Genomic DNA, 128,054 nt, shown 5'->3' on the forward strand with positions numbered 1-128,054 from the left:
AGTGCTGTCAGAAATGAGGACAATCTTATGTTGACTGAACCCCCCTACTTTGCACTTGGCTAACTCTCACAACTATTATTTTCTCAATCATTTTCTTTACGTTATCTTTCTTTTCTTTCAACTTAAGTTTATTTTAAAAGGAAACTGCCCAGGGAAAAGCTTTAAGGATGTTAATCTTCTAGAATCGCACATTCAGGTCTAAGAGAGAAGGCAAGACAAATCACCTTGATGCCTTTGGACTTAAAAGTGAATCGAAGATATATTCTACACCAGTGAAGTTACAGAATAAAAGCACTGAAGTCATAGCAGGTGGATGTCAACTGAAGAATGTCGCTCACCATCTGGCTCTACAAGGATTGAGTCATTAGTCACTGCGGTCGCTGACCTTCAACACACCCTAAAAGGAGTTCAGAGTGGCGATGAGGCATGAGGCACTCTGTGCTCTGGGAAAACTGGCAGAACAGGCCTTCAGATAGTTAGATATTTTCAGGAGAAAATTTTATGAAACTAATTTCTTGCACCTTCCCTCATTTAGAAAAACACTAAAAGCATTAACTAAGGTATTTGTTCCTTGTGACTAGCAGTAGCCTTCTACCAAGATGTGTGCTTAATTGCATGTACCCCTTCTCCAAAATCACATATGTGCTGCCCACCCCTGCCACTACCTTTTAGGAGCAATTCCTTGGAGTTATCTGAGAGGCTGTCTGCTTGGCTACAGTCCTAAATCCCCAAATAAAACAAACTCAGCTCTCATGTTGTGCATTTTTATTTCAGTCAACATAGGTTAACATATCAATATTTCCCCATTAACAAACACCTACTAATACCTGCTCGAAATGAAGGATACATTCCACAGGAGATAACTATAAGCTTTTTTTTAATTCAAATATAGTTGATTTACAATGTCGTGTTAATTTCAATAAGCTTTTAATATTAAAATGTCTCCAGAGAACTTCCTGACAAACTAGCCAGGCCATTTTCATGAAAATAGGAAAATGAATAAGCATATATCGAATAAGAAAGCAGCTTCAAGGTAACATTGATTTTTTAAATTATAATCAAAGAAAAATACACTTCAAGCATTTTCCATTTCTTTTTTTATTGAGATAACACACACATAAAATTTTACCATTTTAACCGTTTAAGTGTACAGTTCAGTGGCATTAAAGACATTCACACTGTTGTGTAACCGTCACCACCATCCATCTCCAGAACTTTTTCATCATCCCCAACTGAAACTCTGTACCCATTAAACAATATCTCTCCATTTCCCCTCCCCGCAGCCCCTGGCAATCACCCTTCTACTTGAAGGGTGAACATCTACTATGAACATTACTACTCTAGGTATGTAAAGAAAACTCTTCTGTGTCTCTTCTCTACTCTACTACAACGCTACTCACAGGATACTTACTTCACTTCTGACACTTCCGGTCACCAAATGTGTGTGGCGTTTTTCACACATCAAGCAGTTCTGCAACACAACTGGTTGTCTACAATTCAGTTCTGACACTATCTATCTAGAGATAATGTCAGATCCCACAGGACTGCATCTCCCCTCCCCAATTGAAACCGCTAAGTGTCGTTTCGGGGGGCTCTGAAGAGCTCCGGTCCTTTATGTCTCAGCACAGAAAGAATTCAGCGAGAGACAAAGTGATGGATAAGACGTGATTTATTAGAATAGGATGCTTGTGAAGCTTACAAGCGGGTGGGTGGGTGCCATGCCCTGAGAACATAGTGAGCTACAGTTTTATAATCAAAGGAAAAGTGGGGAGGGGGAAAAGACCATTTTCTTCCTCATTCTTGAGTAGACATCAAACTTCCATCATCAGCTCCTCCTCCAGGTTGGGCAGGGGAGTTTTCTTGTCCCTACATGGTCAGGCTAGGACTGTCATGGCACTATGGAAAAATTATTTCAAGTCTCAGTACTATGAGGGTCTTTCACTTTGAAATGTCACCTTTCCATAAATTATTGATTTTTATGTGTGCAGAGAGCATGTCTTAGGGGTCATTCACTTACTGAGCTCACTTGGCAGGATGTGGGTCTCATGCCACCACTGTTTTATTGTTTGGGGGCATGTCTCATGCTTCTGTTGCATGGTTTGTTGCTAAGCAAGCCTACTTGGTTTTGTGGTTAAGCAAACCTGCTTTTCTGAATGATCATTAACTTACAGGGGTCTCCCAAGCTTTTTTCTTTACTTACAATCCCTAGTGGAGTTAACTATTTAATTACCTACTTTGTCCCTTTACTCTGCCCCATCACAATTTCAGGTACCAATTAAAAATCTAGGTTATTATGCATGCTTTTGGATGGGCTGGCTATAAATCAGAGGTTCCCATGACCCCCGTTCCTGGCTAATTTGCTAGAGCCATTCACAGAACTCAGGAAAACGGCCTACTTATTAGATTGCCAGTTTATTATAAAAGGATGTGGGATTTCCCTGGTGGCGCAGTGGTTAAGAATCCGCCTGCCAATGCAGGGCACACGGGTTCGATCCCTGGTCTGGGAAGATTCCACATGCTGCGGAGCAACTAAGCCCGTGTGCCTCAAATACTGAGCCTGCGCTCTAGAGCCCGTGAGCCACAACTACTGAGCCGGCATGCTGCAACTACTGAGCCTGCGTGCTCCTCAACAAGAGAAGCCGCAGCAATAAAAAGCCCATGCACCGCAAGGATGAGTAGCTCCCGCTGCAACTAGAGAAAGCCTGCACACAGCAACGAAGACCAAATGCAGCCAAAAATCAATCAATCAATAAATAGAATTTTTAAAATAAATAAACAAATAAAAGGATATAACTCAGGAACAGCCAGATAGAAGAGAAGCATAGGGCAAGGTATGGGGGCAGGGGCACTGAGCTTCCATGACCTCTTTAGGTATGCCACCCTCCCAGCACCTCCACATTTTCAGCAGCTCAGGTGCTTTCCAAACCTGGTTGGTAGTTTTAAGATTTTTAATGGAGGCTTCATTACATAGGCATAATTGAGGATTATGATTAAGTCAACCTCCAGCCCCTCTCCCCTCCCTGGAGGTGAGGGGAGGGCATTAGACTAAAAGTTAAAACCCTCTGGGACTTCCCTGGCGGTCCAGTGGTTGACTCCCCTTCAAATGCAGGGGGCGTGGGTTTGATTCCTGGTCAGGGACTAAGATCCCACGTGCTGCCAAAAAAAAAAAAAAATTAAAACCCTCCAATCTCACATTGGTTCCCCTTGCAACCAGCCCATCCTTAGGGGCTTTCTAAAAATTACCTCACTAACTTAAATTCAGGTGTGGCTGAAAGGGAGCTTGCTACAAATAGCAAAAGACATCTTTATCACTCTACTCATATAGGAAATCCCGAGGGTTTTAGGAGCTCTGTGCCAGAAACAGGAATAAAACCAAATGCATATTTCTTACTAGAAATCACAGTATAACAAATTACCTCATATAAGTGGAATCATACAATATTTGTCTTTTGTGACTGGCTTATTTAGCAACATGTCCTCAATCCACATTGTAAAATGTCTCAGAATTTTCTTCCTTTTTAAGGCTGAATAATATTCTATAGTATGTAGTATGCATACACCACATTTTGTTTATCCATTTATCTCTCTATGGACACTTGAATGCTTTCACCTTTCGGCTATTGTGAATAATGTTGCTATGAACCTGTGTGTACAAATATCTTTTTGAGTCTCTGCTTTGAATTACTTGGGGTATATACCCAGAAGTGGAATTTTTGGGTCACATGGTAATTTTATGCTTAATTTTTTGAGGAACCACCATACTGTTTTCCATAGTGGCTATACCATTTTATATTCCCACCAGCAATGCATATGGGTTCCAATTTCTCCACATCCTCACCAATACTGAGTTTTGTTTTGTTTGTTTGTTTTTTAATAACAGCCATCCTGATGGGTGTGAAGGGGTATCTTACTGTAGTTTTGATTTGTCTTTCCCTAATGATTAGTGATGAGCATCTTTTTATGAGCTATTGGCCATTTGTATATCTTCTTTGGAGAAATGTCTATTCAAGGGACTTCTCTGGTGGTCCAGTGGCTAAGACTCTGTGCTCCCAGTGCAGAGAGTTGGGGTTCAGCCCTGGTCAGCATCCCATATGCTAAAACTAAAGATCCTGCCTGCCACAACAAGGACCTGATGCAGCCAAATAAATAAATAAATAATTTTTAAATGTCTATCCAAATAAAAAATTAAAATAAACAAAACTAAAAAAGTCTATCCAAGTCCTTTTATTTTTTTAATTTTTTATAAATTTATTTTTTTTATTATTTATTTTTGGCTGCATTGAGTCTTCGTTGCTGCATGCAGTCTTTCTCTAGTTGCAGCTAGCGGAAGCTACTGCTCGTTGCAGTGCACGGGCTTCTCACTGCGGTGGCTTCTCTTGTTTCAGAACATGGGCTCTAGGTGCGCGGGCTTCAGTAGTTGTGGCATGCGGGCTTCAGTAGCTGTGGCGCACGGACTTAGTTGCTCTGTGGTATGTGGGATCTTCCCGGACCAGGGCATGAACCCGTGTCCCCTGCATTGGCAGGCAGATTCTTAACCACTGCGCCACCAGGGAAGTCCCTCTATTCACTCTTGATAGTGTCCATTTTTGTTGTTGTTGTTTTTGGGTTTTTTGTTTGCTGGCTTTGGCCACGCCAAGCGGCGTGCGAGACCTTAGTTCCCCAACCAGGCCTCAAACCTGGGCCCCCGGCAGTGAAAGCGCAGAGTCCTAACCACTGGACTGCCAGGAACTCCTGACAGTGTCCCTTGATGCACAAAAATTTTTAATTTTGATGAAGCCCAATTTATCTACTTTTTTCTTTTGTTGCCTGTGCTTTTGGTGTCATAACCAAGATATCATTGGCAAATTCAATGTCATAAAGATTTTCCCTTGTGTTTTCTTCTACGTTATAGTTTCAGTCCTAGTTTTTTTTTCAGTTCTACTTATTTCTTTTTTTTAAAATTAATTAATTTATTTAATTTATTTATTTTTGGCTGCGTTGGGTCTTCGTTGTTGTGCACGGACTTTCTCTAGTTGTGGCGAGTGGGGGCTACTCTTCGTTGCGGTGCGTGGGCTTCTCATTGTGGTGGATTCTCTTGTTGCAGAGCATGGGCTCTAGTCACGTGGGCTTCAGTAGTTGTGGCTCGTGGGCTCTAGAGCGCAGGCTCAGTAGTTGTGGCACATGGGCTTTGTTGCTCTGTGGCATGTGGGAACTTCCCAGACCAGGGCTCGAACCCATGTCCCCTGCATTGGCAGGCGGATTCTTAACCACTGCACCACCAGGGAAGCTCTAGTTATTTCTTAATATAACTTTTATTTGAGAATAGTTTTAGATTTACAGAAAAACTGGGATGATAGTACAGTGTTCCTATGTATCCCACATCCAGTTTCCTTTATTATTAACATCTCGGGTCAGTATGGTACATTTGTCACAGTTAATGAACCAGTAGTGACACACTATTATAAACTAAAGTCCATATTTTACTTATTCAGATTTCCTCATTTTTTACCCAATATCTTCTTTCTGTTCTGGGATCCTATCCAGGATACATTATATTTAGCTGCCATGTCTCCTTAGGCTTTTCTTAGCTTTTGCAGTTTCTCAAACTTGCCTTTATTTTATTTTTTTAATAAATTTATTTATTTTATTTATTTTTGTCTGCGTTGGTCTTCGCTGCTGTGCGCAGGCTTTCTCTAGTTGCGGCAAGCGAGGACTACTCTTCATTGTGGTGCGCAGGTTTCTCATTGCAGTGACTCCTCTTGTTGCAGAGCATGGGCTCTAGGTGCGTCGGCTTCAGTAGTTGTGGCACATGGGCTCAGTAGTTGTGACCTGCAGGCTCTAGAGCACAGTCTCAGTAGTTGTGGCACACGGGCTTAGTTGCTCCGCGGCATGTGGGATCTTCCCGGACCAGGGCTTGAACCCGTGTCCCCAGCATTGGCAGGCGGATTCCTAACCACTGGGCCACCAGGGAAGTCCAAACTTGCCTTGATTTTGATGAAGTTGATAGTTTTGAGGAGTTGATAGTTTCAGGCATTTTGAACATTTTCCTTCAATTGGACTTGGGCATTTTGTGGGTTTTCATCCTTATCTGAGGTCAGGGCCCTGCCTCCTGGGTGTATCTGTGTTGACACTGTTTGTTCTCTCAAGGTTTTTCTTTTCTTTCCTTTTCTTTTTTTCTTTTTCTATTTTTTGGCCACACTGTGTGGCATGTGGGATCTTAGTTCCCCGACCAGGGATCGAACCCATGCCCCCTGCAGTGGAAGCACAGTGTCTTAACCACTGGACCGCCAAGGAAGTCCCTCTGAAGGTTTTTCATTGGAGCTGCTAGCTGAAGCTCACAGCTGAGGCTCTGCTTTAATCTGTAGTTAGGGCTGAATTGAAGAATGTGGATTTTATCATTTTCTCTTTCCACAAAACTTTTTGTATCACTACCGTAAATGGAAAAGCAGTTGCATTTGGAGCAAACAGGTAAAAATAAACACAAAGGAAACAATAGTGTTATTCATTATTAGCTGGCTACAGTTGCTGGCTGAAAGCACTAAACCCGAGATAGGCTGTCCCTGACTGGGTGCTTCTACGCACCACGCTTTGTGCTATCTCATGGAGTCTTCACAATAACCCCTGTGGGTACTATTATTACGACCATTTTATAGACGAGGAAACTGAAGTTCAGGGACAATAACTTGCCCAAGTCATAGAGTTAGTAAGTGATGGAGGCAGTTTGAACCTAGGTCCCTCTGTCTCCAAGTTCCACACACCTATGGCTTACAGCAGTGACTCTCAAACTTGAGTGGACATCGGAATCACCAGGAGAGCTTGCGAAAACAGATACTGCCCATCCCCTCTGAGTTTCTGATTCAAGAGATCTGGAATGGGCCTGAGAATTTGCTTTTTTTTTTTTTTTTTTTTTTTGGCCACGCTGCACAGCTTGTGGGATCCTCGACAGTGAAAGCTTGGAGTCTTAACCACTGGACTGCAAGGGAATTCCAGAATTTCCATTTCGAACAAGGTCCCAGGTGATGTTGGTGCTGCTGGTCGGGGTGTCACACTATGAGAAGCATGAGCCTTGTGCCTATAGCCCAGCCCTTGGCACAGAGCAACCACCACTGAAATGTTAGATCATCTGCCAACAGCTGAGGGGCAGAGGTTGGACCAGCTGCAGGGAAGGGTGGGCAAAAAAGAAAGTGAAGTGGAGTCTTAGCTCTGCAGATGACTGGCCCCGTGACTTGGGGCACATCCCTCTCCTGCTCTGAGCCTCACTCCATCTCCTCTCTGTAATAAGAGGAGGATGAATCAGACGGCCTCTAATTTCTGCCCTGAAAGTTTCTGATTTGGAGGACAGGAAATAAAAAAAGTGCAGTCTGCACTTACAAAGAGACAGAGAAGAAATTAGAGGTGCTTTGCCTGGCCCAGCATCCCCACCCCGACTCAGGATGAAAGCTGTGCAAGTTTGGTCTTAGCATCTGAGAATGGGCTCCAACTACCTGGCCCTGGGGAAGTTTCCAGAGGATAGCCCTCCTCCCGCCCCCATCTTGGGCTGTGACTCTTCCCAGCACAGAGGGGCAATGTAGAGATAAGCCAGGTCACCCATTCAGCTCACCAGCTGAAAATCAGAAGTGAAACTAGACCTCTTAAAATATAGAACAGGCAATGTCCAATAGGGTAAAGATTAGGACTTTGGAATCAATAGGGCCTGGATTAAAATCCTGGCCCCATCGCCTTCTGGATGAGCTGCTTCAAGCCCTTTAATCTGGGCAAGCAGTTTTATCTGCAGGGAAGAGATTCTCTTGGGCTCACCTAGAGGTTGATTTATTGATTTTTTTATGATGTAAGTAAATCAGTAAGGGAAAGGTTATCTTGGTTTTATGTTTGTTTGTTTGTTTTCGGCTGCACCACGTGGCATGTGGAACTTCCCTGACCAGGGACGGAACTTGTGCCCTCCACAGTGGAAGCGCGGAGTCTTAACCACTGGACCACCAGGGAAGTCGGGGAAAAGTTGTCTTGTAATAAGAAGTTAAATACTAACAAAACAACATTTTTGAGGACTTGGTCTGTGCCAGGTATTATTCTAATCATCCGACGTGGATTGACTCCCTTAACTAACTATAACAATCTTATGAGGTAGATACTAGTATTAGCCACATTTTACAGAGGGGAAAACTGAGGCATATGGAGGTGAAATAACTCCACCCAGGCCACAGAGCCAGCATGTAGCTGAGTCAGGATTTAGACCCAAGCCATCTAGCTCCAGAGCCTAAAACCCTAATCACTCTGATGTGCTTCCTGCAACCCAGAGCTGAGCCCCAGGGACCTTGTAGTGATGGAGAAGAGGTTTGCCACCTCCCAGAGCTCTACAGTCTCCTGTGACTGCAGTTTCTGCCTCCTGGCACATGTGAGTCCCACTGATACATGACTTTGTCACCCTCTCAGGTCAGCTTCTCCTTCCTGCCACAAATGGCTGAAGAAGCCCTCTCCTACAGGTGTCTCCAAGTGGGCGGTGAGAAGCATTGGTCCTCAAGATGACTTAGATGGTGGCCTGGGTGAGTTATTTCACCTCCATAATCTCAGTTTCCCCCTCTAGGCCTTAAATAATAACAAATTACATGGGAGAAAGCTATTCCCTTTTCAGTTCCAATAACCTCAAGGGGAAAGTCTTCGCTGGGGGCTAGACTTGCACGTGTGTATAATTCTTGCTGACTTCCCCCTTTTAAGAACAATAAGTCCTCTTGGTTTTCTTTCCAGACTATATCCCAAATCCCGCCCTTCCTACCACGTCCACTGCCACAACCTGAGTGCAAGCGCTGCTTACTGGCCTCCTGACCTCCATGCTTGCTTGGCTAAATTCAGTTCCCTACCCAGTAGCCAGTGTGCTCTCTCTACAGCTCAAATTCAGTTATGTCACAACTGTTTAAAAACCTTCATCTGCAATGGAGGTAAAATCCAAACTACTCATTTTGGCCTACAGGCCTCTGTATCCCACCTGCCTCAGTGCCCCCATCTCCCTCTGTTCCCCCTCCTCCTGGCCTTCTGTCTACCACTCACACAAAGCCTCTCTTTACACCCACTAGAAATGGTTGGTCCCCCCGTCCTTGTAACTGACTCCTTCTCATCATTTAGGCCTAGATTCAAATGTCACCTCCTGGGAGAGGAGTTCCCCAACACTGTAACTTCAGCAGCTCCACCTGTCTCATTCTCTACCCAGCCACCTGAGCTCCCTGGTACTAGTCTGCACTCAGCTACAGTATCTATCTTTTGTCTTTCCTACCACAGTTGGGCTGTAAGCTCCTGAAGGGCAGGGACCAACTCAGTCTTGGTCATTTTAGTATCTCCTGGGCCTGGCACAGTACCTGACCAACGGCAGGCATTAAACACACATTTGTTAATTGACTGAGAGTGACACTCAGGGCTCCTGGCAAGAGCCTCCTCTTGAGAAAAGGGGGGACACCTTCCTGCCCTCAAAGTCCTGTTTTCTAGATAGAGATTCCCCTGCCTGTAGGTGCTTACGAGATTTTGGGGGGTACACAAATTCCACCTTACTTATTTTTTTTTTTTTGGCCCTGCAGCACAGCATGCAAGATCTTTGTTCCCCAAGCAGGGATTGAACCGGAGTCTTAACCAGTGGACCGCCAGGGAAGTCCCCAAATTCCACCTTAAGTAACATTAAATCATAGCGTGAGAAAGTGGATCTTCTGTTCTCTGTGAATTTTTCTGATTACATAAAAGAAAAATTCTGTTAGTGTTACTCCTTATCAGTTTTCCAACACTTGCTAATCTCTGATTTTTACAAAGTCCACAGTCTTACAGTTTTCTACAGATATCAGTATGTAGCTAGATTATAACATTATACTATTTTCACTATAGAGTTCATAGATGCTTTCTATTAAAGTGGGAGGTGATTTAAGGTAATGTTATGGTGTTCCTCTTTCAAATAAATGTATTAGGCTTTTTTAAAAAGTAAATTGGTTTAAAGACATCAAATATAGGTGTATGTGTATGTGGCCAAGGTTGTGAAGGTGGAGTGCCAATGGCTACAGTTGGAGAATCACTGTTCCAGGTAGAGCAGCCCTTTATGGAACACTAACTGGCCCCAAATGAGCCCCTGGGCTGAGTGACATTTAGTTGGTTTTTTAGTGATATGAGAAGTTATTCAGCTGGTGTGAATGAGGGGCTGGAGCCTTCCTCCTGGACCTCAGTGCATGAATTTGTCCATCTCAGTCTATTTTCCTCCAGCGAAGGGCCTTTGTTCTTTTCTGTGACTTCTGTGGTCGTGGGTAGAGAATGGTGGGTTCTGAGACACAAAATACTTAATATCCTGGTGTCAAAGTTTCCTAGTGAAGTCAGGTCCTGGGCTCTTCTTTGTCAGTCTCATAATCAGCTTTTATTTGTCGATGCACCAATTAACCTAGTGCACAGCCTGACCACTGAAAGTTAGAGCTCACCTATGTAAATTCTGAAGTAAAAAAAAAGAAAAGAAAAATTGGTCTTCCACAGCCCCAAGCACCCTCTACCCTCCCTGTCAATCTGACCTCCAAATGGACGGAGTCATGTACATAAAATATGCAACAAGTCCACACCTTGGACTCAAAATGTGCCAACTTTGTGTACGTTGTTTCTGTAGTGTGGTATTGTAATATCCAACTTCTCTGTAAGTCAGACATGCAGCAAACTTAAATATTTGGCTCAAAAGCCGTGTAACTTTGGCCAAGTTGCTTAACCTCTCTGAGCTTTAGTCTCTACTTCCTTGTGCTATTTTAAGATTAAATAAGATAATTCATGCAAAGCACGGGGTCTGCCTCAATGTAAGTATTCAATAAATGGCTATTCACAGTTTTATTTTGCATCTCTTCAATCTTAGCCCACAAAGGCTGCTCTCCAGTTTTATTAAGTTCGTAAATCTCGGCTGCTTCCCTCCACCCTTCGCACCAATTCATTCCTTCACCAGAGCCATGCCTTGTGCCGGATGCAGGAATCAAACCAGGTCCCTACCATTGCCAAGCCCACAGGCGAGAAGGAAAGAGAAACTCCTAAAGCGAGCAAATGGCTGTAATCGAGGTTTCTTTTCAGTGTTCTAAGGGGCGAATGGGTAGGGGACGACTAATTGTCTGAGACTTAGTGGTGGGTGTATGTGTGGGCGGGGGAGGGAGTCATTCAGGCAGCGCTTTCCCGTATAAAGCATGGTCACGGGAGAGGGAGCGGACTGTTGGTGCACTCCTAAGGACTGTGCGTATCTGCGGGAGGCGGCAGGATCCAGGGCCTGGAGGGCCTTGAACGCCCGGCCACGAGACCGGGGTTCCAGCTATTGGCGAAAGTAACCCGGAGAAGCTTCTGCCCAGGAGTGAGGCTTCGGCCCGGCCAAGTCACCTTGCAGGAGGGTAGCAACACAAAAGCAGAAGGAGGACTCCCGCCCGGCCGGACTGGAAAAACCCCGGTAGTTGAGGGCGGAAGTAACCGCAAGCCCGTGACAGAACCGCGGAAGAACTCCCGGCGTTCTCTACGTCCGGAGGAGCCGGAAACTCCCAGCACTAGGTGGGTGAGCCCGGCGGCACGGCGGCGGCCAAGGGAGTGGGGCCGGCTCTCTAAAGGCAGCTGATTGGTCGGCCCCCGGCGGCGGCGTTGGCGGCTGCGCGTGGAATTGTCACCTCGGCCTGGTGAGTCGTCGGTTCTAGCTTGGGCCCCGCCGGCTCCCGAACTGACCCTGGGCGCCCGGCTGTAACTCTCTGTGGCCGGCTGCACACTCCCGGCTTCCCGAGCCATGACCTGGAGGGGCAGAGCGAGGCCGGGGCCTCTCCTTGGGCGCGCTTCCACTCTTCAGTTCCAGGCTGTCGGGCCAGGACCCCTCAGGGATTTTCTTTGTGGGGGAGGGGCGAATCATGCAAGGCCTAGATGACCCCATCCATAGAGAAAAGCTGTGCGCGCCTGTAGCGGGGAGGGCGGCCGAGTGGAGTTCAGTTCCCCCGGCCGCATTGAAGCCCGGTGGGAGACGCTGAGGAGGCCTAGATCCTGGCTGGGGGATTCGAGGCGGGGCGCCCCCGGAGGGGGAGGAGGAGGGAGAGGAGGAAGAGGCAGTAGCGGGGGACAATTGGAGTCTGGAGCTCGGGGGAGGGGCCTGGGTGGGTCGGAAATGGGATACAGGTGGAGTTTGGGACCGCCAGGTCAGAACCCTTGGAGTCATCATCCTCCGAAGAATGGGTTGAAAGAGCAGGAGCCAGCCAAGGACAGCCATAAAGGGAGGTACAGCCAGCCGCCCCAGTATCCAAGGCATCAGTTTTAAGAAGGATTTTATGCTTCTTGGTAGAGCATGAACCCACACCGAGATAAAGCACGATGAGGCCTAATAAATGTATTTTAGATTGGGTCATTACTTTGGTAAGACGAAGACATAATGAATTTTTTAAAGATTTTATTATGGAAGTGTTCAAACTTACACAAAAGTATAGGAAAATACAGAAAATAGCATACCATTTAGGATCCTAAGTACTCATCACCCAGCCTCAACTAAGAATGGCCACCCCGGTTGCATAACATACATGTTAAGACACGCCTCAAATCCACACATAATATGCTAATCTTAAGTTTTAAAAAGGTGGGTTTTTTTGTTTTTGTTTCTGTTTTTTTCGTGTTTAATGGGTATAAAGGTTCCATTTTGCAAGAATAATAGAGTTCTGGAAATTGCACAGCAATGTGAATGTAATTAACACAACTGGAGTGTACATTTAAAAAGGGTTAAATGGGGCTTCCCTGGTGGCGCAGTGGTTGAGAGTCCGCCTGCCGATGCAAAGGACACGGGTTCGTGCCCCGGTCCAGGAAGATCCCACATGCCGCGGAGCGGCTGGGCCCGTGAGCCATGGCCGCTGAGCCTGCGCGTCCGGAGCCTGTGCTCCTCAACGGGAGAGGCCACAACTGTGAGAGGCCCGTGTACCACCAAAAAAAAAAAAAAAAATGGTTAAGTGGTAAACTTTATGTCATGCGTTTTTAACCACACACACAAAAAAAGTTCCTTTCAAATTAGAAAAAAGAAATCTAGGGAATTCCCTGGTGGTCCAGTGGTTAGGACTCGGCGCTTTCACTCTGGGGGCTTGATCCCTGGTCTGGGAACTAATATCCCGAAAGCCGCATGGTGCGGGCATTAAAAAAAAAAAATCTAATGCTGTAAATTAAGAAAGAAAATCTGAATTCAAATGTGCAATGGAAAATAACTCTTTGCCAAGTAGAGGCCCATAGAGTTGTATTTTTAACTGTGGAGGCTCTGCAATGAACCTGTTGGTTTTGAGGCTCAGAGCATTGGGACCTGGACTGGGGTGGAGTTTAAGCACTGGTGGTACCCTCTGGTTTATACTAGAACTTGAAGGGTTGGGCCAGCCCAGGTGTGTGAATAAAATTTCTCCCAAATGTTCCTCTTTTCTTGCAGTCTGAGGCACACTTTTTTTTTTTTTAATTTTTTTTTTCTTCCGGCCGTGGCGGCTTGTGAGATCTTAGTTCCCCCACCAGGGATTGAACCTGGGCCCTTGGCAGTGAAAGTACAGAGTCCTAACCAATGGACTGCCAGGGAATTCCTTGAGGTGCACATTTAATCTTTAGGTGAGCTCTTGTGCTACCTCATACCTTCATTCATGGAAGGGTGAGTGAAGTGTGAATTCACATCTTTCTCTCTACTCCCGTTCTTTAGGGTGGCCCTTGGTAGTCTGTCTCCAATATGATTTGCTCTCTGTCTCCCAAGTGTACCACATGTCTGTCCTTCACATTTTCTAGAGCAGCTGGTGTTAACTGGGAGGCAGCCTTCCATATTTTAGCTCTTTTCGAAATGAGTCCTGCATAGGTAGCCCTGAAACCTTCCTTCTGCCCACCCCAAACAAGCAAATAAACAAAACAAGCTATAAAGCAAGAAAGTAACTGCCAGGTTTGGGTTTTTGGCTCCTCTTGTCTTCCTCCCTGGGCTCCAGAACCAGCACTTCTCCTGGAACTAAATTTTCTTGATATGAGTTGGCATTTATTGGAGAACAGCCAATCAGATAAAACTTGCATCAGAAAATTACATATTTTATTTATTTATTTAAATTTATTTATTTTTGGCTGCCTTGGGTCTTCGTTGCTGTGTGCGGGCTTTCTCTAGTTGCGGTGAGGGGGGGCTACTCTTCCTTGTGGTACGCGGGCTTCTCATTGCAGTGGCTTCTCTTGTTGCGGAGCACGGGCTCCAGGCGCGCAGGCTTCAGTAGTTGTGGCTCGTGGGCTCTAGAGCACAGGCTCAGTAGTTGCGGTGCATGGGCTTAGTTGCTCCGCGGCACATGGGATCTTCCCGGACCAGGGCTCGAACCCGTGTCCCCTGCGTTGGCAGGTGTATTCTTAACCATTGTGCCACCAGGGAAGCCCTACATTAAAAAAAAAAAAAAAAAAAAAAAAAAGTTAAGAAAGAAAATTACATTAGTTATTGAGTAACAGCTTTTTAGAACTATTCAGGAAAAAAATTAGATGATCGATTACTTCACTGCATGTCAATGATTGTAAGAAGGAATTAATGACAGGGTCCCTGGTGAATGATGACAAAGAGCAAAAGTTAGATTCAATCACAAGGTGAATTTGATTGATGTTGAAGTTTATACACTCAGAGCTATCAAAATGCTCATTATTAAAATATCTGCGAGAAAAACATTACTGCTCATATGTAACTCACTTACCCTTTAACTTCTTTTTTTTTTCCCATAGAAATAATTGTGATTTTGGATTAAATGAGGTTTTTTAGGAATGTAGCCATCATGTTACACCATAACTGCCTGTACCCGAAAGGTGATACAAAACGATTGAACAATTTTCTGATGTTTTCCTTTGTAGGGAAGATGGAAGAGCTGAGTCAAGCCCTGGCTAGTAGCTTTTCTGTGTCTCAAGATCTGAACAGCACAGCTGCCCCACACCCCCGCCTGTCCCAGTACAAGTCCAAGTACAGTTCCTTGGAGCAGAGTGAGCGGCGCCGCCGGTTACTGGAACTGCAGAAATCGTAAGGGATACTTTAACTCCTTGGCTTCTCTCTGTAGGCTGGGAGCTGTGAACCATTCAGGAGGCTCCAGGCTTGTCTCTACAGAGCCACCTTCAAAGTGGACCCTTTGTAGGTTGTTCTTCTTGCCCACAAGGTTGGGAGGGGTAAATCCTGGCAGAGGTAGACATCCTTTACACCCAGAGCTTGGGAAAAATGAGGGAGTAGGGAGAGACTGAAGTTTGAAAGCAAAAGCTCAACTCTCTGGTTAAATTTTTCTTTTCTTTTTTCCTGGCAGCAGTACTGAGCTTTGTAGTTTAGGGACTTGTGAAAGCCACTCCCATACTTCCACTCCCCACATTCCCTGTGTGCCTTCTCCTGCAGTCTGACTCCTGGCTTTGGTGTGGGCTTCCTGTCTTCCTTCAGCCCAGATGTTTCTGTGGAGCCCTTGGGAATTCAAGACAAATAATTCCACAGGGAATCTGAGGAAATGTGTTCCATACACTTCGGTCTCAATACCAAGATGAGCAAACAGGGAAAGAGATTGATTGCAGGATAGGAGTTTTGAGGATGGGCTGCTCTGAAGGCAGGGCCTATCCTTTTATTCTCAGTGCAACACAGGCCTCTTCTGGTTAAGGAATTAAGGATTAGGAGGAACTATCGACAGCTGCATTTTGCCCACTGCTTCATCACTAGATGTGTTTAGCAGAGATGGTTCCCTGTGGCCTCTGGGTTGCTTGCAGATTACATTCTCAGATCACGCATTCCCCCGATCCCCAGTTTTTAAAAATTGTGATTAATTTGGAATAGGTAATATGTTCGTATGGTTCAAAATTCACAATACATAAAAGAGTATATGGAGAAGGGACTTCCCTGGTGGTGCAGTGGTTAAGAATCCGCCTGCCAATGCAGGGGACATGGGTTTGAGCCCTGATCCAGGAAGATCCCACATGCCGTGGAGCAGCTAAGCCTGTGCACCACAGCTACTGAAGCCCGTGTGCCTAGAGCCTGTGTTCCGCAACAAGAAAAGCCACCACAATGAGAAGCCCCCGCTCGCCACAACCAGAGAAAGCCCGCATGCAGCAACGAAGACCCAACACAGCCATAAATAAATAAATAAGTGTTTTTAAAAAAGAGTATGTGGTGAAAAGTCTCCCTCCAAAATGTCAAGTTCCTCTCTCTCTTTTTTTTTTTGGCCACGCTGAGCAGCTTGCAGGATCTTAGTTCCCCAACCAGGGATTGAACCTGGGCCTGCGGCAGTGAAAGTGCCGAGTCCTAACCACTGGACCGCTAGGGAATTCCCAACATCTTATAGTACACTTGTTACAACTAATGAACAAATATTGATACATTATTATTAACTAAAATCCATACTTCTTTACTCAGATTTCCTTAGTTTTTTCTAAGTGGCCTTTTTTGAAAGTTAGGAACTGCAAAAAGGTCTGGCTGTTCCTCAGAAAGTCCCAGAAGCTGTCCTTGTCTCAAACTTCTCACAGCATCTCGGTGTTTCCTCTCTGCAATCCCTGGGAGCCTTCAGACGGTATATCTGCCAGGCAGGGAAGTGTCAGCTCTCACCTGGGGTGGAGATGGGAGTCTAGGGTGGGGTGGGTAGGAGTAGGATCAGCCACTAGCGAACCCTGAGAATTCCTTTAAATATTGTACCTTGCCTATTCTTAGGAAACTGAGGAAAGCTGAGTGTGTTCAGAGGGGGTTTCCTATTTAGGATCTGTGAGGAGGTGGTCACTAGTTAAGGCTTACAAAGGAAATTTTGTCATCTCTTACCCCACCACAATTCCCAAGTTGCTCTTGAATTTGGAGACTTTGAATTACATCTGTCACATTTCAGGGTGTCTTCCTATAAGACATAAAGACCTGTCCTTATGCCTTTTCTTTTCTCAGAAAGCGGCTGGATTATGTGAACCATGCCAGAAGACTCGCTGAAGATGACTGGACAGGGATGGAGAGTGAGGAAGAAGAAGAAAAGAAAGATGATGAGGAAATGGACGTTGACACTGGCAAGAAGTTACCAAAACGCTATGCTAATCAAGTGAGTGCTCCAGAGAAGATTAGGCGCAGCTGGTCCTGCTCCCTTTACTGTGCAGTCAAAGCTCTTTACTTGCCCTAAAGAGGAGGATGAGGCAGGAAGAAGGAATAGCATCTGCAACGAAAGTGCTGATGTACATAAAAGTTATGAGATGAAAAGAGGTGACTTACAGTTTTGTGTGCTGACAGGGGTCACTGATAGAGTCTGGGTAGTGGGTTTGGGAATCATTACCCCATGCTGTTAGCAAAGGCTTCCGGCCTGCTGCATTTAAAGCCCCTGAGCTACTGATATGCTAGCGGACGCCATTCTTTACTAGCCGTTATACAGCCGTTTTGGATCAGGCCTGCCCAGCCCAGCACTGTCCCCCACCCCACCTCCCAAGCTGGTAGTCTTTCCCAAGTGGTGGACTAACATGCCAGCCTTGGGTCTTCACACTCAGGTGGTAGGAGCTTGGAGGTCCTTGAATACTGGCAGCCTGCCCAGCCACCCCAGGCCAGCCAGTTGGCCTAGGTGAGGTTGAGGCCATGAAACAACAGATCGCTATAACAAACTTGTCTAAGTGGCCTGTTGATTCCGGAGAGGAAATCAATGTGGCTTGTGGCGCCATAGGTGAAGCAGGCATGGAGACTGTCCAGTGCTCTAGGCAACCCAGTTATTCTCCAGAAGGCAGGGCATGTGTCTGAGTGGGGCTGGGGGTCTACCCTGCTATTGTATACTTCTCTCTATAACCCAAGTGTCTTGTCACTTCAGAATCCTCTCCCACCTTAAGAATATGGTTCCTGGGTGCACACACTCCCATCCTCTTTCTCTGCCTCAAATATAGCACAGACATCTTCTATGACAAAGTACAATTCTCTTGAGCAAACATTGTTTTTTTTTGTTGTTTTTAAAATTTTTTGGCCATACTGCACAGCATGCGGTATCTTAGTTCCCTGACCAGGGATTGAACCAATGCCCTCTGCAGTGGAAGCACAGAGTCTTAACTACTGCACCACTAGGGAAGTCCCGAGCAAGCATTGTTTTGTTTTGTTTTTGTTTAAAACAGAATGTTGGCTTTTTAAAAAACATTTATTTATCTATCTGTCTATCTGCGCCGGGTCTCAGTTGCAGTACGCAGGATCTTTGTTGCTGCATGTGGGATCTTTAGTTGTGGCATGCAGGGTCTAGTTCCCTGACCAGGGATCGAACCCCGGACCCCCTGCATTGGGAGTGTGGAGTCTTAGCCACTGGATCACCAGAAAAGTCCCCCCCAAGCAAGCATTGTTGAAGGCCCTGTTCTATGTTAAGCTAGGCTATTCTCAGGGGAAGATAGACGTGGGCCAGAAATAGCCCATGCACTCCTCTAATAAGTGTAGATTATGGTTTTTGTAATAAGAAAGTGAAATTAACTTCCAACAGAGAAGGAAGCAGGGTTGTGAAATCAGGAAAAGCTTAATGAAAGAGGAGACAGTTTGGAAACATGGGTAGGACAGGTGGAGGTACAGAGCATTTCAGGGCATTCCAGGCCACAGGATCAGGCTGAGCAAGAGCCCAGAGGTGGGAGAAGAATATATGATGTGTTCAGGAGGGGTGTGCAGAGTGTGTGTGAGGATGGAGCAACATAGGGTAGGGGGAGGAATATAGCAGAAATATGTACAAGGTTTTAGACTCTGGGTCTAGATTGTGAGGAACCACCGAGACTTTTTGAGCCAGAGGCAGAGGTGGGACTTCATGTGATGACTACCACATCAGTGTAGAAAGGCCTGGAAGAGAGAGACTGTGGTAGGGGGCTTAGGTTTGCTAAAAGATCTGATGAGTGCTAAGGGCAGTGGAAGTGGGAAGGAAAAGAGGTCATGAGTATGAGAGATGTTGCCAGGTGGAATGAACAGAATTTATGGCTAGGAGAGGCAATATGAGAAGCGGGTAAGGGTTTAAGCTCAGGTCGCATGGACTGACCTCAAAGTCAGGCTCTGTGTTGACCATGGACCAGTCTAAGTCTCTAGTTTCTTATCCGTAAAATGGGACATCGTAATAGTACCTATCTCATAGGATTGTTAGAAGGATTAAATGAAATAGTGTACCTTAAATACCTAGCCCAGAACCCATAATGAATGCCCCACAGTATTAGCTGCTACTGCTATTTTTTTAAACAGCCATATTGAGATACAATTCACATAACATACAATTCACCCATTTACAGTGTACAATTCAGTATTTTTTTAGTAATTCACAGAGCTGTGCAACCATCACCACTATCTAATTCTAGAATATTTTCACACCCATTAGCCGTCACTCCCCATTTCCCCTTCCCTCCAGGCCCAGCAATCACTGATCTACTTTCTGTCTCTATGGATTTGTCTGTTTTGGACATTTCATATAAATGGAATCATATGAGATACATCCTTTTGCTTCTGGCTTCTTTCACTTAGAAGGTTTTCAAGATTCATTTATGTTGTAGCATGTGTTAGAACTTCATTCCTTTTCATGTCTTTTCAAATAATATTCTGTTGTATAGATATACCACATTTTGTTTATCCATTCATCAGTTGATGGCCTTTTGAGTTGTTTCCACTTTGGAGCTATTATGAATATTGCTGCTATGAACATTTATTTACATGTTTTTGCATGGACATATGTTTTCATTTCTCTTGGGTATATACCTGGGAGTGGAGTTACTAGGCCATATGATAACTCTGGAGCTATCAGACTATTTTTCAGAGTGACTACACCATTTTACATTCCCACCAGCAATGTTTGAGAGTTTGTTTCTCCACATCTTTGCCAATACTCGTTATTGTCCGTCCTTTTGAATATAACCATCCTAGTGGGTGTGAAGTGGTGTTTCATGGTTTTGATTTTCATTTCCCTAGTAACTAATGATATTGAGCTTCTTTTCATGTGTTTATTAGCCATTCGTATATCTTTGGAGAAATGTCTATTCAAATCCTTTGCCCATTTAAAAATTGGGCTGTTTGTCTTTTATTATTGAGTTATAAGAGTTCTTTATATATTCTAGATACAAGTTCCTTATGAGATACATGATTTGCAAATATTTCTCATTCTGTGGGTTGTCTTTTCACTTTCTTGATGATGTTTTTGGCAGCACAGAAGTTTTACATTTTGATGTAGTCTAATTTATCTATCTTTTGTTTCGTCATTTGTGCTTTTGGTGTTGTATTACTATTATTCTTTAAGGGAGTGTTCATTATGCCTTGGGTTTAATTGAATAACAGAGAGGAAGGTGATGATATTAACAGGGCACAGAACACAGAAGGGGAAGGGTGGGTGTTTCAGGGATGGGAGGTACTTGGGCAACAGAAGCCAGTGAATTCTGTTTCGGCTATGCTGAGTTTAAGGTACAGAGAGGACCAACAGAGAAAGAGATAGCAAATGGACAGCTGGAAATATAGGTTTGGAGGAAAGGAAAGAAGTCTGGAGATGAAAAAGAAGAGAATTAGGGGACTTCCCTGGTGGCGCAGTGGCTAAGAACCTGCCTGCCAGTGCAGGGGACACGGGTTCGAGCCCTGGTCAAGGAAGATCCCACATGCCATGGAGCAACTAAGCACATGCGCCACAACTACTGAGCCTGCGCTCTAGAGCCCGCAAGCCACAAATACTGATTCCGTGTGCCACAACTACTGAAGCCCGTGCACCTAGAGCCTGTGCTCCACAACAAGAGAAGCCACTGCAATGAGAAGCCCGTGCACCGCAATGAAGAGTAGCCCCCACTCGCCACAACTAGAGAAAGCCCGCACATAGCAACAAAGACCCAACGCAGCCAAAACAAAAAAAAGAGAGAGAATTAGGAGGCATCATCTTAGAAATGACAAGTGAAGTAGATGAGTTCCACCCCCACGGGGGGAACAGCATCTAAGAGAAAAGAAAAGGGGGACCTAAAACAGCCCCCTGAAGATTATCTACATGTTTTGGGGGAGTGTGTGGAGGAATGTTTGGAGGAAAAACAGAAAAGTACTGTCATGGGACCAAGGGAGCATGTGTCAAGGAGGAGGATGTGACTGGCAGCATTACACCAGGAGTAGAGGAAGGAGGGGGAGGTGAGGAAATAGAGGTACTTGGCTGCAAGGAGGTCAAGTGGGGCTGTGAGGTAGCAAATCTGGACTGCGGGTGTCAGAGTGGGTGGGAAGGCAGCAGCAAGAAATACGAAGTAGTTGGAGGGTGAGAGGGAGGGAGACACAAGAGGGATGAGATATGGGAACATATGTATATGTATAACTGATTCACTTTGTTATAAAGCAGAAACTAACACACCATGGTAAAGCAATTATACCCCAATAAAGATGTTTAAAAAAAAAAAAGAAATACGAAGTAGTTGAAAAAAGAGGGAACGTGGAATATCTTAATAGAAATGTAGAGTGATAAAAGGTTTTCATTTTTGCCTTGGTTTTGAGGATTAGGGGTTAAGTATTTTGTGGCCTAAGGGGAAGGAGAGATGGGAGAGATGAGAGATTCAGTGGGAAGTATTAATTGATAGGCTAAAGTCTTGTATAGATGGGAGGGACTAGTGATGAATGGAAGAGTAAATTTTTTCAAATTCATTTCACCACAGCCCTTTTTTTAAAAAAAAATTTAAGGTAGATTTCCTAACATCCTTTAGTATAGTATTTAGGTCACTAGTTTGGGAAATGATCTAGTTTAGAGCATCTCAAGGTCAGGGACTTGATTCATCTCTGAGGTATAGCCCCTGGAACATAATGGTTGTGATAGTGGTAGGTGGGTGGACAAAGTAAGGAAAGATAGAGGGTCCCATCCCCCCATACAGGAGGTGAAGTAGTAAGAATGGATATGGATGCAGATAATGAAGGTGAGAAGTTGAAGTTCACAGTGAGCAGGAGATGAGTTGACTACTAAGAGCTAGTGGGGTGGAGGTCCCACTGTCACCCTTTTCTGTTCTCATTCTTTTACATGTATTTTTATTATATATATAGGACGTGAATTCTTTGTCATTGTAAACATGGGAGCAGCACAGCCCTGTTGATTTTTAACACCATTTTTTGTGTTCCCAGTTAATGCTGTCAGAGTGGTTAATTGACGTCCCTTCAGATTTGGGTCAGGAATGGATTGTGGTCGTGTGCCCTGTTGGAAAAAGAGCCCTTATTGTGGCCTCCAGGGTGAGTAGCTGCTCCTGCCCCCGGCACCAGCATGCCTGGCCTGTGGCGGGAGGGGTTCTCTGCACACTCTGTGTTCCTCATCTGCCACAGCAGCTGTCCCTGCCATGGGGATTGAAACGCTTTCCTGCAGGAGGGATTTGATGAGAGCCATCTTTGGGCTGATGGCACCCCTGCAGAATGTGGAAGCAGGAGGGTGAGGAGACCTTGATGCCTGACAAGAATGGTAATTGTCCACACAGGGCTCTACCAGTGCCTACACCAAGAGTGGCTACTGCGTCAGCAGCTTTTCTTCCCTTCTGCCAGGAGGCAACAGGCGAAACTCAGCAACAACAAAAGGTACCTACATACAATTGACTGTTTATTAACTTTTATAATCAGTGCTTGGTTAGTTGCTTAGTTAGTTGTTTTAAAGACCCACTTTAAAAGCATACTTTTGAAACTGCGCACAGGTAATATCCTGCCCACTGGGCTCTCCCTCAAGGTCAGGCCTCCTCAGTAGCAGAATAGTTGCAACTTGTGAGGCCTGCTGGGCAATAAACCCCTAAATTAAAGTCAATGCACCTTTCCCATGGACTTCCATCACAAGATGACAGGTGCAGTTCTCTGGGGAAAGGACCCCCAGAAGGCCAAATGTAATGTACAGTAAGCTGTTGCTGCGACTTCCTGCCGAATTCCCTTTTCTCCTTTCTCAGTGTCCTAATCTTAGCTTATTCCTCCCACCTGGGCCCAGCCAGGGAGACTAAGGTCACGAAAGTTTGCCCGGGGTCATTCAGCGAGGAGTTGGCAGAGCTGCCAGAACCGTTCTCTCACCTCTGTCTGCCCAGGCTCTGCTGGTGGTTATTCCTGTCCTCTGTTCTGAGCCCTCTATTGGCTTTTTTTTACTCGAGCCTGAAATGCGCTCCCACCTCCCCTCTACCCTGTTATTTTAGTCCTCTGATCCCAAAAGATTGTTCATATCCCATCTCTTCCATGAAGCATTTTCTGGAACTCTCGTTTTTCTTAGTTTGTGCTGTATAATTCAGGTCTTGGTTCTTTCCTCTGTAATCATCTTATCTCCTTAACTGGATTGTAACTTCCTTAAAGGCAGGGATTACTTATAGTTAATATTCCCCACAGAACACAGTGCCTGTGTTAGGAACTCAAAAAGTAATTGTAAACTAAAATGGAAGATTACTTCCCTTCAAACTTGAGCTTCTCTAAGGTGAGTAAATGTCCCAGTTTTTCTAAAGGTTCAGAGTTCACACTGAACCTTCTTGTGCTGTCATACCTCAGGTCACCCCTAGACTGTGCCAGGTAGCCAGAAAAGGCTGTGAAGAAATTTGTCCTGTAGTGCCGGTGCTTGCCGTGAGCACTGAGGATTGTTGGATTCAGTTCCCAAGCCCCTAAGATGGAGCTCCCCAGATTGTGGTGGAGGGAACCCTGATGGGAAGGGGTACCCTGTACTGACTTTCTACTTTGCGTCTCCAGACTACACCATTCTGGACTGCATTTACAGTGAGGTGAACCAGACCTACTACGTTCTGGACGTGATGTGCTGGCGGGGACACCCTTTTTATGACTGCCAGGTAAGGACTGATACTCCCCTCATGTCTTCTCCTGTTTTCTCCTCTCCTCCCAGGAAAGTGGCTCAGCATGTGTGTTTAGTACGTGACCAACTTCTTGGTGTGTACAGGATGTGGTATATCAAGAACATTGTCTAATGTTCCTTGCATCTTTGGGTGTGTTTAAATTAGCTTCATTTATAAAAAGAGGTAGGAGGAACTAAGGGAAGCATAGCAATTCTTGAGGGGAGGAAGGAGAAACAGAGTGTAGGGTAGGCTGGGACTTCGTAGAAGCTGTAACCGCCCCCTCCCCTCTCTCCAGAGTGTGGGAGGCTTGCTGGCAGGGAAGGTTGCAGGTGAAGGGGATGCTGCCTTGTGCAGGCGGCACAAGGAAGAGAAGGTGGAATGTTAAGCACCATCAAATAGACTTCTGTCACCTCCACTCTTCACCAACCACATCTTGACCCTGAAAATGTCAGGGCCTCCTTGGTATGACTGTAAGGCCTCGAATCTCTGAGGGGTTAGCTTTGGAAGGAGATTTTCCAAATGGGGAGAGGCCCCCCACCCAATATTCTCCCCTTAGGTTTCACCTTCCCACAACATTTTTCTCAGATTGGTGATTTTTTCGAGTGACAGACGCAGTCATCAGAGAGAGGCTAGGTCACCCGACAGGGTCCATCTCTGCTCCTATGCTCCCCATCGTTGTTCCAGTTCTAAAGTGGTGGGTTTTTTATGCTCCCCGTCAATTAGTTTATCATAGTGGTTCTCAGAATGTTGAATGTGTGGCCTCAGAAAGTTGTTAGTAATGCAAATTCTTAGACCTACTGAATCAGAAACTCTGGGGATGGGACTTACGTTTTAATAAACCTCCAGGCGATCCTCATGCAGGCCCACGTGTCCGAATCACAGGTTATCACCACAGGCTGCTTCTTTCTGTAGCCATTACCCCAAGCTAGGTTTCCAAATTGTGCTAGGTGCTGGTACTTCAGAATTCTAGCATGCATCTCATTCAAAAAATAATAGCCAAGGGACTTCCCTGGCGGTCCAGTTTAAGACTCTGCACTTCCAATGCAGGGGCCATGGGTTCAATCCCCAGTCAGGGAACTAAGTTCACACATGCTGCACGGTGTGGCCAAAAGATAAAAAAACAAAAACAACAACAAAAAAATAGCCAAGACCTGCATTGCTAAGCACTTTGTGAGCATGATCTCATTGAATCCCTTACAACTCTAAAAAGTAAGTATGTACTATTGTTATTACTCCTCATCATTTAGATATGAAAGCTGAGAGCCACAGACGTTAAGTACCTTGCCCAAATGCAGAGCCAAGCCTAAAACTCAGAACTCAAAAATTCAATCGAGGGACTTCCCTGGTGGTGCAGTGTTAAGAATCTGCCTGCCAGTGCAGGGGACACAGGTTCAAGCCCTGGTCTGGGAAGATCCCACATGCCGCAGAGCAACTAAGCCCGTGCACCACAACTACTGAGCCTGTGCTCTAGAGCCCACGAACCACAACTACTGAAGCCCACACGCCTAGAGCCCATGCTCCGCAACAAGAGAAGCCACCGCAATGAGAAGCCCGCGCACCACAGCGAAGAGTAGCCCCCGCTCACCGTAACTAGAAAAAACCCACGGGCAGCAACGAAGACCCAGTGCAACCAAAAATAAATAAATAAATAAATTTATTTTTTAAAAAAAGAGAGAAAGGCCGCGCAGCAACGAAGACCCAATGTGGCCAAAAATTAATTAATTAATTTTTAAAAATTAAAAAATAAAAATTCAATCAGGAACATATTTTCCTATAATTCTGTTGAAGGATGTTTCATAACATGCATTTACAACCTACAAATTTGATAACTAAAGCCACCTATATTTTGACAATATAAAGAAAAGATTGTGGGTTTTTTATTTTTGGTTTTGGAAATTAAAAAAAAAAGAAAGAAAGAAAAGTCCCTAAATAACAACAGAAGCATATGTATCAGTAATTTAGATCAATAGTAATTTGGAATAAAGTAGTTTATGTGAAGCTACAGCTATAAAGTAGTTTCTAATCCTTAGGTAAAATAAAACAGAGGTTAACGTGATGTGCTTTGGAGTTGGTGAGTCCTGGTCCCATAGTATTTCTGTGTGCACCTGGGTGAGTGATGTAATCTCTCTGAGCCTCAGAGTCCTCACCTGTAAAATGGAGATAATAATAATACAATTCTCAGAGGATGGTTGAGGATTAATACGATTGTGTATGTAAGGTCCTTAGCATGGAGCCTGAGACATAGTAGGCCTTCAGTGATAAATGTTGGCATTACTACTATTAATAATTCTATTGGATTTTAAGGAAAAAACATTTAAAGATTTTATGAACATCTTCCTGACCTTACGGCAGTGTTTTAAGGGAAATGAAGGTGAGAGAAGGGCTTAGGTCTTCATAAATCAGGTGGCTGTTTTTTTCCCAGTTTTATTGAAATTAAACTGACATGCAACACTGTAAGTTTAAGGTGTATAGCACAATGATTTGACTTACATATATTTTGCAATAGTTACCTGAGTAAGTTTAGTTAACACCCACCATCTCATATAGATACCAAAAAGAAAAGAAAAAAATAAATGTTTTTTTTCCCTTGCCATGAGAACTCTTAGGATCTACTCTCAACAACTGTCATGTATATACCAGACAACAGAGTTAACTATTGTCATTGTGTTGTACTTTCCATCCCTAGTACTTATTTATCTTATAACTGGAAGTTTGTACCTTTTGACCATCAGGTACCTTTTTAGAATGGGGTGTTTTTGTTCGTATTAGAGTTTGAGGTGAGCAGTTTTTAATCTTTCCCTTTCTCTTCTCTGGCAGACTGATTTCCGATTCTACTGGATGCATTCAAAGTTACCAGAAGAAGGACTGGGAGAGAAAACCAAGCTCAATCCCGTAAGGCCTGGTGTTAAGATTGCAGAGTTCTTTATGGGGATTGGTTTGGATTGGTCTGTTATCTAAATATAATCATTATGAATAAAATTATCTTTTTTTTTCTTTTTGAGGCATCATGGCATAGTGGGAAAAGTATGGACTTAACAGTTATCTAGATTCCAGTTTTCGCTTTAACAATTACCAGGTTAAGTTAATATCTTTACTTGGCCTTAGTTTCTTCATCTGTTTAATAGGGTTAATAATACATACTTTACAGGGTTTTTCTAAGAACCAAATTATATAAATATACAAGTCTTTCTAGCATAATACGGTGAGCACTCAATAAACAGTGGTTGGTATAAAATGCTAATAACTGTTTTTATTAATAACACTATTTAGAATTCTCCAACTGTAGCCTGCATCAGCAGCCTCTGGAGGCTTGGTAAAACGTAGGCTCCTGGGCCTCACCCCCAGAATTTCTGATTCAGTAGGTCTGGGGTAAAGCCTGAGAATTTGCATTTCTAACAAGTTCTCCAGTGAAACTGATACTGCTGGTCCATGGACCACACTTTGAGAACCTCTGCCTTTGCATCTGAGCTAAGAGTGACCTCATCTAGTCAGTCCCCTCTGTTTATAGATTAGTATATAGGCTCAGAGAAGGGACTGCCTTCCCCAGGGTCCCATAGTTCAGGATGATAACCCAAATGTCTTGGCTCTTCGCTCAGTGATTAAATATGGGACAGTTGTTTTCATTGCATTTTATTAGTTAAGCCCTGTAGACTGGCATTTGCTTGGGTTGCTTACAGCATTTTTAAAAGCAACTGAATAACCAGTTACAGGAAAATAAATGGGACCAGTACTTCCAGTGATGTTATCAATAAGGTCCTAGAAGAACATGCACTGAGGAAAGGGAACATGGGTACTACTTTCTCTGAGATGCTGTTTGGTGTGTGCTATATGTACTATCTCATTGTATCTGCATAACAATCCTACGAAGTAGATATTTTATTATCCCTTTTTACAGATGGGAAAATGGAGGCATATGGAGATTAAATGATTGACAGAGCTGGGATTCAAACCTAGGCAATCTGACTCAGAGGTTGTCATAGTCCTAATCACTTTGGTATACTGCTTAAGTGTAAAAACTTTTGCTGGTGTGAAAGGGGCTTCACCAGTCCTTCATTAGGGGCAACTGTCATAGAGCTGGGAGAATAACATAGAATCCCTAAACCTAGCACAGGGCAGTGGTTCTCAGTCCTGACTGCATGAATCAACTGGAGAGCTTAAAAAAAAAAAAAGACTGGATCCCACCCCAGAGCAGTTCAGTCAGAATCTCGGGGTGGTGCTTGGGCGAGAGTAATTTTTAAGAGTTTCCCAGATGGTTCTCCTGTATAAAGCAAGGTTGAGAACTCCTGACCTAGTAATTCAGAGGATAAGTAGAGGGGAGTGGGTAGGGAAGGATGAGACTGAAAACTTCTCTTCTTTGATACAGCTGTTCAGTTGCTGGAACCAATATTGTTTGTAACATGTACTAATTCTTTGTTCTGATTTATGTTTTAGTTTAAATTTGTGGGGCTAAAGAATTTCCCTTGTACCCCTGAGAGCCTGTGTAAGGTGCTGTCTATGGATTTCCCTTTTGAGGTAACAAAACCATTGTTTTTATTGCTCTGATCTGATTGTAAGACACAGGGACACTTGGTTTTACAGTCTTAAGAGAGCCTCTGACTTTGCTGTGTCAAAGCATCAGAGAAGGGCTAAATGCTGACTCTTGGAAAAGGATGTGCTCGTGGCCCTTCATAGCCTCAGTGCCACCCTGCCAGATAAGTCAGAATGCCAGAGCTGGAAGGGCCCTTGAAAGGACAGCTCATCTAACTCCCTCATTTTACAGATGGAGAAACTGAGGCCCAGAGAGGGGTGAGGCTTCCATTCCTAGGTCCTTCTTGTGTGCCTCTTTCTGCTACAAGCCAGAGAACGAGGCCCCTTGTTTGACTGCCACAGCTGGGGCTTCTGTGACTGACAGACTGCAGGGCTGTGAATTCCTAATCCTTCCTTCCTCCGAAGAGCAAATGGTCCCCAGGGATGGCAGTGCTTGCTGAGCAGTGGCATGGCAATGGGGCGACCAACTTGTCCAAGGTTGCCCAGGACTTCCCTGGTTTTAGTGCTGAAAGTCTCACATCCCCAGAATCTCCTCAGTCCTGGGCAGTCTTTTGTCATCCTCAGAACCTGCAGTTACCCTACAAGCAGACTTCCTTTGCCCATGATACCCTTTAAAATTCTGCCTGGTCACCTGCAAGTATTTGCTTGAACTGGATATAATTTTGCTAAAAGGATCACAGCTTCCCAAATGATGAAATGGCAAAGGCTGAGTTGCCTGCATTTCTGGGAGTCAGTTAAGAAGGTGGTAAGAACACCATCTTTGTTTATAACCCTTATGCCCCAGTGACAATAAATGCTTTTTAGAGATGAGTCACTGAATCACAGAAAAGAACATATGGGACTGTGGGAGGTCTTCCCGTTGAGAAAAACTGAGTTTCCCAGAACATAGCTCACAGACAATTTAGAGGGAGGTTTAGGCAGCCAGCAATGGCTGGGGAGCAGGGCTTCTTGACAGGCTGTTTCCCCTGCACTCAGCAGTCCAGCATCTTGGAGGGGCTTGTCCAGTCCCCCGGCTTTGTTCCCGGTGTGGAGCACATCCCCCACTACAGAGACCTCCGGGTGGTGGAAAGTGAATGGGATTTGAGGAGAGAAGACCTGGGTTCAAGCTGAATTTCTGCTTCATACTCACTGTGTGTTTGAGGGAGGCTCCAGAACTCCCTGAGTCTGAGCAGCTTCATCTCCCAGACACTTCCATGGTGGGTAAGAGGGTGAAATACTAGGTAGGAAAGCACGCTGTAAACGGGAAGGTACTTTTTATGTTTTTATTTTCTAAAATTTAGTTTTCTAGGCCATTTCTTCTTTTAGAGAAATTCATGTGTGAGAAACAAAGACTCTTTTTCTTCTGGCAGTGACCCAGAAAAAAAGAGCTGGACCACAAGAGCTACCCCAGTGCATATAGGTCTCCTACAAACATGTGGCCCCAGAAGTCATTCTGATCCCTGGTTTTCTTTCTTGTAGGTAGATGGGCTTCTCTTCTACCACAAGCAGACCCACTATAGCCCTGGAAGCACTCCTCTGGTGGGCTGGCTGCGCCCCTACATGGTGTCAGATGTTCTTGGCGTAGCTGTGCCAGCTGGCCCACTGACTGCCAAGCCAGAATATGCTGGGTACCAGCTCCAGCAGATTATTGAGCACAAGAGGAGCCAGAAGGAGGGAATAAAGAAGATACTCACACACAAGTCCTCTGAGAATGGACGCTATGAGTTGGAGCACCTGTCTACCCCCAAGCTGAAGAGCCCTCCCCATAGCCCCAAGCACCCAGGGAGCCTCATGGATAACTAGAGAGGGCAGCGTCCTTTGGGAGTCACAGGATGGGGGTTGGTCCCAGAAGGAAGGCTGGGGAGGAGGACAGTGACGAGAACAAGATGACTTCATTTTAGAGCAGACTTTCCAAAGCCACTCCAGCTGGAAACAGCTTATCTCCTATCTGAAGTGCTGGCTTTAACAGTTGGGGGAGGTTTCCAGATTGGGTAGTCTTTGCATTTGAGCAGCAACTCCTGTGAAAATGTATTTCAGATCCACAATGTAAATATATGTAATTCTTACGGAAGAAGTTGTTCGTGATTGTTAAACTATATTTATTTTATTTTTGTGTGTGTGTGATTCTTAAACTTTAGATAGTCAGGAATCTCCCCCACCTCTACCCCTTCAGGCCCCCTAAACCGTGACTGTTCAAGTCTTGGCCCATTTCACTCTGTTTTTAGCACTTAAGCATTCTGCTGAGTTTCCAGTTGCTGCTGTTGGTAACGTCATTTTCTCAAAGGTCTTACCAGGAACTGCAGTTCTTGGTATTTGAATATGTTCCCTCTTCGGAGAAGACAAGTGTGATTTTCTTTGGTTTAGACACAGCCAGAGATAAAATGCAAATGGAGTTCATTCACTACTTCAGCCAACATTTGAGCACCTTCCAGAAGATAAGCCTTGTGCTTATGTAGAGTGGGTTATGGTGAGGGACCATACTTCATCCCTGCCCTTGAGGAGCTCACGATCCAGTGAGAAAATAAACCCACCAGCATCTAGAGTGGGTCCAGATGGTGGGATGATTGCTTCAGTGCAGAAAGGGGCATAGAGCATGGGGTGTGGGGGGATGCTGGGAAGAGCAGAGGGAGGTTTCACAGAGGAGTTCAAAGCTGGGCTGAGGCTCAGAGGAGGGACAGAAATGTGCTCTGCAGACAAGGAGGGCAGGAGTTTCTCACAGAGGCAGGAGGGTGTGCAGATGCACCCCTCCAGAGCTGGGAAGGACTTGCTCTGGGACCTGAAGTCGGTTCAGCGTGGCTCAGTTGTCAAGTAGGGCTGGAAAGCTATGGGAAAGGAGGCTGGAAAGAGGTGGGTCTGATCATAAATGGCCTGTGTGTTATGCAGAGGTTTTGGGTTTTATGTATGGATGAAAGGGAGCTGATGAAGTGCTTTGAGCAGGCAGGATCCATTCAGATTTGTGAACTAGAGCTCTTTGGCAGCTGTGGGAGTGGAAGGTGGCGTCTAACACCAACCAGTTTCTGCTCTGTGTTCAGGAAATCTGTCCCATTTCCCGTGGCCTCAATCTGCTCCCCATACTACTTTCCACTTTTCTAGGACTTCTCTTACAAGACAAAAGGACTTCACTGTTCCATCCTGTGGACAAAATTTCAGAGGGATCCAGGGCAGATCTTGTCTGACACGCAGTTGTTTCTTTGTGTTGATTAGTTCTGGGAACAGATCCGGGCAGAAGTTGTGGTTAAGCAGAGCCTCATTACACAAATTCAGAACACCATTGGAACTAGCCTCAGTGTTGGGCTCTTAAAGAGCTGCTCGGGCTGACTCTGTAAAATTGGTGAAGGAAGAAACCCCTTCCTCCCCTACCCAATGATGACCCAGCTGGCTGCAGATTTAAGCGTGCCTATATCAATAAGCTCTTTCCTGAATTTAGGTCAACTCTGCAATAGAAACATTGTGTTCCTCTTGCCAAAAAGCTTGTTGTAGGCTGCTTAAAGGTTTAGTCTCTTCTGAATGCTCTAGTCTGCTCTCAGCAGCCAACTGTATCATTTCAGGAGATGTGCATGCTAGTATCAGTAGAGACTTGTCTGGGCTCTGCCCAGAAATAATCGGTCTGGAAGGACTACTTCCCCAAAGAACACTCTCTGGGGACAGATGCATGAACCAAAGAACATATTAGCCAAACTTATCACCATGCACGACTTGATACTGCTGAATGGTAGCTTGAAGGCTGTATCTCAGGGGAGTGCTCTTATATTTTTAACTGAGGAGCCAGTATTATTTATCATCACTGAATAGAATATGTCTCTTGGTCATATTTCTCTGTGAATTATAAAGTCACCTCCTGCCACCTGTTTCAAATATGGTTGCGTTATAGGTTTCTGGGATTGGATATTGGTTATTTTAATGTTAACTCATAACTTAGATTGTAGAGGAAATGGAGAAGAAAGAGGTGGGACCTAAGGACATGGTGACTCACTAGCTATGAAAGGTAAGAAATGGACAGGAATCATCAGAATGATTCCTAGGTTCCTAACTTGGGTGACTAAATGCTATTAACAAGGACAAGAATCCCAGGAAGAACATAATTGAGGGGGACTGGGGGGAAAGATAATGAGTTCAGTTTGGGACATGCTGAGTTTTAAGTGACTGGGAGACTGACTGGTAAGTAGTTAGGCCTTAATTCAAGTCTTCATCATTTCTTTTCTGCAGCACTGCCAGAGGCTCTTACTCTGCCACCAGTTTCCCTGCCACCAGTCTTCCCCACTCCCCAACAGCTCCAATCCATCCCTGTCACAACTGGCAGAGTGATCCTTTCTAAAAATGCACATCTGATCATGTTACTTCAAGGACTTCCCTTCGCCTACAGGGCACATGTGAAGCTTCTTGGCCTGCTATGCAAGTTTCTTCATGACCTGGCCTTAGTGTATCCGTCTAGTCTCATAAAATACCTTGCTTCCTTTTCTGCCTCCTTTCTAGTGATGCTGCTTTATAGTTCACAGTACAAACACACGTGTTTCATATTTTTTCCCCCCAAAACCATCCCTTCTCACTCTGATTTTATCCACCTGGTGAATATACCTACTCATCTGTTGAATAAACAGATACCTGTTTGAAACTTTACCTCTGCAGGTAGAATTAGCCGTTCTCATCTTTGTGCCCTCCCCATCCCACTACACATCTGTTTCCCAAAGTTACGGAGAGTCCCCAAGACTGCTCTTTGGTTTGATAATTCACCAGAAGGACTCACACATTCACTGAAAACTGTTTTACTCACAGTTACAGTTTATCACAGTGAAATGAAACAGATTTAATTAAGTCAGCCAAGGGAAGAAATGCATGGAGAAGAGTCCAGGAAAGTTTCAAACATGGATCTTCCAGTTGTCTTCTCCCAGTGGAGTCATGGACAGCTTTAAACTTCCTACTAACTGTGTGACAAAACTCATGGAGTATTGTCAACCAGAAAATCTCACCTGAGCCTTGGTGTCCAAAGTTTTTTATTGGACTTGGTCACACAGAACTGGTTGGCCAACCTCAATCTCCAGCCCTTCCTGGGGTCTAGCTGATAACATGTGGTCCAAAGTCCCCCTCCCTCCTAATCACATTACTGGATTATCTAGTGTGGCAAAAGACCCCCATGCAAACAAAGACACCTTTATTAGGCAGGACATTCCAAGGGCTTAGAGGTTCCTTACCAGGAACCAAGGGCAAAGGTCAGCCTCTCTTTGGGCAAGATTAAATTCTTTTTTTTTTTTTTTGCAGCACACGGGCCTCTCACTGTTGTGGCCTCTCCCGCTGCGGAGCACAGGCTCCGGATGCGCAGGCTCAGCGGCCATGGCTCACGGGCCCAGCCGCTCCACGGCACGTGGGATCTTCCTGGCCCGGGGCACGAACTCGTGTCCCCTGCATTGGCAGGCAGACTCTCAACCACTGCGCCACCAGGGAAGCCCCAAGGTTAAATTCTTTATTGCACACTTCCTCTATTAGATTGTAAGCACTTTGAGGTCAGGGACCTTGTCTTATTTATCTTTAGGTCGCTGGTGCCTGGCATCATGCCTGCTACTTGTTGTACCAATATATGTTTGCTGAGTGAATGAAATGATGAACTGGAATGAGAATGCAGTCTGGAGGGAAGCCCCTCCACTCTCTGCTGCCCAGGTTAGTGACCCTGGAGAGAAGACTGAGTGGAGGTGTGTGGCAGGCTGCTAAAAGTTGTTTGGATACGTTTCAGACTTCTAAGAACAAGAACTGTATTTAATTCTGTGAATGTGATTAAAAGGATAGCCAAAAACCTTCTCACTACGTACATTGGAAGAGGGAAAGAAATGATCTTCCTAGCTATAGACTTCCTTTGTAATAAAGAAATGAGTAAAAAACCCATAATATGTATTTTTTAAGCAAATGCGGTCTTTTGGTTTATGCCTTCAGATATGTACGGCAGGAAAAGTTGACAAAAAGCCTTGAGGTTTTAGCCAGAGTATGACTGGTTGCTTTGGTAAAATAAGCTGATTTTTGAGTCCCATGTTATGTTAGGATTCTGTTATTATACCCAATCTTTACATCAAAGAAGGACCAGATTAATCTGTGGACTTAATTTATCCATTCTGCTCTGGCCTCCCCATTAACACAGGTAAGTCAAAGAGAGTGAGAGTAAAGTAACTCAGTTGGTACCTCTCTCCTGTATTGAATGTTTTCCCGTGAGCAATTAAGTACCCAAGGTAACCAAACCTGTTTGGTACTCTTTGGCAAGAATTGTACCTTGTTTGCTGGAAAAGGATGGGTGCATTCTTTCAGCAAACATTGATTGAGCACCAGCTACTCTGAACTATATATTATGCTAGGTTCTGAAGAGAGAGTGATGAATAAGACATGGCCTCTGCCCTCAAGGAACTCATGGTCTAGTGGGAGAGACAGACAAATAAGCAAATAATTACAATTCAGAGTGTTAGGTAAACTCTAGAAAACAGGTGTCAAGTATTGAAGTAACAACAGGTATCAAGAATAGTGACTGATTAACCTGTGATCTGGGAGTAGTAAATAGGGGTGTCAGATGAGAAAATTGTTTGTGTGAGGAAGAAGCCAGATCATATTTTAGTTTAGAGAAAAAGAAAAGAATAGAAAAAGCAGAGAATAGCAGTAGGTAAATACCAGGCCCTAAAGTATTGGGTAATGGGGGAAATGTTATCTACAAGGGACAAGATTTTTCACCTTCCTTACATAGCTTACTTCAGCCATCCTAGTGATTATAGCTTTGGCCTATGAGTAAACAAGAAAAAATTTTCACCCTAGACATCGGTTAGTACTTTGACCTTACTTATTCTGTATCTGTCTTTTAGACATGTCTCTTTCATAGGCAGTAGGTATTTTGGAGCAATTTCTGAGAGAAGCTTTAGAGTTCAGAAGTAAAGGTGTTTTGGGGGAAAGGTTACAAAATTCTAATCACAGCTTTGGAAGTATCTCTATTCCTAGATCCAAACAAATATAAAAAAAGGCAGGAGAGGGACTTCCCTGGTAGCGCAATTGTTGAGAATCTGCCTGCCGATATAGGGGAAATGGGTTTGATCCCTGGTCCAGGAAGATCCGACATGCCCCAGAGCAACTAAGCCTGTGTGCCACAACTACTGAGCCTGCGCTCTAGAGCCCACGAGCCACAACTACTGAAGCCCACGCGCCTAGAGCCCGTGCTCTGCAACAAGAGAAACCAACACGATGAGAAGCCCTCGCACCTCAATGAAGAGTAGCGCCCGCTTGCTGCAACTAGAGAAAGTCCGCACCCAGGAACGAAAACCCAGTGCAGCCAAAAAGAAAAAAAAAAGGCATACGACAATGGCAAGACAGAGGTCTGAGTTAAGGTGGCTGTCTTTTTTTTTTTTTGTAATATTTATTTATTTATTTGGCTGCACCGGGTTGGGGATGAAACCCGGGCCCCCTGCATTGGGAGTGTGGAGTCTTAACCACTGGACCACCAGGGAAATCCCAAGGTGGTTGTCTTTTTTTTAAGAGAATTTTTTAAAATTAATTTATTTTATTTTTGGCTGTGTTGAGTCTTCGTTGCTGCCCGTGGGCTTTCTCTAGTTGCAGCGAGCGGGGGCTACTCTTCGTTGCAGTGTGCTGGCTTCTCATTGCGGTGGCTTCTCTTGTTGCGGAGCGCGGACTCTAGAGCACACGCTTCAGTAGTTGTGGCATGCAGGCTTCGTTGCTCCGTGGCATGTGGGATCTACCCGGAGCAGGGCTTGAACCCGTGTCCCCTGCATTGGCAGGCGGATTCTTAACCTCTGTGCCGCCAGGAAAGTCTGGTTATCTTCTTAATTCAGTCATTCAATACATATTTATGAAGAATCTGTGTACTAGGTTCTAGGCTCTAGGCACTGAGGGTACAGGGGCCTACAGATGTAGTTCCCGCCTTCCTGGCTAAGCAGGCAGACTCTAGGCCAATGACGTGGAAACACGTACACAATTACAAATTGTGATCAACTCTCTTTTAAAAAAAACAAGATGGTGCTAGGAGAGAGAGTAACAAGGCGCAGTTCAGGGAGTAGTCAAGGAAGATCTTGCTGAGGAAGTGACTTTTGAGCTGAGACCTTAAGGATGAGTCAGATTTGTCTGGTGAAGGAGGTGGGAGGAAGGGGAGGATAAGCTTTCTAGACAGAGACCTGAAACCTATGCTTTAAAAGCAAAAAACAAAAGTTCAACCCATAACACCCCTCCCCCAAAGGGTCCCTCTTTGTAATTTATTTTCCATTTTCAGATTTCAGTTCATGTTAATTTAATAAAAATGTGATTGTCTGTCACCTATACTCCCCCAACCCTACCCTAGCCTTCCTTCTGAGGTCCTGCAGCCAAGCATTCAAAAGTCCAGGGCTATGTCAACACATATGGATCTACCTTATATATATATTTTGAAGATCAAAACTTCAGCTATCTCATACTGTGATGGAGAGATTAGATGAATGAAACTCATTTAGAACAGTGTCTGGCACCTGGTAAGGATACAATAAGTGGAACTTATTAGTTCAGTATATGTGTGTACCATGATTTATTTACTGAGTTTCTTATTGATGGGCCATTATATTGTTTCCAATCTTTTGTATTACAAATTGTTTTACAGTCTCTAAGATCTGATCGAGCAGGATGACAGTATCATTCTTGATTTTGTTAGTTCAAGCCTGCAGTTAAAGGCAAGACTTTGTACTCTGATTCTCCTAAGCTTTGCCACTCAGAGCAAATCCAGCCAGCCGCCTTGCACTTGGTTTTGTTCCCCACGCCTCTGCTCAAAAACTTCCAAACATTGTCCTGTTTGGACTGTGATAGGCAACAGTTCCAGAAAACTGTTTCCTTACACACCCACACGCCCACACACACAGCTGTGCCTCTGAAAACTCCGCTGAGTTCTCTCTCCTAGCTCATTCTGTTAAACTTCTCTCTTTTAAAATTTTCCTCACCCAATACCTGCACAAGGAGTCAGAATGCTTGGATTCAAGTTCTAGTTCAATACTAATTAATTAGCTGTGCGACACCAACCACTGGCGTCCTGAGGATCACTGGGCAAAACAAATGTAAAAATGTAAATAGTGGGTTGAGAGACTCCATCCTCTTCTGTGTCCACTCAGTGGTTTGTACTACTCAGGTTCTGCAATTTCTTACTCTAGCTTAGTCCTAGAGCCATTTGCCTGCTTAGGGAGAAAAACTAGATTTGTTACTATTTAAAAAATTTTTGGAAAAGTTTATACATCCACGTGCAAAATTTAAACATACATACACACAATGTTGTTAGAAGCCAAGATAGTGGTAACTCGAGTATTGACTGGGAGGGGACATAAGGAGGGCTTTGGAAAGTTGGGAATTTCTTGATCTGTGTGCTGGTTACGTGGGTGTGTTTAGTTTATGAAATTCACCATGCTGTACACATATTTTCATCTTTCTGTATGTATATTATATGTTGTTGACTTAAAAAAAATTCACAACGTGAGAGTTGCAAGTTAAGTTTTATTTGGGGCAAAATGAGGACCGCAGCTGGGGAGACAGCATTTCAGATAGCTCTGAGAAACTGCTTCAAAGAGGCAGGGGGGAAGGTCAGTATATATGTGATTTTGGTGAAGGGGGAGTACATGCAATCAAGCACATATTTTTTACAGAAGATTTCTGCTAGTCTCGTACAGGTTACTGCTAGTCACGAGGAGCAGACGTCACCACGAAGGATTTTAGTGCTTTTCTAGATATGAGGAGATATAAGAATTGGGCTCATAAAATTGGCTCTTGAAAATATCTAACTATCTGAAGACCTGTTCTGCCAGTTTTTCCCAGAGCACAGAGTGCCTCATGTCTGCTCTCCACCTGAACTCCTTTCAAGGGGTGTTGAAAGTCAGCAGCTGCAGCAGCACATGATTTAATCCTTGTAGAGGTAGATGGCAAGTGCCAATGGAAAATGCCAATTTGTAGTTGACAATGTCAATAAAAAGCTTTAAAAAAACCTTAAAGGGACTTTCCTGGTGGTGCAGTGGTTAAGAATCCCCCTGCCAATGCAGGGGACACAGGTTCGATCCCTAGTCCAGGAAGGTCCCACATGCTCCGGAGCAACTAAGCCCATGTGCCACAACTAATGAGCCTATGCTCTAGCGCCCGCAAGCCACAACTGCTAAGCCCACACGCCACAACTACTGAAGCCCCCACGCCTAGAGCCCATGCTCCACAACAAGAGAGGCCACCGCAATGAGAAGCCCGCGCACCGCAATGAAGAGTAGCCCCTGCTCGCTGCAACTAGAGAACGCCCACGCACAGCAATGAAGACCCAACGCAGCCAAAAATAAATAAACACACAAAAAACCCTTAAAATGTATAATTGACCATATAGGGAAAAGTTTCCCTCTTCCCTTCTGTTCCTTAGAATCCCAGTTCCCCTCCTGGGAGACAGTCACTGCTATCTTTCTTGTGTATCCTCTCAAAGCTTTTCTATGTATAAATAAATTTACAAATACACATTTTTTCTTTATACAAATGACAGCATATTATACACACTATTTGGTTCTTGCTTTTTTTCCCTTAATAACATAGCTCAGGGATCATTCCATTCCTTACATGTGGAAGAGACCACTGTCTTGTTCATTGTTGTAAACTTAGTGCAGACCCCAGTGCCTGGCATATAAACATACTTGCTAAATAGTCTTCCAGAGGAGCATCTGGTTACAATACTGAAACTGTAACTCCTGTATGGGGTAATGAACTCAACCTAGAGTCAGCCTTATTGGTGCAAAGGATAAAGTAACCCACCTGAGACAGAAACAGTACCAACCACCAGGGGTTTCTTCTCTAACCAAGTGCAGCCTGAAGTTTCTATTGCAATGGTGCAGAAATGAGGTGAGGTCAGAGGTTGCTTTTAAAGTCCTAGAAGGAGCATCAGAACTCAGGACATCTTCCTCAGTTGTCTGAAGACCTCTCCTGTGGGCCTAGCTCTGTGCGCTCTCCAGGTTTCAGCCTTTGGCACTAGTTGTGGCACTCACTTGTTAGCTGGGTCCCTTTTAGAGTATTTATTTTTGGTCTGGAATGATGCAAAAACATGCCAGACCCAGCCCTGCCTTCCCAGTGCCCCCTCTACTCCCAAACTGACTCCCGTAAGACCCCCAAGCTCTTTGCCGCGCTCGCCTTAGTGAAAATCAAAGGCTTGCAAATGCTGCATGAGTCCTGAAAGAGGTTCGAAATCTGATGCTGTTTTTCTGAGAGACTAAAATTAGCCATAGGTGATGGATTACAGGATACCGCGGGCCAGGGTCTGCTCCTTCCACCTGCGCATCCTGGACTTAGTAAGCAACCTTTTCAGGGTCTTTCAGTCAGGAAGTGACGTGGGAATAGATGAGGATTGCGGGTTCCTCACAAGTAAGTGGTAGTAGCAAGTAACCCCAGGCCAGGTGTCCGTGGGCAGCTAGTTTTCAAACATATGCATTTTTTCCCTCCTCCACGGAGCTTAACCTCTTGAAACTCTTCCTTTTTTTCGCTCCACGCTCCTCCAGTCGCCGAAGCCCCTCCCCCGCCCTGGTTCCTCTGGGTCTCCCCTCCCCCCGCCGGCCTCCCCCGCCCCCTCCTCTTGGCGTCCCCCTCCTCTAGCTCCGCTGCCCCCGCCCCCGGGCTCCTCTCTGTCTCCCCCTCCCGGGCTGCGTCCGAGCTCTGCCGGGCCCTTTTCGTCGCCTGTCTGTGAATGAGACGCTCAGTTTCTCAATGGAGCCGCGGGGGGCTCGGGCGGCCGCAGTGCGGCCGCAGCACTGGCCTTGAGCCGGGAGGGGGGCGCGTTTCCCTCGCTCCCTCCCTCCCTCCCGTCACCGCGGCTTTTGAGGAACGGGGCTGAGAGGCTGCAGCGCAGGTCGCAGGGCCCCGCATCCCCGAGGACTCCTGCAGGAGCCGGAGTGCCGCCGAGGAAGCTGGACGCCGAGGAGGCCGGGGGCCTTCCGAAAATTTCCCCCGCGGCCCTTCGTTCTGGGCTTAGAAAGTTCTCGATTTCACGTTTCCTTTTTTTAATCCCGATTAGCTCCTCGCCTGCACTATTTTTTTTTTTTTTCCGGGAGAGGTGGGGGAGTGTGAGGAACGGAACGAAGAAAATAAAAAAGGATTTCCGCCCAGAAGAGAGCGACAGTTCTGAGAGCTTTTTCTTAAGGAAACAGAAGCGGCGTTTGCGGCCGCTGCGGGCGCCGGGCCCCGCCGGCCTAGCTATGCGCGAGCCGGCCCCGGGCTGCTGAGGCGCGGGCACGCGGAAGCGGAGGCCCACCGCACCGGGCTCCCCGCGCTCCCGGGCGACTTCTGTTCGCCGGCGGGAGTGGCGGCGGCGACGGCGGTGGCGGGATGGAGCCCACGACCGCGCCCCAGCCCGACATGGCGCCGGAGCTGACCCCGGAGGAGGAGCAGGTAAGCGGGGCTGCGGCCGCGGCGGTGGGTGTGTCCGGACACCTCAGGCCTAGCCCGGCTGTGCTCTTCGCGGCCGGGGGTCCGCGGTGGCCTCCAACCCCCCGCCCCCGGCGGCCGCGCCCCAGGCCGTCATCCCCCGAAGCCGGGGGGCGCTGCTGGTCGCTGCTCTCGCTCCCGGCCTCTTCTGTCTGCTGCTTACCGGTCGCATATTGCCCCCTCCCCTATTCCGGTGATGATTAAAGTTTCTCGAATTGGGGGCCTCCCTTTACCTCTGCCAACATCTCCCCGCCCCCGACGTTTGCAGAACACCTACTTTGCCTCCGGCCCTGCCATCCCTGTACGTGTTTTGCTTCATTCCGTGAGGGTTTGTGGTTTTTTAAGGGCAGGAAAAGCCCCACTTTGGGGGCCGGATTCCTGCGGGGACTATCTCCCCTCCCCAGGACAGTGATAGGCACTGGGTCCATAGATGCCCTAGATTTTCAGACGAGCCCCTCGGGCTTCTTAGAGGGCTGTGGCCTACTTGGACAGATTCTGGAAGATCCAGGCCTTCTCAGGCTCCCGAAGTCCCTAGCCTTGACCACCCTCTTTAGCTCTCTGCCGCTGGGCGCATCCCCTCACCCCCACTTCCCTCCCCTCATCTCATCTCACTGTCTCCATCTTTCTGAAGCCTGCATTGAGCTCCATTGTCCCTTAAAGCTTAAGACTTTCAGTTCCCAGAAGGAAGTGGTTTGTCATGTCATTTGGGGGTCTTGGGTAAGGGAAGAGCTCAGGGCCTTTATAACTTTCCCTCGCCCACATTCCTGTTGGGGAGACATGGACCACTCCTGAGGATGGTAGGAAAGTCTTGTTAGCTGAGATTGGAACCCTAAAGTCTTTTCGCTGTCTCTTCCTTGGCAGTGCCCACACCCATGCTCAAATAAATATAGCCATGGTCTGATTTGTTTAAAAACAAAACAAACAAACAAAAAACCCCTAAAATAAGAAAAAGGTGCACTATGCTGGTAACCCATTTCAAGCTTGCCAGCCCTTGCTCCCAAAGGACCACATTTGGTAGTACAGTCTCTAGTGTGGAGACAGTCTGGTTTTACAAACTAATATTGGTTAATGGGCTTAAGACCTGATTTTTAAAAAACCCTTGACTTTTCTCCTCGTTTGTGGAGATGACATTTTTCATATTTGGCTTCAGACCACAGTGTTTTCTTTTGACGTCTAGAGATAAAATCAGCATGGGGAAAAAAAAATCTGCTGCTCTGTATAAGCAGTAGTAATATCCTGGTAACTGAAATTAATGTTAATAAAATGCTAGTCAGGGCCTAGTGCAAGCAGGTGGCCAAGGAACCCACCTTGCCAAAATTAGGGAAATACTATCAGTACTTCAGCACTAAGGTGTGATGGTGTTCGGTTGATTTTAAAACGGCAAAACTCTTTCACTTCTTTTGCTAGGGCTGGTCAGATTTGAAGTTTTTATGTTTCTAAGACTTGAGGGAATCAGTATTCCACTATGAAAATGCCATGTGAGTGTGAATTAAAAAATTAAAACTGAGAAAAGTAAATATTAAAGTATTCATAGTATTGATAAAGTATTAGCTTTACTCTGTATATGTATGTGTGTATGCATATATACAACTGTGTTTAGTAAAAACCTTTTACATCGAATGAATGTGATGAGAATTAACAAGGACTGGATGGAAATAGTAAAATATATATATATTACGATCAAGAAGTTATGTGGGGTTTTTTTAACCATATGTTTTCCTACAAAATACCAAGGTTTCTACAGGCACTTCAAAATGTTGAAACACAAACATAAAAGCATAATTCCAATTGTGGTAATGCCAGATAAAATTTCATATTTTAGTTTAATATTACATGAGAGTACTCTTTTTGTTTTTTGAGAGTACTCTTAACTGTTAAGATTTCTTTAAAATATCTAAATTAAACAGCAACAAATGCATGTTAGTCTTATCAAAGTAGTTGTCATGGGAAATGACATATTCATTCCATAATGCTGCCTCATTGTTCAAACCAGTTTTAGAACTCATTTGGAGTTGATTTCAAAGCTTGTGGCAGAATCTTTGAAATATCTTCAGTGTTGGAAAAATCTTGTACATTTGAGAGTCAGTTTGATTTTTGGAAATAGAAAAAAATCTTTTGGAATCCTATTTCATGGGTAAAGTAGGGGATCAAACTGGATAACACAGTTTCAGACCCTTTGTGCGCTGTGTAAACTGCTTTAAAGATGTTTCTGGAGCAGATCCCTCTCAAATGGTAACCTCTTTCTGTACAGTCATGCAAATCATAAACCCAAAAGTTTTCTTGGATACTTTGTTCTCCCTCAGCCCCTGTGTATTATATACATCATCAGGTTTTCCTGAATATCTCCTGAACTCTTTGACTTCTTCCACCACCACCACCATCATCATCATCCTAGTCCAAGCACTGTCATATCCTGACAGAATTTTTGTTTCCTACTTGATCCATCTGCATTCCTTAGCTCTTATTCGAGAAACCAAAGGCAAACTGCAAATCTGATTGCATCTTCCCTTTGGCCTACCTGCCACCAAAATAAGCATTCATAAAACCCTCAGTGGCTTTTCATCACTCTTGGGATTGACAGCTCTTGAATGATTGTTACAGCTCTTGAATATGGTCTACAATGCCTCAGCCCTTGTGCGGTTTAGATCCCTAGCTAATTCTCACACTTCATCTTTGCTCCAGGCACGCTGGCCCTTTGGTCCTGCATTCTTGCCTGTTTCCTTCTTTTACAGGGTCTTTGCACAAGTTGCTTTCCTCTCTCTGGAAATACCCTCCACTGGTAACTCCCTCTTCATCCTTCAGCTCCCAGCTTTCACTTCCTCGGGAAGGTGTTCCTTGATCTCCCCAATTAGGTTAGATCTGCTGCTGGCTCTCAGAGTACCATGTACCGTCCTTTATATCACTTATCACAAGTTTACACTATTTGTATGATTGTATGACTGGAAGCTCCGTGAGGCTTGGAACTGTGTCTGCATTTGCTCACCATCATACACACATTGCCAGTCATAATGACTGGCACTCAATGGACGTTCAGGAAGTACTTGTGGGATGAAAAGTAGTTCTCTATGTGATTTGTACATAGACAACGTCGTCTCCTTTCAGAGTGGCTTATACAAATAAGGACGGGGGCTTCCCTGGTGGTGCAGTGGTTAAGAATCCGCCTTCCAGTGCAGGGGACACGGGTTTGAGCCCTGGTCCGGGAAGATCCCACATGCCGCGGAGCAACTAAGCCCATGTGCCACAACTACTGAGTCTGCATTCTAGAGCCCATGAGCCTGTGTGCTACAACTACTGAAGCCCGCGCGCCTAGAGCCTGTGCTCCACAACAAGAGAAGCCACTGCAGTGAGAAGCCCGCGCACCGCAACAAAGACTAGCCCCCAAGCGCCGCAACTAGAGAAAGCCTGCACGCAGCAGTGAAGACCCAATGCAGCCAAAAATAAATAAATAAAATAATTAATTAAAAAAATAAAGATGTTCCTTATTTTTATATATGTTTTGAAGGTCATCATTACTACTTCATAGTTTCATTTCCTATCTAGGCATGTGCTGAACTGATATTATACCAAGTCCTTTGTAACTTACGATGTTTCTTGCCTTTATGTTTTCAGTTCTCAATATTATAAAGCCTACAGTTGAGTTACAAGAAAAATGTATGCTTTGCCTTTAACAAGTTTACATGAATAACAACAGAGTAATAATAGTAATTGTTTCCTGTGCTCCTGCTTTGAGTCAGGCTCTGTGCTGGGCATTTCACATACAGCTAATCCTCATAAGATTGGAATAATTATCTCATTTTGCAAACGAGGAAACTCAGACTGAGAGGAGGAAATTGCCCAAGTTCACATAGCTAGCAAGTGATGGAGCCAAGATTTCCACCCAGCTCTAGGTTATTCTGCCTCCACTGCAAATGTTCCCTCTATTACACTAACTACCTTACATCTCATGAAGCAATTAACCAGTTTAATAAGATGCCTACATGGGTGTATGTTAGCTAATTTTGTGGGGTTTGGTATTGATATGTGTGTTTGGTTTTGAAGATGCTTTTTTAAAAAATAAATTATTTATTTATGGCTGTGTTGGGTCTTCATTGCTGTGTGCAGCTTTCTCTAGGTGCGGCGAGCAGGGGCTACTCTTTGTTGCAGTGTGCGGGTTTCTCATTGCAGTGGCTTCTCTCGTTGCAGAGCATGGGCTCTGGAGAGCAGGCTCAGTAGTTGTGGCACACGTGCTTAGTTGCTCCGCGGCATGTGGGATCTTCCCAGACCTGGGCTCGAACCTGTATCCCTTGCATTGGCAGGCAGATTCTTAACCACTGCGCAACCAGGGAAGCCCTGATGATGCTTCTTAAAATATAATTTAAAAAATGCAGACAGGAAAAAATTTGGAAAACCTTTACTCAGACCTGTTTATTGCTAGCAGAAACATATTGTACAGCCTGTGCAAGAAATTATTTTATTATTATTATTTTAATATATTTTTTGCATTTGCTTTATTTATTTATTTATTTTTGGCTGCGTTGGTTTTCGTTGCTGCACGGGCTTTCTCTAGTTGCGGCGAGTGGGAAGAACTCTTCGTTGCGGTGCGCGGGCTTCTCACTGAGGTGGCTTCTCTTGTTGCGGAGCACGGGCTCTAGAGCGCAGGCTCAGTAGTTGTGGTGCACGGGCTTAGTTGCTCCGCGGCATGTGGGATCTTCCCAGACCAGGGCTCAAACCTGTGTCCCCTGCACTGGCAGGCGGATTCTTAACCACTGCGCCACCAGGGAAGCCCTGTGCAAGAAATTATGATGGAAATTACTCTTGGAAAAAATTTTTTCCTTAAGATAGAGTTGGCAACTCTGTTTTGAGGTGTGGTCACAATAAAAATTTATTTTTTAAAATGTGTCCTTTTTCTTTTGTATAAGAGAAATAACTATTCTTAGAGCCAAATATGAAGAATATTATTTCTCCAAACTGTAAAAACCAAGGTGTTTTTGTGTCAGGAATACATTCTTTTTTTGATATTTTTATGTGTAAATATAAAAGCCTTTCTTAATAGGTTGGCAAAATTGTAAATTTGCCAGTGTGAAGGGTAATTTCTACATTTCAGTACTAATCTTCATTCTTATTATGTTATTGTCTTAATTTTATTTTTCCAAAGCATACACTCACATTTGTAACTTGACCTGAAGTTGGTAATTTTATCAAATTTACTAAATTATAATTAACTTGACCACCAGGGATAGTTAAGGGTGTCTTATTCAACTGTTCTATGTCCATGTAACCTACAGAAAGTGGGGCACCTTCGGTTACGTCTATTTGGGGTAAGTTGTGAGGAGAACACCCTCTTTGCAATAAACCATAACAGAAAGACTTTTAGCGCGGATTATAAGGCTATTTGATGGAATATCCAAGGAATTATAGCCTTTTAGGGTCTTTTGGGTTTTCATGGATTTCCCAGTAATGACCGATAGGACAGAATAGTAGAGTAGTTTTCTAAAGTAGTTATGCTTTTATTCATATCTTCATTTTAGATGGTTTTAATATCTTACATAGTATTTCTATCACATTAAAAATAATTCATGAGTTTTTAAAAGTTGTTGCAACAAATAATCTACTAGTATTGATTTTCAAAGTCTCCAAAGAAAATTTTTATTTTAGAGTTCATGTTGTGTAGAGCTTATAGCATTGTTGTAAAGATTAATAAGCTAGTGCACATAGATAGTAATGTATTACATAGTAAGCACTCAGTTAAGTTAGCCATTATCATGATATTCTCCGTCTTTGAATAGTGAAAGATTTTAGAGCCAAGTTAGCTTAAACCAATCCCAAGAGGGGAAAATATTCATGCTGGGGACCATCGCTTAGCATGGATTTTTATGAATGCCAGAAAATAATCATCTTGCAACTTCATAGTATAGTTTTCAAAAACCTATTTTAATTCTGTGCTGTGGTTTGTATTCTTATAACGGGATTTTCTAAAGTTAAAAATTTAACTGCCTTGCAGTGGATTTCAGAGATTTTTGGAATTTTTCCCAAGGGCAGGGGTTTTGTCCTGGTTCTTGTGGCCAAGAACTTCCCTTTTCCCACAGCCTCACATGTCCTGTGCTAAATGTCATCTGTCCCCGTGGAAGTAACCATACGTCAAGGACCAAATGATTCATAATGTTGAGGCCTTCCACAGAGGGGAAGGAGAGGAGGGATAGATGAAGAAGACTCATTCTTTTCATTATTGCCAGTAACTAAAGATATTGTAATTAGCAATTAGGTGAAATCTCATTTGGATGTGAGAATTTTATTCTCTTAAAACTTCTGAGCGTATCAAGGGTCTTGGGCTTTAGGTTTGAATGTTAAAGAGACCTGGAGGTTTTCTCCAAGGAACCTGACCTCTCATACTTACTAATGAATTGAAAAGTAAGACAGACACTCTAAAAAGGAGCTGAACTGTTTTACAGAGGTAAAAGTTAAAACTCATTGTAGATCAGTACATCTGAGTCTCATTTTATGACTTGTATATACCTTTTTTGTGTTGGAAAAGGCATAGTAATGTGGGAATACTCCAACTTTGATTTCTACATATTAAGACCCATTTTATAGTAGAATGGCTGGTCCACTGCAGTGTCAAGATTAGATGTCATAACCCCTAACTCTGGTTATTTGTTCAGATACTTGGAAGTTCAGTGAAATTTCAGGCATTTCTCACCAGTTTTATCATTCTGCTTTGATGTCTCAGACAATTAGGGGTACTTTCTTTTTCCAAGTCAATCACTATCTTCCCCCACCACCCCACCCTATGCCTCCACACAAGAGATCCTTGGTTGGCCTTTCTGGACACTGGAATAGTCACTGTTGTTTTTTTTTAAATGAAATTAAAAAAAAATTTTTTTTAGTTTATTTTTTGCTGCGTCGGTTCTTTATTGCTGTGCGTGGGCTTTCTCTAGTTGCAGCGAGCAGGGGCTACTCTTCGTTGCAGTGTGTGGGCTTCTCATTGTGGTGGCTTCTCTTGTTGAAGAGCACGGGCTCTAGGCACGCGGGCTTCAGTAGTTGCAGCAGGCGGGCTCAGTAGTTGTAGCTTGCGGGCTCTGGAGCCCAGGCTCAGTAGTTGTGGCGAACAGGCCTAGTTGCTCCACAGCACATGGGATCTTCCCAGACCAGGGATAGAATCCAAGTCCCCTGCATTGTCAGGTAGATTCTTAACCACTGCGCCACCAGGGAAGTCCCCTAATCACTGTTTTCTATTCCTCTTCCTCTGGAGTAGGGCCAGATATTCCTAGAACAGGTAGTTTAGCCTGCACTGTTTAGTGCTGAAGGACCTGTACTTACTGGAATGAGCCCTTTCATATATGATTTTGAAAAGGCTCATTAGAACCTAAATGAGATGGCCTGGGGATGCGGGCTGGGAGTGGGAGGCTGGGAAGCTTCAGAGCGCATGGGAAGAGTTGTTTGTTTATTAAGGATTGGTTATCTCTTAGGTCCAGACTATAAAATGATGAAACCAAAACGGTAGATTAGAGGTGACTTTTTCTTTAATTTCTGCTTCTGAGGGAAGTATTCCATTTTTTCTCTGGGAAAGACAGTTTCTGTTATATGTACTGGTTTCCTCTGGAATACCAAATCCATTCAAAACACACATGCACACTTCTTGTCTTTTTATCCAGCATGGGTGGCACAGATCTGACTAGCCTAATAGAATTATTATGAAACCAGAATTTATTCTCAGAATTGATGGGTAGATTCTAAAGAGCCATCCATGACTTTAGTACTGAAGTGTTTGGGGACATTAATCCATTAATTACTTTTTCATTGCTTGAACAACTGGCTAATCTTTACCTTTGCATTTGTTTTTCTATACCTCATTATTACACAATAGACATCATTATTAAAATCAGTCTTTTTTAAAATAGGTTTTTTATATTCTCTACAATGACCATATGTTTCTTTTATAATTAAAACGAATAACTTTTTGTGGAAAGTGCTGCATGCTCTATACAGGTTTAGTATTATACTTATATATAATTATATATTATAAACTGGTGAGATCACAGTATTTAAGATTAATGCAAATCTGGCCCTTTTCTAAACAGAGCTATTTACAAGTGAAATCTGGGCCTTTGGGGAGATGATGGCAATAAGTCTTAGGTAAATTTCAGGAATCCCCGGCTTGCTTTGTGGCTCCAGTCATTTTAATTAATATTTTTGAGTCTGTTTTGTGTTCTTTCCTTAAGGAGCTTTTAGGAGACCTGCTGAATTTAAGTAAAATCTCTTATGGTTACAAAATGCTCAGTAGATATCTGCGATAATAGTATTCTTGACCTCTATGCTACAGGAGACAATTTTTTTCAGATAAGAATAGGAGGAAAAATTAAGAATCCTACTTTGTAGCAGTGAAATAGAAGATTTCTAGGTAGTCTAAGACTTCTGACAGTTGCCATGAACAAATACTGTATCTAGAAGGTGGTAGTGAGGCTACCTGTGCTCATTTTTTTGTTTGTTTGTTTTTAATTTATTTTATTTATTTATTTTTGGCTGTGTTGGGTCCTCTTTGGGTCCAGGCGAATTCTTAACCCCTGGGCCATCAGGGAAGTCCCTATCTGTGCTCATTTTATGCTGTTAACGCTTAATGAACTATCCATTGGTTCATTTGTTTATTTATTCTTCTAGGTTATAGATTTCTTCTTTAGGTGCACTGATTATCATCTTTTTTTTTTCAGATAAAACTTCAAATGGTCATCTGATGATCTAAAAATGACTCATATTTAGAGTGAAAAGAGTGACAGTTTATATCCTCTTCCATATCTTATTTGAACAGCCTTTGTGAAAAAAATTCTCATTCCACTGTTTATCTCAGTGGTTCTCAACCAGGGTGATTTTAAAACACACCCCCACCCAACATTTGTCAATGACTAGAGATACATTTGATTGTCACGGTTGGGGGGTGCTACTGGGATCTAGTGGGTAGAGGCCAATAATGCTGCCAAACATCTTATAATGGTGGGCATACAGCCTACCACAACCAAAAGTTAACTGGCCCAAAATGTCAATAGTGCCAAGATTGAAAGACCCTAGTTTATAACTGAAGAATTTTGTAGTTCTTAGGGACAGAGTTACAAATTCTTACTTTTTAATTCAAGGTAAGTCTTTGTTTCACATATTAACTATTCAAATTCTGTGTCCCCAAATACTGGTTTCTGCAATTGACTTCACATACTGAAAAACTCCAGTCTAAAACATAATTATTTTGCAGCATAACCATCACAGAAGATAAAATGAGACGTTTCCACAGCCTTTGCAGGGGTTTTCAGAGATGGGGAGATTTTGTATGACAAGCAGAACACTACTGAGTCCTGCCATGGAATGATGATAATGGGAATTGTAATTTTTGCTTTCCCTTCCAAATATTTCTGTGTTGCTACCAAGTGTCTCTGTTCCTCCAGTGAGTGAGGTGATTATTCTGTATCAATCTCTTTTCCTTTTCATGTTAACGTCTACTAAGAGGAAGGTTTAACAGATCATAAACAGAAATACAATTTGTTCATTCAGGAGTCATTTATTGTCTGTTGCTGTGTGCTAGGTTCTTGTTCAGCATGGATTGAGGGCTCTCTGTCCTTAAGGAATTGCCCTCCAGTTCTCTGTAGGCAGTTCTTGAATTGTGGGGTACCCACCAAGGAGGAGGACCTCTTATCTACAGTGAGGACAGGGACTCAATCTTATACATCCTTAGTGTACATTGTGAGAGTTCAAAATATGTTTGCTGAAGAATGAGTGAAACTGTATACATTGAAATTATTTATTCCTCACACACCCATAAAGTATTATTTTGTTTAGGATGATTATCTTCCTGACATAGGAATGATGTTCAGAGGCTTTCAGTAATCCACCGAGGAGGCAACACTGGAACTCAAACTCTTCTGATTAAGTGTAGTGCTCTCTCTAGTAGACTTCATCTCTCTTAACCACGTGTTTCTATGTATGACACACCTATGTACATATACACCAGAAACGGCTCTTTCTTGGCGTTTGTGGGTTAAACGTTCCTGGTTTCAGCCATTCACAAGTTTCTCTACAGAGATGTGCCTAAATTGTTCCTAGCTGCTTATTGTACATTTATGAAAAATTATATGCTTTAATGGGGTCAGTGAACTTGAAGTTTCATATAGGTCTCTGGCTGTACCTCTCAGAATGTTGTAGGTCTGCTCTTTGCCTTTATAAAACCAGTCTTTAGTTTTCTATAGGTAGAGTTTAATCTTTCAGATATTATTATCAGCATAATGGGGAAGTATATATGGTATATTTGCCTACCAGTAATTAGGATTAGACTACAGCTCTTTAAATTGTTTTGTCCATGACACCTTCAGTTTGCCCATGTTTTTGTCTGTACTTAAGCTACTACTAGATTTCCCTTCTTAACTCTCGCCAAGTGTAAAAGTTGAGGATGAAAATTTTTCCAAAAAAAGGATTTTTTTCTCCTTTTTACTTTCTATACTTACAAATTTTCTCTTTCTTAGATTTGTAAAGGAAGAAAAAGAGTTACTAAGAGAGAGACCTGAAACCTTGAACATGAACATGAGCAAAAGAAAACAGATTTATTTGGGAATGGCCATTTGTCTCATTGACTTTAGCTCTTCTGTCCCAGGAAACTCCAGAAGTGAAGAGAAAACACTATTTCTGGCTAGGTCAGGGATATAGCTAGTAAGATTAAAATATACAGAATTTTCCATCATACTTTTGTTTTCAAAAATAAATCTTTTTAGATTAGGATTCTAAATGTTTTAGAGAAACCATCTGACATTTCTCGTACTGAATGCTGGTATACCATTTTGTTTATAGGAAAAACTCAGCATTGTTATGGAATTAAGTTAACAGAAACATTTTTAAAAAATTGAAAACCATCCATCTTTTTTTTTTTTTTCCTTTAAGCACCCAAAGCATCATTTTCTTTCATAGTTGATATCAAGCTAGGGAAATGTTAGCTTTGGAGGTGATTTTGTCAGAAAATTAGAAGCAACTAGAAACTTGTGTTTTGAATGAAATTGCTAAGACCATTTGAACATGGAAACTAGTCAGAACCTCTAATTGTTGTCATGCTGTCCTTACAGCGCTACAAGTAATTGTAAAAGCCCACGTCAAACTCATGATAATAATAGTGGCTAAGCACTAATTAGGATGGCTATAATTTTAAAAAAAAGAGAGAGAGAAAGAAAATAATAAATGTTGGCATTGCTGGTGGGAATGTAAAATGGTACAGCCACAGTGGAAAACAGTCTGATGGTTTCTCAAAAGATTAAACATAGAACTACCATATGACGCAGGAATTTCGTTTGTAGGTATATATCCAAAAGAATTAAAAGCAGGGAATTCCCTGGCGGTCCAGTGGTTAGGACTCCACACTTCCACTGTAGGGGGCGCAGGTTCGATCCCTGGTCGGGGAGCTGAGATCCTGCATGCCATGCAGCGCAGCCAAAAACAAACAAAAAACAAAGTTATAAAAGAATTAAAAGCAGGCATTCAAATAGATACATGTACATGCATGTCATGGCAACCCAAGTGGCCAATGATAGATGAATAGCTAAGCAAAATGTAGTATATACATACAATGGAATATTATTCAGCTTTAAAAAGGAATGAAGTTTTGATATATGATACAATATGGATGGGCCTTGAAAACATTCTGATTACTGAAGTAAGCCAGACACAGAAGACAAATGTATGAGGTACCTAGATAGCCAAATTCATGGAGACAGAGAGTAGAATACCAGGGGCTGGGAGGAGATGGAAAGGAGGAGTTATTGTTTGATGGGTACACAGTTTCTGTTGAGGGTGATGGAAAAGTTTTGGGTATAGATAGTGGTGATGTTTACCCAACTTTGTGAATGCATTTAATGCCACTGAATTGTATACTTATGAATGGTAAAAATTATAAATATTTTGTATATTTTACCACAGTAAAAAAATAATGGCTAAGCACTATTCAAAGTGCTTTACGGGTTTTAGTTCATTTAGTGAATAATGCGGCTGGTGAGTCAAAGGAAAGAGAATAGGTGTTACTTCCATTTCTCCTCTGGCTGCTGATCTTGAGCCTAGAATCTCTTACATAAGTACCATTTATTGGTTACAGGATGTATCTATGTTAATGATTTGTTAGAATGTGAATTGTCATCTGTTTGAACTCCGGAATATTTCACCTGTGAGATCCAGTTGAGGTTTACTCTGTAGCAGAAAAAGGAGTTTTCTGTGTAGGACAAAGCACTGAGTGTTATGATGCAAACGAACCCATATATGTATAGTGTCCTCATCTCCCCCCGTCCCTCGTCCCAGAACTATACTGGGAATGACTTGAAATATTGTTGATCTAGAGCAGTGGTTCTCAATGTGTAGTCTCCAGACGAGAAACATGGGCATGCCCTCGGAGCTTGTTAAAAGTGCACATATTCAAGTGCATCCCAGACCTACTGAATCAGAAACTCTAGAGGTGAGGTCCAACAATATGCATTTTAACAAGTCTCCAAATGCACGTTCAAGTTTGAGAACTAGTAGTCCAGAGAATAACTAGGGTGCTGTTGTGCTTGTCGGGAAACCATCTAGAAGTGAGTTTAGACACTTAGGCTCACTTCAGAAAGGGAAGGCCTGGATTTACTGATTGGCTGTGGAACTCTAGGTATTAGAGCTAGTCTGAACTGGATGAAACCTGCAGGAATCATCTGATTCTGTACTAGAACTGTGCTGTTCCAAGGGAGAGGAACTGTAAGGCAAGGTTCTCAAAGACTAGCATTTACCTTGATTTCTCTGATCCAAAGAAAGAGCAGAGGGCTTCCCTGGTGGTGCAGTGGTTAAGAATCCGCCTGCCAATGCAGGGGACACGGGTGTGAGCCCTGGTCCGGGAAAATCCCACATGCTGTGGAGCAACTAAGCCCGTGTGCCACAACTACTGAGCCTGCACTCTAGAGCCCGCGAGTCACAACTACTGAGCCCACGCGCCACAACTACTGAAGCTCGCGCGCCTAGAGCCCGTGCTCTGCAACAAGAGAAGCTGCCTCAATGAGAAGCCCATGCACCGCAATGAAGAGTAGCCCCCACTCACTGCAACTAGAGAAAGCCTGCGCGCAGCAACGAAGACCCAACACAGCCAAAAAATAAATAAAATAAATAAGTAAATAAATAAATAATAACAAAGAGCAGAGCCCTTATCTACTTGAGAAATAGAAATGGAACCAGGATGTCTGCAAAACAAGGCATTGAGACACTTGATGTCCACTGCTGATGGCATTACCTAGAGAGATGCTTGGCTTCCAAGGGAGTATTGAATGAAAGAAGACACAGGCTGTTCTGACTCAGCCAAGAAAACCTGCCAGCTTTGACAAGGCCAGTCCATAGGAAAGCTCGTGTTACTCCAATGTCAGTTGCCCTTAGAATCTGGACCTAGGAGTTACCAGATTTTACTGTCTGAGTCCTGCCTGGGAGCTGAGCCCAGTTCTGTTCAGAGTTGAAAATGGGGCACTGCAGTGAGGACAGCCAGATTGTATGCAGCTTTTCCAGGCTTCATTCTTTGTAGGTTTGCAAATGGCCTCTGAGGTACAGTAAGCTGATCTACTTGTACTATTTTATGAGCATGAATAGGTTTGTCCTTTAGTTTATCTGAGAGGCCTTCTTGGATTTGGAAGTATTGATGCAGTGAGTTTGAGATGGCTGAGGTCTGAAATGACTGATGTTGCCTAATTGCAATCTCCCAGCCAGCTGTATGCCTTTGAGGGAGTAATGAAGCTCTAGGTCATGGTCCCAGTTTCCTGAATGTGTGACACTCAGGATTCGGTCACCTGAGGCATAAGTTGGGCTTGGCCTCAGGAAGAAAACAGGAGGGCCAGTTAAATTTGGGGTCGATTAGTAACAGCAGGTCTAATCTGCAGGCCAGGACCAGATTAGCCTCAGGTCTGACGTGCTGAATCCTAAAGTGTTGGACTAGAAGTCCTCAAGTCACTCCTGTCAGACCCATTTGACATTGGCAAAATTGAGCTTGACGTGTGGGAGAGGGAGAGGAGAGGGGAAGGGAGGGAAAGAGGGAGATGAAGATGGAGGGGAGGAGGTATGGGGGGTGGTGTGTTAGTTATTAGGGAGCAAAGCAGGTGAGAGGTAGCTTCATTGTGTGGAGTGGGAGGGAATATAGAACCAGGAAAGAAGGAACTAGCTACTATGTTTTCAAAGCATCTCACCATTCTCATCTTTTCCTGGACTGATTCTGATTTGCCAGTGACCTTCTTAAAGTTTAGCATCAGAACTGAAGACAGTATTACAAATGAAGTCTGATAGGCCCCTTGTTTTGGGCACCGTGCTTCTGTAATGTGCTCCAAATTCAAAATAATTTTTGGCAGTTTTAGTAAACTGTTGACTCATAGATTCAAGTCAGCTAAGATTCCTAAGTCTTTTCTTTTTCTTTTTTTTTTTTTGTGGTACGCAGGGCTCGCACTGTCGTGGCCTCTCCCGTTGCGGAGCACAGGCTCCAGATGCGCAGGCTTAGCGGCCATGGCTCACGGGCTTAGCCGCTCCATGGCATGTGGGATCTTCCCAGACCGGGGCACGAACCCGTGTCCCCTGCATCGGCAGGCGGACTCTCAACCGCTGCGCCACCAGGGAAGCCCCCTAAGTCTTTTCTTATGTGCTTCTGTTAAATTTCATCTGGTGCCTCTACAATTGATTTTCTTGCACTTATCCTTAAATATCATTTTGTTAGATTTAATGTTCATTACGATTTGTTGAGCTTTATGAGCCAAAAACTTTACAAATATTATGTTTTCTCCCCTCTTACACCAGTTCTATGGGGGTATTACTCCCATTTTAAAGGTGTAGACATTAAGGCTCAAAGAAGTAACTTGCTTGCATTCTAAACAATAAGGGTTAGAACCTGGTATTCAAACCCTTGTCTGTCTGACTCCAAAGCCTCACCTTTGAGTACCATTCTAGCCCATTGTTCTGTCCTGTTTTGATCTTTTAGATCTGTGTTCTCTTTTACAATATATTTGTTCTCTTAGTTTATCTCGCCTCTTACATTGTCATCGTGACCCAGTGCCCTTATCTAAGTCATTTGTAGCAATGGGACCAGGCCAGGGATGGATGCAGAGCAAATCAAGGGAAAGAGTGTGAGCTTTAGAGTCAGACTTGGTTTTGGAATCTTGGTTGTATCATCACAAGTAGTGTGAATTGGCAAGGTCCTTAACTTGTCTCGGCCTCCATTTCTTCATATATAAAATGTCTTAATACCTGCTGTTGGAAAGATTGAATAAAACATGGATGCCGAGTGCTTGACTTATGGCCTGGCAAGCATACTGTAGGCTCTCAATAAACATTAGTCTGTTTGTCTCCCTCCTTTCAGGGAATTCCTTTAAAATCTTTTTTTTTTTTTTTTTTTAATATTCTTTGGGTATGTTTGTGTATTGTTTCCCGCAGGGTATCGTCTGCCCCACTGTGGCAGCACACTTGGCCATAGGAAGGAGTGGTTAAGAACTGTACCATAAATTTCTCTGTGATTATGAGTAAGTAGCTTAATCTCTTTCTGCCTTAGTTTCATCATATATAAAATGTACGTAATACTAGTACCTACCATAAAGAATTGTTATGAGGATTAAATAACTTAATATATGTGAAATCCTTGGAACAGTGCCTGGCAGATCGTGCTGTTTATAATCTTTGCTACTGTGAATATCTGCAAATCACAGATAATAATGCCTACTTTGTAGGGTTATTATGAGAATTAAATGAGGTAAGTAGTCAGCTGCTTGACATTTTGACTGGCCAATATACATAAATTAATAGAAGGATATCTTATTGTCCACAAAGATGCCATGAAATGCTCATCAAATGCCTTGCTGAAAGTAGGTCTGTTCTGTGTTTCAGTGATTTTCAAACTTCATCATGCACAGGAATCATCTGGGATCTTGTTAACATGCAGATTCTGATTAAACAGGTTTGTGATGAGGCCTGTGGTCTGCATTTCTGACTTCCTAGGTTGATGCCACTGCTACTGTAAAGTAAGACTGCTGAAGTAAGACTTCACTTTGAGTAGCACTGCTGTATATATAGTACATTCCTTTACTTTTCAGTCTAATGTATTCTTTCTTGAAAGACTTGTTTTCAGTAAATCACTTCTGGTGATCAGTATTCCCCTTCCTAAAAGCTCAAAGCCCACTTTTTTTTGTTTGTTTGTTTTTGGGTTTTTTTTGGCCACGACACTCAGCTTGCGGGACCTTAGTTCCCCGACCAGGGATCGAACCTGGGCCCTGGAAGTGAAAGTGCTGACCCCTAACCACTGGACCGCCGGGGAATTCCCTCAAAACCCACCTTTTTAAAAAAAGAATCTATTGGCCAGGGCTAGGTGTATATGTATGTGAAAGAAAGATCAGTTGTGCAGTTTGCCAAGAATTGATGTCAAAATTGTCAGGGACTGGGAACTTTTGTAGCCCTCGGTAGATGCCCCCTCTTGAAGTTAGGACTATGTTTGCTCATTCTCAGGCTTTGACACCTTTCTTGTCTTTTAAGTTCTATAGCAGATGTTCATCAGGTTCCTATGGAGTTCCCAGGATTGTCAGGTTTTGTAGGTCTGGAGGCTTGAACCGATTTGGAATAATTATGGGCTCTATTATTTTGAACTTCAGCTCTTGCTTTCCACAAGGCTTGTTCTTCCCCTCTTCAGGTTGAAGGTTGTACTTTTTTTTTTTTTTTTTTGCGGTACGCGGGCCCCCCACTGTTGTGGCCTCTCCCGTTGTGGAGCACAGGCTCCGGACGCGCAGGCTCAGCGGCCATGGCTCACGGGCCCAGCCGCTCTGCGGCACGTGGGATCTTCCCGGACCGGGTCATGAACCCGTGTCCCCTGCATCGGCAGGCAGTCTCTCAACCACTGCGCCACCAGGGAAGCCCGAAGGTTGTACTTTTTGATAGAGAAATAAAAGAAGCAGGAGTTGATCTAGACAGTTCTCACAAAGCTCTTTTTGTTATCTTTAGTTTACAGGCCTTGGCTCATTCTGGGCTGTGACTTTCCCAGCACTTTTCCTTTAGGTCAGAACCACCACTCTATTATTATTATTATTTTTTTTACTGTGCCCTCTTCCTTTGTACATATGTGTGTTTGTGGGAGTGCTTTTAACATCTGTACTCCTTGGAGAATGCTATGCAACCATACTACTGGTTTCTTTAGCTTGTTCTCATTTTAAATTTGAATTGGCAGGAAGGGGGTGGGATGAACTGAGAGATTGGGATTGACATATATACACTAATATGTATAAAATAGATAACTAATAAGAGCCTGCTGTCTAGCACAGGGAACTCTACTCCACTTCAGTGTACAGTAGAAACTGACACAACATTGTAAAACAACTATACCCCAATTAAAAAAAAAGCAATAGGTTATATCATATCCAATTTAAGTGTAAGCCAGATTGCTCCCACCCCCCAAAAAGAAAAAAAAAATAAATTTGAATTGGTATAATTCATAATTAATTGCACAATTTATTGTCAGAATCTTGCTTTTGAGGATTTCTTTAAAAAAATACCAACAACTGCCTTCTCTTTAGAGTTTTAGATTATGAGATTTACTTTTGTGAAATCTACATTTTGAAAGCAATATAAAGCACAATGGATAAAAATGTGAGCTTTCTAGAGTCAGAAAACCTGGATTCTGAGTCAGGTTCCACCAATTTTTTTGTTTGGGGGCCTTGGGCATGTTACTTAACAGTTGGAAATCTTAGTTTTCTCAACTGTAATATGGGGATAATGAGAGTATCCACCTCCTAGGGCCACTGAGAGGACTTGACCATCCCTGTAAAACTAAGTGTCTGGCGGTTAGAGCTCAATACCCAATAAATATTTTCTGTTGTTAATAGCTAATTTTGTTAACGGTCTGGTGTTATTTACTGATGTGTAGTAAGGTTTACATAATGCCTTCCCAGATAGCCAGTTATTGGATCCTGTGAAGTAGGCGGGTATTATCCTTTTTTGGTTGAGGAAATTATGGGGTGAAAAATTTTGACTGACTTGAGGGCACATAGCTGTGGCAGAATTAGGTCTTTAATACAGGATTGCTGGTGCCACATCTAGGACTTGCTCTCTTTACTGCAGCCTTCTGACAGCACTTAGCTGTTGGCTATCAACCTTTTTTCTCTCTTTTTTTTTCCTTTTTTATTGAAGTATAATTGACATACAATATTATATTATTTTCAGGGGTACAGCACAGTGATTTAACATTTATATATATTACAAAAACTGAGGAACAGCCAGATGGAAGAGATGCATAGGGCAAGGTATGTGGGAAGGGGTGCAGAACTTCCATGTCCTCTCCAGGCCCAGGTGCGCCACTCTCCCCAGATCTCTGTGTGTTCACCAACCCAGAAGCTCCTTGGTTATCACACTTTCAAAGATTACATGGTTACTTTCTCTTTGAGACCCTTTCAGTTTTTCAACTAGTTTATGTTCTTGATCTGAATTAAGGCCAGTATAGTAGTTCCCCCATCCTTTTATTTTTTTAGATTATTTATTTACTTATTTAATTTATTTTTGACTGCATCAGGTCTTAGTTGAGGCATGCAGGATCTTCGTTGAGGCATGCAGGATTTTTCGTTGCGGTGCGTGGGCTTCTCTCTAGTTGTGGCGTGCAGGTTTTCTCTTCTATAGTTGTGATGTGCAAGCTCCAGGGCACGTGGGCTCTGTACTTGCGGCGCGGGTTCCAGAGTGCGTGGGCTCTGTAGTTTGCGGCATGCAGGCTCTCTAGTTGAGGCGTGCGAGCTCAGTAGTTGTGGTGCGCAGGCTTTAGTTGCCCTGCGGCATATGGGATCTTAGTTCCCTGACCAGGGATCGAACCCACTTCCCCCTCATTGTAAGACAGATTTTTTACCACTGGACCACCAGGGAAGTCCCCCCTCATCCTTTTAGAATGAAACTGTCAGCAAGATTTTATTAGATTTTCAGTCCCTACCCCCTTTTAAGATAAATTTGATATCCAACTAATGATGAGGTACCTGAAGTTTCCTATCTCTAACATCATCATTACCAGGCCAATTTGGGGATCTTAACCAAGAAACTAATCTATATTCTCCATTATCGAGCAGGCTGAAGTGTACTCCAGCAGCTGTATCATGTCCATTACTCTCTTTTATCCTCATTCAGAAATTCTTTAGTGTGGTTTATAGATTTCTACTGGGAATATCATTTTGAGACACACTGCCGTCCCACTTCCCCCTTTAAGATTTGAATGAGATTTGCCCATCATTGGCATACGGCATTCACAAATTCATTAAACTCAGATTTTTGTGGATAGGGACCATGTCTTATTTATTTCATAAAAGTCATGAACTTTAACTGATTTTGGATATCTCTATTATAGATGTCTTTTTAAAAAAAATAATAAACTTCCTTTATTCCTTTGCTTTTTCTCTTTCCTTCAGTCCTTTTTATTTTATCTTATTTATTTATTTTTTGGCTGTGCTGTGTGGCTTGCAGGATCTTAGTTCCCCAACCAGGGATCGAACCCGTCTGTGCCCCCTGCAATGGAAGTGCAGAGACCTAACCACTGGACCACCAGGGAATTCCCTAGATGTCTTCAGTTAAGATATTGGCAACTTAATTTTCAGATATTTTCTTTTGTGGCTTAATAGTTACCTCTCCCATTGCTTTTCTTATGTCATTCCTGATGTTCTTTCCCAGTTTTATCTAGGAATTTTTCTCTCTTTATTTTCAATTTTAAGCTCTCATAATCAGATTGGCAAGTATTCAGACAAACATGTTCTTCCTACTCCCTGTCAACAACACTCTTTTAGCAGGCTGAGAGCCCATCATCATTCGTATATTTACTCATCAGTATGGAGCCATATGCTGTGCTTGGTGCTGAGTATGCATTTGTGAGCATGGAAGACTTGGCCCTTGCACCTCTCTAAACTTATAGGCTAATGGGAGCAGGTAGACAATAACATAAGCTTTTATAACACTGTGTGCCTGGGTGGAAGACAGTAAAAACTTCCGGATGAAGAAGTGGGATTTAGACTGATCTAAAGGGCGAATAGGAGTAAGCCAGGGTTGGGAGGAAGGGAAGGAGAAGAATGTTCCAGCAGGATCTGGAAGGTCAACTCCAATTTATTGACAGTCATAAACATTCCTCCTTTCTTTCTGAAGTCTCAGCCATCAATTGGAAGCAGAGAGAAAAATTGTAACTAAAGGCCTCCCCCACCCCTAGGTTCTCCAAATCCTTTAGATTTTTTTTCCCTAGAAAGACTTTCCAGGGTTCTTCTGGTTGTGTGGTTCACCCCCTTATTAACCAGCTGGAATGGGTAGCAGCTGGCAAGCTGCCTTTGGGTTCTTCCTTATAGGGAGTGACCAATTATGCACCCTCCCCCCGCCACTCCCCCCAACCCCTGTCTCCTTCTGGGAAGCTGGATGACTTTGCACTTGCTGATGGTGAGGAGCTTCCTGTTTATTCTCCAGATTTCTGTTTTTTTCTATGTTTCTATTCTGTGTTATATTCTTCTGCCCCTCAGCCTCTTGACATGAATTTTCTCCTGTGACAATTTAGAAATGTTTACTTCCTTATTTTCTTGTTGAATTATTTCCTCCATTGTCTCTGGGAGTTCTTCATCCTCTTTGATAACCTTTGTCTGGAGAGTGGTATTTAAGCCTGAGAATAGAGATGCCAGCTTATGTTTAGTAAACATGCTGTTGGCAAAAAACCTCCAGCAGGAAAGCGAGTGTGGCACAATTGCCCCACTGCAAGGGCCTTGGAGCATCCCCTGTTTAGTGCTAAAGCTCCTAAAAGCAGCTATAATCCTTTACCCCTTTGTAGAGCTCCCTAACTCATTATCTTTGGTCTTGATAGGAAGACTATAGAGTATCAACAAACTCATCATTTGGTGGCATAGTTTAAAGTACCCCGCCACCCCCGTCACGTGGCTTGTGGGATCTTAGTTCCCCGACCAGGGATTGAACCTGGGCCCCAGCAGTGAAAGCACTGAGTCCTAACCACTGGACTGCCAAGGAATTCCCTAAAGTACTTTTTTAAACATTATGTTCAGATGTCCTTATTAGATATATATTTTAGTTAAAGACTATATAAAATTGGTACATTTTATTTTGGGGGTGGATAATATAGTCACATGATTTAAACTTAAAAAGGTACAGAGGAGAATTTGGTAAATATTCTCCTTCTTGCCATGTCTCTCAGCCACCTAGTTCTCTGAGGCAACCAACGTTACCAGTTTCTTGTATATCCTTCCAGAGTAATTTTGTGCATAGACAAAGACACGACTTAGTATATATGTCATAATATATATGTCAGATAACATATCTGCTGATGAGATGAATGATGTGTATCCTGTATTTCTCAAGGCCACTTAGTGAGTGGGAAGACTGGAATTTGAAAAGTTTTGAATTCAAACCTCAAAACCTCAGCTATGCCATTTATTAGTTGAGTGACCTTGGGCAGTTTGCTTAGACTCCGTATGCTTTGATTTCTTTATGTGGTTAATAATACTCAGTGTGCCAAGGCTGTTGAGTATGATGTATGTACAGTTCTTCCTCTGGTGCATGTCAAAATGCTTCACAAATGGTTGCTACCTTTGCTGTTTCTTGCTGGACCACACTATTTGGCCTGTGTGAACTGGGAGGGGCAAAGTCTTGCTCTAAAAAATGAATGGATTGAATTGCCTTTACTGTAATATGTGATCAATGCTCTCTACTTATGAAGGGAACCATGAGCCAAGGAAGATAGAAATAGCACTTTGAAAAGAATAGAACATTTTTTGCTCCCCAGGTATTGGAGAACAGCTATTCCTGGTCTGGGGTCTTCACACTTGGCTGGTGGAGTGCTGATAAACCCTAGGACTTCACTTCCCCTGGTAGGAAGTTATTAACACTGAGGAGCTTTTCATGTTTAATGGCTGAATTAGCTCTGGCCCTTCAGTATTGCTTGAAGCTTTGGACTATTATGGGAAGCTTCACTTGGTCAGTCCTGTTCTGGGTTTCCTGCTATTCAGTTCCCATTGTTGTGTTAATCCTTTAATAGCAGTTAGCTTTCATTCTTTTTGGTTCTTGCACAATGCTTGATGTAATAGATGGAAGAGTCTCGAATTTCAGAACCAGTCCCATGTGGTTTCATCAGGAGGATGGTGTTAAGCCTTCCTTCATGGTTATCTGGACTCAGCATTCTTTTAAAAATTATTATTTATTCTTTTTTATTTTTGGCTGCATTGGGTTTTCCTTGCTGCGCGTGGGCTATTCTCTGGTTGTAGCTGGTGGAGGCAACTCTTCCTTGAGGTGCAACTCTTCCTTGAGGGCTTCTCATTGCGGCGGCTTCTCTTGTTGTGGAGCACAGGCTCTAGGCGTGCGGGCTTCAGTAGTTGTGGCACGTGGGCTCAGTAGTTGTGGTTTGTAGGCTCTAGAGCACAGGCTCAGTAGTTGTGGCGCATGGGCCCAGTTGTTCCACAGTAAGTGGGATCTTCCCGGACTAGGGATTGAACCTGTGTCCCCTGCATTGGCAGGCGGATTCTTAACCACTGCGCCACCAGGGAAGGTCCCTAGTTTGCTCATTTTTAAACAAAATCATAATGGGTGTTGAATTTTATTCAGTGCATTTTCAGCATCTGTTGAGACGGTTATATACGTTTTCTTCTTTAGTATCTGGTAATATAGAAAATTGTGTTGGTAGATGTCCCTAGGTTAAACTTTTCTTTTCATTCCTAGGATAAGCCCTCTTTGGTTATGATGTATTTGTCCTCTGTTAAACTACTCTTTCTACAACATCAGAGTTATCTGGACCATGAAGGTTTAATAGAATATGGCATAAAAACCATCTGAGCCTGTAGGTATTTTTTGTGTGTGTGTGTAGGGGATATTTGACAACTCTTGTTTTTTCATTCACATTTCTTTGATGCTCAGTGGTCACTAGTACTGCTAAAAGTGAATCTTAAAAGTTCCTTGGTTTTTCCTCCTCTGCCCTCTAAATGTTAATGTTCTTTAGAGTTCTGTTGTTCATTATTCATTCATACATATTTATTAGATATTATTAGAGATATTTATTAATGCCAGGCACAGTGCTAGGAACTTCCCTCCCTGCTGCTAGATTTTTTCCTTCTAGTCTGGCTTCCCCACTGCTGGCAGAGTCATTTTTAGCTGGGAGAGGAAGACTAAATGTATTTCATACCTTCTCTTAAAAATCTCTGTTAAGGGACTTCCCTGGTGGTGCAGTGGTTAAGAATCTGCCTGCCAGTGCAGGGGACATGGGTTTGAACCCTGGTCCGGGAAAATCCCACATGCCGCGAAGCATCTAAGCCCGTGTGCCACAACTACTGAGCCCCCGCGCTGCACTACTGAAGCCTACGTGCCTAGAGCCTGTGCTCCGCAACAAAGGGATGCCACCGCAATGAGAAGACCCTGTACCACAACGAAGAGTAGCCCCTGCTCGTTGCAACTAGAGAAAGCCCGTGTGCAGAAACGAAGACCCAACACAGCCAGAAAAAAAAAAAGTCTCTGTTGAGTCCTTCATGTGTATAGGATCATGGGCCTTTCCTGTGTGGCTCAGCCTCCATGTCAGCTCATATCCCACCATTCTCTGTCATATACACTGGACACACTGGCTACACTGTATCCCCCAGTAATCCCTGTTCTTTCATGACTCTGCCTTTACACATTTTGTTTTCTCTAAAGAGAATTCTTGTCTCTTCCTGGCAAATTTCTATTCATCCTTCAAGGCACTCTTTTAAAAAGATTTGTTGTTGGCCAGAACATGCTGAGCGGAGTGTGCGGCCGGCTCGCCTCAGCGCTGTGGGGGACACGTACACAGCCGTCCGCGGTCGCCCAGAGGTATCTGCACATGTTGTCCACAGACAAGAGCGAGAGGACAAGGAAACCTCCCCGCGCCTTCGACCCAGCGCTGCTGGAGTTCCTGGTGTGCCCGCTCTCCAAGAAGCTGCTCAGATATGAAGCATCGACAAATGAATTGATTAACGAAGAGTTAGGAATAGCCTATCCAATTATTGATGGGATTCCTAATATGATACCACAGGCAGCCAGGATGACACATCAAAATAAGAAGCAAGAAGAAATGGAGCAGCATTAGATCATACTTAAAAATAACAACACACACAACTAAATTTTCTAAATACCATCCACCTTTTAAAAAGTCAGAGTGACGGGTAATAAGTGGAGGAAAAGAATGTTTCTGTCTCTTCCTACGTTGACTGTCCTTATTCCATTGGTCTCTTTAGCAGGACTGTTATACTCGTCCTCTGTGGAAGAAAACTTCCCACAGGGCTGCACTAGCACAACCAGCCTGTGCTTTTACAGTCTGCTCTTGCCGATTACCATACCCGTTTATGTGTTCTTCCACCTTTGGACTTGGATGGGTATTAAACTCTTCAGGCATAATTAATACAACCAGAGCCAAGATGGTATAGCCTAATGATATGCTGAGTGTCTGTCTCTGAAAGCTCAACTACATGGAAATACTGGAAACCCACGTAATTTGCAAGAAAGATGCTTTGCCTCGCTTCTGTCAGAGGTTTAGGACTATAGGAGGCTTAAGCTGCAGAGGCTTCTTTATTGTACTTTGGTCTTCCCTTGTTTTTTGAAGGTTCTCATTTATACCTGGGGTATCAGAAGAAACATTTCAACAAAGTGTCTTGTTGGAAGTTAATAGCCCCAGACATCATCTGATGGCTTTATTTCTTATCCCATTCATAATTAAAAGTTACTAATTTGAAATTTTATATGTTTATTTTACATTCAAAGTCTGGTAAAGTCACATGTTAAGGATGACTGAAGTAATTCTAGAGGAGCTCTGTTGGAGTAGTTGTAGAGAAATGCATTTGAACTAATGTGGTATAAAACTGTAATAAAATGGAAATTTCATGTATTTGCCAAAAAAAAAAGATTTGTTTTTAATTCTCGTAGAGAGTTTGAATCCCATAGTACTCTGTTCATAGATCTGTCTTAGAACTTATCAAATTATATGATGCTGATCCATTTATACATGTCTCCATGTTTAAATGACTGTAACCTGCTCAGAATGGGTCTTTCTCTCTCTAAATTATGTCTCCTCAACAGCTACTGTACTGCTTAGCATAGAGTAGGCTCTCAGCAAATACTTGTGAATGCTTGACTGACTACATGAGTGGTTGCCTGAAAGAGCTCTGCTGTGCTCTTGCCTTGAAGGGGGATACTACTGCTACTAGTCATGGAAGGTTGCCAGAGAGGAAACAAGTCTCTGCACTAAAACAATGTCTGCTTGAATAGTCCCTCTTTCTTCTTCCCTTCCCCCAAGATGCGTGTGTGTGTGTGTGTGAGGGGGGGTGTGTGGTTGTGGGGACATAAACTTAGAAAAGTATATATCTATTAGTATTTTTCTGTTGACTTTAACTTTTAAATTATTATTTTTTAAAATTTATTTATTTATTTATTTTTGGCTGTGTTGGGTCTTCGTTGCTGCGCGCGGGCTTTCTGTAGTTGCGGCAAGCGGGGGCTACTCTTCATTGCGATGCGTGGGCTTCTCATTGCAGTGGCTTCTCTTGTTGCGGAGCACGGGCTCTAGGCGCACAGGCTTCAGTAGTTGTGGCTCGTGGGCTCTAGAGCGCAGGCTCAGTAGTTGTGGCGCGTTGGCTTAGTTGCTCTGCGGCATGTGGGATCTTCCCAGACCAGGGCTCGAACCTGTGTTCCCTGCACTGGCAGGCGGATTCTTAACCACTGCGCCACCAGGGAAGTCCACTTTTAAATGATTAAAACATGAAAACAGCTGTAGGGTGATGGGATTTTTGGTTGACCTTTTCCTTTTTTTTTTTAATTAAACAAACATTTTTAAATATAGTAATAAGTCAATAAGGGAACTGAACCAGATTCAGGATTGAAATAATGCAGTCTTTTTTAAAAAAACATTTATTTATTTATTTGGCTGCGTCGGGTCTTAGTTGCAGCATGTGGGATCTTCATTGCAGCATGCAGGATGTTTCGTTGTGACACATGGGCTTCTCTCTAGTTGTGGCGTGTGGGCTCAGTACTTGCAGTGCATGGGCTTAGTTGCCCCAAGGCATGTGGGATCTTAGTTCCCCGACCAGAGATCGAACCCACATCCCCTGCATGGGAAGGCGGATTCTTAATCACTGGACCACCAGGGAAGTCCTGAAATAATGCAGTCTTCCATGAAGATATCAAAGCCATATTTTTCACCACAACCTCCAACATTTCACGTAGGTTAAGGATGTCCCTCAAGCATCTCTAAGCCCTCCGTCCCCCAGCTTCTAACTCATGGCGTTCTGCATGGTGACCTGTGCAGGACCACCAATGTTTATACACAGTGGACCACCTTAGACTCTCAGGAGGCCTGGCCCAGCCTGCAGAGACTGACGGCAGCCCACCCTCAGCCGTTCAGTCCTAGAGGCACCCGCTGGCTGACCGCTTCCTTTTTTTTTTTTTTTTTTTTTTTTTTTACAGATTTTCTTACATTATTTCATAACATAAGTTATGAAATAAAATCAGAAAGTTTTTCTTAAAACTTTTTCCTTCCAAGATGCAGTAAAACCCTATTTAAGAAAGCACTGGGGACTTCCCTGGTGGCGCAGTGGTTAAGAATCCACCTGCCAACGCAGGGGACATGAGTTCGAGCCCTGGTCTGGAAAGATCCCACACGTTGAAGAGCAACTAAGTCCGTGTGCCATGACTACTGAGCCTGCACTTTAGAGCCTGCAAGCCACAACTACTGAAACCCACACACCTAGAGCCTGTGCTGTGCAACAGGAGAAGCCACTGCAATGAGAAGCCTGTGCACCTCAACGAAGAGTAGACCCTGCTCGCCGCAACTAGAGAAAGCCCACGCGCAGCGACGAAGACCCAACGCGGCCAAAAATAAATAAATAAATTAATTAAAAAAAAAAAGAAAGCACTGGCTCTTACATGTAAGGCTTACATATGTTGGGTTCTATTATCAATGAAACATTAATTCATTTAAACCTCAACGTTCCTATGGGCAGGGTACTCATCACTTTTAACAGATAAGGAAACAGCACAGAGCTAGTAAGTTGTAGAGCTGGGATCGAGCAGAGTGGTTACTCCAGCAGTTAGAATTGCTGAATTTAATATTGCTCCACCTCTAGCTTCATTTAAAGTTTGGGTGCCCAAACAGCACCACTGTTACAGTGATTTGAATTAGTAGCAGAGTTACTAAGGTTTAAGGGTGGCAGTCTTGGGGGAGAATACTTTGCTAGGGACTCAGTACTTCAAAATTGATTTGTCAAATTTACTCCCAAACCTTCCCCTCCCCTTTTTTCTGACTACAAAAGTAACGCATGTTTATTGTAAGGAAAAACTGGGGAAATACAGGAAAACACCAAGATTTCAGAGTGTTCATCTTAACACTTAGTGGTGGTAATAACTACTGCAAACATTTTCATATTTTTATGTATTCAGACTTTAAGAAATGAAAATGAGATTCTGTTGTTACCTATTTGTTAATGATCTGTGTTAATGTTTAATGAGCATTTTTTCATCTTAATGTTACATTCTGTGTACTACCATTGTTTCACCAATTTATATTTTGAGGTGATTTGTACTGTTTTGTTAATTATCCTTATTGATGAAAATGTTCACAGATCTAGGTTATTTTTCTGGGAGTGGAATTGCGGGGACAAAGAATATGCTGTTTTTTATAGTCTTTTAGTGACTGCTGGAGTGCCTTTGCTGAACCCTCACCAACACTAGGTAGTAGCATTGAGCGGGGTGGGAGGGAACCTTGGCTGGTTTTGGTTACATTTCCATGATTACTAATGAGGTTGAATATTTTCTGTAACTTTATTGGCCAGTTGAGTTTCTTTGAAGAATTGCTTATCCATCCTTTACTTGTTATTAATTATTCATTCAAGTATTTTTGCTGAGTGCCAAGCACTGTTGTAAACCTCAGATATAAGGCAATAAAATAATAATAAAAGAAAAAGAAAGCAAGCACTGGCTCTTTTATTTATTTTAGGCTGCATCAGGTCTTAGTTGTGGCACGCAGGATCTTCTTTGAGGCACCAGCGTGCCTTTTTTCATTGTGGTGCTTGGGCTCTTTGTTGTGGTGCGTGGACTTCTCTCTAGTTGCGGCCTGTAGGTTTTCTTTTCTCTAGTTGTGGCCCACAGGTTCCAGAGCATGAGGGCTCTGTAATTTGCAGCACGTGGGCTCTAGTTGAGGCACGCGAGTTCAGTAGTTGTGATATGTGGGCTTTAGTTGTCCCCCTGGTGTGTGGGATCTTAGTTCCCTAACCAGGGATCGAACCTGTGTCCCCTGCATTGGAAGGCGGATTCTTTACCACTGGACCACCAGGAAAGTCCCAGCACTGTCTCTTTTTTTTTTAAATTTTATTTATTTTATTTTTGGTTGCGTTGGATCTTTGTTGCTGTGTATGGGCTTTCTCCAGTTGCAGCAATCGGGGGCTACTCTTTGTTGCGGTGTGCGGGCTTCTCATTGTGGTGGCTTCTCTTGTTGAGGAGCATGGGCTCTAGGCACGCAGGCTCAGTAGTTGTGGCGCACGGGCTTAGTTGCTCTGTGGCATGTGGGATCTTCCCAGACCAGGGCTTGAACCCATGTCCCCTCCATTGGCAGGCGGATTCTTAACCACTGCACCACCAGGAAAGCCCCTGGCTCTTTTTAAAATTAATTAATTAATTAAAAAATAATTTTATTTTTGGCTGTGTTGGGTCTTCATTGCTGCACACAGGCTTTCTCTAGTTGTGGGGAGCGGGGGCTACTCTTCATTGCAGTGCGCAGGCTTCTCATCGTGGTGGCTTCTCTTGTTGCAGAGCATGGGCTCTAGGCACGCGGGCTTCAGTAGTTGCGGCACACGCAGGCTCTGTAGTTGTGGCTCGCAGGCTCCAGAGCGCAGGCTCAGTAGTTGTGGCACACGGGCTTAGTTGCTCCACAGCATGTGAGATTCTCCTGGACCAGGGATCGAACCTGTGTCCCCTGCATTGGCAGGCAGATTCTTAACCACTGCAACCACCAGGGAAGTCCCAAGAGCGTAGTTTTTAGGTTGAAAATGCAGCAAACTTCACCTTGCTGCCTTATAGCAAGCTAGTGTATTTTAGCTCAGATTCTGTTTCCTGGCAGATAGATGTGGACTAAAGGGATTACTAGACTTTACAAGAAAATTCACAATGAAGGAAAGGTGGGAAAACAGGCATAAGAGGAAGGTAATTTACTAATGCATCTGTCACTGAAATTAATGGGGAAATGGCATATTTGCTGAAATACGGAGGTAACCTCACATTTGTTAAAAGGCAGACACTGAGTCTTATATTGAATCACTTTCCTTATTTAGGTATTCAGTGCAGGGTGACTGATTGCATTTTTTGCATGGTGTTTGTCCTGAGCAAAATTGTTCCTATATTATGATGAGAAACACTCTCAAGTCAGTCTGATGCTGTTAAAAAGGATTAGTGCTCAGGATGGCAGTGTTAATCTCCAGAGCTGCCAGTGTAGGGACAAAAGCATTGAGAGTTGGGAGCAAGGGTATAAATACTTCTTTTTGTTTGTTTGTTTGTTTTTACATCTTTATTGGAGTATAATTGCTTTACAATGGTGTGTTAGTTTCTGCTTTATAACAAAGTGAATCAGTTATACATATACATATGTTCCCATATCTCTTCCCTCTTGCATCTCCCTCCCTCCCACCCTGCCTATCCCACCCCTCCAGGCGGTCACAAAGCACCAAGCTGATCTCCCTGTGCTATGGGGTATAAATACTTCTGGACCTAGCTTTTCCTATGTTGCCACAGAGCCCTGAATGAGGATAAGTTGATCCTTTAGAGACTTTTGTATTACAGTTTAACACATATTGGAAGTTTCTAATTTAAATTTATGCTTTTGGATAAAATGGATTAGAGAGGTTGAATTGCTACAGGCTAAAGAGAAACAACAAAGGTCACTTGATTTTGAGGAACTCTCTGTTGAAAGAAGTTTTAGTGTGAAATGACTGGAGTTAAGAAAAAAAGAGAATGGGCTTCCCTGGTGGCGCAGTGGTTAAGAATCCACCTGCCAATGCAGGGGACATGGGTTCGAGCCCTGGCCCAGGAAGATCCCACATGCTGTGGAGCAACAAAGCCTGTGTGCCACAACTACTGAGCCTGTGCGCTAGAGCGCGCGAGCCACAACTACTGAAGCCTGTGCGCCTAGAGCCCGTGCTCTGCAACAAGAGAAGCCACTGCAATGAGAAGCCCACGCACCTCAACAAAGAGTAGCCACCTCTCGCTGCAACTAGAGAAAGCCCGCGAACAGCAACGAAGACCCAATGCAGCCAAAAATAAATAAATAAAGTAAATTAAAAAAAAAAAAAAAGAAGAAAGAATGAACATCCATTCAGAGACTGCCTACCAAGTGCCAGGTAGTGTGGTGAATGCTTCTTATCTGTTGTCTTGTTCAAGCCTTATCTTTTCATGAAGAAATAGAGGCTCAGAGAGGTTAAGTGACTTGCCCAGATCATACAGGAGTGAGTGAGAGGATGGGTTCTTTCTGACTCCCAAACCCACTACACTGCTAGACTTGTTTCTTGGTGGTTAGATGGCTGACATCCCAGGACTTTATTTCAAGAGTAGGTTTCACTCTTGCCCACATTGTCTTGGAATACAGGATTTTAGGTACTAACTGTGGAACCAAGGGTGCCAGCCCATTCTTCTGGACCTTTTGGGTTGCTAGCCCCTTGCCTAGAGTTCATCTGAAAATTATAGCTGCTCTTGGGAGCTTAATATAACATGAAGACTATGATGTTGGTTTTATTCTCTCCTATACCATACACCACCAGTAGATAGTGTCCAGGGTGTAATCACTTAACTGACAGATTTCTCAGCCATTTTATAGTGGTTCTCTGGTTTCTTAGTCAAGAAACTTGTTTTTATCAATTTAAACATGATTGTGGGAGAAGTATGTAATTACAGTAAGCTTTGACTATGCTGTAACAAATCTTACCCATACCTAACAAGCTGGTTGAGGAGGGTTGTAAGTGATAATGTTAGTTTTTCTGTACATCAGTTCAGACCTTTTCCCAAAGGAAGACCAAAGCTGTTTGAACTGTGACCACGCCTTTGTTGCCAGGTGTGAACAACTTGTGATTACTCATAAGCCTAGGTAGCTTCAAATTATTCACCTTGATCTGAAGTATTTTGTAAGCTGTGACTTAACCATTTGGCTCATTCTTTCTTTCACCAGGAAATACACTGAATATTAATTTCAGGAATTTCAGTGATCCCTTCTGAAGAGTGTATCGCTCATTAAAATATCTGGGGCTTGTTTTTCTGGTAACAAACAGAACCACAAATTGGTCTGTACTTCGTGGCTGTGCCAAACCCTTGTGTAGACGGAGGGAAGGACCTGATGAACTGTTTAGAGAGGGGCTGTGGAAGATGAGACCATCTTTCTAGCTTGTCTAAGAGGTTCATCTCTTTGACCAGAGGAATGGGCATGCAGGAGAGAGAGAATGAGGCTGAACATAGCAGGCGATGTATGAGTGTATTTGTATCCGTAAATATCACATCACTGTTTATAGTACACTGGACTCTCTTCATGCAAGGCCTAGTCCTGCCAAATCTGGAGGAATTGTTCCCATGCTTAAAGCCAAGAACAACATCCTGACCAGCGGGGGACAGAGGTCAGCTCAAGGCAGCAGCTCTTGGGAGCTACAGGACATTAAGAACCTTGAAGGAACTGAGTTTAATGAGAAGGAAGCCAATATGTACCTGGAAGGAAGTGTGTGAAACCTGTGTGACTCTTGTTGGGGTGTGGCTTATTTATGAGAAATGAAAAATCATCTTAATAGTTGGATTTCATATCACCTCCTGGTCATTTAACTATATTTCCCCCTCCCACCTGCATATTGTTTTGTCTTTTGATTGTTTTTATTAGAAAAAGGGGAAAAAGATATTCTGTTATTCTGGTGTTTTACTCTACAGGCAGCTTCAGAGATGCCCAGGACAGAGCTGGCTTGAGAAGATGATATGTTAATTAAACAAATAGCCTTTACAAAATCTCCTAGGACCTTCCGGACTTGCCACACTTTTGTTTCTGGGATCTTTCTGTGCCGGCTTCTTTTCCCTTCCGTCTTTCCTCATTCTGATGCTGGCCACTCACCCCACAGAGGCAACTCCAACTGTTTTCTGGTGGAGCATTCTAAGTTTGTCCTGTTGTCTTCTCTGGGACTCATTTCTCTGGTCTGACTGTAACTGGTTCTGGGCCAAAGTGATCGTCTGAAAGCTTTTCTTCATAGCCTTTATTTCTTGGCTCTCTTCATGCACTTTGCCTGATTAGTTTTGCTGGTTCTCTCCTTTTCCAGTTGATGTGAGGTATGTTGCCTCAGTTGGAGGGTTCTAAAGCTCAGGTGCAGCCCCAGGCCTCTTAGATTTTACCCTGGTTTGTAAAGTGCCTTTATCCTTTCCTAGAAATTGGGGGAATGAATCAGGTGCTCTGTTATATGAGGTACTGCTGACCCTCCTGGGATTCTAGTTTGCTAGTTATTTAAACACGTATGTAGCAATTTGGATTGTATTTGCAAGGTAGGACTTGTTGCCAAGACTCTGAAGCAGGTCATTCCTGTTACCCTTTCTCCCCTGTTTTTTTTTTTTTTTTTGGCCACACCATGTGCCATGTGGAACTTCCCAGACCAGGGATCAAACCCATGCCCCCTGCAGTGGAAGCGTGGAGTCTTAACCAGTGGACCACCGGGGAAGTCCTCTCCCCTGTTTTTGAATTGAAAAATTAGAGACTGGGACTTCCCTGGTGGTTCAGTGGGTAAGACTCCCTGCTCCCAATACAGGGGGCCTGGGTTCAATCCCTGGTCGGGGAACTAGATCCCGCATGCATGCCGCAACTAAGAGTTCGCATGCCACAACTAAGAGTTCATGTGCTGCAACTGAGAAGCCCCCATGCCACAACTAAAAAAAGATCCCACATACCGCAACGAAAAAAGATCCCGTGTACTGCAACTAAGACCCGATGCAGCCAAAATAAATAAATAAACAAATATTTTTAAAAAGTAAAGAAATATTAGAGACCACGGTCACATAGTAGGTTGATCTTACACCTCTTGAAACATTTTTTTGTATTCCTTATATGTAGCACAGATATTAACAAATAGTTAAATACACAATAGTTTATTTTTTAAAAAATATTTATTTATTTTGGCTGCGCCGGATCTTCATTGCGACAGGCGGGATCTTCATTGCGGCATGTGGACTCTTAGTTGTGGCATGCACGTGGGATCTAGTTCTCTGACCAGGGATCGAACCCAGGCCCTCTGCATTGGGAACGCAGAGTCCTACTGACTGGACCACCAGGGAAGTCCCCACAATAGTTTAATAAATACATCTTAACTGAGGGGTTGGTTGGTTGATCAATTAAATTTCAGAATTCTCATCAAGTTGATCACATTTTGGACCAATAAGTGAGAAACGTTTCTGATTGGAAGGCAAAAAATAACCATGCAGAAAACGTTTAGCAATTTAGAAAATGCATGCAAAAAAATCCTATTCTAAAATGAAGAAACAGAAAGGTGGTTTGGTTAGAGCGGAGGCTGGTTAAAATGTAAGGAGAAATAGGGTGAGAGAGTATAAAAGAGCATGGATTAATCAAGAGATAGGAATAATTATGGAAATAGGCATCTTATCAGCTTGGGATTAAACAGTAAAAATGAAAATTCCCACTCTTCCCCCAGTAGTAGGTTCTCTACCCTCACACCCCTCTCCCAAACCACTATCCAGAGGAGCTGTTAATGACCCTCTGGGCACTGGTGTCCAGTTTTGGGGGCTGCCATATGAAGCACAAAGAGGTCCTGTGGGGTCAGTCAGTGCAAAGAGCAGTTGGCCTTTACATTTGTTAAATTCTTCTAATCATTTTGCTGCTCTCAACAGTATTGCTAATTTCAGAACTAAAACCATTTTCTGATTGTTTTACTTTGTGTGACTGGCTCACGGGACCAAAACAGCAGCTGAGACTGCTATACTACACTGTGCGTTAGGCAATAACTCTTCAGAGGGCCCATCCACTTTTTTTTTAGCCTTAAAAAAAAACAACAACAAAAAACAAACTCTGCTGTGTTTTTTTTTTTTTTTTGCTTTGGGGCCAGTAATTTGCATCATATTTGGGAGCCTTGATCTTCCCCTCATTATATTTCTTCATACATTCCTGTGCTAAGCCCTGCTCTCTGGACCTGGCTCTGGCTTCTGGCCTCATTGAGTTGTATGAAATTTAACAATTTCTGGTTTCAGATCTGTTTCCAACTTTTGTTTTCCCTGTTCCGTCTAGTAAACTTTGGGTTCAAACTTGCTTGGGGAAAGTTTATTTTTTTTCTTGCTTATTTTTTTGTTTCTGTAAATATATTCTCTAATAACTACTTTCTTTGTCAAACAGGCCACCAAGCAGTTTCTTGAAGAGATTAACAAGTGGACAGTTCAGTACAACGTTTCCCCCCTCTCTTGGAATGTGGCCGTCAAGTTCCTCATGGCCCGGAAGTTTGATGTGCTCCGTGCCATAGAGTTGTTTCACTCCTACAGAGTATGTACCTCAGGGATGGACCTGCCATGTGGCACCTGGGTTCTCTATGTTGCTGTTGTTTCTGCCACAGTCTACACAAACAGTGGTTCTCCCCACTCCCATTAAAAAAAAGTGGATCGGTATCTAAGAGCCCTACCTTGGAGTGAGAAAATCCTTCTGAAGATACTTAGAAGCTCCCTAAATAAATTTAAAAAAAAAAAAAAAAGGAGACTGAGATAAGAGGCACTAGGATTAATTTAAGAGTTTAAAACTAAAGCTCACTTACACCCATTTTGTGGGTCATCTTGTTCAATATTCATTCATTTATTCAACAGATATTTATTGTATATCTACTATGTTCCCAGTGCAGAGATTACTATTTAGAAAGAGAGTAAATAAACAATTATAGAAATGTTATGATACGACAGTGCTGGGTTCTGTGGAAAGCACATTTAATTAAGAGGGTCAAGGAAGCTTTCCTGAAGGAAATGACTTCTAAATTAAGAGTAGAAGAATGAGTAGGAATCAGACAGTAGGGGAGTATGGCAGAGAGAACAGCAAGTTCAGATGCCTAGTGGCAAGAGACAAATTGAGCTGATCAGAAATGCTGAGTGCGAGAAGGGGGCATGGCAAGAGATTGAGCAGCAGGTAAACAAGGCCAGATCAGAGAGTATCTGCTTTTTCTTAAGGGCAGAGAAATTCATTGAAGGTATAAACAACAGAATGCCTTGATCAGATTTGCTTTCTGAAAGATTATTTTCACTGTGATTTAGAGGATGGACCAGAAGGGCTATACTGGAGACAGACCAATTATAAAGCTGTTGTACTTACTAGGAGAGAGATGATTGTGGTGTCATTAAATGCAGTGTCAGGGAGATAGAGAAAAAGTGGTCAGATTCTAGAAGTAAAATTGATAGGACAGAGTTGCTTATTAAACTAGTGTGAGGAAAGGGAAGTGGAGAATTCCAGGTCTCTGACTTGGGTGGCAGGGTGGTAAATGGTGGTGGCATTCACTAATTAAGAGACACTGAATGGGTACAGGTACGTGGAGAGAGTAGGTCATGAGTTCAGTTTGGCCGTGTTAAGGTTGAAGTGCCAATGAGATATCCAAATAGACATGTCCTCTAAGCAGTTGAGATGTGAGTCTAGGGTTGGGAAAAGAAGGCTGGACTGGAAGTAGTGATTTCAGAGTGACCAAAGTAGAATATTGGAGGTGAATATTGGAGCCATGAGAATGGGTGAGGTCATCCTGGGAGAGTGTGAGGAATAGGGAGATGTGTAGGGCAGAACCTCATTTCAGACTTTTTGCTTTCTTTGGTCCAGTGTTGTTTTTTAAAGTTAAGTTTGAATGCTTTATGTAAGGCATGCACTCTCCTGTGATTCCAGCACTCATACTGTCTTCACTTGCTGCCTTGCCTCTGAAGGCGTTTGAATTTGATTTTAGGGATGAATTGGGGAAGAATATAAACAAAGACCTAGTTTGTTTTATTCACCAGAGTGTTCTTAGCACTTAGCTGAGTGCCTGGCACATAATAGTTGCTCAACAAATACTGACAGAATGAATGAATGAGTCAGTGAGTGAAATGAGTGAACAAATGAATGAAAAAAAGCCCACAAGAGACTTAGAAGGAGTAGCTGAAGAAATAGAAAAACCAAGAGAGTATTTTTTTTTTTTTAGTCAAAAATAGAGAATGTCTCAGGAAAAAGAGAATGTGAGTAGTCACCCTTGTCATGTAGAAGGAGGACTGAAAATGCCCATTGGATTGAGCAGGAGCTCTGGATGGTATAGTTAGTTTGGGAGGAAACGAGAGTGCAGTGGAATGAGTGTGAGGGAACTGAGGATGAGTTTAAAGAATCTGGCTGTGAAGATGAATTAAAATGAGGTCATGGTAGCTGTTGTTGGAGAGTATATTGAGGGGAGGGATGGCTCCTATTTAAGACAGGAGAGGCCTAAGCCTGGAGGATGTGTTAGGATATCTGTTTCCAGACAGTTTGGGGTACATATTTTAATATCAGTGCTGCTGCATGTTTAAGAACTTTGACCTTGCACTGTAATGATTGATATATAGTGGTTGGTCTTCAGGGTTAGGATTCTCACTGATTCAAAGAAAAAACCTAAGCCCGAAGAGGCTGATAAGCTGGCATTGGACAAGAATTCTGACAACACTCAGTTGGCCTAGAGGGGGGTTACAAAGGAATTCATGATTCAGTAAGCTGATTTCCAAAATCCCTTATCTCTGAGATTTGGTGGTTACATAAAGCTGTCATGGGTGTACAGTATTTTTATATTAATTCATCTTGCTTTTTTTATTTTCAGGAAACACGAAGGAAGGAGGGCATTGTGAAGCTGAAACCTCATGAGGAACCTCTCCGTTCTGAGATCCTTAGTGGAAAATTCACCATCTTAGTGAGTATTAATGAACCCCTCTTGTAGTATCTTGTTATTTTCTTGTGTAGCTGTTCTCTTTGGACTTTGTTCCTAGATATCTTATCCTGAATCAGAGAGTCTCAACAGTGGAGAGCAGATGTGAAGTTTGGCATAAAATTATTCTAGTAATAATTGAAATAATTGAAAATCAGTTGTACAGTACATTTAGAAAAGTTTCTTCACTGGTCCATTAAGGTTAGTTAAGGCCTTTGGGATGGGTATAAAATGTGTCAGAGGCCCATCCTTCCTTATTTAATGCAAGCTCTCTCCACTTAGAGACCACAGCCTTTCCAGTAAGTATCCAGCAGTACTTTTAAGGCAGAGTATAGAAACCATTGTTATAGTCTATGGATTTCTCCTGTTGCTTATTTCTTTGCTATCCTGCCTGGGAAAATTAGCTAGGCAGCCAGTGTAGACCATTGTTTAATTTCTCTGTAATTGAAGAGTTAAGAGAATGTGGTTTTTTCCTACCACAGGGGGAAGGAATCCAGGGGGTGCTGAGAATCAGACATGGGATGATAAAAAGCTTTCTTCCTTTTCTGGAGCAATTGATGCAAGTCAGAGAAGTATTATCAGCATCTATTCTCTTCATAACAAACCTTTGTGCAGGATAAGAGGGCTTCGTGATTTCTGTGATTTTCTATTTGATTTCTAAATATTTCTTGTTTTGTTTGCTCTAGAATGTTCGGGACCCAACAGGAGCCTCCATTGCCCTCTTCACTGCCAGATTACATCATCCCCACAAGTCAGTCCAACATGTGGTACTTCAGGCTCTGTTTTACTTGCTAGACAGAGCTGTGGATAGGTGAGCATGGAAATTATCTTTTGGGTGTTCTACATCCAGATGGGAAAGTGACACTGTTTGATTTGATTAAACTCAGCAGTGCATTCTCTATGCTCCTAGGATGTGCCCTGGGCAGTGCTATGAATGGAAAACATTCCATGTTTTTAGGGCTTGGCATGTTTCCAGGTACTATGCAGATGATGGGTATTCTGCATCTTGACCTGCTTGGCTGTATTTCAGGGTAACAGAAGCTGAGAAAGCTAGTTAACTAGCAATTCTTAGTGTATTGAGAATGACGTTATTGAAAGGGAGTGAAGGTGAGATGACCTGTGCTGGTTCTTTCCGATCATTCTCCCCTGATGTTGAAGACCCTGTGGGACCTCAGTTTCTTTGTCTGTAAAATAGGAATAATGCAGAGGATTTTGAGACTCAACATTCAGGAGAGAGGAGTCCAAGAGTATAAGTTAAGCAAAATCATTTTTATAAATAGGTGCATAAGCCAAAAGAACCAACTCAGGTCATGTCTCCTTCCCTGCTCTTAGGTAAGTAGTATCATCACTGTTCTATAGACAGAGAAACTGAAGCCCCAAGAAGTTTTGTGGCTCTTTTACAGTCATCACATATTGATCCAGCTGGTCTAAGATCCTGGTTTCTTCACTCTTGGTCAGAGCTATTTGTACCCTACTATGTTGTCTTCCTCTTTTACTTTCTTTTTTCCCTGGTGCTTGCCATTTACAGTTTGTTATTGCTCTCAATGTCATTGGCTGGTCCTCTGGGTTAGATGTGATATATCGAGGGCTAAGACCAGAGATAGTGAGAGACAACTGTGCACTTCAGTCATACTTCTGGACTTAGAGGATGGGAATAGCCAAAGGATTGTCTGAAGCAGGGCTCTCTGTCTAGTTCACTTGTTGCTGCCTTGTTAATGTTAATACTTTCATATACTTAGCTTCTGCTGGTGGTGTTCGGTGAGAGATATATCCAAACTACACACACAGCATTATTCTGAAAAAGAGAAGTTACTAGGGAGAGAGGGCCAGCGGTCAGCAGCCAGTCAGAAATGTGGAATTTCTCAGTTCTTCTTTCTTATGCTTGGTCTTCAGGCATAATTTCTAGAGTATAGTTCCCTTTGAAATGTTTCTTTAGCTCGGGAATGAATGGAAGGCTCTTTTACCAGAAAATTTAGCATTGCCTTCCTCTTTGAGCAGCTTAGAGAGTCAGAGCTCTTGTGTAGGCATGACAGTGGCCAAAGGTTGCTTTTTCTAGTGTGAGTATTGAATCCCATAGGAATACCACACAGGTAAATGTAATTAAAACTTTGTTCTCGTGATGTCCATCCCTTTCTTAAAAACCCTCAGTGACTCCTCATTATTCAGAGGGTGCATGTAAGGTAAGTAAATGTGAACCTTTTTTTTTTTTTTTTTGTGGTACGCGGGCCTCTCACTGTTGTGGCCTCTCCCGTTGCGGAGCACAGGCTCCGGACGCGCAGGCTCGGTGGCCATGGCTCACGGGCCCAGCTGCTCCGCGGCATGCGGAATCTTCCCGGACCGGGGCACGAACCCGCGTCCCCTGCATCGGCAGGCGGACTCTCAACCACTGCGCCACCAGGGAAGCCCAATGTGAACCCTTTTTTTTCTGAATGAAATATTCTCACTAATGAATAGAAAATCTTGTTTTCCTTTGTTACCGTGAACCAGAATGGAAGAGGAGGAAACCCTTCCTCTTCACTTAATCTTCCCCTTTCTTTAAGGCCCAACTTCTGTGACTGGTTCCCTCACCACTCCAACTTGTCATAAAATTCTTTTTACTCTGACTTCAATCGCAGTTATTATTAATACCAATCATTTCATATTTAATTATACATGGCCTTATGATGTCATTTGTCTTATATGGATGTTTTTTTCATCTACCGGTAGATGGTAAGCTCCAGGAGGGCAGGGAACCTTCTTTTCAACATTATATAATGGGAAATTCCCAAATCTCCATGGTGGAGAGGAAGTGGTGTCATTAACTTTCACATGCCTTTCATTCGTCTTCTTCAAAGTGATCTGTAACCAATCTTGTTTCATTGAAAGCCCCTCACCCACCCCTTTACCCTAGATTATTTTGAAACAAATGTCAGGGACTGTGGTAATCTTGGTGTTCCCAGTAACATCCTAGCTCGGGAATCAAACTCAATAGGGTAGGGAAGCAATTATTCTTAGTAGGGAACTAGCGCTATTATTGTAAACCTCATCTTCTGTACCCAGAAAAGTGAAAATGCTATTGCATTTGTATTTATTTCATGTGCCTTCAAAGGATGAGCAATTTCAGGTCTATGAATATAGAACTTGCATCATTATGCATCATAGCTTCTTTTGATTAAATTCTATTTCCCCTGGCACTGACTTCTCTTTGTTTTAGTGTCCTGCCGCAGGCTGGAGCTGTGAGGGGAAAACCTGTAATTCTTTGAGTTTGGCCCCTGTTGAGCTTGTGGAGAAAAGGGAAGTCTCTAGATCTGGATAGTCTACTCAATGACTGTGCCACTCATTGAACAGAATCTTTGATCTTGGTGAATCAGTCTCTCTGGGGTCATGAAAAAAGGAGACAAGATTTAGCACTCACTTTATCATGTTAAGGGCCATTTGAAATTAAGTCTGCTGGAGAAACTTGGGTCTACTTCAGAGATTTTTTAAATTAATTAATTTATTTTTGGCTGCATTGGGTTTTCCTTGCTGCGTGCGGGCTTTCTCTAGTTGCGGAGAGTGGTGGATACTCTTCGTTGCGGTACGTGGGCTTCTCATTGCATTGGCTTCTCTTGTTGCGGAGCACAGACTCTAGGCATGCGGGCGTCCGTAGTTGTGGCTCGCGGGCTCTAGAGCGCAGACTCAGTAGTTGTGGCGCACGGGCTTCATTACTCTGTGGCATGTGGGAACTTCCCGGACCAGGGCTTGAACCCTTGTCCCCTGCATTGGCAGGCGGATTCTTAACCACTGCGCCACCAGGGAAGCCCTACTTAAGAGATTTTTGAAATGCTGCTTCATGGGTAGGTGCTTCCGCCTTGTATTCTGTTGAAAGGATGAAGATACGGAGGCTTCCAGGAGGTGATGCAAAAAAAAATACAGATACAAAATAACATTGAGACTTATGATTTCAAGAATGTGTTTTGTGTCAAAAAGTTTTCTCAATTGTAAATAAATGTGAAAACTGTTGCTATCATCAGTGAGTAGTCCAATCAAATCATTTATTCTGAACAACCATTTAGGTGTGCAGATCAGGAGCAGGTAAGGATCGGGCTTGGTGGAAGAGTGCAGCTTTGAGAAATCTTTAGGAATTAAGAAGATGGGATTGAGTAATACTTTTTGTATCTTCACATGTTCCTAACCTCAATCTGGGAATAGGCTCACCACCTCTTAATCTACTTTTTAACATGCCTTCCAAAGGCCATTTGTGGGTTTATTCTCTTCCTCCATTAAAGTCATAAGAGACAGATACACCATCATTGAGCTTAGAATTTTGCTTTACAGTTTTCTATGGGCCTAAAGTATTTTTTTAGTGATGGGCTCTAGCCCACTGAATTACAAATCTGTGACCATTTATTATGTATCTGTTTGCAAGGACTGTGCTGGGGACTGTTGAGGGTTATGAGGTAAACTTTTGTTTGGGCCCTCTAGGAGAGACTCAGATGGCTACACAAGGTGGGAGTACATTAAGAGCCACAAGAAAAATCCACAGAAAGATTTATGGGGCTTCAAGTGGGTGAAGGATGGTAGTGCATTTGGTGACAATTATCAGGGGCACCTTCATAGAAGAGGAAGCTTTTGAGTTGAACATAGAATGGTATAGAATTTGGATAGGCAGATTCAGAGATATAGGAGGAAACAGTTCAAATTTTGATAACCTAGATGCTCTGGAACATTCTCAGCCTGTGAGTTTGGTACTTGATGAATCTGGATAAATATGCATCAATAAGTATAATTCCAATTCCAACATGTGGGGTATTCCCTCCATACCACCAAGCAATTCTCCCCCATAAACTGGGTGTTCTGCAGTTCATTTCAACTCTGACACTATGTACCTGGAGATAGCCTCAGATCACACAGGTTAAAGGCTCAGTCCTAAAAGACTGTCCCCTGCCCCCTTCAGACTCCAGTGGCAAGTCCAGGTTGTCACCTCTGCTTCTGACCATAGATCAGAGGTTCCAATGCCCCCTCCTTGGGTTCGATTAATTTGCTAGAACGGTTCACAGACTCAAATGTTATACTTTAATAGGTTACCAATTTATTATAAGAGGGTATAACTCAGGAACAGCCAGATGGAAGAGGTGCATAGAGGGCAAGGTATGGGGAAAGGGGCATGGAGCTTCCATTCCCTCTCTGAGAGAGCTACACTCCCTGCACCTGCATGTGTTCATCAACTTGGAAATTCTCCAAATCTCATCCTTTTGGTATTTTGTGGAGGCTTCATTCATTACAAGGCATGATTGATTAAATCATTGGCCATTGGTGACTGAGCTCAATCTCCAGCCCCACAACCCTTCCTGAGTGTGTGTGGGGGGGATGGGACTGGAAGTCCCAACTCCCAACCCTTTCTAGTCATGTGGTTGGTTCCTCTGGCAACCAGCCCCCATCCTTAGATGATCTAAGGGCATTCTAAAAGTCACCTCATTAATATAGCAATGGATGCCTTCCTCGCACTCCTGGAAATTCTAAGTTTTAGGAAGTTTGCCAGGAAACAGGGTCAAAGACCAAATATATATTTCTTATTATAAATTCTTCTTGTAAGGCCAGTCACAAAAGTTCAGGCCAGTTCAGGAAGGCAATTATTTCAGTCCCAGATGTGTCCCACATTCTCTGTGTCTTTGTTTTGACCCAGGTTTTCAATTTACCTCATCCATCTTATTACTTATAAATGTTTTCATTCAATGGTTGCTTTACAGCTTTGAAACTCAGAGGAATGGACTGGTGTTTATCTATGACATGTGCGGTTCTAATTATGCCAACTTTGAGCTGGATCTTGGCAAGAAAGTCCTAAACTTGCTGAAGGTAAGGCTGTGAAATGGCCCTTTCAACCCCCCTTCAATGGTTAGGGTGATTTTTTTCTATTCTTTATGAGATTTAGGAATGATGTAAACTTCAGACATTGTGTTCAGTTTAAAGGTCACCTGTAAATGATGACCAATATCAGCTTCCTCAGAACAAGAAACAATCTTAAAAGTAAAGTGGGAGGAATTAAAATAAAATACACAGGAACACTGAGTCATAAAGGTGGGATGTCTCTTTCCGGGAGTTTTTTTTTTTTTTGCGGTACGTGGGCCTCTCACTGTTGTGGCCTCTCCCATTGCGGAGCACAGGCTCCAGACGCGCAGGCTCAGCGGCCATGGCTCACGGGCCTAGCCGCTCCGCGGCATGTGGGATCTTCCCGGACCGGGGCACGAACCCGTGTCCCCTGCATCAGCAGGTGGACTCTCAACCACTGTGCCACCAGGGAAGCCCTCTTTCCGGGAGTTTTGTAGAATAAGAATTAATGAAGCCTAGGTATGGCCATTGTCTATGAAAAATGTCACCTAACCAGTAACTTGCAGACTTTTTGTCTCAACCTAGTCAGAAATATGTTTTACATTGCAACTTAGTGTACAATAATATCAATATATGTACACTAACTATACATATACATGCAAAGTTATATACATAGATAGGTTCTTAATCTCTTACCTCAAACTCTTAGGTTCAGAGATATTATTTAATATTTTAAACTTTAAAAGATAATATGGTCTGTATGTCACTTTAATATGAAATATTTCTGCAATGAAATGTATTATTCATATCATAACCTTTGGAGAAGAACAAAGGTTATAAATAGCTTATGGGATTTCAGGTCAGATTTTGCTGTCCCATGAATTTTTGCACCAAACTTACAAAAGAAACTAGTGGCTTTCAGAGCTGTTTAGATTTCAGAATTTGAGCATACAGGTGTATGTATGTGTGTGTACATATTTATAAAACAAAAAGTTTCACAAAACAAGCTTTACTTTTACTCTGTACAATCATTTTGATTATTCTGTTCTATAACATTTTAAAAATGTTAGTCATAACCTACTAAATTGATTTCAGGACCCACTGAGTGACAACCTGCAGTTGGAAAAACATTGATCGAGGAGTCTGTGTAGTCTTTTTTTTTTGGCCAAACTGTGTGGCATGTGGGATCTTAGTTCCCCCACCACGTATTGAACCCATGCCCCCTGCATTGGCAGCGCAGAGTCTTAACCACTGGACCACCAGGGAAGTCCTGTAGGAGTCTGTGCAGTCTTTGTTCCAGGACCTCACTTGGGAGTACTGTGGAACTAGATGTTTAGAAGTGTTTATTTACTATTACAGCTTTACAACAGAAATTATATAAAGAGAGTACTATACTGCATGTTGTTTTCTGGGACTTCACTTGTGATTGTATTACTAAAATTCCTATTGTGGCATTTAGCTTTGATTCATTCCTTTTTATTGATGGGTGAAGGATTTATACCTTTTAATTCCTCATCCATTGATGAATACACCAGTTTATTTATCTACTTCTTTTGATGGCTCTTTGGGTCATTTTCTGATTTTTGCTATTGTGAACAATGCTGCTATGAACATTTTTATACATGTCTTCTGGTGCATATGTGCAAGAATATCTCTAGGGCAGTGTTTCTCAACCATTTTTTCATTATTGCCTCACTAAGGAGTCTTTTTTAGACTCCCCCCACCCCCAGTTGTTGTTCTTCTAATGAAATTTTAATACCACAGATATAATGTATATATCTTCATGTACTGAATGTATTAATATATATATCTTGATGTACTGAACATATATCTATGCTTTATGCACAAAAAGAGTGTGTATGTTTGGGTTGTTTTTCCCATTCCCCACTCTCCTCAGAATAATTTCACCCCCTTGGGTGTGATATCACCTCTATTGAAAATGCATGCTCTAGGGGAATTCCCTGGTGGTCCAGTGATTAGGACTCCGCACTTCCACTGCTGGGGGCCCGAGTTTGATCCCTGGTTGGGGAACTAGATCCCGCATGCATACCGCAACTAAGAGTGCACATGCTGCAACTAAGAAGCCCGCATGCCACAACTATGAACCCACATGCCGCAACAAAGGATCCTGCATGCCAAAACTAAGACCTGGTGCAGCCAAAATAAATAAATAAATATTAAAAAAAGAAAAGAAAAGAAAAGAAAATGCATGCTCTAGAGTATACATCTAGGAGTAGAATTACTGTGTCGTAAGGTCTGGGAAGATTCAGTTTTATAAGATAGTGTTTAATTATTTTCCTAAGTGGTTGTACCCACCTGCCATGTGTAAAATTTCTACATCCTCTCCAATACATGATAATGTCACACTTCTTAATTTTTCCCAATCGAGTGGGTATAAAATGGTATCTTGTGGTATAACTTACCTCTCTCTTATTAGTGAGATTAAGTATGCCTTCATATATTTATTGGCCATATGTTTTCTTCTGCTGCAAAATGCCTGTTTATGGCTTTTACCTATTTTCCTATCATCCATTTATGTAGTTTTGTACTAATCTATTTCTCTGTGTGTGTGTATATGTACATACATATACTGTCTCAGTTTATAGCTTGTTTTTTCACTTTTTGTACAGTCCTTTTGACTAACATAAGTTCTTAGTTTTAGTATGATTAAATGAGTCTGCATTTTATTTTCTGCTTAATATGTTTTGCATTGTAAATCCTTCCCTATTCCAAAGTCAGAAAAAATATATTAGCTATTTTATTTTATTTTACTGCTGTACCACTGATTCCACCATGTGTATTAATGTTTTTAGTGATTTTTTTTATTGTGGTAAAATATACATAACAAAATTTACCATTTTAACCATTTTAAGTGTACAATTCAGTAGCATTAAGTACATTCACAATGCAACCCATCACCACTGTCCATTTTCAAAACTATTCATCATCCTAAACAGAAACTCTGTGCCCATTAATCAATATATCCCCACCCTGCCCCACAGCCCCTGGTAACCTTTATTCTACTTTCTGTCGCTATGAATTTGCCTATTCTAGGTCCTCATGTAAGTGGAATCATGCAGCATTTGTCCTTTGTGTCTGATCACTTAGCATAATATTTTTAAGATTCATCCATATTGTAACATGTATCAGAATTTCATTCCTTTTTAAGGCTGAATAATATTTTATTGTATGTATATACCACGTGTTGTTAATCCATTCATCTGTCAAACAGTTGGGTTCTTTCCACTTCTTGGCTATTGTGAATAATGGTGCTATGAACATTGGTGTTACAGCATCTGTTTCAGTCCTTGCTTTCAGTTCTTTTGTGTATATGCCTAGAAGTGGAATTGTTGGATCATGTGGTAGTTCTATGTTTAACTTTTTGAGAAGCTATTTTCTTTTAAAAATTTAAAATTTTGTTTTTGTCATTTAAGACCTTAATCCATCTGGAGTTGATTTTTGAGTATGGTATGAGATGTAGGAATCTGACTTTTTTTTCCATATGGATAGCTAATTTTTTTCCAGTTTTGCATACTAAATAGTCCCTCCTTTCCACAAAATAGGCTTTCTGTTTCTGTTTTAACAGAGTCACAATAACCTGGTAAGTTAATATATCACAGACAGTTTAATCATCTAACCATCTTTCTGTATTATTCATATTGTTTTCAGGTTTAAATAATACTATTATGATCATTTAAGCTTTTTCTTTTAAATTATTTTAAGAAGGTATTTCTAAGACATGGATTATTTGGCTAAAGATTATGAATATTCTTAATCTCTCTTATACATTACTAGGTTACCCTCCATAAAAGTGGAAAAAAATTTACACTGTCACCAAGAAATACGCGTATCTATTTCCTTCAGCCATCCCAGTACTGCATTCCATAAATTTTCTCTTTTTTTTTAACATCTTTATTGGAGTATAATTGCTTTACAATGGTGTGTTAGTTTCTGCTTTATAGTAAAGTGAATCAGCTGTACATATACATATATCCCCATATCTCCTCCCTCTTCCGTCTCCCTCCCACCCTCACTATCCCACCCCTCTAGGTGGTCACAGGGCACCGAGCTGATCTCGCTGAGCTATGTGGCTGCTTCCCACTAGCTATCTGTTTTACATTTGTTAGTGTATATATGTCCATGCCACTCTCTCACTTTGTCCCAGCTTACCCTTCCCCCTCCCCGTGTCCTCAAGCCCATTCTCTATGTCTGCATCTTTTTTTTTCATGTCAGATGGGTAATGTGCCACAAGGTTGGAAGGAGGCACATGTCACACAAGCGCGTGAACACCCAGTCATCACACTTATGAACTACAAAAGGATCGATGTCTGCATCTTTATTCCTATCCTGCCCCTAGGTTTTTCAGAACGTTTTTTTTTTTTTTGGATTCCATATATATGTGTTAGCATACAGTATTTGTTTTTCTTTTTCTGACTTACTTCACTCTGTGTGACAGACTCTAGGCCCATCCACCTCACTACAAATAACTCAATTTTGTTTCTTTGTATGGCTGAGTAATATTCCATTGTATATATGTGCCACATCTTCTTTATCCATTCATCTGTCGATAGACACTTAGGTTGCTTCCATGTCCTGGCTATTGTAACTAGAGCTGCAATGAACATTGTGGTATGTGACTCTTTTTGAATTATGGTTTTCTCAGGATATATGCCCAGTAATGGGATGGCTGGGTCGTATGGTAGTTCTATTTTTAGTTTCTTAAGGACCCTCCATACTGTTCTCCATAGTGGCTGTACCAATTTACATTCCCACCAACAGTGCAAGAGGGTTCCCTTTTCTCCGTACCCTCTCCAGCATTTATTGTTTGTAGATTTTTTGATGATGGCCATTCTGACTGGTGTGAGGTGTTACCTCATTGTAGTTTTGATTTGCATTTCTCTAAAGATAAATGATGTTGAACATCCTTTCATGTGTTTGTTGGCAGTCTGTATATCTTCTTTGTTGGCAGTCTGTATATCTTGGAGAAATGCCTGTTTAGGTCTTCTGCCCATTTTTGGATTGGGTTGTTTGTTTTTTTGATACTGAGCTACATGAGCTGCTTATAAATTTTAGAGATTAATCCTTTGTCAGTTACTTCATTTGCAAATATTTTCTCCCACTCTGAGGGTTGTCTTTTCGTCTTGTTTATGTTTTCCTTTGCTGTGCAAAAGCTTTTAAGTTTCATAAGGTCCCATTTGTTTATTGTTGTTTTTATTTCCATTCTGTAGGAGGTGGGTCAAAAAGGATCTTGCTGTGATTTATGTCATAGAGTGTTCTGCTTATGTTTTCCTCTTAGAGTTTTATAGTGTCTGGTCTTACATTTAGGTCTCTAATCCATTTTGCGTTTATTTTTGTGTATGGTGTTAGGGAATGTTCTAATTTCACTCTTTTACATGCAGCTGTCCAGTTTTCCCAGCACCACTTATGGAAGAGGCTGGCTTTTCTCCATTGTATATTCTTGCCTCCTTTATCAAAAATAAGTGACCATATGTGCATGGGTTTATCTCTGGGCTTTCTATCCTGTTCCATTGATCTAAATTTCTTGTTTTTGTGCCAGTACCATATTGTCTTGATTTACTGTAGCTTTGTAGTATAGTCTGAAGTCAGGGAACCTGATTCCTCCAGCTCCGTTTTTCTTTCTCAAGATTGCATTGGCTATTCAGCATCTTTTGTGTTTCCATACAAATTGTGAAATTTTTTGTTCTAGTTCTGTGAAAAATGCCATTGGTAGTTTGATAAGGATTGCATTGAATCTGTAGCTTGCTTTGGGTGGTATAGTTATTTTCACAATGTTGAGTCTTCCAATCCAAGAACATGGTACATCTCTCCATCTGTTTTATCATTTTTAATGTCTTTCATCAGTGTCTTATAGTTTTCTGCATACAGGTCTTTTGTCTCCTTAGGTAGGTTTATTCCTAGGCATTTTATTCTTTTTGTTGCAATGGTAAATGGGAGTGTTTCCTTAATTTCTGTTTCTGATCTTTCGTTCTTAGTGTATAGGAATGCAAGAGATTTCTGTGCATTAATTTTGTATCCTGCTACTTTACCAAATTCATTGATTAGCTCTAGTAGTTTTCTGGTAGCATCTTTAGGATTCTCTACATACAGTATCATGTCATCTGCAAACAGTGACAGCTTTACTTCTTCTTTTCCGATTTGGATTCCTTTTATTTCTTTTTCTTCTCTGATTGCTGTGGCTAAAACTTCCAAAACTATGTTGAATAATAGTGGTGAGAGTGGACAACCTTGTCTTCTTCCTGATCTTAGAGGAAATGGTTTCAGTTTTTCACCGTAGAGAACAATGTTGGCTGTGGGTTTGTCATATATAGCCTTTATTATGTTGAGGTAAGTTCCCTCTAAGCCTACTTTCTGGAGGGTTTTTATCATAAATGGGTGTTGAATTTTGTCAAAAGCTTTTTCTGCATCTGTTGAGACGATCATATGCTTTTTCTCCTTCAATTTGTTGATATGGTTTATCACACTGATTGATTTGCGTATATTGAAGAATCCTTGCATTACTGAGGTAAACCCCACTTGATCATGGTGTATGATCCTTTTAATGTGCTGTTGGATTCTGTTTGCTACTGTTTTGTTGAGGATTTTTGCCTCTATGTTCATCAGTGATATTGGCCTGTAGTTTTCTTTCTTTGTGACATCTTTGTCTGGTTTTGGCATCAGGGTGATGGTGGCCTCGTAGAATGAGTTTGGGAGTGTTCCTCCCTCTGCTATATTTTGGAAGAGTTTGAGAAGGATAGGTGTTAGCTCTTCTCTAAATGTTTGATAGAATTTGCCTGTGAAGCCATCTGGTCCTAGGCTTTTGTTTGTTGGAAGATTTTTAATCACAGTCTCAATTTCAGTGCTTGTGATTGGTCTGTTTATATTTTCTATTTCTTCCCGGTTCAGTCTCGGAAGGTTGTGCTTTTCTAAGAATTTGTCCATTTCTTCCAGGTTGTTCATTTTATTGGCATATAGTTGCTTGTAGTAATCTCTCATGATCCTTTGTATTTCTGCAGTGTCAGTGGTTAGTTCTCCTTTTTCATTTCTAATTCTATTGATTTGAGTCCTCTCCCTTTTTTCTTGATGAGTCTGGCTAATGATTTATCAATTTTGTTTGTCTTCTCAAAGAACCAGCTTTTAGTTGTTTTGATCTTTGCTATTGTTTCCTTCATGTCTTTTTCATTTATTTCTGCTCTGATCTTTATGATTTCTTTCCTTCTGCTAACTGTGGGATTTTTTTTGTTCTTCTTTCTCTAATTGCTTTAGGTGTAAGGTTAGTTTGCTTATTTGAGATATTTCTTGTTTCTTGTATTGCTGTAAACTTCCCTCTTAGATCTGCTTTTTCTGCATCCCATAGGTTTTGGGTTGTTGTGTTTTCATTGTCATTTGTTTCTAGGTATTTTTAAATTTCTTCTTTGATTTCTTCAGTTATCTCTTGGTTATTTAGTAGTGTACTGTGTAGCCTCCATGTGTTTGTATTTTTTACAGATTTTTTTCCTGTAATTGATATCCAGTCTCATAGAGTTGTGGTCAGAAAAGATACTTGATGCGATTTCAGTTTTCTTAAATTTACCAAGACTTGATTTGTGACCCAAGATACGATCTATCCTGGAGAATGTTCCATGAGCACTTGAGAAGAAAGTGTATTGTGTTGTTTCTGGATGGAATGTCCTATAAATGTCAATTAAGTCCATCTTGTTTAATGTATCATTTAAAGCTTGTGTTTCCTTATTTATTTTCATTTTGGATGATCTGTCCATTGGTGAAAGTGGGGTGTTAACGTCCCCTACTGTGATTGTGTTACTGTTGATTTCCCCTTTTATAACTGTTAGCATTTGCCTTATGTATTGAGGTGCTCCTATGTTGGGTGCATAAATATTTACAATTGTTATATCTTCTTCTTGGATTGATCCCTTGATCATTATGTACTGTCCTTCTTTGTCTCTTGTAATAGTCTTTATTTTAAAGTCTCTTTTGTCTGATATGAGAATTGCTACTCCAGCTTTCTTTTGATTTTCCATTTGCATGGAATATCTTTTTCCATCCCTTCACTTTCAGTCTGTATGTGTCTCTAGGTCTGAAGTGGGTCTCTTGTAGATAGCATATATACGGGACTTGTTTCTGTATCTATTCAACCAATCTGTGTCTTTTGGTTGGAGCATTTAATCCATTTACATTTAAGGTAGTTATCAATATGTATGTTCCTGTTACCATTTTCTTAATTGTTTTGGGTTTTTTATTGTAGGCCTTTACCTTCTCTTGTGTTTCCTGCCTAGAGAAGTTCCTTTAGCTTTTTTTGTAAAGCTGGTTTGGCGGTGCTGAATTCTCTTAGCTTTTGCTTGTCTGTAAAGGTTTTAATTTCTCCGTCGAATCTGAATGAGATCCTTGCTGCCTAGAGTAATCTTGGTTGTAGGTTTTTCTCTTTCATCACTTTAAATATGTCCTGCCACTCCCTTCTGGCTTGCAGAGTTCCTGCTGAAAGATCAGCTGTTACCTAATGGGGATTCCCTTGTGTGTTATTTGTTTTTTTTCCCTTGCTGCTTTTAATATTCTTTCTTTGTATTTAATTTTTGATAGTTTGATTATTATGTGTCTTGGCATGTTTCTCCTTGGATTTATCCTGTATGGGACTCTCTGTGCTTCCTGGGATTGATTGAATATTTCCTTTCCTATATTAGGGAAGTTTTCAACTATAATCTGTTCAAATATTTTCTCAGTCCCTTTCTTTTTCTCCTCTTCTTCTGGGATCCCTATAATTCAAATGTTGGCGTGTTTAATGTTGTCCCAGAGGTCTCTGAGACTGTCCTCAATTCTTTTCATTCTTTTTTCGTCATTCTGCTCTGTGGTAGTTATTTCCACTATTTTATCTTCCAGGTCACTTATCCGTTGTTCTGCCTCTGTTATTCTGCTATTGATTCCTTCTAGAGAATTTTAAATTTCATTTATTGTGTTGTTCATCATTGTTTGTTTGCTCTTTAGTTCTTTTAGGTCCTTGTTAAACATTTCTTGTATTTTCTCCATTCTATTTCCAGGATTTTTGATCATCTTTACTGTCATTATTGTGAAGTCTTTTTCAGGTAAACTGCCTATTTCCTCTTCATTTGTTTGGTCTGTAGGGTTTTTAACTTGCTCCTTCATCTGCTGTGTGTTTCTCTGTCTTCTCATTTTGCTTAACTTACTGTGTTTGGGATCTCCTTTTCACAGGCTGCAGGTTCGTAGTTCCCGTTGTTTTTGGTGTGTGCCCCCAGTGGCTAAGGTTGTTTCAGTGGGTTGTGTAGGCTTCCTGGTGGAGGGGACTGGTGCCTGTGTTCTGGTGGGTGAGGCTGGATCTTGTCTTTCTGGTTGGCGGGACTGCGTCCGGTACTGTGTTTTGGGGTGTCTATGACCTTATTATGATTTTAGGCAGCCTCTCTGCTAATGGGTGGGATTGTGTTCCTGTCTTGTTAGTTGTTTGGCATAGGGTGTCCAGCACTGTAGCTTGCTGGTCGTTAAGTGGAGCTGGGTCTTAGCATTTAGATGGAGATCTCTGGGAGAGCTTTCGCCGTTTGATATTACATGGATCCAGGAGGTCTCTGGTGGACCAGTGTCCTGAACTCGGCTCTCCTACCTCAGAGGCACAGGCCTGACACCCGGCCGGAGCACCAAGACCTGGTCAGGGCACGTGGTACGGCCTCATCCAGGGGCACTTGCGGGCAGGTAGGGCACACCCGATTGGTGCAGTCACTGAGAGGGCGAGTCCGCCTGCCCGCCCGCCGGTCCCATCCCCTTCCCTCTGACTGCCTGAGCGGGTGCAGTCTCACTTCCTCCAGACGGAGTCTGGGAACCCCACCTCCCTTTGCTCTTTTTTTGAATTTAGAAGTTCTAAAATAATAACATCCTTTTTTTTGTTGTTTGAACTCCTTTAAATAATAACATTGTAGTATCTTTTTTTTTTTCAAATGTTCTTTTGCTGTTAATGTGTCCTCCTTTATCTGGTTCAAAATAATGAAACTACTATGGATGTTTTGTTGTTGTTTTGCTATATAAATTCAAAGAGAATGAAATAAAAGTTTGGTTGCCTTAAAATCCATATCATGTTTTTCTTAGTGACTTACTGCTCTGTCATTGGGAGCAGGTAAAATTTTAGATATAGTCCCCTAACATCCTCATTCTCATGAAAGTTGCAAGTAGAAGTTTAATGCACAGTCTCATACTTCAGTTTTTTAAAATTAATTAATTAATTAATTTAATTTTGGCTGCGTTGGGTCTTTGTTGCTGTGCGTGGGCTTTCTCTAGTTGCGGCGAGTGGGGGCTACTCTTTGTTGTGGTATGCGGGCTGCTCATAGCGGTGGCTTCTCTTGTTGCGGAACATGGGCTGTAGGCACGCGGGCTTCAGTAGTTCTGGCACACGGGCTCTAAAGTGCAGGCTCAGTAGTTGTGGCGCACAGGCTTAGTTGCTCCGCAGCATGTGGGATCTTCCCAGAGCAGGGCTTGAGCCCATGTCCCCTGCATTGGCAGGTGGATTGTTAACCACTGTGCCACCAGGGAAGTCCTTACCCATTTTTCTATTGAAGTGTTTGTCTCATTGATTTACAAGACTTGTTATTAAGAATATTAAGAGTATTGTTAAGTATGTGTTACCAGCATTTTTGCAGTTTATAATTTGTTCAACTTTATGGTGTCTTTTGTCATACTACTATGTTTTCTTAATTTTTCATTATCGTTTTAATATACTATATTACATGTAGTATATTTAATAATATATCATATTATATATGGTACATAATATTATGGACAAAATAATTTGTTTTCAAATAGCTGTCCTGGCTACATTTGTTAACTAATACATTTATTTCCCTATTCATTTGGGATAACACCTTTATCTTATACTTAATTTCCATATGGTAAGTATGTCTATTTCTGGACTCCCTGTTCTGTTGATCTAGGCATCAAAACCAACATATTCACTTTTTAATTTATTGTAGCCTTATAATAAAGTTTAATATCTTATACAACAAGCTTCCCTGTATTCTTTTATTTCTAAAAGTTGTTTTGACCTTTTTGCACTTTTATTCTTTTACATGCACTTTCATGTGTTTTTATTTAAATTTTTACTGATATATAACATGCATACTAAAAACAAACTTTATAACTAGTTTTTATAAATTATAAAAGCAATTAAGAAGTAATTCAAGGAGAAGTCTCTGACCACTCCCTCACACACCCCAGTGCCATTCCCCAGAGATAACCACTTATTCAAAATTATAAATCTGATGAGAAAATATTTTAAAAAATCATCATCTTTTGATTAGATGAATGTTAGAGTCATTCAGTCAAGTTCTGGAAGATAAAACACTTTGGGATTTAATTTGGATATAATGAATTAATTGGAGAATTGACATCTTTACAGCATCATCTTCTCCTGTCCAGGAATGCTATGTTTTGTTTTATGGATTTTTTTAAAGTCTTTTGTTATGTCTTTCAATAAGATTTTAAAATTATGTGTCTTGCATGTTTCTTATGATGTATATTCCTAGGCTAAAAAAATGTATACCTATATATGTATGTATAAACGTAGCAGACACCAACGATAAATCATCTTTTTTGTATGACCAGTGACTTACAGGGGGAGAGAGACAGGGAAAGAGATGGTGCTTGTGTGCACAAGTGCTATTATAAACCAGAGGCTTTTTACCATTATACTTTTATGCTGATTATTATTTATAGGGTGGCTAATTTTTTCATATTTATCTTTTACACTTTAAAATACTATTATAATTTATATTTATCTTTTGTACTTTAAAATGCTATTATAATACTTTAAAATACTATTATAGGGACTTCCCTGGTGGCGCAGTGGTTAAGAATCCGCCTGCCAATGCAGGGGACACGGGTTTGAGCCCTGGTCCGGGAAGATCCCACATGCCGCAGAGCAACTGGGCCTGTGCTCCGTGGCGGCTGGGCCTGCGCTCTGGAGCCCGCGAGCCACAACTACTGAGCCCGTGTGCCACAACTACTGAAGCCTGTGCGCCTAGAGCCTGTGCTCCACAACAAGAGAAGCCACTGCAATGATAAGCCTGTGCACCACAACGAAGAGTTGCCCCCGCTCACTGCAACTAGAGAAAGCCTCCACGCAGCAACAAAGACCTAACACAGCCAAAAAAAAAAAGTACTATTATAGTGGCGACTCCCCTGGTGGTCCAGTGGTTAAGGATCTGACTTCCGCTGCAGGGGACGTGGGTTCAATCCCTGGTGGGAGAGCTAAGATCCCATGTGCCGCAGGGCAACTAAGCCTGCATGCCACTAGAGAGCCCACGTGCTACAACTAGAGAGCCTATGTGCCACAACTACTGAGCCTGTGCACTCTGGAGCCCACACAGCACAACTAGAGAAGGCTGCGTGCCACAATGAAGAAACAGGAGCAGCCAAAAATAAATAAATTTTTTTTTTTTTTTTTTTTTTTGCGGTACGCGGGCCTCTCACTGTTGCGGCCTCTCCCGTTGCGGAGCACAGGCTCCGGACGCGCAGGCTCAGCAGCCATGGCTCACGGGCCCAGCCGCTCTGCGGCATGTGGGATCTTTCCGGACCGGAGCACGAACCCATGTCCCCTGCATTGGCAGGCGGAATCTCAACCACTGCGCCACCAAGGAAGCCCAGTAAAAATATTTTTTAAAACTACTATTATAATCTAACTGGGAATAATTTCTTTCCAGTTAGAATACCAGTATTATTCAGTATCCCTGCCTATGAGAAGTGCTGAAATATTGAGAAACTAAATGAAACTAAGAGCTATGGATTAAGAAGGAATAATTTTTCATTCTTATGCCTTGTGCAGATCAGGGTGTCTCTTTTCTTTTAGACCTCATTTGCCCTTGTGCCCGCTAGATCATATTGATTGATTGAATGAATGAATACGTAAATAGATGAAGAGATGAGTGGAAAATCAATGATTATAAACACACAGATATCAGAATAAAGGAAAGATTATGAGAAATGTTTCATGTTCATTTTATTCGTGATCTAGTTGTTCCTTAAAGTTTTAATAATCAGAACTTAAGGATGCACACATGTATGCTGACAAGAAAAATCAGAGTAGTTTTGATCCATAAAGCTTATATTAACAACATAACATTGTTACTTTTATTTTTTATTTTATTTATTTTCTTCACAAATAAGATTTTCTCTGAAAATGCAGCATTGTGCTGACAATAAAAATCATAGAGAACTCATGTGATCAGGGAAATATAATCACGGGAAAAAATGGTAAGGAGTTATCCATCTGTTATCAAAGTTTCCTTTGAGATTCCTCTTTCAGATCTGCCGGAAGACTTGAGAATCTTTAGGGTATCTCTTACTAATGTAACTACAAGTCCTGAAGTCTTTCTCTGTCATTAAATGGGTCCAGATCAAATAACTCAAAGCCCATGCATTTAAATGTGCAGATTCCAGCACACTCACCTATAATTCTGAGGTGTCCCAGGCCAAACTTTTGTTCTTCTCTGTTTCTCCATAACATGATTACTTTTAAAGGTAAATCAGCTTTTAATTTCTTTCTTTCTTTTTAAAAAATTTTTATTGGAGTTTAGTTGATTTACAATGTTGTGTTAGTTTCAGATGTACAAATCAGTTATATTGATATATCTACATATGTACACTCTTTTTTTTTTTTGTATTCATTTCCCATATAGGCCATTACAGAGTATAGAGTTCCCTGTGCTATACAGCAGGTTCTTATTATCTATTTTCTATATAGTAGTGTGTATATATCAATACCAATCTCCCAATTTATCCCTCTCCCCGCTTCATCCCCGGTAACCATAAGTTTGTTTTCTATATCCGTGACTCTACTTCTGTTTTGTAAATAAGTTCATTTGTACACTTTTTGTAGATTCCACATGTAAGCAATATATGATATTTGTCTTTTTGTGTCTGACTTACTTCTCTCAGTATGACAATCTCTAGGTTCATCCATGTTGCTGCAAATGGCATTATTTTGTTTTTTTTATGGCTGAGTAATATTCCATTATATATATATATATATATGTACCACATCTTCTTTATCCATTCCTCTGTTGATGGGCATTTAGGTTGCTTCCATTTCTTTCTTTTTAACCACTTTTTCTCTAGCTACTAAGTGAAACCTGAATTAAGCTATAGACTCCCCCTGCTGGGTAAGAATGGTGAGAAGAGCAAAAAACCTAAACTTTGTACTTGAACAGTCAAAGGTCCCATTAGGCACTGTTGCAGTGCCCTAACTGGTATTTTTAAATCCTTGTATTGTTCTCCGCAGGGAGCTTTTCCAGCTCGTTTGAAGAAAGTGCTGATTGTGGGAGCACCCATATGGTTCCGAGTGCCCTATTCCATCATCAGCCTCCTTCTGAAGGACAAAGTCCGGGAGAGGGTAAAGGAAGCTAACTTAATTTTATTTGGGGGTGGGATAGATACATTTCCATCTCTACTGCTGAAACCTGCCAATTAATTTTCTACCTTTAAAAAACCTTCCTGGCTTGTTTCTCTTTCTGCTTCTGTTAGTGTGTTCACTTATATTCTCTGCTTTATTCTTTACTCAGCCCAGTATAGGCTGCCTTTCTTACTGTATAAGTTCCTTGGAGTTAGGACCTGGACATAGTTTGGGCACTTCCCCTGTATGTAGCACCTTGCATGCAGATAGTATCGAAGGAATGTGTCCCATGAGTGACTTAGAGATAGCTACTACTTCCAAAATTTAGTCCTGTGGCTCTACAGGCTTTTAATATTTAACAACTTCTAATATAATTACATCAGTTGAACTGGTGTTTGAATTTGTTCAACTGGAAATATTCAGTCCCCTTGACCACCACGGTGGTGGAGGAGACTCTCAATCTCTCTTTTACTTTATTCCTGGCATTTTCTCTTAAAACAGCTTGTTGCTTCCCAACTTCAAAGCATTGTCTAAAATTATCTTGGTTCTATTATCATCCACTGAGTATTCCAGGATGGAAAGATTATGGTTTCAGTCATTTACTCATTCATTTCTCACCCTTGAAAGAAAGGGTATATGAAACATTGGTATAATAGAATAAGATAATAATGTTGTAAAATATTATCAGAGGGTTTTTTTTTTTTAGTATGAGATTATATGAATAATAACAATACAGATCTTTGTAGCTGAGGCGACTTGGGTTGGAGAGGGGAAACTAAAGATGTTTGATTCTGCGGAAGCTACTTAGTGACCTAGTGACCCCAGAGTAGGAGATGTCTTTCCTAAGATAACTCTTTGAGAGGGCTCCTTAGGCAAGTTCTTAACACTTGAATTATATACAAGTATATACATGCATGTATGAACTCAGAATATATTGAGCACCTTTACAGTCCAGGCTCTGGGGCCTGGGAATTAAAAGTTGAGTAAGATAGCCCTTATTCCTGAGGAGCTTATGGTCCTGAAAGGGGACACAGACATGTTCAGAGAACTGTGGCTCTGAGAAACATAGAGGAGAATGTTATCTCAGACTGTCAAGGAGGGCTTCACAGAAGAGGCTGAGCTATAAGCTCGTCCTTGAAGAGGCCAAAGAGGAAAAGAGGGCATTCCAGGAAGCAGCATTCCAGGAAGAGGCAACAGCAAGCAAGGCAAACATTCCCATTCCACACAGATTCCAAAAAGAACCAACTAGGCTAATTTGGTCCAGTATGGCTGTGTCCAAGCAGAGAGAGGAATTAAGTATTACAATTACTTCTCTAGCATTTTTCCTGGGCTACCCAGCCTCTGGGAGGCTGGTCTTGTCTTGCTTTCACAGAAACCTATCTTTGAGAATGTCCATACCAAGCTGTGAGTAAAACACAAGCCAACAGGCTTAGAATTGATTGCCTTAGTATGGGGTTGACAAAAATAACCACTTCCCGTGCATTCTTAGTAGTCAAAAAGGCGAATACCCACATGAGATGGTACTGGAAAGCCTTGTAAATAGTATAAAGCCTTGGTTCACTATACCTACGTTTATATAAGGTTTATAACAGGGCCCCTAATTCCAGGAATGAATTTGCTATACGTTGTGGGAAGTCAAACCTTTTCTGGGAAATTCGTAGGACTTCATTCCCAGGCAGATGAAATTCAGTCTACTCCTTTTCTAAGTTTACCAGGTATTTCAAGCAAATCTCATATCATTCTCCAAAGCACTTTTGTTCTTTATCTTTTTGTTCCCCTCCCTCCCCACATACTCACGTGGTTCTTTTTGGCTTTCCAGATTCAGATATTAAAGACATCTGAAGTCACCCAGCACCTGCCCAGGGAGTGCCTTCCAGAAAACCTGGGTGGGTACGTCAAAATTGACCTCCACACTTGGAATTTCCAGTTTCTATCCCAGATGAACGGCCACCCAGATCCCTTCGATGAGATCATCCTGTTCTCCCTCCCTCCGACCTTAGACTGGGACTCAGTGCATGTCCCAGGTCCCCATGCCATGACCATCCAAGAGTTGATGGACTATGTTAGCACCAGGCAAAAGCGGGGGATATATGAGGAGTATGAAGACATCCGTCGTGAGAACCCTGTTGGCACTTTCCACTGTTCCATGTAAGTAGGAAAGGTTTGGGCCAGCGATCACTTTCCAGGATGCTGTGGCACGCATTGGTACCCCTCCTTCCACACCTCACTTCCTTAACAGAGGCTTTTCCTTGTGTTAGGAGCCTCACTCTCACTTAGATGATAGTTTCTCTCATCCAGAAAGAGGCACCTCTTGGTGCTTGTTTCCAACAGTGTATGCTGTGAAATTTCTGAAGGTCTTTGGTCCCAGTGGAGGAACTGTGTACTAATGGATACATTTTTTGATATTTCCCTGATATGCAAGTGTTTTTAGGAAAAAAACAAAAATGTAGGCTCAAAATGTAGGCTGTCGATTTGATCTCTGGTCCTTTCATTTGGGCAGTTTCTCCCTACAGCGTTTATAGTATTACATTACTTTCTGAGGAGGGGTACTGGTCCATTTAAGATAATCCACAGTCAGTAAGAGAAAAGAGTTGCCTCTTAGGAATTCAGCCTTGTGGAATTTTCCTTCTACCTGAATTCTGTAACTGGTTTATAACCACTTGATAACTATTGTTGGCAATAGAGCATGGATCATTTCCCTTACTGCTGCTGTCATTTATCTTACCATGTTTTCATTGGCTGTTGCAAAAGCTTCTTTTTCTCCAAGTTTGGAGACTGTTTGTTGAAAATTAAGGAAGCTCAGGGACTTCCCTGGCGGTCCAGTGGTTAGGACTTTGCCTTCCAATGCAGGGGGTGCAGGTTCGTTCCCTGGTCAGGGAGCTAAGATCCCATATGCCTTGCAGCCAAAAATCCAAACGTAAAACAGAAGCAATATTGTACCAAATTCAATAAAGACTTTAAAAATGGTCCACATCAAAAAAAAAAAAAATCTTAAAAAAAAAAAAAGAAAATTAAGGAAGCTCTCCCCAGTGGGTCCCAGGCTCAAGTTCCAGCTTAGCCAGAAATACCCTCTGTAACTTACCCAAGTTATTTCTCTTCTGTGCACCTCAGTTTTCCTGTGTGTAGTATTTGATATTAGACTCACTGATATCTACTTACTCTTTTGTAGCTTAAATGTTTTAGGAATCCGTGATTCTGTGAGTACCTCTTTCCCCTTGTAATTCCTGTCCAGCTTAGTCAGTGTGCTGTAAAGAAGGTATGCAGGGAGTGAGGAAAGAGGGAAAAGGAAAAGAAAAAGAGGAAAAATAATGAGTTAGGAAACAAATAAGGGAAGTAAGAGAGAAGAAGCAATTGAGAAAAAAAAATCAATAAGCAGAACAAGAATGCAAAGGAGAATAAGAAATAAAAAAGAGAGAGAGAGAGCAGAGTATATATCATGTGGGGAGAGTATTCTTCTCTCCCACACAGCTCTGTTTCACCCCTACCAGCTCAAGACCCTTGTATGTATCCAGTCTTTTTCCCAGCCAGTGCAGAGGATGCACACTTGTCCTGGGTATTTCTGACCCTGCTCTGGGTGCTTCTACTGAGGGGTCCTTGAGGTGTCATTTCTACAATGGTTCCCCTTCCCCACATTAAAAAAGTGGGTTTGGATTGTGCTCCTTGCATCACCCAAGCCAGCTGTCGTGTTATAATCAGAGAATATGTCCTAGTCCTATGGAAGGACTTCCCAATCTTGCCTCTTTATTTATTGAATCAATGAAAACGTCCCACTTCAGGAACTAGAAACCAGAATCCTCAACATCTTCAGGCCCCTGTCTTACACCAAGTTCCAGTAGAACTACTTACACAGAACAAACTGTTTCCCATGGAATTCTAGATTAAGAAGTAGATAGAGTATTCACTGCTGTCCAGGATGCCCGTGGACCAAGAGACTTTCTTTCCCTTTTTTTTCCTCCCCTATACTATCCTTTCAAAGGATTTTTAAAAATTCAACTTTAAATTTTAACTTTATTATGAGATGATTGTAGATTCACATGCATTTGTAAGAAATAATAGAGATCATGTGTACCCTTTCCACAGCTATCCCACGGTAACATCTCCCAGAAGTTTAATATAGTATCACAACCAGGATATTGATACAATCTACCAATCTTATTCAGATTTCCCCAGTTTCAGTGTGTGTGTATGTATTTAGTTCTTTACAGTTTTTATCACACAGGTAAGTTTGTATATACATAACTGCAGTCAAGATACAGAGTTCCATAACCACATACCTCCATTCCACCCCTCCCCATCCCTAGCCCCTGCAACCACTAATCAATTCTCCATTACTATAATTTTATCATTTTAAGAATGTTATTATATAAATGGAATCATGCTATGTGTAAACTTTTGGGATTGCCTTTTTTCACTCAGAATTCTCGGGAGATTCACCCAAGTTGTTATTTGTATCAAGTTTGTTCCTTTTTATTGCTGAGTAATATTCCATGGTATGGATGAACCACAGTACAAACTGTTAACCAATTAACCATTTACCTGTTGAAGGACATCTGGGTTGTTTCCAGTTTCTATTACAATTAAAGCTGCTCTGAACATTTGTGTCGAGGTTTTGTGTGAAAATAGGTTTCTATTTCTCTGGGATAAATGTCCAAGAGTGGGATTGATAGGTCATATGGTAACTATGTGTTTAGTTTTATGAAAAACTGCCCAGCTCTTTTCCAGAGTGGCTGTACCCTTCTGCATTCCTCCCAGCAATATATGAATGATGCATTTTCTTTGCATCCTCACCATTGTTCAGTGTTGTCACTGTTTTTTATTTTAGCTGTTCTGATAGGTGTGTGATGAGATCCCTAAATTAAAATTAGAATTGTGGTTTTAATGTACATTTTCCTACTATCTAATGATATTGAGCATCTTTTCATGTGCTTCTTTGCCGTCTGTATATTCTCTTTGTAAAATGTCTTTTGCCCATTTTCTATTTGGATTATTTTTTAAACTGGCGAATATTTTCTTCCAGTCTGTAGCTTTTTTTTTCATCCTCTTCTGGGTCTCTTGTGAAGCAGAAGTTTATTTTGATGAAGTTCCTTTAACAGTTATTCCTTGTATGGATCATGCCCTTGGTGTCAAGTCTAAGAACACATTGCCTAGCCCTAGAATCCAAAGATTTTTCTACGTTTTTTTCCTAAAATTTTTATAAGTTTATGTTTTACATTTAATTTAAGTCTGTGATCCATTTTGAATGAACTTTTGTGTAAGGTGTAAGGTTTAGGTTGATGTTCAAATTTTTTTCCCTATAGGTATCTAATTACTCCAGCACTGTTGGTCGAAAAGAGTATTCCTTTTATTGAATTGTTCTTGGAACTTTGTAAAATATCAGCTGGGCTTATTTGTGTGGGAAGAAGGATTTTTTTTTTTTTAAATCCACAGAGTACTCAAACTGTGTTTAATAAATTTATTTATTTATTTTTGGCTGCGTTGGGTCTTCATTGCGGCATGCAGGCTTTCTCTAGTTGCAGCAAGCGGGGACTATTCTTCGTTGTGGAGCGCAGGCTTCTCATTGTGGTGGCTTCTCTTGTTGTAGAGCATGGGCTCTGGGTGTGTGGGCTTCAGTAGTTGTGGCATGCAGGCTCAGTAGTTGTGGCTTGCGGGCTCTAGAGTGCAGGCTCAGTAGTTGCGGTGCACAGGCTTAGTTGCTCCGTGGTATGTGGGATCTTCCTGGACCAGGGCTCGAACCTGTGTCCCCTGCATTGGCAGGTGGATTCTCAACTACTGCACCACCAGGGAAGCCCGGCAGGTGGATTCTTAACCCTGGTGCCACCAGGGAAGTCCGGGAATTTTTTTTTTAAAATATGAAAAAGAACAGAGCATAACGTGACAAACAACTATTTCCTATCACCCCATTAGTACTGACAGTGTTTAGCATTTTGTTGGATTTGCTTCATCTTTTTTATTGTATAAAAGAATTAATTGTAAAGTTGAAATCCTTCTAATCCTCACCATCAGTTCTCCTCATTCCCTAGAAGCAGTCACTAGTATGAATGTGGTATGTTTCCTACCAGATCATTTTGTTTATACTGTTACATATACATTCATACCTATGAACAATATAGAGTATTACTTTATATGTGTGGTCTTGATAAGTTTTTTTTTTTGCTTTTAATCAATATGTATGCAAATGATTTTTTCAAAACCAAATAGTACCAAAAAGAAAAAGTAATGAATGACAACAATCTCCTGACTTGCGCTCAGTTCCACTTGCATTGTCATCCATTTCAACTCTTGTAGCTGTTTTTTTTTTCTTTATTTTAGTTTGTTTCATTTCCTTCAGGTCTCCAGGAAACCTAGAGAAGAACCGCTATGGGGATGTACCCTGCCTGGACCAAACTAGAGTGAAGCTGACAAAACGAAGCGGCCACGCTCAGGTAGAAAGATAAATGCCATCCTTTTAGGAGCACTGAGGGAAATTTAAGCCTCTTCCAAAGTGAAACTTACTAATACTGTAGTAGAAAGAACATGAACTCTAAGCCAGAGAGAGAAGGTTTGAGTTTTATTTTTTTAAACTATATATATATATATATATATATATATTTTTTTTTTTTGGCTACGTTGGGTCTTCGTTGCCGCGCGTGGGCTTTCTCTAGTTGCGGTAAGCAGGGGCTGCTCTGTTGCGGTGCACAGGCTTCTCATTGCGGTGGCTTATCTTCTTGCAGAGCAGGGGCTCTAGGTGCGCGGGCTTCAGTAGTTGTGGCACGAGGGCTCAGTAGTTGTGGCTCGCGGGCTCAGTAGTTGTGGCTCGCGGGCTTAGTTGCTCTGCGGCATGTGGGATCTTCCTGGACCAGGGCTGGAACCCATGTCACCTGCATTGGCAGGCGGATTCTTAACCACTGCGCCACCAGAGCAGCCTCAAGGTTTTAGTTTTAGACTACATACTAGTTATTAACATACACAAGTCCCTATGTGCCCATCTCACAGTACTAAGTAGAAATTAAATGAAATATTTTATGTACATGCTGATAGCACAAAGTTTGGCATATTACTGTAGGTGCTTGATAAATGTTCAATTATTTCGCCTTTTACTCCTAATAAAGTCATAGTCATGTCATCCACCATAGTGGTGAGTGTATATGCGTCAATACCAGGTGACTCTCGTTATAAGTGACCTCTAGGACTTCCCTGGTGGTCCAGTGATTAAGACTCCACGCTCCCAATGCAGGGGGCCTGGGTTCGATCCCTGGTCGGGGAACTAGATCCTGCATACCGCAACTAAGACCCAGGGCAACCAAATAAATAAATATTAAAAAAAAAAAAAAAGAAAGAAATCCAACTCTTAAAAGAAAAAAGTGACCTCTGATTTTTCCATCTAGAAGATCTGACAAAAATTTTGGACAACTAGTGTATACATAAATATATAGGGATAGAGATAAATTGGTCAGATGCCTCTATTATTTAATGTATTAATTTGATCATGTCTGTGCATATTAAAAATCACATGTACTTAGTAGAGATATTTAGTGAAAAGTTATTCAAACTTTTCACATACACCTTTAACATCAGTTTCTTTGTCCTCATTTGAGCTACTTTTTGAGTCAATCGAACACAGTTTTCCAGAACACGTCATTTTTATTTCCTTTTTTAAGTGCCTAGTATTGTCACTGGAAAGTTTATTCTAAGTCAGAAAAGTCTATTAGCATAACATTAGCACAGTTTTTTCTTTTCATTCATCCTGTATCTCATGCATCCTCTGTAGCATTATCATTTACTTATACCTTTTTAAAGTCCTCTTTATTATAACTTATTTACAGCAGCATCCAACACTTAAGAATTTTGAGGTCAACAATTAAATAGGTGTTACATTTCTTCTTTTTCCTTCCGATACAACAGTTCTGTCTGGTGACCTCTGTACACATCAAAAAACAGCATTGATTGAGGTTGCTGTTCACTATTTAAAAGGAGTTTAAATAGTGCCCCTTAACATGACACAGTATAGGGACTTGTTATATCCCCCCTTTTTTCTGGAGGATAATTCTTAGGAACATCATTGCCTTATATTTGGGTATGTATGGTACATGAGTCAGTACCCTAGGATCATGGTTTTAATCTCTTTTGACCCTAGTGTTTCAAGCACATAAACTGAATTCATAATCCTGTCTAGGATCCTTACAGAGGGTTTTCCTGCAGTGGCATTAGCTAAGAGTCTGGCTGACTGAAGGCAAATTCACCAGTATTATTAAGATCATCTTATTTGAGTTGGGGCTCTGGAGTCAGAGATAATCTGAATGTATGTCTTGTTGACTACTCTGTCTCTAAGACCTAGAACAGTGACTGGCATGTATCAGACATTCAGTAAATTATTTGTGAATGAATGAGTGAATCCCAGTGTACCAGGAGACTATTCTAGTCATCCTGTAATTAATCTGAAGTTCATCGCTTGAGTTATAGTCCCTCTCATTACTACAAATATTGGTATAGCCTTTATTTCCACAATAAGTGGAGGATTCAGGTTTATTAGTGAATTGTTCAACAGATTTCACCTGGAATTACAAAGCCGTTAGTCCAGTTTCAGTTGAACCTGGCCCATAACATAATGTGCATGCTGTGTTTCTTCCTACTATTTCAGTTTGCCCCTAAGTCTATACTTTATCTCTGAGGTCATTTTCAGTTTTTAATATGTAATGATTCTTCTGAAATTGCTGATTTTAATTCCCAGTGCTCTCAGAGACAAGGATGCTAAGAGCTGGTATCCTTAGTTATAAAGAAATGTCTCCTTTAAATAGGTGGCATTTCTTTTCAAAGCATGAAGGTAGCTCCAAGAGTAACAGCTCATATATTACTTATATAATATGTTGATTGGCATGTACCAGGTAAATCCTTCGTACTTTTCTATGCCTTCTCACCTGGGTCCTGCAGTGTATACCATTTGAATGTGCCAGGCTGAACAGAGGATGGGCTTTGGCTGACTATGGGTGGGCCCTGGATTGAGAAGCCTGGTTGGGGTGAGTGAGACTTTTAGCTTTCTGGGTCTGCTGCAGATGATCCATTAGCTCAGTGAAGGTGTCCAAGTCAGGGTAGAACACTAGTAGTATGAGGTCAATACCAGTTGCTGTGGGAGAAGAACAGAGCAGGAAACTCTTGAATAAATAATTAGTGGGAGGATAAGTTGGTAGACTGACTATCTAATGGACATATATCCAAATAACATGGGTTTGACCATGAGATGGAGATGTTTTTTTTTTTTTTTGGCCGAGCCGTGTACCTTGCAGGATCTTAGTTCCCCTACCAGGGATTGAACCCGGGCCTACGGCAGTGAAAGCACCAAGTCCTAACCACTGGACCGCCAGGGAACTCCCTGGAGATGTTTTCTTAGGGTGGCTTTGTGGTACTGACAGTTCAGACTGTCCTCCAAGTGTTGGAACCCAGTGGAGAAAGGGTTGATGGGGAGTCATTCCCATCTCTCTAGAGTGGAGTGGAGTATGGATTTTCCCTAGTTTGCTGTTGAAGCTTTTTTACTTTTGTCCTCCTGTAACCCTCCATATCCTATTTAATTTCCCTGATGGCTAATGATGTAAATAAGACCAAGGACATTGGGAGGTGGGAAAAGGCCCGCAGAAGAGAGTGAGTCAGGAGCTATTCATTGAGACTCTTCTGAATGTGTGTGGCTTTTTGCTTTGTGTTAATTTAGGCAGTAATGGAGCCCGTTTGGCCCATGCTGTTGATGGTCCTAGCTGTGAGGTATAGCTTTCTTCGTTCTCCAGTCACACTTTGCCTTTTGTGTGTCACAGCATGGACAGGTGTTCCCGCTTATGTTGCTTGGCTTGCCTGCCTTTTGGTTTTGGTTCTGAGCTGTAGTGCTACAAGTCCTAATGAACTCCTTTTTTGTAAATAACAGCTTTACTGAGATATAATCCACATACCATACAGTTCACTCATTAAAAGTGTACAAGTCATTGGTTTTTAATATATTCTCAGAGTCATGCAATTATCACCCCAATCAACTTTAGAACATTTTATCACCTAAAGAAGAAACTCGCCTTGGTAGTCACTCCCCATTTCCCCCAAACCCACCTACTTTTTGTCCACTCTTTTTGTCCATTGTGGACATTTCACATAGATAGAATCATACAATATATGGCCCTTTGTGTCTGGTTTCTCTCAGCGTGTTTTCAAGGTTCATACATGTTGTAGCATGTATCAGTATTTCACTCCTTTTTATTGCTAAATAATATTCCATTGTATGATATATACCACATTTTATTTACCCATTCATTAGTTGATAAACAATTGAATTGTTTCCATTTTTTGGCTATTATGAATGATGCTGCTGTGAATATTTGTTTATGAGGTTTTTTTGTTTACATCTGTGTCTTCATTTCCCTTGGGAGTGGAATTGCTGGGTCATATGGTAGCTCTGTGTTTAACCTTTTGAGGAAGTGCCAGACGGTTTTCCAAAGTGACTGCACCATTTTACATTACCACTAGCAATGTATGAGGGTTCCAATTTCTCTACATCTTTGCCAATATTTGTTATTATATTTTACCTGTAGCCATTCTAGTGAGTGTGAAGTGGTATATCTCAGTGTGGTTTTGATTTGCATTTCCCTGATGACTAATGATGTTGAGCAACTTTTCACGTTGCTCATTGGCCATTTATATATCATCTTGGAAAAATGGCTATTCTGATTCTTTGCCCATTTTAAAACTGAGTTGTCTTTTTACTATTTATTTGTGGGAGTTCTTTATATAGTCTAGATACAAATCCCTTATCAAATGTGTGCATTCTGTGGGTGGGTTTTTCACTTTCTTTTTTTCTTTTTTTAAATATTTATTTATTTATTTATTTTGGCTGCACTGGGTCTTAGTTGTGACATGCGGGATCTTTAGTTGCTGCATGCATATGGGATCTAGTTCCCTGACCAGGGATCGAACCCAGGCTCCCTGCATTGGGAGCGCAGAGTCTCAGCCACTGGACCACCTGGGAAATCCCCTGTTTTTTCACTTTCTTGATGGTGTCCTTTGAAGCACAAAAGTTTTCAGTTTTAGTGTAGTTCAATTTATCTGTTTTTTCTTTTGTTGCTTGTGCTTTTGGTGTCATATCTAAGGAGGCTTTGCCTAACCCAAGGTCACAAATATTTAATCCTATGTTTTCTTCTAAGAGTTTTATAGTTTTAGCTCTTACATTAGGTCTGTGATCCATTTGGAGTTAGGTTGTTTGTTTGTTTTTGTTTTTTGGGGGGTTTTTTTGGCCTCGCTGTGCGGCTTGCAGAACCTTAGTTCCATGACCAGGGAGTGAACACAGACCATAGCAGTGAAAGCACTGAGTCCTAACCACTGGACCGCCACGGAATTTCCTGAGTGAGTTTTTGTATATGATGTGAGGAAGGGGTAAGCTTCATTTTCTTCTGCATGTGGATATACACTTGTCCCAGTAACATTTGTGGAAGTGAGGTTTTGAATTGGTCCTTTCACTCCTTGTTTTCTGCGTGACAAAAAGAGAAAATTCATACCTTGAGTTTTATTTACTTAGTACATCATTTTCCTACCCAAATGGTATATCCCACACAGCTGCAACGATATTTCCTTTTTATCATTAGACAGATTACATCAATGCCAGTTTCATGGATGGCTACAAACAGAAGAATGCTTACATTGGGACACAAGGTAAGTAGTCTGCCCCTCACAAATTGGTTTTGTGTCATCTACCTGTGATTGTTGGCATCAGATGATAGCATAATTTTTAAAGGAAATGGTAGCTTGAGGTGATGTTGCAGCCACTAGATCCTGGCCTTTCATAAAGATTGAGGGTTATTGAGGAAGGCAGATGAGAGGTGTAGAGTTTCTGTACCAGATGTGCCTGGAAACTCACTGCATAGAGATAAACTAGAGATTTGAACACACAACATTACTACAAGTTTTTGGACTGTGTCTTAGTGTTGCCAACCCAAGGGAATGGGACATCAGAGTTCACTGGGCAGTGAGATGCTCTTTATGTCAAGTAGGACATAAAGGAATGGCAATGGAACTTCCCAGAGATTGAGTTCAGTCTATGAATGGGCGTTGCTGGCTTAAGAGGCTTTTGCTGGTCCCTGTACCATCACAGAGCACGCCAGCAGTCTCTGACATGGATAGTCTTTGCTAGGTCTGACAGTGAAGTATTGGGCGCTCTAGGAGGATTTCAGATGGAGCCTCTGTTAATATTCTTGTGGGCCCTAGTACTACTCCTGACCTGTTTTTTGCCATCTCAAGGAGAATACCAGGTTTTCTTCAAAGAGGGTGGTGAGAAATCACAACATAGGAGGACATGACAGGCCATCATATGGAATTAAGGCCCTTTGACCATTGTGGAATATGGCCAGCAAGAGATCTGGCGGATAGCTCCTTAACCAAGTGATCACACTTAATATCACCAATTATGGACAAATAGATATTATATGCCTCCTGTTGTGGTATAGTGAGAACTACACAACATAACCTGTGTTGTATGTTGCCAGTTTTTTGGGGTTTTTAAAATATATTTTTTAAAATTTTGGCTGCGTTGGGTCTTTGTTGCTGCGTGCAGGCTTTCTCTAGTTGCAGCTAGTGGGGGATACTCTTCGTTGTGGAGCACGGGCTCTACACGCGCGGGCTTTAGTTGTGGCATGTGGGCTCAGTAGCTGTGGCTCGTGGGCTGTAGAGCGCAGGCTCCATAGCTGTGGCGCCCGGGCTTAGTTGCTCCGCAGCATGTGGGATCTTCCTAGACCAGAGCTTGAATCCGTGTCCCCTGCATTAGCAGGCGGGTTCTTAACCACTGTGCCACCAGGGAAGTCCTGTTGCCAGTTTTTAAGTCTGAATCTAATAATGAGAGACAAACCTGACAAATCCAGATTGTGGAACATACTAGAGACCTGGGTTAGACTTTTCAAAGTTAATGCCATGGGGGAAAAAAAAAGACAGGGAACTGTTCTGGATTAAAGGAGACTAAAGAGACATTGATAACCAAAGGCAGTGTGTCATCCATACTTGCAAACTCAATTTGGAAAAAAATTTATTAAGGACAAACTATTGGGACAGTTGGAGACTGTGTATTAGATAATATTATTGTATTAATGTTTAATTGCTGCAGTGTGATAATGGTATTGTTCTACAGGAGAATGTTCTTGTTCTTCTAAATACGTGTTCAAGTATTTAGGAGTGAAATGTCATAATGTCTGAAACTTAAATAGTTCAGTAAAAGAGAAAATATGTGTTGTGTATATATAGAGAAGCAGGCTTTGCAAAACGATAGCCAAAAATGATAGCTTTCGAGCTAAAGAATGTATGAGTACGTTTTACCGTTCTTTCAACTTATTTTTTTTTTTTTGATTTATTTTTGGCTGTGTTGGGTCTTCGTTGCTGCGCACGGGCTTTCTCTAGTTGTGGCGAGCGAGGGCTACTCTTGGTGGTGGTGCGCAGGCTTCTCATGGCGGTGGCTTCTCTTGTTGTGGAGCATGGGCTCTAGGCGCGCAAGCTACAGTAGTTGGGGCGCGTGGGCTCAGTAGTTGTGGTGCACGGGCTTAGTTGCTCCAAGGCATGTGGGATCTTCCCAGACCAGGGATCGAACCCGTGTCCCTTGCATTGGCAGGCAGATTCTTAACCACTGTGCCACCAGGGAAGCCCCTCAACTTTTTGTAGGTTTCAGATTTTTCAAAATAGAAGTTGAGGGAGAAGAAAAGGGAAAAGGACCTTTGGATTCTTGGTATATTGTAATTGGTCTGATGGTCACAGATTTATTGTTTGTCCCTTAGGAGGGACTACTCTCTCCAACAAGTCCTTTCAAGACCCTAGGAACAAATAAGAGAACTATCAGGAAAGATTTTGGGCAGGTATAGATTAGGATGTGATCTGCCTGAGAGTAGGACTTTGTTGAGGAGGATGACCGTGGCATGGATGGGCTTATGGAGGGTAAGGATTGACTCTAAGGGTCTCAGAATGCTCCTCTCTCCAGGTTTAGAAGGCAAGGGCACTTCTTAGAGTTGCTAGTTCTGCAGAATCCAGGGATTGAATCCTTTAGGCTGGCTCTGAAGGCCCTGTGCAGGAGAAGAAGCTCATCCAGGAGTATGAGAAAGAGGATTTCTTGAGTTAAACACTGATCATCTTCAGAAGGCATCAGCACTCTGTTAGGACTGGAAAATGGGATCCTGTGATGTTGAGAAGGCTGGTTTGGTTTGTCTGGTTAACCTTCTTGGCTGTGTTCAGTATTCTGATTTTTATTCATAATATTTCTAATAATATCTGTCATTTATTGAAAGTATCTATTATATATTAGATATATAATCACCATCTAATTATTATAGACACTCTGCAAGGAAGGTTTATTAATCCACGAACAAACAAGCCCAAAGAGATTAGGTGACCTTGGGTCACACAGCTAGTAAGTGACACAGACAGGATTGGGCACATGTCTGTTTGATTCAAAAGTCCTTGCAAGCCAGGTTAGTGGATTGTTTCATCCATGTCAGCATAAACTGCTGACTTTATTTCTTCGCAGAAGTCTACTGTTAAAGAGCCTAACCTGGGAAGTGTAACTTTCCCTTCTAAATCTCTTTTATGCCTTTGAGGAAATTATGACCCTTCTCCATCTAGCCTTGAGTCTAAGTGGTATTATCAGGTGCTCTGATTGGCAACACCAATTTTGCCAGTGGTTTGAATGTGGAAAATAAAGTATATGAGAGCTGCTGTGATGCAGTATAGTGCGATGTGAACAAGGCTAAGAGTCAGAGGTGGGGAAAGGGTGTTTTTATTATCTTCTTGACATGCATGCTATGGTAATGCCATGTCCATTGTAGAAAATGAAGATGAAAATCACTCATAACCCAGAGACCCAGAGAAAATGTTAACATTTTGCAGCATCTCCTTCTAAACCTCATTCTGTGCATACAAATAGATATGGACATATAAACTATCTAACAAAATGGGCTTTTTCTGTACATTATCTCTTTTTTCTGTTGATGGTTGTCTTGTGGATACCTTTCCATAGCAAAAATACAAATCTTATAATATCACCTTTATGGACTGCTTAAATTTGGGGGTATGCCATAATTTAACATCCTCTCTTGTTAGACATTTAGCTTGTTTCCAAGACTTCACATGCTCCTGGGAGTGTCCACTTCTGCAAAGAGGGAATTCTAGTATCATAAAATGTTAGTGCTTCCTAAGAGACTTCAGCAAAAATTGTAGTGCAATTAGCAGATTTCCACGACAAAATCAGCCCTTGGTAGTGCCCTGCTTCCCTGAAAGCAAAGGAGAAAAAAGCACTGGGGAAGTACAAGGAATTATCCTCAGTTGTTACTCACTTGATTGAAAGGGAGTTATTGGCTCACAGGCATCTTCAACGTTCCTGCTGAGTGCCCAGCCCTGTACAGATTCTAACTCTAAAAGGAGTAGTTGATGACATAGCCCTTGCCCTCAGCACCATGTTTGCCTGAGATATGATTACTTCTCACAAAGTAAAATGACTGATGTAAGACCATATACATTAAATGGTTAAGATGTTTTGATCCAGATGTGCCATCAAGAGCTGAGATGAGAGGAAGCCCTACAAGGAATGTGGTGTTGGGGCTTCCCTGGTGGCGCAGTGGTTAAGAATCCGCCTGCCAACGCAGGGGACACGGGTTTGAGCCTGGTCCGGGAAGATCCCACATGCCGCGGAGCGGCTAAGCCTGTGAGCCACAGCTACTGAGCCATGCGCCACAACTACTGAAGCCCGCGTGCCTAGATCCCGTGCTCTGCAACAAGAGAAGCCACCGCAATGAGAAGCCCACGCACTGCAACGAAGAGTAGCCCCCACTTGCCACAACTAGAAGAAAGCCCACGTGCAGCAACGAAGACCCAACACAGCCATAAATAAATAATTTTTTTAAAAAAGGAATGTGGTGTTAAGAAAAAGCTTTAAGGAAGAGGCAGCACTTGAAAATGGGTAGAGTGTTGATCATTTTGCAGTGTATAGAAATATTGAAAAACATATAAATCCCTGTATGTTGTACACCGGGAACTAACGTAGTGTTGTAGGCCAATTATACTTCGAAAACAAACTCATAGAAAAAGAGATCATATTTATGGTTACCAGGGGTTGGGGGGAGGGGGAAATTGGATGAAGGCAGTCAGAAGGTACAAATTTATTGATATAATTAACACTGCTGTGTGTTATACATGAAAGCTGTTAAGAAGGTAGAACCTAAGAGTTCTCATCACAAGGAAAAAAGTTTTTTTTTTCCTTTTAAATTTTGTATTTATATGAGATGATGGATGTTCACTAAACTTACTGTGGTAATCATTTCATGATATAAATAAGTCAAATCATTATGCTCTCTATACCTTAAACTTACACAGTGCTGTTTGCCAATTATAGCTCAATAAAACCGGAAGAAAAAAAAACAGAAAATGGGTAGAAAGTCCAATGGCAATGGAGGTGAGAGAATGTGAACAAAGGAATAGAGGCAGAAGTGCCCTTGTGTGTCTATATTGTGATGAAGCAATTTTTTAGAAAGATTAAACTGGCAAGGGTATCCAGAATAGACTGGAAGAAAAATTCCTATTCAGAAAAGTAAACCAAGATGGTACTACAGGAACTCAGACAAAAGATGATATGGTCTTTGTGGCAGTGAATTTCAGCAGGAAGACCAGGATAGGGGCAAAAGGGTAAAAACCAAAAACATTCCAAAGGCAAAAAAAATCTAGGACTTGGTGTCTGTTTCTGGGAGATGAAAGAAATGGGTAAGTCAGAGTTGACTCCAACTTTTTGAGACTGAGTCATTTAAGAATGCCAGTACTGTTAACAGAGTTGAGAAAGTAGAGAGAGAAAGCTAATTTTGAAGGAGGAGACTGAATTGCAAACATGCGGGGTCTGAGGAGATGGATGAGGGGACATGGAAGGGAATGGTTTAGTAGGCAACTGGTGATTATAAGGCTTAGGTGAGGTGAAAGCAGCTAGAGACATGTGCACAGTTGACACGCTCAGTCTGGATGTGGTAGCTGAAGCCCTGTTGATGAGGCTCTAAGAGGATATGTAGCAATGCTTCTCAAACTGTAGCCTACCTACAGTTTTACCTGGGAATCTTGTTAAAATGCAGATTGTGCATTTCTAATACTCTCCCATACGATGCTGGTGCTGCTTGCCCAAGGACCACCCTGAATAGCAGGGATATAGTCAAAAAGGCGGGGAGCCAACGTATGTGCTTTGGATTTAGTAGTTGGGAAAAAACAGAAGAGCCTAAGAAGGAAAGAAGAGCTTCCCAGGGTCACGTTCCTTGTCTTCTACTTTCATTGTAGGCCCTTTGGAGAATACCTATCGTGATTTCTGGCTCATGGTATGGGAGCAAAAAGTCTTGGTGATTGTCATGACCACCCGGTGAGTTCATCCCTTTTCTACCCATTGCACTTCCCCCCCTCCCCCCGTCCCCAAGCATGGGTGATTCTAGAGGGGAGTTTAGCTCTTAGAAACAATGAGGATTAGGAAAGCCATGGCAAAGAGTTTGAGATGTCTTAGCTTTTTTCTTAGCTGACCCAGAGTTACCAGAGCCAGGGTATGGTGGAGATTGATAGATCTAACTTGTCAAAGCTTTAATCCATGGCTCTGGTGACCCTGTGCCAGTTACAGCCTATCCTGAGGTCCTGGCCTTAACTACTAGAGGAAGCATTGGGAAACATGGAGCAATTTACTTTTAGCCTGCTCCCTACTTCCAAAGGTCAGCCGTCTTCCTGGCTTCTGAATTACCAGTTCCCCTTAGTTCTCCCTTTCCCTGCTACTTTTGACCATTTTTCTTCTTGTTCGTATTTCCACCTGTAGGAGATCTTGAAAAAAAGAGATGTGAAACATAATAGGTCAGGCAGGAAGCCCTTGACGAAAGGAATATTTTTGAAATTTTGGTGTACGTATCTGCCAAAACTTTAGGAATTAATATTTCATGAGTATCTTCATTATCATTATGATAATTATAACCCATTTCAGATGAGGAGAAAAAAATTAATGAGAATGTTTGCTCAGGTCCCTTCCTCATGGCACTGTTACAAGCCACCTTTGATTTGGAGGGGAGGTAGTGGAAGAAGTACCACCTTGGAGTACTTTGGAGCCACTGAAGAGTAGTGAGGTGGACTTTAGGCCTTTACATAAACCTCCTGTTGGCATCCCAGGAACTGTGCCTTTCCCACTCGTCTGTCAGCCAAGGGCTCTCACTGGGGAAGAGAATGAACAGTAACTGAGATACAGGGCAGGGAGTTCGACCTGGCCCACCATATTTTCTCTACTGTCTTTCTTTGTACACCCAGTATTTATGCCAGATATGTGAGGAGTACCAAGAGGTATCAGGAAAGGGACCAAATGGATGTAGCTGGTGGTCAGTAAATGTCCACTGAATGAGTACATGCAGAAAATTTAGCTGTTGTTACATCTGTTTAGAATGAAGGTTTCCTTTTTCTGCCAAGAAGCAAGGGGATAGATTAGATAGAAGCAATGCAAGAGATGACATTTCTGCCTAAGGGTACAGCAGGTCATGGGTAGAGCAGAGTTGTTGCTGTGGAGAAGGATGGAAGGCTTATCTTTCTCTGTGTGTCTTCAGCTTTGAGGAGGGCGGCAGGAGAAAGTGTGGCCAATACTGGCCTTTAGAAAAAGACTCTCGGATCCGATTTGGCTTCCTCACAGTGACCAATCTAGGCGTGGAGAATATGAACCATTATAAGAAAACAACGCTAGAAATTCACAACACAGAGGTAAATTTTATTTTCTCACTCTTTTGAAGCTGGGGGAAAACCTTTACTGTAAAGAAAATCTCCAAAGGGAATAGGCAGGATTCCAGGGAGCTTATAAGTTACTTCCATTCTTCTGGAAACAGGATCAGGATATTCGACTCAGAGCCAGAATAGCCATATTGTCTCAACACAACAGTGGCATTACTTAGGAATGAAACTTTTTATAACGTAAGAAATCTGGATCATATAATATAGGAATTCTGCCCTCTCCAGACATTTAATCTTTCCTTTGCGTTCGTAGGGAAGCAATTGTGGAGAAAGTTGAGGGTGATAGGAACCTTGGTGATAGCAATTCCAGAGGGTTGAGAATCTGGAAAAGCCAAAGGTAGTCAGAGGCAAGGAGAAATGACCTCATTAACTTTTGCTTCTTTTTTCATCCAAGGAACGGCAGAAACGCCACGTGACCCACTTTCAGTTCCTGAGTTGGCCAGATTATGGTGTCCCGTCCTCGGCAGCTTCCCTTATTGATTTCTTGAGAGCCGTCAGGAACCAGCAAAGGCTGGCCGTCAGCAGCATGGGAGCACGCTCCAAAGGGCAGTGCCCTGAGCCACCCATTGTGGTCCATTGCAGTGCAGGCATTGGCAGGACAGGTAATGCACCTGATGCAGCTCTTGGAGCATCCAGAGGCACTAAGGGTGGGGGAGGAATAACAAAGCTCTTAGTTGCCAGAATGTGAGTATTTGATCCATTGGTGGTGAATTACCATGAAAAATTCCTCTTTAATGTCCTTTTAGTATCCCTAGTGTTAGGTGTACTGGCCAGAATATATACTTCACAAGCCAAGTCCTCTAGGGGTTTGATGCTTTATACATCCCATCAGCATGATTATCTTCTGATCCCATCACTGTCACCTGGGTGTCCCAGAGAGCTTCAGCTGGGCTGTTGCTTTCTTCCCATACCCTTCCCTGGGGAGCTTTCCACCCTGGACCGTGCTCTCCATTCTGGAACCAGTTAGCAGCTTTTGCCTTAAGGGGATGTACATTGCAGGGACTGTTGGCCTTCTAGTTCAGAGGTCCCTTTGGGAGAAAGGAAGAATAGGTTTGTGATAGGTCTCTGTGGAGAAGTTGTGGATTCTGAAAATTCGGGCCCAGGTGTGGGAGTGCTGTCTTTCTATCTGTCTGGGATTGAAGCAAGAAGTCCCTCTGGGGCTTCCCTGGTGGCGCAGTGGTTGAGAGTCCGCCTGCCGATGCAGGGGACACGAGTTCATGCCCCGGTCCGGGAGGATCCCACATGCCGTGGAGAGGCTGGGCCCGTGAGCCGTGGCCGCTGAGCCTGCGCGTCCGGAGCCTGTGCTCCGCAACGGGAGAGGCCACAACAGTGAGAGGCCTGCGTACTGCAAAAAAAAAAAAAAAGAAGTCCCTCTGTCACCTTCCCACCTACTCTTCCTATTACCCCCATATATGTCCTGAGAGACAAGAGGCCTTCTCATTTCTCTGGCCTTCAACACTCCCTGTGACCTCCTCCTTGATCCCTTTCAGGCCTAAGGCCAACTGGCCTCCTGCCATGAGGCACCTTGCCATTGAATTCATTCATCCAATCCTGCCTGGGTTATTTGGTAGAGGGAGGGAAAGAGGAGAGGTAGATCAGGTATGACCACTTCCTTCCTTCCTTCAGGTACCTTCTGTTCATTGGACATCTGCCTGGCACAGCTGGAGGAGCTTGGCACCCTAAATGTGTTCCAGACGGTGTCCCGCATGAGGACCCAGAGGGCCTTCAGCATCCAGACCCCTGAGCAGTACTATTTCTGCTACAAGGCAATCCTGGAGTTTGCAGAGAGGGAGGGCATGGTGCCCTCCAGCCACAACCTCCTGGCCATGGAGGGTCAGTAACTGTCCCACGAGCCTCCTATCTGCTGCCCAGACTTCCTTAAACTACCCTGGACACCGCTGAGCCTATAGGTTGCCATCAGTTACACTGAAGCCATGGACCAACCTCTTTCTCGTGTCTCCCGGCGCACGCGTGCACGCAAGGCAGCCTTTCCCTTTGGCTAGATAGATGTGGTGAAATTGCCACTAGAAAGGGCCAGCAGCAATGTGTTCTTAATTCCTAGCACCTGCTATCGAACTGTGCCTTATTAAAACCAAATTGTGGCTATCGATTTTTGCCAGGGGCCCCAAGGTAAGTGGGGAAGGAACCTCCCTCCCCCCTTCCCCAATGCCATTCTCCTTCTCAAGGTCTCTTTCCATTCCTTCCCTTTGCTAGGATTTCATGGGGAGGTTTGGTGAGCATCCACCTCCTTCCCAGAGAGCTTGACCAAGTTACATATTCTAGAGAACGTCCTGAGTGCCAAGCACGTTTATACCTAGGGCGTGTATTCCAGTCTTTTCTGTCATTCTCTGTGTGTGCGTGTGTGTATGTGCACTTATGTGTATGAGTCCATACGTACGTGTGTATATAATATATACTGTATGTGATAATATGGTCGTATTCTATAAATACATATACACAGAGATACTCCTTTGTAGAAGTTCCTGGGGCTTCTTGTTGCAGTTCAGGACTCCTCGCTTTTTGGATCCTACTGTTTATCCTGGACGAGCTGGGGTTGGGGATCATGTTGCCTGTTGTCAGACCGCAGAGTGGTGGAAGAGGACACACACACATCCACTCTCCATGCTCCTGCCACAGGCCCTCATCCTTATATAATGACTTATCTCTCTCCAGGATGCTGCCTTTGGAGCCAAGAATACTGGTTTGTGGTGACACTGGTTTAATTCAGCATGGATTGCCCTTATCTAATGGTTTTTCCTCAGTTTACTTTGCCAATTTTGGGAATAGACCGCCACTGTGATTCCAGACCCTCTCTCCCCTCTCCCTATCCCTTGAGGATTGGGATCTGGGCAGAGATGAATTCACTGAGCAGCCAGAGCCAAAAGCAATCGGTACGAAGTCTTAGAAGGAGAGAGAGGGAGCCCACGTGTGAGAGAGAAGAAACTACATACCATGAGACTCCCTCCCTGAGAGAATGAGCTGGGGCCCCTTTTTCTTTTGCTAGAATGTTCTTTTTCTTATGCAGCTTGGCCCTGTCCACTCATATGCCCATCTCTTTCTTGCCTCTAGCCTGCCAGACCCTGGAGCTCAAGCTGGGTGGGTTCTGTGTCAATCAAAAGCTTAACCCCTGTCTGGGTGAAGCAGTCGCCTGCAATCACTGTTTTCCCCCTATTCATTCAACCTGTCCCTGTCTGCTCCCGGCCTACCTAGCCTGATATGCCAGGGATGGAATCAAGACTCCCAGCATTCCACATTCCCAAGAAAATCCCAGGAACCCCTAAAACTTCTTCCCCTATCACAGATGAGGTTGGCAGCTGATCAGACCTCAATAATTTTATACTGTAATAAGCTTTTTGAATGTATATATTCTTATTTTTACAATCTTTTCATTTTGTATTTAACGTCAATGGACTGAGTCAGATTCAGAAAATAATTGTAATGTTCATATTCGATATCTTACAGCGATACAGTTTTGTATTTACATATAAATATACCGACATGATCAAATCCTTTTAGCTTCATCAATTTAGTAGCAGTCTGGGGCTGGGAAGGTGAGGAGGGGCTCCAAGAGCTGGTCTGGGAGGGATGGGGAGGCAGGGAGGAACCCAAGGCCTCATAGCCTTTCAGTTCTGAGAGCTGCCTATCTTGCCCAAGGCCATGGCCCAGCTCTGGGCAGACAAAGGGAACCAGCACCAGTTGACTGCTTGCCAAGTGCCAATCGCTGTGTTTGGTGCTTTTCCCCCCCATTACCTCATTTAAACCTCACAACAATCCAGTGAGATGTTACTCTCCCTTCCTTCTGTTTCTGTGTAGATGAGAAAGGTAAGGTACAGAGGGTTACAGTGAAGGTAAGGTTTAGCAGGTCCAGCTCTAGAACTGGAGCTCAGGCTGGTCTGCTTACAAAGCTTTGGCCTCTTTACTGCATTGCTATCTCAAAGATCGAGATAGTGTTTTCTCTTTGGAAATGAGTTTTTTTAATGTTCTATTCAAGGTATAGACAGTTCTTAAGTTCCAGGTAGTTGATCTTGACTAGATCTGTATGTAATAGACAAGAAGGGTTTCTGACAGAGTTGGTGACTGATTCTCCCAGGTAGGACCTCCTGGTACAGGTCCTCAAGTCTGCAGGGTACCAGAGGGGTCATTCTCCCAGGGAAACCCCATACATTTGGTTACACTGGTACCTTTGTGGGAAGATCTTGAGTCATTTGCATCTCTCTCTCAGAGTAGAACCAGAAGCTTTGTCCACGTAGGACCACTCCCCACGCTGTGTAGCTCCTCCCTGTTGGCCAGTGACACCTGTGCAGTTGGAGCAGTTCTGGCATGGGGTGATCTTAATAAAAGTGACAGCAGCTGACATTTACTGGTTGCTTAACTCTGTTCCAGGTACTGTTCAAAGTGCTTTCTCGGTATTATCTCATTCACCCTCAAACCAAACTTTTGAGGTAGGTATTATTTCCTGAGGCACAGGAAAATTAATTTGCCACAGCAAGAACTTGGACCGTCTGACTCAGAGCTCTAAGGATCCATCTCCTGATCTTCTAACAAAATATTCTTGAGTTTCTTACCTTAATCAAGAGCTGACGTATAGTGCAAAAATTAAGCCAGACCTTTCTTTGGATGTTCCCTTGGGGACAAGCAAGCATAATAGGTAAACAGATACATGAAATCTGGGAAATCAGAGAGGTTAGGGGTTTGGGGAAGTATGTAGGAAACAAGATTAATGATAAAAGATTTGGAGGAGGTGGCCTTGAACTGTCATTTATTTGAAGAGACTGTAGCCCAACTGCTGTTAAATTCAGAAGTTATGCATGAGTTCTTCATTGCACATCTAAGGATTGGTGAGGTTATCACTTGCGAGGGCTCCATACAAATGCAGTTTCCTGGGTCCTGCCCAATAGGTGGTTGAGTGAGCGGCAGGATGAGCCAGGTTTTTGAACCATTGTTTTAGTCCATGCCCCTGACTCTAAGGAAGGTTAGCGAATTGATGTCTCCTAAATCTGAGAGAAAGAGATTAATAGCTTCCCCCCCACTGCTGTAGTCTGCTTGTAGCCTTTACCCTTGGGAAGATAATTAATACTCAGTGTGCGCCTACCTGTGTTGGGTGTTAAAGGAGATAAAGGGGAAGAGAGAGAAGGAGCCCTGAATCTGTCCAGGAAGTCAAGGCTGTCACATAGGAGATTTGGTGAACAAAGCAAGAGAACCCACAATGAAATGCTGGATTGCACAGTTGAGAGCGTAAGATGAAGGAAGTGTTCAGGGGAGAGAGAATATTGTGGGTAACTCAGGCTTCTGCTTCTGATTTGACTATTTTTTCACTTAATTTACTCCCTCTAGGCTTAGTCCCTTCATTCTGCCCATCCCTGTTAGCTAGGATGGGACTCCTGAGGTGAAGGGTACCCTCACATCCTCAGCCTGGGAGGTTCACCATTGTCAATCTCCATGTCACAGTGTGCAGGCGAATGACAGAATGCGACTGGTTCTTGGGAGGCTGGACTGTTTAGCATCATATCTTGAGGAAGATGGGACTCCTGCCCTTATGGTCTTCCCATCTCTAGAGACAACCAGACACATATGGAAACTCTCATAAATCAGACACCTGCAGGTAGGTGGGTCAGGAGGTATGGCCAGGTAGAAAAGCCTTCTTAGAGTGACTGAGCTCTTTGGTAGTTTTGAGATCTCACCACTCAACTCAAGCCAGGTCCTAGCTTTTGTAAAAGAATGTGCTCTATTAGATGATCCTACTGCAGGCCCTTCAACTCTGAGGGTCTAGTTCTTTGCTGGACGGTGCAGATGTCTATAGAGGAACTATCAGACCCTTCTCTGGTTGGGTCAGCTCCCACTTGAAATCCCCAGTTTTAGCTTGTTTTCAAAGTCTCCTCTTTCAAGGTGCAGCCACCTCCGTATTCCCTCAGTTCCCTTCCCACTTGGCCCCCAACTTGGTAAGCAGCAAGTCTCCCCTATAATCCCCAGGCCATCCCATAGACCTTTAAGGTTTCTACGCTGTTACATGTGGGGCAGACAGAATGACTCAGAGCGGAGGAATGAGCTAATCAAGCTACCAGAGCTCCCAACCGAGGTCTTAGGTTTGTCTCCAGCCTGGGTTACTACCAAGATTACTACCCCCAGACCATCATTAGCTAACCAAGGACAGGAGCTAAAAGCTCCACCAGTTTGGGAACTGTATTTCCTCTTGGGAGATATTCACCCTATAGTTAACCATCACACAAACAGTTGTGAATATCAAGTGTTTTGGACTGCACTGCTCTTAACTGACCACAGAGAAGACTGGGTCTTTTCCACAGATAGAAATCTAGCACTCAGAAACCTGTTGCAGTGTTTAGCCTTCCTTCACCCCTCACCATAGCTTTCACAAAATCCTTCTTTTTCTTTAAGCTAAATCTGGCGTTCTGCAGTCTTAAATGCTCTCATTTTTTTCTGGCTAAGGCCAACATGGACATAACTAACTAAACCGGAAACCTAGAGTGTTGGATGGAGATGGGGAGCAGTGATCCCTTTTTGACAACTTAGGGTAATATGTTCCTGACATGGAAATATGTTCCTGATACAGTTTTTAGGACTAAGATGAAGGTGAAAGTAGGAAAGCAAGACAGTGAGTTGTGTAGAGAAGGTAGTCAAAAAAGGCACAGCGCCGTCTTCCCCACTCTAGGCTCACTTCTTTCTACCCCTCCCCCTGCATCAGCACCTGGTTACTTCTCTAAGCTAATATAATTATCTTAGCCTCAAGACTGGCCAGATGCACAGCTGAGTCTAGGTCACCCACTATATCTTGTGAAGTCTGTTTTACCTCCTTGACCTTTAATGAATACCTATTCTGTGGCCAGCAGCCAGTGGACGTATGGAGTACGATGTACAGAGCAGATGCTGGGCTGGAGATATCAGTTGGGGACTTAGTTTAGATAGAAGCTAGGAGCCTTGGAAGTGGGTGAGAACAAAGAGGAATGAAGAGAGCAAGAAGACAGGAGAGACCCTTGGGAGCCACCAATATTTAGGGGAGGATGGAGGAAGAAAAACCTGGGAAAGATTCTGATTAATAGGCAGAGGTAACCAAGGTCAAGACTAGGCTGTGTTCTCACAGACTGGTGAGAGGTGGGGAGTAGCTGGGATGAATGAACAGGATTAATAAATGGAGGTTCACTAGTGATCTTGGGGCAGGGGCTGACAAGGAGGAGGCATGAGTGGGAGGTGAAGGGATAGAGACTGCAGTGCTTGGGGTTCGCTTCAACCAAAGCAAGGCCCACCTTTATCTCTTACGTGTTAGACCTCTGAATGAGATTTCATTTGAACAAAGGAACCTGCTGCCTTAAAAAAAAATCAAACAACTGATATGCAGAATAAAACACTTTGAAAGCATAAAGCTGGGTAAACTGGGAACATATTGTTACATCTGTTTTCTAGATTTGGGCTGAAGTGACCTAGAGGGGTAAATAACGCTAGGTGAGAGCAAAACATTTCAAGGCAGTGAATAGCAGTCTTAAAATCCAATAAAAAAATTCCAAGCCTCCACTCACCTAGAAATCAGAAATATGGCATATGTACAACTTATAAACCAGTTGGTTGCCAGACAAATGCAGTTTCTAATTTACAGAGTGGAATTTTGGGGTTCTTTAAGCCTGTCCTGGTCTCTCAAACTGGAACACCAGGGACTTTGCATTTGAAAGACCAGGAGAAGAGAGAGTGTCGACAAGATAAAGGAAGAAAGGGTCCTACAACATTTGAGTGCTAGGCATACTTTATTTTTAATCTCACAACAACCCACTGCAGTAGGTATTCTTAGTTTACAGATAAGGGAATTGAAAAGATAAATGACTTGCCAAAGACATCCAGCTAGGAAGTGGCTAAACTGGGATTCTGACCAATAGCTTGAGCTTTTCCCCTTAAACGTATAGATGCCCCTCACCTGGATATTCCCAAACTGGCAATGGTCTTCTTTAGCTGGCAGAGTTTCTGTCATCAGGGCACTGGCACTGACATCTTTTTGGCAGAGCCACTGAGGTGCAGGCCCTAAATATCTCTCAATCACCACCCACCATAAGCACCCTAAAGAACTGTGAGGGTGTGTGTGTGTGATGCCTAGGAGGTAGGGTGTCAGAAGGTGTGATAGTTTTGAGTATATGTGGTTGTGAGTTGAGGATGCATGTATGTGACTGGGAGACAAATTGCTTCTTAGAGGATAATTTTTTTGGAAAGGGCCAGAAATCATTTAAAACTACCTGGGTACAAACTGCTCTCGGAGTCAGGGAGGGAAAGCGTGTGGAGCAAGAGGGGAAGCTGTTTTTCTCCAGAAGTCCCAACTTGGATCATGGATCTTAATGTGTATAGAGACAGCATGTGGTGGAATGGAAAAAGCTCAGGCAGACTCGCCTTGGCAACTTGGCTTGGGCAAGTCACTCTACTACTCTGAGCCTCAGTTTGCTCAACTACAAATACGATAATCCCTAACTCACACAAAAGAGGACTCCTGGGAATCAGAACCTGGCTTCCCCACGTGACTTCTCCAAGGAAGGCCTTCACCCAGATCTATTCACTCTTTTGTCCTCACTGATAGGGTGGGGGAGAGGTGGAGTGGATGCAACCTTCAGTGAAGCTGGAAGGCCAATGTCTCCAAATCAAATTCTTAATTTCCCAGAGTCTGGGAGTGGCTGTGCTACGCAGGCATCAATGTACTGAGTCAGAAACCATCACTGGACGCCTTCTGAGGGACTTTCTTGCCTGACCGCTGGGGGCACTGGGGGTTCAGAGGTGAATTAGATGGAGTTGCTTCCCTCGAGGAGCTCAGTCTAGGGAGCATTCAAGAGGGGGTTTCCATCAGCGTGGTGCACTTAGGAGGGTCAGAAGTGTCAGCGAAGTCTGGTTCTCTGAGGAGTAACGGTTCTGGTTGCAAATGCTCCATAAGTAACTTCCTTCAGCGTATACCCCCTGCAGTCCAGGCTCACAGTCAGATGCTTGGGCCTTTGGCCTCCACAGAAGTTCAGAGCCTCACTGGGTGTATTAAAGCGCACTTTTATCATCACATGTGATCTTCATAACAGGGTAAGGACTGCCATGTTAACTTGTACAGGACAGGAGGCTGAACCACAGGTAATAAGAAGACTAAGTGTAAACTAGTCAGCTTCCAGACTAATGTTCTTTCTGCTCTACCCACTCTGCCTCATCTTACATTCACACAGTATCTGTTATGCCTTCATTTAGGGCAGAACCTCTTAGGAAATAGAGCACAAATCTGAGATAGGGCTCCAGACATCAGAAGGTGTCTGTTCTGATATAGAAAAACTTGGTCTTCCCTCTAGGGAGCCCCCAGTCTGAGAATGAACCTCAACTTCCATGGCCCTGCCAGGTGCTGGGCCTCCCACTGAACACACACTCTTTACCTCCTGGTGTTTCCCCCTTTACACCCTTCAGTGATTCCACCAACCAAGTTGCCACCCAAATTCTAGTCCCTACTTCACCTGAGATGACCTACTTCCCTTCCTAAATCAGTATTTCTTCCCACCTGCCCTCTCTCCTTAGTAGCAAGCTTCCCTCCCCATCAGAGTCCCCCCAACCCCTGTGGACTCTGAGAGAGGGAAGTGTCCTTAGAGCCTGTCTTTCTACCCCAGTTTTCACCCCTATTTCACAGGAGAGAAACAGGCCCATAGGGAGGAAGGGACTTGCCTAAGGATATAGTACTAAGTCACTGGCCACACTAAATCTGGAAGCCAGCTTACCAAACCACTAACCTCAAGGCTCTTCTACCTCTTCACACACCAGGCCACTGACTCCTCCTTTCCCTCCACTACCTACACTGAATCAGTCACCCAGTCCTCTGGAGTCTTTCTCAAACACATCTCTCTGTTTTTATTCTTGCTTATCCATTGCCGCTGCCCTAGTCAGGTCTTCATTACATCTCACCTGAACTGTTAGGACAGCCTAACTGGCAGTAGGCTCCCATTCTGCCCACAGGCCTTTAAGGCCCTTCACATTCTGCACACCCCACCTCATCCACACTAGCTTCCTTTACTGGATACCTCAATCAACAGGTCTTTCCCACTCACTCATCTTGTATTCTGGCCCCAGGCTCAGCTCTGTTGAGCACAGACATGTGGGGTAGCTTCACTCACCCCTCCAAAACACTACAAATGATTCAGGGAAGCATCTGAGTCAGAGTTTTGACTTGAGGGCTGCTGAAGGTAGGGAAGGGTTTCTGGATTGGGGGGCTGGGAGAAAGAAGAAACCTCTTGGCTCCCTCCACCTACCCCTCCCACCAGAAGATGTACCTCTGTAGTCTCCAAACCCACTATTACAACAGCCTTTCTGCCTCACCTTGCTGCCTGTAGGCACCCCTCATTCAACCCACCCTCAGAATCCATCCAGCTGCTGGGATGTTGAGCATCTTAAACCATAGTTCTGGGCCTGTGGTCCTGTGAGCGGCCATGCTGCTTGCACATTCTGCTCTGCAAGTCTAAGAATGTTAACAAGGTAGTAAAGTCTTCTGCTCTTTGCATCTTTCCAACCCTGAGTTTCATTACTACAGCCACACTTTAAATGGTTCTTAATGTTTCTTTGCATTTACCTCTTTGTGTCCTTTGCTGAGAATAACTTGCCCCTCCATTTCTACCTGAGTGCCACCTTCTCCATGAAGACTTCATCCAGTTTTCCTCAGCTAGAAAGAATCTCCATGCTCTGAGCTTCTGTGGATGTCTAATTACATATACGTTTTCCACCTTGCCTTAGCTCTTTCTGTAGCATCTCCTCAGCTAGGTCTTATGCCCTTGGACGGTACATAGTGAGCATCTCATTCAGTCTCTGTAATCGCACCCAAGCAGCAGGTGCGGTATGAATGTGTCTGCCTCACCCCAGTAGGTGCTTGGGCAAATGCCTGTTGCCCCAACACAGGACTTCCAGCTTATACCGCTCATTTTTAGGCAGGCACTTAACGGAATGGGCCAGACACAGGTTACACAGACAGGGGGGTCGGGACATTCCAGCCAGTCGGTAGGGTATCCTTACCCGCCTCCCTCTGCCCAGCTCCAAACGGGGTGTGTGTATGAAGAAAGTGGGGGCTAGGTAGCCCCGCTAGCTCCTCCTCCGGGTCCACCCAGCGGATCTTTGAGTCCCAGGAGGTCTCCTAGTCCAAGGGCCGCAAGAAACTCAAAGCGGCGGTGCGGCAGAGAGAGGGACCTCTGCCAGAGATGCGCCTCCCACTCACGACTAGTTTAATTAATTTGTTTATATTTTTTGGAGGGAGGGGGCGTTCAATGAAGGGGAAGAGGTGGAGCGAGGGGAGGAGGCGGGCCCAGTATGACTGACGAGAGCACCGGGGAGCCAATGGCCCGTGGGGGGCGTTCCCCCCATTCAGTACTCCTCGCCTGGCTCGGAAGGTATGTTAAACAGCTGCTTTTAATTTGGTCTCCCCAATCTCGAGGGTTTGGGGGGCTTGTTTGCTGGCCGGTCGCTTTGGCCAGTCCGCCATGGTGTAGGCGCCGCGGTCCCTGGGACGGAACTAGGGGAGGCTCGGAGTCCGGCGGCCGAGGGAGCTGAGCGAGGGGCAGGCCAGGAAGGAGAGCTCTTGGCGCCGCCCGCTCGCCAGTGTGCATTTCCAAGCCGGGCCGGATCCGTGGGGAGGGGGTCGGCCCGGCCCGGGGTCGCCAGTGCGCTGACCG

General features: G+C 42.8%; 4 protein-coding genes and 1 non-coding gene across 7 annotated transcripts; 4 read left to right on the forward strand and 1 right to left on the reverse strand.

The window, feature by feature from the left end:
* Positions 1-10,874: 10,874 nt before the first annotated feature.
* On the forward strand, positions 10,875-30,277 carry SNUPN (snurportin 1). 2 transcript variants are annotated; one of them, XM_004276331.4, is made up of 9 exons: positions 10,900-11,627; positions 14,806-14,968; positions 16,844-16,991; positions 21,992-22,096; positions 22,336-22,432; positions 23,564-23,661; positions 26,482-26,556; positions 28,096-28,176; positions 29,650-30,277. In XM_004276331.4, exons 2-9 carry the CDS (start codon positions 14,811-14,813, stop codon positions 29,971-29,973), a joined length of 1,086 nt encoding a protein of 361 aa, XP_004276379.1. In that variant the 5' UTR covers positions 10,900-11,627; positions 14,806-14,810; the 3' UTR covers positions 29,974-30,277. The 2 variants fall into 2 exon arrangements, with proteins under 2 accessions (XP_033296012.1, XP_004276379.1); XM_033440121.2 differs by lacking the exon at positions 28,096-28,176 and having other exon boundaries at positions 10,875-11,627.
* A 9,557-nt stretch (positions 30,278-39,834) lies between these two features.
* Positions 39,835-119,901, forward strand: PTPN9 (protein tyrosine phosphatase non-receptor type 9). Of its 2 annotated transcripts, none has more exons than XM_004276328.4 (13): positions 39,835-40,554; positions 74,942-75,085; positions 77,382-77,471; positions 78,173-78,297; positions 83,195-83,300; positions 97,540-97,650; positions 99,470-99,798; positions 103,979-104,072; positions 109,239-109,305; positions 114,931-115,009; positions 116,217-116,367; positions 116,789-116,996; positions 118,021-119,901. In XM_004276328.4, exons 1-13 carry the CDS (start codon positions 40,492-40,494, stop codon positions 118,233-118,235), a joined length of 1,782 nt encoding a protein of 593 aa, XP_004276376.1. In that variant the 5' UTR covers positions 39,835-40,491; the 3' UTR covers positions 118,236-119,901. The 2 variants fall into 2 exon arrangements, with proteins under 2 accessions (XP_004276376.1, XP_033296000.1); XM_033440109.2 differs by lacking the exon at positions 39,835-40,554 and adding an exon at positions 69,277-70,928.
* On the forward strand, positions 58,864-66,998 carry LOC105747706 (protein preY, mitochondrial-like). The gene has a single exon (XM_049706766.1). It carries the CDS (start codon positions 64,310-64,312, stop codon positions 64,640-64,642), a length of 333 nt encoding a protein of 110 aa, XP_049562723.1. The 5' UTR covers positions 58,864-64,309; the 3' UTR covers positions 64,643-66,998.
* On the forward strand, positions 64,308-66,998 carry LOC101270469 (phosphatidylinositol N-acetylglucosaminyltransferase subunit Y). The gene has a single exon (XM_033440119.2). It carries the CDS (start codon positions 64,739-64,741, stop codon positions 64,952-64,954), a length of 216 nt encoding a protein of 71 aa, XP_033296010.1. The 5' UTR covers positions 64,308-64,738; the 3' UTR covers positions 64,955-66,998.
* LOC117203852 (small nucleolar RNA U13) lies at positions 87,501-87,595 on the reverse strand. The gene has a single exon (XR_004486799.1). It is a non-coding gene; the product is annotated as a small nucleolar RNA U13 (small nucleolar RNA).
* Positions 119,902-128,054: the final 8,153 nt, after the last annotated feature.

The sequence above is a fragment of the Orcinus orca genome, chromosome 2, assembly GCF_937001465.1.
Source record: "Orcinus orca chromosome 2, mOrcOrc1.1, whole genome shotgun sequence".
Taxonomy (NCBI): Eukaryota; Metazoa; Chordata; class Mammalia; order Artiodactyla; family Delphinidae; genus Orcinus; species Orcinus orca.

Bases quoted from the DNA above. Each gene is read 5' to 3' on its own strand.
- LOC101270469 (XM_033440119.2), top strand. From the start codon at position 64,739: ATGTTTCTGTCTCTTCCTACGTTGACTGTCCTTATTCCATTGGTCTCT.
- SNUPN (XM_004276331.4), top strand. From the start codon at position 14,811: ATGGAAGAGCTGAGTCAAGCCCTGGCTAGTAGCTTTTCTGTGTCTCAA. The intron at 14,969-16,843 runs GTAAGGGATACT...TTCTTTTCTCAG, and splicing joins TTACTGGAACTGCAGAAATC to AAAGCGGCTGGATTATGTGA. The intron at 23,662-26,481 runs GTAAGGACTGAT...CTTCTCTGGCAG, and splicing joins ACCCTTTTTATGACTGCCAG to ACTGATTTCCGATTCTACTG.
- LOC105747706 (XM_049706766.1), top strand. From the start codon at position 64,310: ATGCTGAGCGGAGTGTGCGGCCGGCTCGCCTCAGCGCTGTGGGGGACA.
- PTPN9 (XM_004276328.4), top strand. From the start codon at position 40,492: ATGGAGCCCACGACCGCGCCCCAGCCCGACATGGCGCCGGAGCTGACC. The intron at 77,472-78,172 runs GTGAGTATTAAT...TGTTTGCTCTAG, and splicing joins GTGGAAAATTCACCATCTTA to AATGTTCGGGACCCAACAGG. The intron at 97,651-99,469 runs GTAAAGGAAGCT...TTGGCTTTCCAG, and splicing joins AGGACAAAGTCCGGGAGAGG to ATTCAGATATTAAAGACATC.